We start from the raw sequence: 144179 nt of genomic DNA on the forward strand, positions 1-144179 counted from the left end.
GTGAAGCATTTGTCGACTTATGGGCGTTGTTGAAGACCAAAGGTGCCCAACATTTACAAAGGTTTAGGACAAGGTAGCTCAAAGAAGGTGACACTAACACGAGGTATTTTCACTTCTATGTGAAGAAGTAGTGTAAGAGGAACTCCATCCAGACGTTGCATGTGGCGGATCGGTAGGTCGAGGATGTTGCAGGTGTTCTTCAAGAGATAGTTAGCTATTTCTAGCAACACTTACTCGACTCTACTCTAGACCAGCATTGGGTGGTATCTGGTAGAAATATTGGTCGTGTCTCATTTGCATCTGGAGAGTACGTATATACGCACAATTAAGCCTTGCGTGTGAAGCTTAAGTCATGTGTATCAAGTTACAAATTAATGACAAGTCTTGTGTGGCAAGTTACAAATTAATGCTAATTAACTAATAAGAAAATATACATATAATTACATATTGTTGGCATTAATTGTTTCTTGATGTGTAAGATCCTTGAGGTCTAAGTTCCATAAGATGCAAGTTCATTTAGGTCCAAGTTTATTCATGATAATTATTCTAATACACCCCCGCAGTCGAAACTTGAGGTGAGCGAATGCTGATACTATCTCGAAAGTCATCAAAGAGTTACAACGGAAGTCCCTTTGTGAATATGTTAGCAGTCTGAAAACGAGAGGAAATGTGAAGAACGCGTACTAGACCACGAGCAACCTTCTCAGACACAAAATGTATATCCATTTCAATGTGTTTTGTGCGTTGATATTGAATTGTATTGTCAGAGATATAAACAAAAGTGATGTTCTCACAATAGACCAATGTAGCTTTTGTGATAGGACAATATATTTCCAAGAGTAGGTTATGAAGCCAACATGATTCATACACTACATTAGCTACTCCTCAGTAATCTTCTTATGTGCTAGAACGAGACAAGGTATGTTGACATTTGGCGGAGTATGAGATCAAATTATCACCAAGATAAACACAATAACCAGATGTAGATCTTCTTGTATTTGGACAGCCAACCCAATCTGCGTTAGTGTAAGAGATCAAATTATTGATGGATGAAGGATATAGATGGAGGCCAGAGTCAATGGTACCATGAACATATCAAATAATCTGTTTCAAAGTAGACATGTGTTGTGTTTTTGGATCATGTATAAATAAACACACTTATTGAACGATATATGAGACGTCGGGTCTGGTAAACGTCAAGTACTGCAATGCTCTAGCAAGGCTGCGATATTCAGGTTGTTCATGGTAGGGGTTACCAAAAGAACCATTGAGTTTCACCTTGGTGTCTACAAGTGGAGATGATAACTTACAAGAGGACATACCAACACGTTCTATAATTTCTTTTGCGTATTTCTTTTGAGAAAAAAGAGACATTTGGAACGTCTGGTGACAAAAAATAGCTGAGAGGACCTAGATCCTTCATGGCAAATTCAAAACTATGTTGTGCCATAATAGATTTACAAAGATTATCAGATGATGCAGCAAGAATAATGCCATCCACACATAGAAGAATATGTGGTCGTGACAGAAATATTGTTAGCATTAATTTGTCGGGCCTCAAACCTCTGAGGCATCTATACGGGAGATGATACCACTTTGTTAGGCCTTTTACTTCTTTCAAAAATAGTCATGATGGTGGTTGATAGTAACAACAACAAAATCTTGAGTCTTTATGATTTTAATTTTGTTTTCTTCAGGAAGTTATGGGCTCTCCTTGGGACAGACGCCAAGGTTCTCTTTGATAAGTTCTTTTCCAATGCCAGCTTGTCACGAAGTTTCATGTCGTTTTTTTGTTACTATTATTTTGAAGGTGGACTCTCTTTTCCATCTTGGGGACTTTAGATATATATCTCTCTCCTATGATCCCTTTTTAAGTTTAGGTCGTGGTAGGCTGGCAATGACATTACCAATGCATAAGATCATCTCGACAAACCATTTGATCTTTATCAAGTGAAGACAGATGGTAGATGGGGTGGTGGGCTTGAGTGAGGTTGTTGACTATGCTACGAAATCTAGGAAGGACAACCTCATTTTGAAGGTGTACTATTAGAAGGCTTATGACTCAGTGAGCTATAGTTTCTTGGTCTACATTATGTGACTCTTGGGTTTAGGGATAGGCAGTGGTCCTAAATTTGTGCTTATGTGTTTTATGGGAACCTTTTTCATTTTGTTTAACGGGGGCTTACTTATGGGAACCTTCTAGATATGGATTAAACAAGGGAACTTATTGACTATATCCTTGTTCTTGTTGGTTGTTAAAGGTTTGAGCGCGTCGATCAAGACTCAATTTAGTGCAAACTTGAGCCTAGAAGTTTTCCACCTACAATATGATGACTACACCATTTTCTTATGGGAAGCCTTAATGGATAACTCGTAGACCATTAAGGAAATTCTCTAGAGCTTTGAGTTGGCTCAAGGATTCCTTGTTAATTTTTCCAAAAGTTGTGTTATGGTAGTTAACGTGGGTATCTAATTTCCGAGGCTATTTGAATGCTTCTTGCATTGTACAGTGGAGGGATATCCCCTTCAAGTATCTCAATATGCTTGTTGGAGCTAACCCTAACAGGCCTCAACAAATTGTAATGTAATGTATGTTGCAACATGAAAGTCCCTTATTGACCTTATCTCTGTGAGACTTGGGTCGTGGAGTAATAAATTTGTTAGTGTTATTTGTAGCGTTGTTATTGTTAACTTGTCCACAACAGAAGGTTTAACGTCGGAGCAAGGGATCATTGAGGTGGCCTCGTTGGTGGTGTGAATCCAGGTGTTGATAGAGTCATAGAAGAATTCGCCAATTGAAGAAGCTGCAGTAGAGATGCATGATCCAAATGTCACAAGATTTGCGGAGAGCGAGCATACAAAGGGAGGGCGGAGAGGATCCATAAGAAAGAGATAGGGTTGTGATTGATGAAAGAAAAAGAGATATTTCCTTTTTAGAAGAAAAAAATGAGATGATGGAGAGTGAAGGATTTGGTGAGTTCATGAAAAAGAAAGGGGGTTGAGATTCATGAGGGCAAAAGAAAGAGATAAGTTTTATTGCATGAATACAATTTCGTTTGTTGCATGTGATCATCTTGACAATTGGTTTACTGTGTGGATAACATTTGGATTGTTGCATGCATTCCTCATGGCATTTGGGTTATTGCATGGGTAACATTTGGTTGTTGCATGTATTCTTATTAACACTTAGTTAGTTTCATGGGTAACACTTGACATGCTGCATGTATTCAACTTGACACATGGCTTGTTGTATGTATTCTTCATGAGCCATGACACTTAGTTTATTGCATGGGTAACACTTGGGCTTGCTGCATGCATTCCTCTTGACACTTGTCTTGCTTTATGTATTCCTCACGAGTCATGACACTTGGTTTATTGCATGGGTAACACTTGGCTTGCTGCATGTATTCATCTTGACACTTGGCTTGTTGCATGTAATCCTTTTGAGTCATGGCACTTGGTTTATTGCATGGGTGACAATTGACTTGTTGCATGTATTTCTTTTGACGCTTGGCTTGTTGCATGTATTCCTCATAAGTCGCGACACTTGATTTATTGCATGGGTAACACTTGGCTTAATGCATGTATTCCTCTTGACACTTGACTTGTTGCATGTATTCTTCTTGACAGGGACGAAACTATGTGTGTTGTCAAAGGGGCAGTCGCCACCCCACAACCATAGCAAACTAATTACTCCTCTATGTAATAATAGCACTCGCCACCCTTGTGTAGTAGTCTTTTTTTTTTTTTTGAAGAACCCTTGTGTAGTAGTCTAAAAGCAATATCAAAATAAAAAATTAAAATTAATCATCTCAAGGCCCCTTTTTAAAAGAAAATAATTTTTACACGCTTAATAATAGTAGTGTAAGAATATCATTTTATAACAGTTTAATATTATAATAATAGTGTAATAATATCATAACATTTATTCACAGAATGCAACCAATTAGCATATATTTGGTAACTTAATTTTTGAGCTCGCATGAACAAAATAGATAACTTATTGCTTTAAAGCTCGCATGAACAAATAAACATGTTTGCTAATAACTTTTTCTCACAAGTTGTCGAGTTTTTACTAGTTTATAGTTTATCTGAAAAGTTTTACTACTTTACAGTATTTTTCGTTGAGCTACTCTATGTAGTTTTTGTGCTTATAAGTTATAACTTATATTTTTTTCTCTCAATTTTACTTTAGTAATTATCTATCGAGCAATGCTATATCTCTAGAAAAATAACATCAAGAATTCTTCAAGAATAAAGAATAGCCAATCACAATGCACTATTTGCCACAATTCAAGGAGGTGTGACTGAAAAATAGGAAGTGGACAAATAAATCATCCAATTAAAATTTGCCAACTATTTCTTGAAAAATTCTTGAAGCTATTTTTCTTGAGAAGTAGCATTTTCCTTATCTATATTGCTTGTCTTTTTTTCCCCGCCACCCTCATATCTTTTTCTGGCTCCGTCCCTGCCTCTTGAGTCATGACACTTAGTTTATTGCATAGGTGACACTTAGCTTGCTGTATGCATTTCTCTTTATACTTGGTTTGTTGCATGTATTTCTCATGAGTCGTGACACTTGATTTATTACATGGATAACACTTGGCTTGTTGCATGTATTCATGAGTCATGACACTTGGTTTATTGCATGGGTAACACTTGGCTTGTTATGTATTCCTCTTGACACTTGGGTTGTTGCATGCATTTCTCATGAATCATGACATTTGGTTTATTGTATGTGTAACACTTGACATCCTAAATGCAGCGGCGGATCTTGAGATATTTTGTTGGGGGTGCCAAATATTGATAGAATATATATTAAAGAGTTTCAAAAAATTGCTAGGATTATGAATTGTTGTGGTGGTTTGTTTGCTTGAATGTTGCATGGAGGGCACTGGTTCAACTCCCACCAGGACTGTTTTTTGAATATAAAACTTTAAAAATACAAATGAAAGTGTGAGAGGAATCGAACTCACGGCCAGGAGATGGATGAGGGGATGTTTGACCACTACAACAGCCGTTAAACTGTGATATATTATCACTAATATGATATTTATAGAGAAGTTGGGGGGTGCAGTGGCACTTGGGGGTCTCAATAGAGATCCGCCACTGCCTAAATGTATTCCTCTTGACACTTAGCTTGTTGCGTGTATTCATGAGTCATGACACTTAGTTTATTGCATGGGTAACACATGGCCTACTGCATGTATCCCTCTTGACACTTGTCTTGTTGCATGTATTCCTCATGAGTCATGACAATTGATTTATTGCATGAGATAACACTTAGCTTGTTGCAGGCATTACTCTTGACACTTGGGATACATTTTAGGTGCTCAAGGGTACAAATGACATGATCTCTTTGCTGAAAAATATATAAGGGTAGGATTATCATTTTGTCACTTTTTAAGAAGTCTGCATTTTGACGCCTAAGCAAGGGCATTTCAATAAAATGGGTTAGGGTTGGCCTAAGGTTTTGCTAGAGTTTATGGACATAACTTTCTTCCTTTTATACAGAAGTTTTTTTTTTTTAGGCAAAATAGAACATATAATAAATAAAAAGGAACAAGTACAAAGACTGGGGGGACATTAGACCTAACCCAGGAATAACCCAAAAGGGAATACAACATGATAATACAGTCCAAGTTAGTGTACATAAGATAAGTTAGTGTATTTTTATATTTAACTATGATAATAGTGTAGAGTTCACTATCCCATATAAGAACTTTTGTACAAAAATTAGTAGAAAAATGAAAGAAACTTATCATTTGAAAAATGAATTTATTCTCTATTCTTCTTGTTTTTTCACTTTGAGTTTTTATAGTAACTATACAGAGAATCAAGTGATTAGACTCAACCTTTAAAAAAAAGTGATTAGACCTCTATTAGTAAATGATATTCATTAAACGACGAATCGTTTAGAAGTATTCGAATTTGGTTCAAGAATGAAATAATTTTTTTTACCTCACAATCAAACTCCAAACTACAATAACACCCGATTTTTTTTAGTCATATTGCATTGTGCCTGTTAATCGAGTTATATTCACAAGAAAGAAAACTATAATATTTATAAGTTTTTCTAGGCCATACATACGGTTATTAAAATCACATATATATAGCTGTTAATACATGAATTTTTGTTTTACTGAATAAGTCTACTGAATCGTGATAGTGCTCTTTCTTGACTAAATTTGTTTTATACAACTAAAAAATTAAACTTATTGGCCTACACACTTAACTAGCAAAGTCCAACAACTCTTTCTCAATGCAATTTAATGCAGAAGGCAAAGAGAGAGACCTTTGTGAGAGTTTTCTCTGTTCTGCTCTAAGTTCAAAAGTCAGCTAGTATGAGTATATCAAATGTTGTAATCACTCACAACTTTCTTAGAAGAAATTAATCCATAACAACTCCAAACCACCCAAACCAAGAAACACTCCATTTTAATCAAATTTACTTATTACAACCTTAATCAAATTTGAACTTCAACCTCAACCTTGCATTCTATCTAAATCTTGATATAATAGTTAGTAATAAATTTTCCATCTTCTTTTCCACCTTATATTATGACTCATCCACCACCACCTCCTACCCCCACTCCCATACTTATCTTCCCCATGTTAGTCTCTTCAATTCAATCACAATCATAATCACAACTTACCCACCTCTTTCTTTTCTTCACTTTTCTCTCTTTGCAAACTACATTGCAAATACTTTTGTTAATTTTTTTTTTTCAAGCTAGAGATTATTCTTCCTTTTTTTTCTCTCTTCTTCTTCTTTCACTTTTTCAAGCCAAATGGAATCTAAAGAAGGTGATGAGAGAAAAAAAGAACACAAAGTTCCTATGTTAAAGCTGTTTTCTTTTGCAGACTCTTATGATTATATCTTAATGTTTATTGGATCTATTGGAGCCATTGTTCATGGCGCTTCTGTTCCTATTTTCTTTATTTTCTTTGGAAAGTTGATCAATGTTATTGGCTTGGCTTATCTTTTCCCTAAGGAAGCCTCTCACAAAGTTGCCAAGGTTTGAAATTTTTCATTTGTTGATTTGTGATTTTTTCAATCATTTTAGTTTCTATCATCAATTTTCGTTTCTTTGATTTTTTGGGTGTTAACCTCCCGATTCCTAGGAAAGGGACGTGTAATCCAGAATTCAGTCGTATAGTCTAATCAAGAATTGTTTCACTTAAGAATCGTTTCAATTTAATCGAACTAACAAAAATACAATCTAGTAACAAATTTATCTACTTATGGTGGCCTCTCTTTAAATAAATATAGATTTGAGACGAAATTTTTAGATATTAATTTCGTCTGCAATATTATTTATCTAGTTGTTTTCAATTTTGCAGTACTCATTGGATTTTGTGTATCTAAGTGTAGCAATATTATTTTCATCTTGGACAGGTATGAAAATTATTTATTTATAATTTTAATACCAGTACCTTAGTTAAAATTAAAATAATCCTATAATAAAAATTGAGTTGTGTGAATCTAATGTTTAATATATGTTATTGTTGGATTAATTATAGAGGTGGCTTGTTGGATGCATACTGGAGAAAGACAAGCAGCAAAGATGAGAATGGCTTATTTAAAGTCTATGTTAAATCAAGATATAAGTTTATTTGATACTGAGGCATCCACTGGAGAGGTCATTTCTGCTATCACAAGTGACATTATTATTGTTCAAGATGCTCTATCAGAGAAGGTACATACCCCCACCACATACATTAATTCTCCATTCTTTTCATAAATTTTTCAACGTGAACATTAAGAATTATAATCAATTTTATTATTTAAATTGTTTTTTCCATTTATTAAATATAATTTCAAAAAATTTAACCATTAAATAAAAAATACTATGTGAAAAGAAATTATTTTTTACCAAAGTTTTTTTTTTTTTGTTAAAGAAAAATAGGAGCACATTTTTAGCTATACGGAAACATGCTTGTTTAAGAAGAAATTATGCATGCTTCATTTATATGCACTTTTGGACATTTCTCTTATCATCGTAATGGCACCGTTCAAAATTACAAGCATGTCCTTTTCTGAACTTTCCTCGTAATTTTCAATTTTGACCTCATTGGGTTTCACTTTTAAAGTGAGTTGTCACGTCATCAAATTTAACTTCAAATGTTGAAAGTATAAATCTTCATCAATACGTTGACCTATCAGATTGATTACACAAATCAAGGAGTGGTTTGATTTTTTAAGTTGGGTCCAACTCAAGTTTGATTCAAGTAACGAGTTAATGATTTTAAATTTGTATATCCTACTATTTGTTCAAAGAAAATTGTGATTTTTTAATTTTATTTTAGTTTTTTAAATGTGGTAGTTTAAAACTTTTTTAAATTTAGTTTAATTGTTAATTTGTTTTACTTAAACTAATTTGTTTTTAATTATAATTTAATCATATTGAATTTTTTTTGGAACCAACATATTGAAATTTTTATATGATATAATTTCACTTAAGTATATATACTTCTGAAATTTTTTATTTATTTTATATATCTTATAATTCCATGATCCGACCTGAATCAACACATTCTTTGCCAAATTGAATTGGTTTGATTGTTTGGATCTAATGGAAAATCTTAAGTTTTTAACCCAAACTCAACCCAATGAAATATGATTGACTTGAGGTGATGAATTTGACCAAACCCAACACGATCTTCCGACTCAATCCAAAATTCTAAATAAATATAGAAAGCAATTGTCACACATTTTAAAAACTAAAGAACTAAAAATGAGTTAAAGTAAATGACTACTCCTTCCGTCCTAAATTATAAGCAAAAAAAACTCATTTTCTTTGTCCCAAATTATAAGCAAAAAAGACCAACTTTAATCATATTTAATTATGTTTTTTCAAAAAATTATTTTTTCCAAAGGAAAATTAAATGCAAAGTGCATTCAATTTGCTCTCTTTTTCATTTTCTCTATAATCAACTACCAATGAAAATTGTTTTTATATCTTTCTATAAAACTTATTTCAAAGATAACACAAAAAACTATGTTTCAAACTACTATGTTTACTTTTCTTAATAAGTGTGATTTCCGTCTCTAATTATAAAACTACTTTTAAGACTATCTACAAATTTAAGATGCATTTGTTACTTTTTTTCAAACTATACTTTTATTAATGCTACTCCAAATACCTTGGAATATGAAAAATCAATACAAATATATGGGAAATGCTAACCGCAATACTAAAAAGAAAATTAGTAACTTACTTTTTTAGACAAATTTATTAATCTAACAACTTTTTTAAATACTCGTATGTATTTAAATCTAGGGTCTTGTTAACTTCTGCCCTAAGGGCACAAGATAAGAAACTAAATGTAGAAACTTAATCTTGGAAATTGTGCATTCATAACCTTAAAAACTTCAAAACTTATATTTTCAATGCAATATTTATTTTTATATTCTATTTTAAGATCCTTATCTTGTGCCCTGAGGGCACAAGTTAACATTTTCCTTAAATCTAATATACTCAATAAAAAAATTAATGGTTGGTTTTCTTCAATTAAAGCCTGTGAACTAAAGAGTTACTTCAAGCGTTTTTACACTGAAAATATTTACTACTAGTACTACTACCTGTTGACCCTTTAGGGCTATGTTCTTGTTCAGCAATTGCGTTGAAAAGCCACGGTTTAATATTTTTCTGACACCATAACTATACTTCTTACTATGTGAAAGTGGAGAACAGTGTATTTAATGCATTCGTGACAGCATTTATATGTTAGTTGAGATATAGTTGCGTTACTTTTTAAGGTTTTGGCACTTTTATTTTTTGAGCTCAACTGCATGCATGTGCCTCGATAAAACTACTCAAGTAGAAGATGCAATGAATGAATTGAGCATTTACTGTACACACTAGCTGCGTCAACAATACTGCAAACATGTTATGTTGCAGAAATTACTACCAACATTATAGTTACAATGTCATTTAATTTCAATAAGTTTCTTTCCGCCTTTTTTCATTCAATTCATTTGAAATTATGGGTTGGTTGATTTTGTGACTGTGTTACCCTAGTAATGAAATTTGTCTTCTAGAAAATTTAGGAGAGTAGAATCACTATGACTTTTTAGGAACATATATGAAGAAAAAAAATTCAACACTTACTGCGACAAAAATTGATTTTAGTTAACATTTATATTTATAGTTAAAAACTACCGTATAACTTTAAGTTGGAATCAATCATACAGACAAAATCAATTTTTCTTTATTTTTTAGAGGAGAATCAAATTCTACTTGAGTGTGTCGATTTAGAATCAATTCTAGATATCTAAACATGTCAAAAAAAGCAATTATCCATCTCTAGAATTAATTTGTTCTAGTTTAAAAATGAAACCAAACATGCGCTTTGTTCCTAGAAAAATATTTTTATTGTATTAATAACGAAATAATCAATGTAATTAAAAAATTGAATAAAATCCTTTGTACCAATTTTTTTTTTTGAATAAAATCCAATAAAAAGTCACAATGGAACATTTAAAGAGAGACCCATATTTAGGGAATGAGGTATTTTTGTTAAGATCCCTCATAAAAGAAAAAGAATAAAATTGAAGATTGAAGTTATTGTGCATACATTGCTCTTTTTTATCTTCCTATATGCTAAACTTGAAGATTGAAATTTTCAGGTAGGGAACTTCTTGCACTACATTAGCCGATTCATTGCTGGATTTACAATTGGATTTGTGAGAGTGTGGCAGATTAGTTTAGTGACACTTTCAATTGTCCCAGCGATTGCCCTTGCTGGTGGTTGTTATGCATATGTTACTATTGGCCTTATTGCAAAAGTTAGAAAAGCATATGTCAGGGCTGGTGAAATTGCTGAAGAGGTAAAGTTGGTAGTTTTTCCTCGCAACTCGGCAAAATAAATTCAGCTCATTAGTCCATCAGTCAGGTCCATTATGTTAGAATAGCCTATATAATCATATTAATGCTTATAAATTATTCAACCAAACTTGCCGCGAATCCAAACATACACATAACCGAAGTGAATATTACTACGCTATAATGTTCATTGTGATATGCACATGTAAATCTTGTTCAAATTTAGTATCTCGCACTTTCTTGACATTGTTCTGTTTGTGTGTTTCAGGTCATAGGCAATGTTAGAACAGTACAAGCATTTGCAGGAGAAGAAAGAGCAGTAAAATCATATAAAGCAGCTCTTATGAAAACTTACGTAAACGGTAGAAAAGCAGGATTAGCAAAGGGTCTTGGACTTGGCTCAATGCATTGTGTTCTGTTTCTATCTTGGGCTTTACTTGTTTGGTACACTAGCGTTGTTGTTCACAAAAACATTGCCAATGGTGGCGAGTCATTCACTACCATGCTTAACGTCGTCATCTCTGGCCTGTAAGTCCTTGTCAAATAGTTGCATTCAATCACTTCCGTTTTCCAAATATTATTAGTGCCTACATGTTGGTTTCTGTTAGATGTAAAGGTTAGTTATACTAGGGGATACTACGTAGTTATATCTAATAGTTTCAGTATCGTGTTTGGTGTCTGTGTCATATGATTCATGGGTTGCATTGCATTTCTTTTATCAGGTCACTTGGGCAGGCAGCACCAGATATCTCGGCGTTTATCCGAGCAAAGGCAGCGGCTTATCCCATTTTTGAGATGATAGAGAGGGATACAGTGAGCAAAAAAAGCTCGAAAATCGGTCGAAAATTAAGCAAATTGGATGGTCATATCCAGTTTAAGGATGTCTGTTTCAGTTATCCGTCTCGTCCAGATGTAGCAATCTTCAACAACCTAAATCTGGACATTCCTGCAGGGAAAATTGTAGCACTTGTGGGAGGAAGTGGTTCCGGAAAGAGCACTGTTGTATCGTTGATCGAACGTTTTTATGAACCAATTTCTGGTCAGATACTTTTAGACAAGAATGATATCAGGGAACTTGATCTCAAATGGCTTAGGCAACAAATTGGACTGGTTAATCAAGAACCTGCACTTTTTGCTACAAGCATCAAGGAGAATATCTTGTATGGGAAAGATGATGCTACTCTCGAAGAACTAAAACGTGCTGTGAAGCTTTCGGATGCTCAATCTTTCATCAACAACCTTCCCGAAAGATTAGACACTCAGGTAAGCTATTTGATCTATGCATATTTAGTTTGTTAGTATCAAACATGTCTTAATTGCGCAATTAATCTATCCACCTTTGTTGCTTGTGATAATGTTTTCATCATTTTATTTTTGGACTATTTTATAAATTTTCACTCCTGAAGCATTTAAAGAAAGCTGACACTAAATCATATTTTTTTTAGGTTGGTGAGAGAGGGATACAACTATCAGGTGGACAGAAGCAAAGGATTGCGATATCTCGCGCGATCGTGAAGAATCCATCAATCCTTTTATTAGATGAAGCAACTAGTGCTCTGGATGCCGAGTCTGAGAAGAGTGTACAGGAGGCTCTTGACCGTGTCATGGTTGGAAGAACAACTATTGTAGTTGCACACAGACTTTCTACCATTAGGAATGCAGATGTTATAGCTGTTGTTCAAGGAGGGAGGATTGTGGAGACTGGTAACCATGAAAAACTCATGTCCAATCCAACTAGTGTTTATTCATCTCTTGTTCAACTCCAAGGAGCAAGTTCTTTGGAACGCCTTCCCTCGGTCGGTCCTAGCTTAGGACGCCAATCAAGGTACTTCTGAGATTTTTGTTAATCAATTTCAATTAAATGAAATGATAATACATTTGACATGTTCAGGATTAAATAATTTAATTAACAACATTTCTACGGTACACTTGGAAAATCAGTTGCATCAGTACTGTTATTATTTGAACCAATAGTTAAATAAGTTATTAGTCTCTTTTACATATTACTTATACTTGCAGCTTAAGCTACTCAAGAGAATTATCACGTACTGGAACAAGCATCGGTGGTAGTTTTCGATCGGACAAAGACTCGATTGGCCGTGTTGGTGGTGATGATGTAAACAAGTCAAAGCATGTTTCAGCAAAAAGACTATATTCTATGATTGGTCCTGACTGGCCTTATGGATTTTTTGGGACCTTATGTGCATTTGTTGCTGGAGCACAAATGCCACTTTTTGCACTTGGAATCTCTCATGCTCTTGTCTCATATTATATGGATTGGGAGACAACGCAGCGCGAAGTTAGGAAAATTGCTTTCCTCTTCTGTGGAGGTGCAGTTATAACTATCACAGTCCATGCCATTGAACATCTTTTTTTCGGCATCATGGGCGAGCGACTTACCCTTCGTGTGCGAGAAATGATGTTTACCGGTAATTTTGATGAACTGATTAATACTTTCTTTATCACCTATCAACTTGCCTTACTATAAAGTGTTTCCTTTTAAATTTGTCATTTTGATGATTTTATAACAACATGTTAAGTTGTCTTTTTCTTAACTACTGTTTTTTTTCTTTGGCTGCAGCTATTTTGAAGAATGAAATAGGATGGTTTGATGAAACAACCAACACAAGTTCCATGCTTTCATCGCGTTTAGAGTCCGATGCAACTTTAATGCGAACAATAGTTGTTGATCGCTCGACAATTCTGTTACAGAATCTTGGTCTGGTTGTTGCTTCGTTTATTATTGCCTTCCTTTTGAACTGGAGAATAACACTTGTTGTCTTGGCTACATATCCTTTGATAATTAGTGGTCACATTAGTGAGGTAAGGTTCCTTATTTCTACATTTCAACATTAAGAAACTACCACATTTGAAGTCTTGAGCCCTGTTTGGATAAACAGCTTAATTAAGCGCTTTTAGCATAAATTCTTATGTATAAGTTGTTTCTATAACAAATTAAAATAGAGTCAAACTGTTTTGCATAAGCTATTTTGAAGAGCTTATGGAAATAAGCTGAAAATAGCTTATGAACATATCATAAGCAGTTGCTATAAGCTCTTCCAAACAGTCTCAAAATTGATTAATGTCGATAGATAAGCTGAAATAAGCCAATTCAAACAGGCCTTTAAATATGTTCCTTCTGTCATTTCAGAAACTTTTCATGAAAGGCTATGGTGGCAACTTGAGCAAAGCATATCTAAAAGCCAACATGCTTGCTGGCGAGGCTGTGAGTAACATGCGCACTGTTGCCGCATTTTGTTCTGAAGAAAAGATTATTGATCTATATGCTGACCAGCTCGTCGGTCCTTCCAAACATTCATTTCGGCGCGGCCAAATTGCCGGCTTATTCTATGGCATTTCTCAGTTCTTCATCTTCTCATCTTATGGCCTTGCCTTATGGTATATACTATGATTTAACTTCATTCTTTCCTTAACGAACTCCTTTCATATGAATTATAAGCAAAATTTAGTTCATATTTTTTAGAATGAAATATAAGCAAATTGTACTACTTTTCTTCATTTGTATTTTGAATGAATCGGTTTATTAGCCATGAAGGCTAATTTAGACAATATACTTAATTATTTTGTGAGACTGTATAAATAAATGTAATCAACTACTTTTCTTAATATGCGTAATTTGGTCAAATTTTGCTTATATTTCATTCTCGAGGAGTAAGTGATAAAGAAAGTAGCTTATAACAAATGGTGGTTAAGACTTGTATGAATTTTGCAGGTATGGATCTGTTTTGATGGGAAAGGAACTTGCTAGCTTTAAATCAGTTATGAAGTCATTTATGGTTTTGATTGTAACGGCACTTGCTATGGGGGAAACTTTGGCACTAGCACCAGATCTTTTGAAAGGGAACCAAATGGTTGCTTCAGTTTTTGAAGTAATGGATAGAAAGTCAGAAATTAAAGGCGATGCCGGAGAAGAGTTGAAGACAGTTGAGGGAACAATTGAGCTCAAAAGAATCAATTTCAGCTACCCTTCAAGGCCAGATGTTATTATTTTCAAGGATTTTAATCTAAGAGTTCCTTCAGGCAAAAGTGTTGCCTTAGTGGGACAAAGTGGTTCTGGTAAAAGCTCTGTGATCTCACTTATACTCAGATTTTATGATCCAACATCAGGAAAGGTGTTAATTGATGGTAAGATTTTATTGAACTACCAATATTTCATTCTTTCAATTCATTGTTATATGCAAAAAGTTCAAAGTAAAATGAATTAGGCACAACACTTTTTTCTTGCATAACAAGTTAATCATTCTAGAGCAGGTTTAGTGAATTAGTGTGAACCTACCATCAAGTATTACTATACTTTTTATCGTAAATTAACGGAAAGGTGGGCACGTTAGCACGTTCCGTTTGTCCTTTTTTCTATTTGTTTTTTCTGTATATATTTTGTTATGATTTATTGTATAATATCTGTTTTATTTTTATTCTTTTGTTTCAGTTTCATAACATTGATTTTTTTTTTTTGACAAAATAACATTGATGTTATCTAAATTTCTTTTGAAATATAAATGTTATATGTTTTCAAATTTAAATTTGAATTTTTTTTATTAAGGACAATTTTGTCCAATAAAATGTCCGGCCAAAATTAGTAGTTATTGCTGAAAAATGTCTAACCAAAATGGTAGTTGCTGATAGTTAACTTCATAGTTTCCTTTATATTACAGTATAGATGCTATGACATTGTCCTAACAATGATGAATCAAATTCTTGCAGGAAAAGACATCACAAGAATAAATCTAAAATCTCTTAGAAAACACATTGGTCTTGTACAACAAGAACCAGCTCTTTTCGCTACATCAATTTACGAAAACATTCTTTATGGAAAGGAAGGTGCATCTGATTCAGAAGTAATTGAAGCAGCTAAGCTAGCAAATGCTCATAACTTCATAAGTGCTCTTCCAGAAGGTTACTCAACCAAAGTAGGGGAAAGAGGTGTGCAACTATCTGGTGGACAAAGACAAAGGGTAGCCATTGCTAGAGCTGTTTTAAAGAATCCTGAAATCTTGCTTCTAGATGAAGCAACTAGTGCACTTGATGTCGAATCGGAGCGGATTGTACAACAAGCTCTTGACCGATTGATGCAGAATAGAACAACAGTTATGGTGGCACATAGGTTGTCAACAATAAGGAATGCAGATCAAATCTCAGTTTTGCAAGATGGAAAGATAATTGAGCAAGGGACTCATTCAAGTCTTATAGAGAATAAAGATGGACCATATTATAAATTAGTCAACCTTCAACAACAACAAAATCATCAATCATAGCATTATATGGAAGACACTATAACAACAAAAAAAACAGCCTTGAATTTTTTATCCTCTCAAAAGAAAAAACCTTGAATTTTTTATACTGTAATTTTGTATTTTTTTTCTTTCCATCTCTTATTTACAGAGAATGGAGTGCATTGGGGAGCTGGTATCGGATCATAATAATTTCATATATATATCTATATATTTATATGTGTGTTGGTAAGTATTTATAAAAATGTAAAATGATATTTTTTATTTAGTTCTTGATTCTTATTTTGTAGACATCAATTCTAGAACTAAACTATGCACAAAGTCATAAATAAATATTCTATGATTTTTAATGTAGTGCTTTAACTAAATTGTATATATAAATATTAAACATTACAATTGTATCGTCGAATAGTAGGTATGATGTGCTCATAAACAACGGACATTCAACTTGAAAGTCACGGGTAAGCTTGCTATATTATATTTTTTTAACAAAAATAAATTTTTTATTTGAAATATTAGTCATGAATTTTCATATATACTCTTCGATGCCTCAAAATTGGTAGATTACTCGTTTAGAGGATATCTGCACGGATATGAATCAGACACGTATATTATATTTATTCAACGGGGTGGATATGGATATCCTACTGTCCATGTCCATAGATATCTATTTACATCCATAAAAAGGTGGTAAATATATATAAATACCTTTGCAAATGTTTTCTGAGCGAACAAATATTTTATGTCTTGAATTGTTACATCATTTTTTATCATTAAAAAAACATCATTGTTGCTTATCAGTTTGGTTATATTGTTGGTATCTTTAAATCCCACCAAGTTTGATTGGTAATGATTTGGTGCGCTTGCATTTGGATTATTTGGAAGGACATGAACAACATAATTTTTTCAGACAAACCGGTCTCCACTCTTTAGCTTATTGATAGTGTCAACCTTCTCTCGTTTTGGTGGTTAAAGACAAAGATTTCTAATTTGTCCTTTGATTATCATAGGTGATGGCTTAACCCTTTATTGTATATGGACATAGGTTAACTTTGTTGTATTTTGTTTTCCTTTTGAACTATGTTTATGTTGTAACTACTTTTTGTGACCGTTTGGTTTTCCTTTACCACACCTTTGCTTGGGAAGGTTATTATAATTAATTTTGGTTTCTTAAAAAAGAAATGGATAATTGGGTCGCTCTTATGTCACACATGAGACTCTTAAATGGACTATGCCATGCATTTTGTCCTTTAATGTGTCAAATACAACACATTTGGTAAAATTATTTGGTGTTGATGTATGACATTATGGAAGGATAGAAACCAATTTGTTTTCTCTCAAGAATCCACTATAGAAGCAACTTTAGTTGCAACAGTAACTAAATTGGAGAATCTGAGTGCGTAAGCTATGGGTGTTCAAATAATTCAGTTAACTGCACCAAACTATGAACCAAACTGCATCCAACCCTGTTTTGGATTGAACCATTTCAAACAGTTTTGAACTGAACCACTTTTTCAAACCAGTTCCAGTGCAGTTTAAATCCGGTTCAGAACCGGTTTGAATTTAAGAATTTTTTTAAGTAGTTTATGGAACTGTGTTACTGCCTTTCAGTCATTTTAACCTTGCTTTTCTCTCTCTTCTCTCAAAGAAACAAATAATCCTCTCTTCTCTCTCTTCAAGTGTTCTTCTTCCACAACAATTTTCCAGCGACGGTAAGGGATGGTTCCGGCGGCGGTTGGCCGGCCGGTGCGGCGGCACCACCGCGCCGGAACCCTAATTCTAATTTTTTTTACTTTTTTTTTTGCTTATTCTCTCCTCTACTCAATTCTCAAAACAAACTCACCAAAAACATAAGCCAACGTCCTAGATCTATAAAACGAAAATTACTACCTTTTTACCTGAATCTGATTCCTTGTGGTTTCCCTTGATTCGGTTCGTGATGCGTTGATGTGTGTTGTGCGTTTTGATTGTTGTTGGTTTTGGATATGCTTCTGGTCCGTTTGTGTGTTGTGCGATTGAAAAAGGGTTTGTTAAAATTCGCAGAAAACTTGCTTGGATTGGGATGAGAAGTAAGCTTCTGTTCCTGAACTTAGGGATGGGATGGAAAGAACGTGCTTGTTGCGTTTGGAACTGATGAACCGCTTGGGGATGGGATGAAAAATAAGTAAACTGGTTTTAAACTATAAACCGGTTCTAAACCGGTTCAAAATAAATAAACCGGTTCGAAACTGTAAACCGGTTCTAAACCGAACTGGAACTGGTTTGAAAAATTAACCAGTTTTTTTTTTTTAAGTGGTTTTAAAAACTGAATTGTATCCATTAATGTGGTTCAGTTCCAATGCAGTTTAGAACCATGAACACCCCTAGTAAGCACAAGAGTTGGGAAAATTATTCCTCATGATCTTGAAAAATTGATTACTTTCTACTCTAAAATTAGTTATAGTAACGCTTGTACTGTGCAACTTACCGCCTTATGTTTTGATATCCATCATGCTAATATTTTCTTGAATTGTGTGATTTTTTATGTTGATTCTTTAGTGGTAAATAAATTTGTTCGAGCAGGTAATTACTCCTTTCCCCTCCCTCCATAGTATTTTTGATGAAATGGTTTTCCGACCATTCGAATTGACAATCGTTGGTTCAACTTATTAACCATGACTTTAACAAGTGTGTTGATTTTACTGTTTCCTTGAAACATAAGTAAGGTCTCTTTTTCTTTATCTATTTTAGTAAACTCTTCTCCTCTTTTAGATTCTTTGATGTCTGTATTTTAGGCTGTGTTTGGTAACACAAATAAGCTAGCTTATAGCTTGTTGGACTAGCTTATAAGTTTGTTTTGATAAAATAAGTTGTGTTTGGTAAAAAGCTTTTTCCACTAGCTTATAGCGTTTTTTGAAAAGCTATTTCAAGTAGCTTTTGAGCTTATAGCTGGTAGCTTTTTATAACTTTTTCCAATTTTAACCTTATTACATTAATTTTAATATTTTATAAAAGAAAAATAAACTACCCACGTTCCCATGTTTTTATAGTTTAGTGCAACCCGTACGGTATACTTTTTTATATTTTGTTGTTCACTTTTTTTTTTATGACATTGCTTTTAATTAATGTAGTATTTAATTTTAAATATAATATAATAATAAATAAATTGTGAAGCTAGTTTAGTTAAATAAAATTCGTCAAAAAATGAAAATTTGTTGAATAAAAGATGATAATTGAGTTCATAAAGCACATTCATTATTTTAGAGTTGAAAGTATTTGGAAATAAATTTTGATATTTAAAACGAAATACATTAAGTAGAAAGAATTACATATATAATTTATAAAAAATAAATAAACAAACATGTCATTTAATGTCATTTTATATTTATCAGTTACTTCGACAACTAACTTTATCAAATACTTTAATTTTAATAGTAACTTTTTAAAATTCATAAAAATCAAATTTAAAAAAAATGTCAATTAAATTCATAAAATACATTTATCATCTTGGAGATGAAAATAATTTGAAATATTAAAAAGAAAAAAATTAGGAAAAAAAATCATATATGTGATTTATAAAGAAATAAAAATAAACAAATATGTCCTTTTATGTCATTTTATATTTATCAATCATTTCAACAGCTAGTTTTACCAAACACTTTAATTTTAATAAGTTAGCTTTTCAGCTATCAGCTATCAGCTATCAGCCACCAGCTATAAGCTAGCTTTTCAGCTATCAGCTAGCTTATCAGCTATCAGCTAGCTTATAGCTTATTTTTACCAAACACACCCTTAGTATCTTTGATGTCTGTATGACATTTTTTTTTTAACAGTTTGTATGACTTCTTGGCTCTGTTTGGTAAACCCAAAAAAAGAGCTTTTAGCTCTTAGCTTTTAGCTTATAAGCTCATTTGATAAAAAAAACTCTGTTTGGTAACACAAAAGCTCTGTTTGGTACAACGAGCTTATAACTTATTTCAGGAGCTTATAAGCTATTTTTCAGAAGCTACTTCAAGTAGCTTTTGAGCTTATAGCTTTTGGGTGTGTTTGGTAAAAATAAGCTATAAGCTAGCTGGTAGCTGATAAGCTAGCTGATAGCTGAAAAGCTAGCTTATAGCTGATGACTGATAGCTGAAAGCTTATAGCTGAAAAGCTCGCTGATTTAAATTAAAGTGTTTGGTAAAATTAGCTTTTAAAGTTACTATTAAATATAAAATGACTTAAAAGTACATATATGTTTAATATATTATTAATTTAATTTATAAAAAAATTTAAGTTTTTTTTACCCCTAAATATTTTAACTAAGAATTTATCTTAATAATTTTAATTTATTTCAAAATATTTTTATGGAAAATTATTTCTTTTGATTTATATTGGTAAATATGTTCAAAGAAAAAAATAATGATAATATATTTTTTTGAAGGAATAAATAAATATTTAGATATGAATTTGATAGAAAGAGACCGTATAAACAAAATCAAATCTAGAAGAATATTTTTTAACCAACAGGAACAAAAAAGAAAAAATCAAATAGAAACAACGTAAGGCAAAGTGCAAACCGTAAGAAATATTAAGCACTACGTGGGTAGTTATTAGACATGGCAACAATACTCATCCCCATGGGTACCCGCCCAAACCCACCCCGATTTGACGGGTTTTCCCCGCTTTGATTGGGTTTGGATATGAGTTTGGGTTTTCCCCGATTTTAAAACACGGGTATGGGACGGGTAAAGGGGTTATATGTACCCACCCCGAACCCATACCCATACCCGTCCAAAATGTAAAAAATTATTTTTTCACCCCTTTTTATATAAATAGAAACACAATCCTAGATCATGTTATGTTATTTGGTTTAATAATTCCCATGTTATAAAAATTGCCTTTGATTTTTAAAGCAGCAACCAGATCATTATGTTAAGGAAATGTTAAAGGGAACATAATGCTTTACAAAATTGCCATTGGGGTTGGAAAAAAAAAACTTTTTTTTATTAAAAAAAAATTCAGTGCGGGTATGGGGATGGGATCCCCGAACCCGTCGGGGATGGGGATGGGGTTCGATTTCTCATCCCCGTTGGGTATGGATAGGGTAACGGGTAAGTATATGATAATAGGGTATGGGGATGGGGAAGGTAAAACCCGTCCCCACCCCGCCCCATTGCCATGCCTAGTAGTTATTTCTTTTACGTGGGGTAGTTTTTTTAATAAAAAATAATATTAAAGGTTAAAAATGGAATAAAATGTGAAAAGCTACAAGCTATAAGCTCAAAAGCTACTTGAATTAGCTTCTTAAAAAACGCTATAAGCTAGTGAGAAAAGCTTTTTACCAAACACTTCTCATTCTATCAAAACAAGCTTATAAGCTAGTTCAACAAGCTATAAGCTAGCTTTTTTGTGTTACCAAACACAGCCTTTAGCTTATCATTTTTTCTTCCATATTTACCCTTATTATTTAAAGCAAAAGCTATCAGCTAATTTTACCAAACACTTCAACTAGCTTATCAGCTAAAAGCTATCAGCTAGCTTATCAGCTAAAAGCTATCAGCTAGCTTATCAGCTATCAGCTAATTTTACCAAACAGAGCCCTTTTAGTCTCTTGAATTATCAATAATTGATTTTATTTTTTACATAAAAATAAATTACTCAATCTTTACAATTTGAAGAACCTTTAAGTTTGAATGTTGAACATTTTTTCACCTATAATAATAATCAAAACAACTGTGGCCTCTTCCTTCTTGTTAGAAAAAACAATTGCATAGTACATTTCATATTTTCGGTTCTAAAAAAACTCGTTTGGAATCAATCAGCTATCCGCGTGCCCTTCCTCCCAGAATCTAACAACCGTCGATAAACTCTCCAATCAACGGTTCATATCCACGTTTGGAATTAGCTATCCGCGTGCCCTTCGTTCCAGAGAATAACAGCCGTCGATAAGCCCTCTCATCTACGGTCACGATCTTCCCTTTTCATCATCTCAAATCCCAATTTTTCACAATTCCCGCTTATTTTGTTTCCAATCTCCTCTTATAAATCACACCAAACACTTTTCTCTCTCAACGAAAATTCAAATTGAAATCAACACAAAGAAACCCTAATTTCTCTCTTTCTTTAATTTCAATTCTTCAATTCGCCATGGCTCGTACAAAACAAACCGCTCGCAAATCCACCGGAGGAAAGGCACCAAGGAAGCAGTTAGCCACCAAAGCTGCCCGGAAATCTGCTCCGGCAACCGGAGGAGTCAAGAAGCCACACAGATTCCGTCCTGGAACTGTTGCACTTCGTGAGATCCGCAAGTACCAGAAGAGCACTGAACTTCTGATAAGGAAGCTTCCATTCCAGAGACTTGTTCGTGAAATCGCTCAGGATTTCAAAACAGATCTCCGATTCCAAAGCAGCGCTGTTTCTGCTCTTCAAGAAGCTGCTGAAGCTTATCTTGTTGGTTTGTTTGAGGATACTAATCTCTGTGCCATTCATGCTAAGAGGGTTACTATCATGCCTAAGGATATTCAACTCGCTCGCAGAATCAGAGGCGAGAGGGCTTAGATTTGGTTATCATGATCCAAGTTCTACTGGTTCTAGTTATGCTTCTTAGTTAGTGTTAGGTTTAATTTTTCTGTCAAAAATTAGGGTTAGGTTTATGACTGTGATGTTGTTTTTATATTCTGTTATGAAGGTTAACTATGCATAGTGTTGATTTGGTAAATCTTGATTATGTTTGAGTAACTTTGCATGTTAATTGAATACCAATTTCTGAGATATTGTTGAATATTGCAGATTTTAATTTGAACTGATAACACATTTTAACAATAACATGACACATTTGAGTTTTGGTCCTAATCCTATTTGATCATTCATGTCATCGTGTGGCACATGATTAGTACCCAATGGGATTAGGACCAAATGATTAGTAATTGGAAGGATTAGTAAGTACATGGACGAAAATTTAAGTGAGCCCTATTTGCAAGGACTTAACACATTTAAGCCTTAACAATTTATTTAATTGTGTCCAGATGATACTTAAACGAATACAGAATAATGTGTCAGATTTTTTATAGATTAAGATGATAAGATCAATTGGGTTGAGACAAATTGATTCTTGGCACAGTGTATAATCTCTTCTTTGTTTATGTGATGTATTAGTGATCAACGTGAGTTAGGATTAAAGATATTATCTACCAAAAAAATAAAGGATAGTTTGTTTTCCCTTTAATGCCCAATTGCTCATATTCATGGATAGTAACTTTGGACCTCAGTTTTGGTTCTGTATTTTACCCATGATTAGAGTCACATTTGTTGTGTACTACATTTGTTTAGACTTAACTTGTTTGTAGTACAATCTATAACTATCATTGATTCTGTTGTGGCTGCTTGAATTATGGTCTCGTGCAACAAGAACTAGCCCATGTTTCAATATCAATTTATGAAAGCATGTTTTTTGGGAAGGTGGCTATGGTTTAGAATTGAGTGACTGAGCTAAGAATGCAAATGCTCTTTTTTTTTTTTGAAACCTGGTATTTGGCCCATAGACTTACATTCCCATAGATTTCTGCTCTTCACCTAGCACATTTCGCTCGCGCCCTGCAGCCATTCCGAAAATGCCCTTGCGTTAGTTAACTAACACAAGTGTAAATCAAACGTGACTTAATTTTACACATGCGTGACTTAAGTCACGCTGCATGAGTTAACTCACGCAGGTGTTATACCCAGCGTGAGTTAACTCACGCTAGTTCAATTTCTTGGACCATTACGCTAGTTAACTTATTTATTTGCATGTTTTCACTTGTCTGCCATATGCGACAGCAATAAAGGACATATATAAAGAACAAAAAGGAAAGGACTTTCTAATAGTCTCACATGCAAATTAGCTTAGGGGTCGAAATTTATAGTGGTTGCTATTTCAAAATCAAACAATAATGAACCATGTGGAGAGAAAACAATGTCAGTGTAGTTAACTAGTGTAATATGTACTGGCGTGAGTTAACTCACGCATGTGTTAATCTCTCTGTTTGAGTTACGTCTCGTTAGTTTAACACTTGTGTGACTTAAATCACGCTGCGTTAGTTAACTAACGCACAATTTTACACTTGCGTTAGTTAACTAACGCAAGGGAATTTTCGGAATGGCTGCAGGGCGCGAGCGAAATGTGCTGGGTGAAGAGCAGAAATCATTCCCATATAAAGCTAGATCAAGCTCTGTATGGCCCACGAGGATTTGAAAGCTAGATCAAGCTCTGTATAGCCCACGAGGATTTGAACTTGAGACCTCGAGAGAAACACTCTCCAAGGCCCCAAGCTTCATAAGTTCACTTCCAGAGGCCTGTTCCACCAATATAGAGATCTCAGTTTTATAGGATGGAAGATAATTGAGCAAGTGTCAAGTGATTCATTTAGTCCTATAGAGAATAAAAATGGACCTTATTAATCTTCAACAATAGAGTCATCAATCATAGTATAATGGAATACAATCAACAATAGAACCATGAATTTTCTATAATGCAACTTTCTATTTTGTTTTTAACATGTCATATTTACAGAAAATGGTGTGGCACTGCGGAGTTGGTGTTAAATCAGAAATAGCACATTTCATAAGTCTATGCTCACTTGAATTACGCATTTCATATTTTCATGGATTAAGAGGATAATATTAAGACAAAGAGGGGTTCTGAAACTGTCAATTATATTACCTATGATGCTCATTTTTATGGTCAGTAACTTTGCAATTTGAAAGTTTGAAAAATCAAACTGAAGCTCAGTTTGTGGCAATGAAACAAAATTTGTCCATTCTTCTCCGCATTTTAATTGACTGTGAGCATCTACAGTTTCATTAATACGTTCAGTGTACTACATAGTAGATATCATGGGCTGACCAATTTTTATCCAATGTGCACTCATTTGTATGTATAGTTCCATTCCATCTGAAACTATCATTGGTTGTGCTGTGGCTGCTTGAATAATGGAAAACATATTTGGTCTTGTAGCAATAACTGGCCCTTGTTGCAAAATCAATTAATGAAAATGTTCTTTATGGGAAGGAAGGTGCCTTCAGAAGTGATTTAAGTATCATTTCATCCTGTGTGGCATTTTTGTTTGTATGGATAGAGTGTAGGATAACTTCTTATTATATCCTGATTCTTGATCAAGTATTAAGGAGGAAAAATATCAATTTGTCTATTTGTATTAGTCGAAGAACAAAAATATCAATTCATATAATGAAAAACCATCTTACAACAAAATAGGCAGATACAAAAACAAAGCAATGCATCCAAAGTTTATTAAAGATAATAATTTATTAATAATCATTGTTTTTTCATACATGCTTGTGTTACTTTCCAAGCTCAATAAGAAAAATTCTATTACTTTTTTTACCTGAGAGGTCTCTTGTAAGTGTCAAAGTTGTGCTATTCTATAGAAATTTAGATATCTTCTGGTTTATTAACAATACTTCTCAGGTTTTGAAGCTAAAGTGATAGCACCAGATAACTATATATAGTGTGATTCAGAGCTCAGTTTTGGTTCCATTGATAAAAAAAAATTGAGCATTCTCTGTAATCTAATCCGCGGTTTGCACAGATTTTCAGTTACACATTGGTAGTGTACTATGATATAGATATCAAGTGCTGAACAACTTTATTCAACGTGCATTCACTTGTCTGCACAGTTCAATTGGAATTGATTATGTCGGGGCTACTTGAATTGTGGAAACATATTGGCATTGCATTGTGCAACAAGGACATGCCCTTATTGCAACATCAATTCAAGATAATATTCTTTATGGAAAGGAAGGAGCCGCAGATTCAGAAGTGATTGAAGGTGCTAAGTTTGCAAATACTCATAACTTATCAGTGTTCTATCAGATGGATTGTTACTCTACCAAAGCATGGGATGATAAGCTCTTGACAGATCTATGCAGCATTGAAGGTACTCATTATGATATTGCACATGCTGTTCATATTATCAACAGAACGAACTCCTCTTCTAAACAATAAATCACCTTATGAATGTTTGCATAAATCTTTGCCCGACTTGAATAATCTTAGAGTTTTTGGTTTTCTATGTTATGGATCCACTCTCGTTTCTCGTCGTCTTAAATTCAATCATAGAGCTATGAAATCCATTTTTCTTGGATACAAACCAGGAACAAAAGGACTCCTCTTATATGACATCAATGAGAGAGAATTCCATGTTTCAAGAAATGTACATTTTGAGTAATTAGTGTTTGCTAATAAGCCAAATCCTAATGCATCTTCATCTATTCGTTTGGAGTGCACTGAGGTATGAAATTGTAGCCCAGGCGACAGTCAACAAAGTGATTCTGTGCAACCCTCTATCTTTTGATCATATCCTTGCCGAACCAAGTAACCCAACAAATATAACCGACCCTGTTAGCTAAACCAAGTAATTCAACACATGTGATTGATCCTGCTACTGCTGAACGAAGTAATTCAACACATTTAATTGATCCTGCCATAGCTACTGATGTACATCAGTCTGTCAAACAAGAAAAAAATCTACACCTGCACAATGAGAATACCCTGTAAAAAATCCTCCTGGTTATCTAGAAGATTATATCTGTCAGAATAATAAGATGGAAGTCAATAGATAAGTACTCCCTAACCTATTTCAAAATAGATTTCTTATGCTAACCTCTCATCATTGCAACAGGATTTTAGTCTATATATCTGCAGAATCTAAACCAAAATCTTATGTTGAATCAAGCTTAAATGATTGTTGGAAGAAAGTTATGACACAAGAATTGGAAACACTTCAATCCAATAAAACTTGGAAGCTGGTTGATTTGCCACTAGGAGTCACTCGTATAGGAAGCAAATGGGTTTTCAAGATAAAGAGAAAGCAAGATGGAACTGTAGATGGACAAAAACAAGATTGGTTGCAAAAGCATATAATCAAAGGGAAGGACTGGACTACTTTAACACCTATACTCCCGTCACAAAATCACAACCGTTCGGATTCTCCTAGCATTGACATCCACTCCAAGTCAATTGTACACCGACAAACAATGCTTTCCCCCATGGACATCTTCACGAAGACGTATATATGAGTCTTCCATCTGGTGCTAACATCCTCAAGTCCTGATCAAGTTTGTAAGCTGACAAAATCCTTATATGGTCTCAAGCAAGCAAGTAGACAATGGCATGATAAGCTTCTTTCAACTATTTAACTGTTGGTTTTAATCAAGCAACTTCATATCACTCTGTTTATCAATCGCAAGAATCCACCATTCACAGCCTTTGCCATTTATGTGGACGAGATGTTATCTTGGTAGGAAATGATATGTCAAAATTTCAGCATATGAAAGGTATTCTTCATAAGTCTTTTGGAATTAAAGACACTGGAGCACTGAAATTCATTTCAGGTATTGAAGTGGCCCAATCAAATAAAGGCATAACTCTTTGTCAAAGGAATAATTGCCTAGGCTTATTAAAAGATACAGGTATGTTAGGAAGCAAACTAGCAAGTACACCTATGGATGTTAGTCTTCGGCTTCAACAGGAGGATGGTTCTCCACACATTGATGCCAAGATTACTCTACCTCGCAACAAGTACACCAGATATTACTTTTGTTGTGCAACAACTTAGTCAGTTTATGACTAATCCAACATAAATTCACTACAAGGCAGCCACTAGAATTCCGAGATACATCAAGGTCTCCTTGACAAGTACTCGTCTTTCCTAGAGAAACAGCATTGCAATTAGGTGAATTTAGTGATGCAGATTTGGGAACATGCAAGGACTAGAAGGTCAATTTCAGAATATATTCACATCACGGACAATCCGATTTTTTGTCAACGGACAAGGCATTTAGATATTGATTGTTTTATTGTGAAAGAGAAGACACAAAATGGAATTATGAAGTTGCTGCCCATTTCTAGTTATGCCCAACTTGCAAATTTCTTTACAAAAAGTCTTTATCCAAGATTGTTTCACTTCTTAATTCTCAAGCTTGGTTTAGTTGACATATTTTACCCAACAACTTGTGGGGATGTATTAGCAAAGAAGACTAAGTCTTGTATATAAGGAAATTTTCTTGTATATAATGTGTATGCAAACAGTTAATTAAAATGCAGGGAATGCCGAATTTTGTTTCAATGACACCGAAACTAAGCATCAACTTGATGCTTCAGACTTTCAAATTACAAAGTTACTGTCCTAAAAAATGAGCATCAGAGGTAATATAATTGACAGTTTCAGAACTACTTTTTGTCTTAATCTTATCCTCTCTTTTTTTTTGTTTGGGAAAGGCAGAAATATATCAACAGGATCTATGCTAGGCACAAGCACTGCTAAGGATAGATCAAAAAGAAAGATACGAGAGTTTGATAAAGTGGTGGCATGCTCAATGAATAAACACACCAAGAGCAGAAAGATGATAGCTACACACAAACAACGGAAACACAGAGGCATGAATACTACAACCACAATCACATCAGACTACAAAACTAAAGATGAAGCAATGACACAACCACGTAAGATACTAAATGGCTACAACCTCAATGAACAACAACACGACAACATTCACGAGACCACAGCTACCAGTCAAGTCCACAAAACATCGGAGCTCCCTGCCCCAAAGCAAAACAAGACAACATCAGCAAACTAGCTTCAATTATCTGAGAACAAGAGACACCTCCACAATCGCTACGAGAAACCAATCGATGCAGCAACACTGAACCAGAAAACTGATGGCACCAGACCACCTCAAATCAGACTTGAAATTCATCAACCGAATCCATAACATTCAGACTTCTTAACGAAACAACGGCGTTATTAGGATAAGTTCAGAAAACACATACAATACTCCTTTAATTAATCATGTGGCTTGCAGCCTCTCAATCTTTTAATTTCGTTGATCAAAGATAACAAATTATTATGAGAGGAACCACCTTCTTGAACAGCTCGTCTAGCCTTCTCTCCAACCTCTCGTGCACGTAGTCTCATATTTTCAGCTTCATCGCCACCGTCCATCAATCTCCTCATAGCCTTCTCTATGCCATCTCTGCCAACCAACTTCTTTCTCTCCCCATTACCATTTGTACACCATTCTGTTGCACCTACTTCTACTCCAATTCCTCGGACCTGTGTTATTAGTTTCTCGTTGAATAAGTGATCTCCATGACACGGCCATGTTATCATTGGAACTCCCGCACCAACAGCCTCTACAATTGAGTTTCCCCCACAATGTGTCATAAATCCCCCCACCGCAGGGTGGCTCAATATCTTAACCTGTGGGGCCCAACCCCTAATGATCAAACCCTTCTTTCCAATGTTTCTCTCCTCAAATCCCTTCGGCAGCCACTTTTCTTTCTCTTCTTCAGTCTCATCTTCTTTCCCTTTCTTCTCAGGAACAACCCATATGAATGGGTGACCCATTGCTTCTATTGCGCATGCAATCTCATATAGTTGTTTGTCAAAGAAATGATTTATACTTCCAAAACATATGTACACCACTGAGTTAACTTGCTGTGAGTTGAGCCAGCTAAGGGACTCGTGCTCGCTTGCAGCACCCTCATTTCCCCTCCCTGATTTCTCTTGAATGGTTTTCTGAATAAAAGAAGTTGGACCAAGATGCCAAGCCTTGTGACCCGTGGTTTTCTCGTAGTGTTGAACACACTCTTCTCCATCAAGTTCAACGAAGTTGTTGATAATGTAGCCTGTACTTTTGAGCACCGTGTCAAGCATCATTCCTATGAACTTGCTGAGAACCTTTGGCGGTTTACTGCACATGGTGATACGATGAGGAAAATTTGGAACAACATACGAACTTGAATCCGAATCAGAATCAGAATCAGAATTGGTATGAAGTAAATTATTTTTTTTAAGGGATTCCATGAGGGAGACAGCAAAAAGAGAGGATCCATTGAATGTAAAATTAGGGACTTGAAGCTTGTGGGCCAAGTCATTACCCCATGAGTAAGCAGAGTCGGCAATGATACAATCTGGTGGATTATTCACAACAAAATCATCAATAGGTCCATGGAGGAGCATTGCACCATTATGGATCTTCCAAGAGGTGACGGGGTCAGTGGTGGAGGACATAGATTCAATGCCTTTAGGGAGGTCGACTTGTTCGGAGGGGAAGTCGACAGTGTGAAGGCTGAGAATGGATGGGAGAGATTTGGTAAGGGTTTGAACATTGGAGGGAGTGGTGATGATTGTGACTTGTTGGCCATGGGATGCAAACAAAGTTGCTATATCACAAAGAGGGATCATATGTCCAGATGCTAAATATGGAATGAAGTGAATTTTTAATGGTCTTTCAACTTCAACACCTTCCATTTCTGATCTATTTTTTATCTCTCGTGTGTGACTGTATGTCTCTTTCAACCGTATCTGCTTTGGTGTTTTTATATTGTTCGGTAACAGATATTTTAGTCCAAGGAATACTCAATTTTAAAATTGTTAACGATCGTCCATTTTTTTAGTCAAAATAGTATGGCTTAAAATAGTTTCTTAAAATAGTTTTTTAAGTTGACATTAACTTTTTTTTATATAAGAATTGATGTGACAGGAAGCACTACTGATATTATCATATCAGCCTATAAGTAGTATGTTTACATTGTATTCAACAATTAAATTCATCACTTTTCACAATTTTCCAACGCAATATTTTTATTTTTAATCTATTAATCAATGTCTTAAGGGCACTCTTTAGCATTTTTCATATATTAAAAGGTTAAATAAGTTTTTGTTCCTATAAATATAGTTAATTTTGATTTTAATCCCTAAAAAATATAATAGAATGTTTCATTTCATCCTCACAAAAAATTTTATTTTGTTTTTGGTCCTTAATGACCAATTTATGTTCACATGAAAGTCAAGATTATAATACTTTTATGATCAAGATGTATCATGTTATTTTCATTTATTATGTTCAACTTTTATATATTCATATTATATTTAAAAAATGTCAAAATTATATTCATTAGAGACCAAAACTAAAACAAAAAAATTTGAGATGATGAAAACATCTCATTTTATTTTCGAGGGACTAAAATCAAAATTTCTATCTTAACGCAACCCGCGTGGTTAACGAAACCCACGAGGCAGTGGAGACAGGTAGCTTCCAATTTCCACACGTCCTTTCGGCCATTAAGGGAGCATTCAAGTTTCAACCACACACTCGCATCAGATAGCAGGAAAAAATAAAACGGTCCCTGTACAAAACAGAATAAGGTGTCACAATAACTATGTCTTATACTCCCTCCGTTTTAAAATGAGTGTCGCTTTAGCCAAAAAAAATTGTTTCAAAATGAGTGTCGCTTTCAGTTTCCAATGCAATAATAACTTTTTCTTTTCAATTGTACCCTCCAATTAATACTCTGCACACTACTTCCAAAGTATTACTTTTAAAACTAACCAATAGTTAATAAGGATAATTTGGTAAAATAATCATTATCTTTCTCTTAATCATTGCATTTTTTACTATGTGTGTAAACACCTAAAACAACACTCATTTTAAAACGGAGGGAGTACTAAATAAAAACTGAAACTCCTTATACACACCCAGACAATCCAACGGGTTCTTTAATTACTGGATTAGAGAAAAATTAAATATATATATTGTGGCATGAAAATATATAATATTTTGTTCTCCATAATTTTTTATACACGGCATATTCTATGATTTGTTTTGTTACTTATATACTTGGTTCGGTAAGGTAAAGTTAAGCCAACATTCCTTCAACAGGTAGGTATTGTTTCAAAAAAAATTCCTTCAACAGGTATAAATTATAATAATCAATAGTTTTTTTTAAATGGGTAAAATAATAAATAGTTATGGAATGCTTATAAACAAAAACTGATATCATGATTCATAGTGGGGGCACTTGCTCACATACACGTAAATGCGTCCCTACCTTGATTTAAGGATTTTTCAAGAGAGAACTTTAGCCTCCTCTGTTGCCTTATCCTAATTAAAGCTTTCTAGCTTAAAAATTGTAGAAGATTGAATATATTTCAATAATAATTCAAAATGATACAAGAGTTTACTTTAATAATCTAAGATTAACGGTTTTACCTAACCAGCCACATATGCAAAAAAAAAAAAAAAAACATTACTATATACACTTTATTTACAACATTTCCCTTCAAAGTGGTGAATGAATATCTATTATTCGCAAGTAAGTTGACTACGTTTTGCATTTGATAAGCCCTTTGTTGACACATGTCGGCTGATGCCCAGAAGGAATATATGTTGTAGTTATCTTCCCACTATCCAACTTCTCTTTGATGAAATGCCGGTTAATCTCAATGTGTTTTGTCATGTTATGTTGAAGAGGATTATGTGCAATACTAATAGCCGATTTATTGTCACAATAATTTCATAAGGCCTTCACATTATATCTTCAAATCTTCTAGGATTTGTTTGCGAAGTTAAATAATATCACAAGAAATGCGGGTTAGAATTGTAATCTAATAAAAATTTATCAGTAAAAATTCTCAAGTATTAAAATTGTATTAAGTTAGTAGATTTGAAAACAAATGATAAATCAATATTACAAATGAAGTGTGTTTATAACTGTTCACCCAGAGTGGACTACTTTAGATATTTTCTCGTTTACTAATATAGTACTTTTTAGGTTTGAAGTTAAAGTGATTGCACCAAACAACCAATGTGCATTCCCTTGTCTTACAGTGAATAAAAATGGACCATTCTAATCTTCAACAGCAGCAGCACCAATCATAGCATAATGGAATACATAACAAAGCAACCATGAATGAATTTTCTACATTCTATTTTGTTTTTCACATGTCATATTTAAAGATAATAGTTTGGCACTGTGGAGTTCGTGTTGGATCAGAGTAATTTCATATATGTGTTGGTAAGTATTATAAAAAAGTAAAATGGCTTTTAGTTTAGAGAAATGATATTTTGACAACCACTTTTTGACAACTTTTGGACAACTTTCTCTCTCATACTCACATGATGTTGTTATCCTCTCTCTTTCTTTTTCTCTCTCCATTGTTTTTGACCAATAAGAAGTGAGAAAAACAAGGTTGTCAACAAAGTTGTCATCAAATGGATGTCAAAATATCATTACTCTTTTGTTTAAATGTATCGTCTAATAAGTAGCCCTAAACTATACACAAAGTCATAATAAATATTTCATGACTCAAATGAAGAGCTATAAAAAAGCTGATTTTTACTGCATATTCGATAGTTGTTGAATATCATTTCTCTGAGATACTTGTTGAATATTGCAAATTTTACTTTGAATTGATTAACACATTTCAAAAATGTATGCAATTGTGTGTGTATGATACTTTTTTTTTAAGATGTGCAGTACTTAAAGGATAAAGAATAATATGCTTCGTAATTTTATAGATTAAGAGGATAAGTTCAATCGAGACAAAGGGATTCTCACTCCGTTAATAAGTGCTCGTTTGTTTCTGTGGTGTATTAGTGTTCAACTTGTGTTAGGATTGAAGCCATAGTTTGTAGTTTCTATTAAATCAGGTTCAATTGGCAAATGAACTCAATTTGTATGTCTATAGAAGGGAAACAAAACATGTTACGTTTTTGGTTTTCCCTTTAATGCTCATATGGGGAAGAACTTTGGAATTTTTGAGAGCATGAAGAGTCTAATTGGATCTCAGTTTTAGTTCTGCATTTTATCCATATTTGAAGTTACACATTTGTTGTGTACTACATTGTAGATATCAAGTGTGTGCTGAGCAATTTTATGTAATGTAAATTCACTTGTCTGCACTGTTCCATCTGAAACTATCATTGATTCTGTTTTGGCTGCTTGAAATGTGGAAAAATGTTGGTCTTGCACATAATTAAGTACTGATGGACCATGACAGATAAAAAAGAGATAAGACAGATGAAACAAACACGCAGTGTTCACAAGGTTCGGCTAATAACTTTGTTTGTCCTACATTTTTGGGAGAGCAATTTCTTCACCATCAAAACTGAATCTGAACCAGATGAAACAAACACCAATTATATGTTTAAGATTAATATCAACTAACTATATATATATATATGGGTTATGATAGAAGACACCTTTTGTGAAGGTGTCTTTTATCAAGTTACTCTATGAGCATTTGTTAAAAGACACCAACTACTTTTTATGAAGGTGTCTTTTATCAAAGTTATAACTAAAAAAGTGAAAATCACACCTTGAGGTGTGACTTGATAAAAGACACCACACTACTTTTTATGAAGGTGTCTTGTAACATAACCCTATATATATATATATATATGTGGTCTTTGATAGAACATTATGGCGGCATTTGATCCATGTAGCCGACCCCACTTAGTGGGATAAGGCGTTGTTGTTGTTGTTGTTGTATATATATATATAAACTGATGATACATGTTAACTATGTCCCACATCGGATATTTAGAGTGGATAGTATAGAGCATGAGGTATAAAATCAAGTGTGTGATACGTTGCAACATACTTACCTGGATGGGGTCAATGGGTGATCATGAAGGCCCATGGCCTAGACAAGTGACCTCCATTGCACAAGAGGGGTGCTAGTCTAAGGTCTACCCAAGTGGTGGAGCCTACATCATAATTTGTTGCTGTGGGGGCCTGCGTTCGCGCGGCCCCTTCCAATTTGAGTGTCAAACTTTTTTATCTATAACATTGTCAATCATTTTGTATTTGTATTTTGTAAATCTTAGATTGGGAGGTTAACGATTAATTCCTTAGTCTTAGTTGTTATTTTCCCTCTATCAAAAAAAGACACAATTTTGTTAACATCGTTGTTACATGCTGATTATATCGATAAATCAAAATTAAGTAGTAACAGATTGAGTCTTCTCCGTTCCAAAGGCAAGTTTGAATATGTGCAGATGTTGAAGGAGTGTTCGAATATGTGCAGATGTTGATTTGTAATGGAAAGTCCAAACTTGTAAACAAATTTTTTTTTTTTTGCTAATCCGCAACAATTAGGATCTTTAACCTTCAATAGGCGTCCTAATATATTCTACAAGATAACAAAATGGGAGAGTTAAGAGGAAACATCAACATATTTTAGGCGTAGCGTGCTCTTATTTTTCAATCTAATATTCCTAAAAGTTTTTGGTATCATGATAATGCACATGATGTTCGTCTTATCAACAGGATGAACTCCTCTTCTAAACAATAAATCACCTTATGAATGTTCGCATAAATCTTTGCCTGGCTTGAATAATCCTAGAGTTTTTGGTTTTCTAAGTTATGGATTCACTCTTGTTTATCATCGGCTTAAATTTGATTGTATAGCTATAAATTCCATTTTTATTGGTTACAAACCAGGAACCAAAGGACTCCTCACATCAACGAGAATGAATTCTATGTTTCAAGAAACGTATATTTTGAGGAATTAGTGTTTCCTTGTAAGCCAATCCTAATGCATCTTAATCTATTCATTTGGAATGCGCTGAGGTAAGAAATTGTAGCCCAAGTGACAGTCAACAAAGTGATTCTGTGCCACCATTTATCTTTGATCCTGTCCTTGCCTAACCAAGTAACCCAACAAATATAATTGACCATGCTAGCTGAACCAATAAATTCAGCACATTTGATTGATCCTGCTACTGTTGAACAAAGTAACTCAACACATTTAATTGATCCTGCCATAGCCACTGATGTACATCAGTCTGTCAAACAAGAAGAAAATCTGCACCTACACAACGAGGATATCACTAGTTGATCATGTGATGAATCTTAGAAGATATAGCAGCCAATAAAAAATCATCCTGGCTGGCTATCTAGAAGATTATATCAAGCAACTTTCAGATCACTCATAGTTTATCAAGCACAAGGATCTAGTTTATCAAGCACAAGGATCCATTATTCACTGCCTTGGCCATTTAAGTGGTCAATGATATCGTCGTAGGAAATGATCTGTCACAATTTCAACGTACGAAAGGTATTCATCATAAGTCTTTTGGAATGAAAGACATTGGAGGGCTGAAATTCATTTCAGGTATTGAAGCAGCCCAATCAAATAAAGGTATAACCCTTTGTCAGAGGAAATATTTCCTTGACTTCAATAGTAGGATGGTTCTCCAGACATTGATGCAGCAAGCTACAAAAGATGATTAATCGGGAAGAATATAGGGCACTTTCATCTGCAACATATGAGCTGTATCCTGCAATAGGTTGTTTGCCTCAACAAAGATTAAAAAAGAACATCTGCAAAGACACCAATTCATTATTGTGGCAACCAAAGTGCTCTTCACACTGCGGCCAATCCAATATTTCATGAACAGACGCATTTGGATATTGATCGATCCTCAGACCAAGTCATCCAATGACTCCATCACATAACATATGTTCAATTAGTAATCAGTTGGAGATCAGCTAACAATTTTGTTTGTAATATGATTATCCAGTTCTGTTTCTTTAGTTATACGAATACTGAGTCATTTGTGGTAGCCCTTATCTAGTATATAAGAAGTCAAGTGGTCCTTCTTGTAACTTTCATATTCATTGATTAAAAATGTGGTATATTAACAAAGAACTTAGGAAAATGATATTCAATTCAATTAAGAAACAGTAGAACAGAGCATCATCACAAGATAACCATGGGTTAACCTTCACAACATAATATAAAAAAACAACATAATCAGAATCTGAACCCTATTTTATTTTTTTTAGACAGAGAAATTAAACCTAAAACTAACTAAGAACCACAACTAGCACTAGTAGAACTTGGATCATGATAACCAAATCTAAGCTCTCTCGCCTCTGATTCTGCGAGCGAGTTGAATATCCTTAGGCATGATAGTAACTCTCTTAGCATGAATAGCGCAAAGGTTAGTATCCTCAAACAAACCAACAAGATAAGCTTCAGCAGCTTCTTGAAGAGCGGAAACAGCACTGCTTTGGAATCGGAGATCTGTTTTGAAATCCTGAGCGATTTCACGAACAAGTCTCTGGAATGGAAGTTTCCTTATGAGAAGCTCGGTGCTCTTCTGGTACTTGCGGATCTCACGAAGTGCAACAGTTCCAGGACGGAATCTGTGTGGCTTCTTGACTCCACCCGTTGCCGGAGCAGATTTGCGAGCAGCTTTGGTGGCTAGCTGCTTCCTTGGTGCTTTTCCGCCGGTGGATTTGCGAGCAGTTTGCTTGGTACGAGCCATGGCGAATTGAAGAATTGAAATTAGAGAAAGAGAGAAATTAGGGTTTCTTTGTGTTGATTTCAATTTGAATTTGCGTTGAGAAAGATAAGTGTTTGGTGTAATTTATAAGGGAAGATTGAAAATTTTGGGACGTGAAAAAACCGGGAATTGTGAAAATTTGAGATGATGAAAACGGAAGATCGTGTCCGTAGATGGGAAGGTTTATCGACGGTTGTTATTCTCTGGAACGAAGGGCACGCGGATAGCTAATTCCAACGCGGATAAGAACCGTTGATTGGAGAGTTTATCGACGGCTGTTCTTCTCATTAAGGAAGGCACAAGGATAGTCAAATCCAAACGATATATGCAAATTCATTTTAATTGTTTTTTTTTCTTTTGATGGAATTCTTTTTTATTTTTAATAATTCATTTTAATTGTGTTTGTATGTAAGTTATTCTTAAAAATCCTTTTTAATATTAAAATCTTGTTTGTTTATAAAAAAAAATTAATATTTTTTTTGTAGACATTAATATAATGTAGATCCTTAAATTATTTGAGAATTTTTAAATAGGTTCTTAAACTAAAAAAAATTGTTATATCAAAGATTAAATTACACATGAATATAAAGCAATCGGGAAACAAGTTGCTCACTTCAAAATGAACTTCAACAACAGGTCACAAAAAAAAATCGTTTATTGCTACTGTAATTATGATCAACTAGTGAAAAGACAGAGACTCTTTTTATTGCGCTAACGTTTGAAAATTATTAAAGATTTTTTTTTTTATGAAATTTTCATTTTGATTAAAACTAAAAAAAATAAATGTCTGTTGCTTTCAAGTTATAACGAATCAAACTAATAATAATTATCTATTTCAATGACACCAATAATATAACCAAAAAATATAATTTAAATTCTTTTTTTAATGACACCAACAACAATTTTCTTATAGAAAAAAGATATTTAGAGGTATAACTGAGATAATGAAAAAGTAAGTATAAATATATTCATATAATTTGATATATTTTTTAAATGATAAACGAAAAAAAAACCAAACATATATATATATATTCATATCATGTTTGTTACATTTTTTTTAAATATTTAAATTTATTCTTATCTATTTGTTACATGTGTTATTTGCATTGAAAATTAAGGGTATTTTTGTAAATAAAAAATCAGCCCAAAAAAGCTGAAAGGGCTTTTTTTTAGGCTAAAATATGCTTTTGGTCCCTGCAAATATGAATTCATCCCTGCAAAATTTTTTGTTTTTTAAAATAGTCCCTGGCCCCACTTTACTGATGATTTAGCACAATTTTGCTTACGTGGCATTAGTTGACTGTGTAACTTTGCACCGTTGGCAATCATGTGGCAATTGTTTCAATTTAATTATTTAAAAACCATTTTTTAAAACAAAAATATATATTTTCAAAATGAAAATAAAACATTTAATTTTAAAAACCAATTAAGTTTAATTAAGTAATTAAAAATTTAAAGAAACTACAGAAAAGGGGGAAAATTCATAAATTTATCCCTCTGTCCAAAAATTCATAGCCAAGGTCTTCAACAAAAAAAAAAGGCTTAAATGCAATTTTAGTCCCCCAAGTTTTTAAATTGAGCAATTTTGATCCCCTAGTTTTTTTTGAGCAATTTTAGTCCCCCATGTTTACCCCCTTTTTGATTTTAAAGTCCCCACACTCATATATGGTTGGATTTGTTTGAACTCTATGATAGTAACATAAACCTTTCACACTTGATCAATTTCCCCTTCTCATTTGTTCTCTTCCATTCTCCCTCCCCTCAGCAGCACAGTTGACTTCGTTGAACCCTCTTTGTTTCCGACAACAGCCCTGCCGTATTTATCAACCAGAAATCAACAACTCCCATCCCACCCACCACAACCATCGTCATCACACATTCCATTCCCTTCACTGTCATCCTTCAACAATACTTTGCCGCAACTGTTTAACCTGTCACCATCACCCACCATAACCTCATCCAAACTCCAACATACCCTCACTTCCTCACCACCAAACTCACACATACTTTGATATCCAAACTCCCACATACTTTGCCGCAAGTGTAGTGAATTGGGAGACCACATGGAGAAAGAGGAAACATAGAGAGGAAGAGATGAGAAAGAATTTGGTTTTTTTAAATCAATTTATTAATTGCATATTGAATTGGACAATCTTGGTTGATTTTTCTTAGTATTAATTTATGCTATGTGAAAGAATTTGATTTAGAATCTAATTCTAGGTTTGTGTTTGGTGGTAATGAGAAACATCAGAGCCATGGTGCTTGTTGAGATGAGAATAGAAGATATGAAAAGGGAAAAAGTGATGGTGTGAAAGGTCTATCTTACCATCATAGACTTCAAACAAATCCAACCATATATGGGTGTGGGGACTTTAAAATCAAAAAGGGTGTAAACATGGGGGACTAAAATTGCTCAAAAAAAACTAGGGGGACCAAAATTGCACAATTTAAAAACTTGGGGGACTAAAATTGCATTTAAGCCAAAAAAAAAAAAACTGAACAACAAGAGAGACCATCTACCTCTTGGATCTACAATAGTAACAACAAGAGAGAAGCATTGGTAAGAAACAAAACAAAACAACACATCACCATTTACAATTCACCATGAACTCAATTCATGACAAAACATCATTTGTTTCCAATCCATAAACAAAAACTAACAGCAACCAAACCAACGTAAAACAAATTCAAGAGGGACAAAATCACTTCTTTTGGAATATGGAAGAGAACTGGAAACGTAAAAAACCCAGCTCTCAATCCATCGCAACTTAAGACTCGTCCGCCACCATCCTCCGCCACTAGATCTGTCATCGTCGGCGACGGCCACAACGTTACCGTTCTCACTTGTTTTCGTTTCTGGGTTCGTTTATGAGTTTGCTACTCAAATTCGAGATTTTGTTTAGGATTTGATTTTGTTTGAGATTTGATTTTTGTTGTGATAAGATTTGATTTCGTTTATGGGTTTGCTACTCAGATTCTGGGTATCTTTCTCCCTTTTCTCTACAATTGAATGTTGTTTTGATTGGTTTTAATGGTGATGGAAAAAATTGTGAAGAATGTTACAGAAGAAGAAGAAGAAGAAAAGGGTTGGAGAAGAAGAAGAGAGGAAGAGCATGATGATTCTTTAGTTTTTAATTTAAATTAAACCTTTTTTTAATTTTGAAAACTAAATTTAATTTTAATTAAAATGGTTTTTAAATATTTTAAATAAGGCAATTGCAACATGTGTGCCATGTGTACGTTCTTGCACAGTCAGCGAATGCCACATAAGTAAAAATGTGCCAAATCATCAGTAAAGTGGGGTTAGGGACTATTTTAAAAAACAAAAAAATTTGCAGGGATGGATTTCAAAAAAAAAAAAATTATCAGGGACCAAAACCCAAACTCCTCATATTTATATATAAAGTATAGATACATCTTTATATATAAAGTACAGGTACACTTTTGCACATATTTTATAGCCTTGCATTTTGATATTTTGAGAGTTTTTAATGTATAAAGTAATGTTTTTATCTTATTTTTACATTTTGGGTCAGATTTGATTGCTAATGTAACTATTTGATTAATTTCTGTATTTAATGTGTTATGTCATCTATCAACGTGTAGGCCATAACTTTGGCTTCGGTTATTCAAATGAGGCTTACAAATAGGCGTTGGAAAGCTAAGGAAAAGTCCTACAACATTCATGTTGAACGAAAAGCTTAGTTCGGACTTCTTGATGGGCAAAAAGGCGAATCTCTAAAGCACTAAAGTTGATTGCTGGTTTATGGGCCATTTAATCTCTTATAATAAGTCGAATTGATATCTCTATACCCAAACTCTTGCCCAGGCTCGGTTATATATATTAGGTTAATGTTTAGACCTATAAATAAGGTTGAAAACAACCAGAACATGGTCTTTCATTATTCATGTTTATGAGTTCTTATGTTATTTTATTCTTATTGAAATTCATTTGCATAACCTGCTTAAAATTGTACGTACAATAACTAATTGATCGGTTAAACATCCGTCTGAGGGTATGATTAGAATAAAACGAATATGAATATATTTGTTTCAGAAAACCAAGTTTATACCAAAAAGAAGGTATCAAGAACTCGTAGGTCATGTACTTTTTTTTTGCTACAACATAGGACATGTACGTTATATGACAAATAAAAAAGTGACTCATATAGCCATGTCTCAATCAAGCAATGATATTGATGAGAGCTTTTACTTTTTCGTCAATAGTTTGTCACTGTAGTTTCCAATTTAGTTGGTCAAGATTTACTCTTAATGGAAGAAATGGTGAGTCAGTCAAACATTTGACTGCCATACAGGTTAGTCTACCAATATATTTTACACTTTTCACGTAGATTGAATATCAATTTCTAATAATTGTCAATTTTGTTTGAAACAAAATAACACATATTAAACGTCTATGTTCACTTGAATAACACATTTCATATTTCATGGATTAGATTGAATTTACAACATGTCTTTAGATAAATGTCTCTAGATTATGTTGTAGGTTCCATATAAAATGGACTAGTTGAAAAATTGGTTCATCATGGACCACTTTTTTTCCACAGTTAGATTAGATGATCTACCAAACCTTATCATGATCCACCTGTACCAAATCTCACCCCAACTCCATCATTGCACCCTCTCCTCTCTCTTGGTTTGTCTCCATCCAAATCATATATTGTTCACTTTCTTTTTCAGATTTAGTTCAAGTATAAAAGAAATTTATACTCATTTTCTCTTTTGTTTCCCCTAAACCCAATGCAATGGTTCACTGTTCATGGTGGTGGCAGCAGCGGGTTTCTTGTTCTTTGTCATAGTCTTGTGTTTCTTGTTGTTGCTTTGTATGAGGTAGATAGCCCCCAAAGTATCAGGTACCAATTGCATAGGAGGATTTATCTCATTGCATAAAGATTCAAAAGCCAACATTAAGATTGAATTGTGAAAGTAGTTACTGTTCTGATTTGATTCTTTTGTATGATTTTTCGTCAATTCTCCCCAAGATTTTTTTTTTGTTGTTTTGTAGATTTTAACTCTTGAAATGCTGCTGCTACTTGTCATCTCTTCAGAAACATTCTTAGAGGAAATAACAAGTGAATTGTTGCAGCAAAAAGAATTAGGAAGAAATATGGTTATTACTTATTATTATGAAATTGAAATTAAACTGATCAAAAATCATATGTAAAATTTTCTAGTTTGGTTGAACCAATGATCACCACTCATGTTGCTCACTAAGGTTTTTTTTTCTTCCCAAAATTTAAGAAATGAGAGGTGAGAGAGAACACAAGAGCAAATTTTAGAGAAAATAAATGAAATAATAAGATGTGTGTGGTGCATAGTATTATTGTGCTTACATATTAATCTAATGGTTTTAATTATTGGTCCATCATGGACCAATACTTTCATTGGTCCAGCCTAAATGGCACCTATGTTTTAAGTTTTATTGCTTTGTACTTTAGAACCTTTAATTATTAAGTAAGAAGACCTCTTTAATTTTGACATACTTTTCTATTTTTTATCATGTTATCCACTATACCGCTAGTGATGAATCTAGCCGAAATTTTACGAGGGGTCAAATATATAGAAAAAATAAAATATATTTGAATATGTTTATCCTATGCAATATTACAAAGGTTAAGATAGTTAAAAATGGTAAGTTTTATTGAAAGCAACAATTATCTCAAAATTATGTCTTTAATACAAAGTGCACAAGTTTTAAGATAAACTTGCTACTTATGACCCTTTAACCTATGCAAATTTGCACATGATAGAAAAATCGAATATATTTTTACGAATCTTATTTTTAAATTTTTCGTTGTTGATAAAACTATGTGTGTAGTTACTATAGAGATTGAAAGTGTCAAAACAAGAAAAATAAATTTGATTATCAAATGATGATTTTGTCTTTCATATTTCTACTAATATTTTTTCATAAAGAAACTTATTTGGAGTAAGTAAATCTACATTGCTAAACATAAGAATACAATAGTGTGTGTGTGTATATATATATATATATATATATATATATATATATATATATATATATATATATATATATATAAAGAAAATTGGGTAGCCAAGGCCACCCCAACGTGACAATACCCTCTGCTCTGCTCCTATATACCTCTATTGCTTTTTCAGGGGTTGATGTTATGTAATGTTATATGAGAATAGCAAGATAGCATAACATGGGAGAAAGAAAGATAATAATGTGATTTAAACGCAAATAGAGGATTGTAAGTAACATTCGTTAGAACACTTAGTGTAAGTAACATTTACTAGAAGACTGTATCTATGAGTATAAATATGATGGATTTTGTTAGATATGTATTTTTCTCTCCCTATTTAATGTTGTGCTTTTGAATACCTATGACCATTTTGTTAATATCTCCAAATTCTGATATAAGTATGCAATTGTTGTATCTTTGTTTGATGTTAATGATAGTTCAACATATGAACAATAAGGTTTGTTGATTTGTCTACATCATACATTTATTTTTGTTGTTATGTTTTATTTAACAAAGTTTTCAACCATTTTTTAAACCAACACATCATAATAATTACTTTACTTTTATTAGAAGTATTACAAATAAGATTTTGTTGAACCAACAATTAATTTGGGTTATGAGAGATACGTATTTGAATTTATTATCAAACAATCTTGAATAATTCCTAAAACATTAATCCCAGTGATTTTTCAAAATATCTCAGCCCGACTTTTGTTTGTAAATCAAATGAAAACAATGGTATACATATGGAATGATTTATTAATGAGTTTTTGAATGACATTAAGTGCTCAAGTATATCAAACCACAAGTTTAGGTTAAAAAGAATGTTTTATGGTAATATTTTTGAATGACAAAGTGTTCAGGTATTTCAAGCAACAAGTCGGTGCTAATGAGTTTTTGAATGATATAAATTGTTCAGGTTTTCCAAACCACAAGCCGATGCTTAAAAATGATGCCTTGTAATGCTAATGAAAATCACTGATCATACAGTTGAGTTATGAAATGGAACATGGGTAATAGTCAATGATTTGGTCAAAAACTTTATTAGGGCAACTATGATGCATGCGACACCGAGAATGAATATGGTACAAAGTGATCCAAGAATAGAAGAAAATTTATTTTGAGTCCGGAGTGAATATTTTATTGTTTTTGGGTACATCCATATGCAAATTTTACAATATACATACATATGAATATTCATAATCAATTTCATCCATGTTATGCAAATTCTACAACAAACTTGCATATATTAAAAAATAATCCAAGTCGTTATTTCTTTACATATTCATTTCTACAATTTCAAACAATTCACACAAATATGGTTCAAGTATATCTGAGGAAGATATATAACCCTATTTTGTTTTTGAAACAATATTCGAGTCTGATTTATTTCACAACATTCAATAATGGCACAACTACAATTATGTTGTAACTATGACACAAATAACCCTCAATATTTTTCGTTGCTTAAATACGTCACAAAATACTTTGTATATTTATTTTAGAATTTAATTACAATTTCACGTTAACTATTTTTTTAAATGAAAACTGCAAATAAAAATAATTGGAAATTGCATGTGATTTTTGTGGTGAGGAGGAATCACATGTGATATATTTGTGGTGAGAAAAAAGAAAAAGAAAAACTTAGATTATTAGATTTCATATCTGACATGAATCGTCAAATATGGCGTATTTATTAGTAATAGAATATAAGTTGACACCCCGCAGAACTCCCACCCCGCAGAAAAAGTTAGATTATTAGATTTCATATCTGACATGAATCGTCAAATATGGCGTATTTATTTGTCCATCCTATATTGTCGTCAAAGGAGTAGGGGGGTTGGATGTCAATGGATGAGATGAGATTAGATTTAAAATTTGAACAACTAAAGTTGCTTTTTGTTATGTGTCTCTAATCGGTTAAAAGAATAGGATAATAAATGGATTTTAAAAACTGGAGGGCACTGACGTCTAAACTTTTTGGAGTTTTTTTTTTACAATATATGTTTTTTAAATAAAAATAATCTATCTATATGTATTAATTAACTATATTTTAAATGTAAGTGTATGTCAATTTTTGTAATGATAAAAAAAATAATTCATTGACTTAATTATGTAAATTTGTGACTTAATTATGAAAATTTGATTTTGATGTTAAGTTGAATGCAAAGTGCTTATTTATATTTCAGTACATCAATATATTATATTTGCATACACAACAACATAACTGCCTAAATATTTATAATTAATGCATGTATTAACAACATTATAAAGGTCATTATATTTCATTCATATGATTTCAAAACCATTATAAATTTGCATAAAGGTCATAACAACATTATCCTTCATAATTCAATGCATGCAGACAACACACAAGATGAACGTTTATGTGTTAATCTATATTTATGTATAAATTTGCATTGTATTTCTATGTAAGTAATGCATATGATGAGCATGAAAATCAACTGAACTCGAAAACAAATCTCATCACCAACAAAGTGGGCACTACCACCAACCTTTATTGTAGTTTCTAAATTAAATATCAGAATGAATAAGGTGTATTTACAAAATTCTAGTTAACATAATTGTACATTAAGCTATCAACATGAAAAATACAGTATAAGATTTTATCAATGAGTTTGCTGATTTTTGGATGTCATCCTTTGAAAATCTAAAACATGTAGGATAAGTTTACAGTTAGAGTAATATATTTTATACCATTTATTCATAAAACAAACCTTTACAATTTTTAATTATCTGATTAATTATGCAGTTATATGTACCAATTGATGATTGTTGTGACTTGTGGTACCTTATAGTTGCCTATATCAAAGAAAAAATGTTGTATCATATTGATCATTACTTTGAGAAGCCGAATATCCATTCTAGACAAGACACCATTCAAAATATGATATTTTTTGATCCAATCATAGTATATAACAACAATTCAACGTGTATATGACTAATTATATTTCGAAAATAATTTCATGCAGTGGTATGTCATAACACAAATGTCTCAATCTCTTAATTTATCTGCTAACTTTCTAGATGATAAACTCAATAAAGATATGTGATATGTTTCTGATCCAATGGGTTACTTAGGGACTGATTTTTTGTAATTTTTATAACTACTTTTTTTTTATTGTAAACAACAAAACATTCTCAATCTATTAACATCGTTTAACATTTGAATAACAACCAACATTCAACTGTTTATGTATTGGATTAGATGGACTAGAAAAATACATTAAACAAAAATGAATCTGCTGAGGTGAGATTTAATTATTAAATAACATTTAACCATTTTATTACAAATTTGACTACTTTTACAATAACCTAATTTTAAATCATATTCACTACAACAATTTGAAGAAGTCATAAGGATGAGGTTGATGATGAGTCTACTACTTCGTGAACACAATTTCTTGAAAAACAAGTTGATAGATGATGCGGCATAAGCTTGACGTACCAAACATTTTGCATAGTTGGAAGAACAGTAGTTGGAAGGATAGTCTTGTGAAAGACTTCGCAAACTATCATCTTGTGTTTATGATTACTTTAATATTTCTCTAGTTTAATTTGCCCAAATGATTTGAATTAGCGTCGTTTGTCTATTTTGAAGTATCACATAATGGTGTGGTAATTTGACAGTGGTTTGTCTTGGATTCCATTACAACTATTAGTGACTAATCTTTGCCTTAATGAACTTGCTTTACCATCCATTGTGAAAATCAAATAAAGAAACAAAATCAAATAGACAAATGCAAAAAATTTGGCATCAACTTTTACAAAATGAAAATTGGTATATAAACGTTCTCACGTCTTGCAAAAGACACTTTGTAGTCCATTGTAGCAATGACACATCATAATTGTTTCTTTGAAGGTTAAGACATTGCCTTATTTATATAAGATCTTTATAATCAATGAATTGCATCCATAGGTGTTGAATCAGATCTGCAAAAGGCATTTATGTTAAACTTGAATTTGCGAAACCAACCAATTTAACACACTAATTATCTTAAAAATGACCCACAATCAAAACATAAACAACACTTAGACTTTTAAATAAAATAGTTATGACAATTATGCTAAATCCAAATGAGACAATTATTATGCAGAAAATGGCAATTACATGATTGAAAGGAAAACTCCACCAAATTAATACGAGTTAAGTTTTATGGCTAACAACTGAACCAAAACAAACGAAATCAACTAATGACTTTAAATCACAACAGTCCAACAAAAACCTAGATAAGGAAATTGAATCTACAATTAACAAATACATCCATAGTATTGTCTAAACATCTCTATCTGTAACCTTACTACTAGACATCTCCATCCATGATTTTAACAAATACATCCATGATAATTGAACCACTTCTGATAAACGGGACACCCATTATATGTTACTTTAATACTATAAAATAATTTTGTTTCTACAACTAACCCCTCAATCCCGTTTTCTCCCATTCATATTCAATCCTCTTCTTATTGTCACATTTTCTCCTATTCCTCTTCAATCCTCTTCTGATTGTCACATATCGGCCTAAGACATTTTTTTAAAATTTTTGTTAAAAATTAATGTGTATGCTAAAAAAAGTTATTTTGATTAGTTCTATTTTTAAGAAAAATAAATTCATTTCTTTATAATTTAAATGTCAATGATAATTAAATTTAAATATTTTTTCAGGGTAAATTTTAATAATTTGTTATTAATTTTATAAATTAGAATATAAAATTCACTTTTAAATAATCATATTTTATCGACTTTAATAATTTTTCGTACATTTTAATCTTATTTTGTATTGTTTCATATTTTATAATAGGGTTGAAAATTAGATGTTAATGAAATGCTGATTATATTAAAATATCAATGAAAAAAATTACTGAACATGAAACAACACAATAAAATTAAACGCTATTATAAAATATTAAAATTTCAATAGAGAAAAACATGCATTCGAATTTTGATTATATTAAAATGGACTCACAATACTATTTTTCTCTGAAGTGTGTTAAATTTATTCTCTTTTGCTAGATTATTATAAATGAAAAAATTATTAAAGGAGGAAAGTGTAGATTTTAACACAAGAGGGGATGTAATTCAAGCATCTTTCAGGGAAGAGTAGTGAAATATTTTCTAATATATTTTACATAAGAGGGGAGAGATGTGTATATTTTAACATAAGAGAGAAGATGAGTGTAATTCAAGTATCTTTTAGGAAAGTGAAATGTAATTTACTCAAATACTATATATATATATATATATATATATATATATATATATATATATATATATATATATATATATATATATATATAGACACACACACACACACACACACACACACACACACTAACTTTTATTATTTGTTCATACTTTGCTAATTTTTTCTTTTCAATATCAAATAAGAAAATTAATTCAGCCATATAAGTTTTTTTTTTTTTTTAAAAAAACTTACTCCATTAATATCAATTTGTTTAGGGTTTAGTGAGAAATGTATGCTTAAAATAGAAGAGATCGCACACACATTCAAACAAAAATGAACAAGGTCAAAAGATAGCAAGTTGGTTGATCTCACCCAATTCCCTTACAACATTACATCCATCAAGGAGTACTCACAACCAAAGATACTCATATTTCATGCATTTTAAAAAATATATATAAATATTGAAAAAGAAAAGGAATTAATGTTTTTGTCAAATTATCCATATTAATCGTTGATGTATATCAAAATTAAACACTAGGGATAAAGTGTAGAAAAATGATTAAAGAGAGTGAATTAATGTCAAGATATCATAATATATTATACTATTGAACAAGTTTCATAAGTAAAATGTTCAAAATTTCCTATAAGGTGTTTGGTAGAGTCTACACTCTAAGTTATTTTGCTTCTTGTTTTCAATATTACCATGATGCCTTTTGACTTATGTTTTGTTGAGTACTACATATGATATTCAGGTTGGTTATCCGAAAAGGTGTAAAAAAAATTTTGAAAAGCAAATGAGGTAAGAGGTTGAAATATTGCCGACACATTTCACCAGTTCATAGATTCCCGTTGAGAAATATTTTTGTTAATGATGTCACACCTTCTTTGGAGAGCATATAAGACCCTTGAGCTGTGTTACTTTTGAGAGGTCAAAATTATCTAATTGTGATCAAAATGTCAAACAATAGACTTAAGACAATAAAAATAAATAAACTCATATACGTGTCAATTGTTCTTTGTATCTGTAACAAATTGTGACATTCAGTTTTTTTCCTTGTTTGTGAGTGATATGTCTGTATGGATTGTTTTGCAGTTCCTCGATACATGAATTTCCACGTATAATAATATTAATGTTGAATTTGGTTTCAATTGAGTTAATGCACGATCACAATAGTAATTATTTAGCGTAAATCCAAGTGACAATCTTTTGTAAAAAAAAAAATTATCTTGTAAATGAGAGATATCCCTTTTTTTTTATACTTTACCAATTTGATCTCGTTTTAACATCAGACTTAATTTTTCCTTCAAAAAAAAAAACAAACATCAGACTTAATTTTTTTCTCCAACATTAACATCTTTACTTAAATTGGAGCGGGGCTGCACCGATGCAGTCATTGCTGAGACATAAAATTTAAAAGGATTAAATATGTTTTTTATCGCTATAAATATATCAATTTTTCGTTTTAATTTTTTTTAAAAATTTCTTTAACTTTTAGTTCCTAAAAATTTCCATCTTCACTTTTGGTCCCTACTTTTAAGTAAACTCATATATAGAATCCATATTTTTGAATAAAATTTTGTAGAAAAATTTATAATATCATAAATAATTTTTTTATCAAAACATGAATTATATATTTTTTACGGTTAAAAATTCATATTTATTCATCTTTTGTTAAAAAATTCTAATTTTTTTTGGAGAGATTTTTGCAATATTCTAAACATTCATGCATAATTTCATTGAAAAATACAAAAGCTACACATGATTTGAATTAAAAATAGGGACAAAAAATGGAGATTGAAAATTTTACAGTAACTAAAAGTGGAAGGAAAATTTTAGAGGGACTAAAACAAAAAGTTAGTATATTTAGTATATTTATAGGGATCAAAAACATATTTAACCCAATTTAAAAAGTCACAGTAATTTAAATTCTCAAAATTTTGGTACAATATTGAATGATAATTAAATCCATCCCATGATCTATTATAAATTAGCTTCTTTTGTCTCTATCTTTCCTACCACACAACTATAACACCCCTAGATTGCGTGAGAATCTTAGTTCTTCATTTTAATAATGTTATAATATTGTCTTCGACTCTAAATGGCTACCAAAAAGTTTGCTTTATGGGATGTAACATAAGAGGAAACACTGTGTTGGCGTCTGAGAAATCTGAATGAAAAAGGTGTGATTAAGGTTAACCCTACAATGAAGACAACATTGATCGATTGGGAGCAGGTGGAGACTGCTTAATGCTTGAGAGAATTATCAACGATGCAGAGGTTTGGTTGGTAATAACAATGTATTGGGAAGCATGCAAATAAAAAGAAAATGACAAAGTTGATGACACCATTGTTGAGAAAACAAGCAACTCAGAATTTCTTTTTAAATCTTTATTCACCAAATCTTTGAATATTAAGGTTGGCCAGAAAAATCTATACCAGAAAGTAGAGTGACTAATTCTGAGGTCTAAGATGATTAACAAATAATCAAGTGGTGCAATTATTAATGTTGCTTGTAGGTTTATTCATTTTATTAAAATTGTAGAACCTGATGCTGAACCTATGCAGAAGGTACGTATGGCTTGGTAATCTGTCATTTTAATTATGAAAAGCAAGGTTTTAAACTGGGGTGACAATCATGGTCACATGCGGTCTATGATCTGGATATATAGACCGAGAAAGTTATCTGAACTGGAGCACTCTGACGTTTAAGTTAGTAAGTGAGTAAAGAGTGTGAGTTTTAAAAATGGAGAAATTGTGTACCTTGTATTGTTGTGAGAAGGAGTATTTATACAATCCTAGGAAGGTGTTGAAGCGTAAAGGGAGGAACGTTACAGACGACACCCTTCAATGGTGTGCTCTGGCAGCCGTTGGAGGCATTGAACTTGTTGAGATGTTACAAATTTCAGGAATTTTATGCCAGGTGGATTGGTCTTCGGGTCAAGTGTGCTTTAAAAGAGGGTTGTGACGTGTGAGGTCGCAAGGGATTGGGCCTTGGACTAGCCCAAAACCATTATAAAATGTGCTAAATATAGTTGATGCTCGTGATCGTAAAACAAAAAAGGTCTTGATGTTATAATTTAGATCGTTGTCGGAGACTTTTATTTAAAATTTAATGATAAACTAATTGAACAACTAGCATTATTTCAGAGTTAGAAATTTATTTAGTTTTCCTTTTCATAATTAAATTCTGCGTCACACCCTGCAACATCCTACGTACGTTTGTTCATGGCCATGCAGTTCTGTTTTTGCTACTCTCATAATCATGCATGTCTTGATTGTATCGAAAATTTTCAAATAATGTTGAGGAAAACATTATTGGTCAAAGTCACAATATATTAATTAACTATAATGATGAAATTCAAACTAGCACTTTAAGCCTTTCAAACCATATATGCTAGCACGCACTTCAACAATTTCAATGAACTTACCTTTATTTTTAATTAAACGACACATACACTACCTAATCCAGTAATACTAAATTTCATAATAATATTTTTGTAACAAAATAAAATTCTCTCCTTAGCTGAAAAATGCCAAAATAGTCTCTAACTAGCTAGGTTGCTTCTTTGACACTTCTTCCTCAAATGTCAGCTCATACGTGTTAATTAATTTCTTGAAGAAAAAAATAATAGCAAAAATGATGGCATACTTTGATTTTACATATCACACTACACCTATAAAATCCCACATAATATTGCAACCTATGCTAAGTTTCCTATAACCTATAGTTTTGTCTTGGAACATTAATTCATTGTGCAATATTATTATGGGTAGGTCACCATGTTGTGATGAGATTGGTGTAAAGAAAGGGCCATGGACACAAGAAGAAGATGAGAAGCTGATTGATTATATCAACAAACATGGCCATGGAAATTGGGGAACACTTTCAAAGCGTGCTGGTTTGAATAGGTGTGGGAAGAGTTGTAGGTTAAGGTGGACAAATTATTTGAGGCCTGATATCAAGAGAGGGAAATTCACTGATGAAGAGGAAAGAGTTATCATCAACCTTCATTCAGTACTTGGAAACAAGTATATTTCTTAACTTGTTTTTTTATGTAGAAAAATTTGAAATAGCGACGGAATTTCAGAGACGGAAAAAATAAATTCGTCTCTAATTCCATCACTAAGTGTTAGAGATGCCAACTTTTGATGACCGATTTCTTTTTTACCTTTGATTTTCGTCAATATTTCAACTATTTTTAGTAGCTTCATTTATTCAAGAGCTATAAATAATGTGATTTTTTTTATTTGTTGTGTAGGTGGTCGAAGATTGCAGCTCATCTACCAGGACGAACAGATAACGAGATAAAGAATTATTGGAACACAAACATAAGAAAAAAGCTTCTCAAGATGGGAATTGATCCTGAAACTCATAAGCCAAGAACTGATTACAATCACCTCATGAGTCTTTCAAACTTACTTGGCATGTCAAATATAGGCAACACTTTTAGCAACAACCCTCTTGGTTTACAGCCAGATATTACCCACCTAGCCAAAATGCAATTGTTGCAAAATATGTTGCAAATTATGAACACCAATAATTCATTTGGTAACATGGGAAATTTCCCTTATAACCCCTTAGGGAATATTAACCCTAGCTTTAATCCATTCAATTTGTTTTTGAATGGAACAAACACAATTCAAACTAATGAGCCATTAGGTTTGAGCGGTGGTGAAGAATATGCTATAAACCCTAGTTTATACTCTTATGGACAAAGTGAGTCTTCAAAGCAGGATATTTCAAAAGGTGGATCAAGTTTACAAGATCTTGATTATAGCAAAATGAGAAGCATTTCATGTGAAAATCAAGAAGAAAATCTACTTCCTGCTTTGGTTGCTTCCTCTCCTAGAACTGGAATTTTCAATCAAATGGAAAATGATTGTAACAAAGCTCAAATGTCCATTGATCACTCACCTTCAAATGCAATCTTTGATGATTGGGAGAAGTTCCTTGATGATGAATCAAGTGGTGGCTCCTACTGGAAAGAGCTTTTAGAGTAAGCAATCACTAACTTAATAGTATTATTTTTCCAAAATTTCTTCACTATAATTTAATTATTTGTTATAGTTTTTAGCATTGAACTTTTATATTTTGCAAAATGCAAACAATATGGTCATGAAGGTGTTATATATAGACATTAGACACACACATACATGCATGTGTGTGTAGCTTTTGAAAAGAGAGAAATTTACAATGTCTTCCATTAAATCTTGCTTTATTTTAATTTATTCCTTTTTATTTTGCAGCTTGACATCCACTTCTGCGTCACAAATTTCGTGGTAGAGGAATAATTGATTATTCTTGAGAATAATCACATCAACACATACTCAACGAAGTTCGTATAGTTTGATTCATTAATTCATATTATGGCTTTCATAATATTATATTTGTTTAGATTCATTTGTAAGTTTATACATGGGATGTAATAATTATATATTGTACTTTTCTGTTGTACAAAACAAAAACATACACATGCATATTATATATGTAGTTTTATGTTCTTTACATATATAGTTATAGAGACTTTGTACTTCACTGGAATTTGTTCTATTTGTATCAAATACATTTTTGTAATTACAATTCAATATTCTAAATATTTATTTCAATATAGTTTTGATACTTGAAGTACGTACTATAGATTATTTTACGTAATTTTTTTTGCCGTGTTAAAATGTGACAAATCTAAAATCGTTAATGAATACATATAGTTTAAGCATTTGACTTTGTGTTATAACGTATAAGTCAACCTTGTCGCAACAATTTCTCGCCGGCTAAAGAAATTTTGCATTATACAACTATCACATCAAATGATGAATTATCATACATAAGCTGAAATTAGAAGCTAGCTAATCCGTTAAGAACTTAAAATAATTTTTCATTGGAAGTGATATATGTGTCCAGATTCCGGACCTCACGTTAGGTTAGATTGTTTACGTTTGGAACAAGTTAAAAAAAAGGGTTAAAGATCGACAAGATGCAAAAGGCCATAGCTAATGCAACTACCCCGTTTGTTTTCAAGTTCAATAACGAATCTGCCTCATTGAGATATTGGTTTAGGTAGGAGAGATGATGCAATTGATTGTCATTAATCAAAGGACACAACACAAGTTATCCTCCCTTTGGAAAGCTAATTTAGTTCAAAGGACACAACACAAGTTATCCTCCCTTTGGAAAGCTAATTTAGTTTCTAGAAGAGTAGTAACTTTATACAATGGGCATGTTTGGATAAACAACTTATTTGCAGCTTAAAACGCAAGCCCTTATGATAACTATTTATGCATAAGCTTCCATAAGTTATTTCTATAGTAAATGATAAAATAAAGTTAAATTGTTTTTTTAAAGGAAAGTTAAATTGTTTTTGTATATGCTATAAGTTGTTTTTATAACCTATATTGAAAAACCTTTGAAAATTAGCCAAAAAAATCTTATGAAAATTGGCATAAGTTGTTTTCATAGATTCTTTCAAATAGTGTCATAGAACTTATGTCAATAGAAAAGTTTAAATAAATCAATTTAAAAAACTCATTGATGGCAGAAAATCATATAGGGTTTTTGGTTCCTTTTTAGAGTCAATTTAGAGTAAAAGTTGCTAGTTTAAATGTATTTTTGTTGAGTTTTGTAAAGAATTCAATAGAAAGTCATGAAAGGACAAGAACAAGAAAATATGCTTGAAACAATGGAAATCCACCCAAATCAGACAACTTTGTGACTGTGTTGTGCTTGTTACAAGTTTATCACCGTTGATTCTTGGGGCATAGTTGTTACAGAAGTTTTGGTGTGAAGACATGGAGTGAAGAAATAAGTAAGATTCAACCTTGTTATCACTCACGACGCCTGCTACCAGCTGCCTGTCGCGAGTTTAGAGAGAACTCTTAGGATCAGCCTCACATTGAATCGCGTTACTGGCTGCAATGGTCGTGTTGCAAGATTCTGAAGGAAATACAATATGATTACCCTGGTCATAGGTCGCCTCATGAGATTAATACTTGTGTCGCATGCCGATTTTCCCTAAATATCACAGAAACGCGATTTCGACATATTAGGAGCGACGAGAGCAATTCAATAGCTAAGGAATCATCAATCGATAATCTTTTACTCATGTTTTCTTATTCATATTCATTAGCATATATTTATAAATTATGAGTAGTTAATTCTCTCTAAGTTAGATCATGAAAAAGGAACTTCCTTGTAATTGTTTGATCATAAGTACCTTTAATTTTTTCAATGAATTCAGTTCATTACTTTGATATTTTATTCGGTTATACTCTTGTTCTTGGTGCTTTTTATGCATATAGGAATGTCGATAATTTTTTTATATATATTAATGATTACTAACCGTAACTTTGATGGATCTACCTATTTTAACCGTTCAATTATCGATTAGCTTAGACATAATGTAATGATAATTATATGTACTTAATTTACGTTCTCAAACCTTTGAGGGTTATGAGCTCACTTAAGACAATAGACCGTTGAAGAGAATTAGTGATTGGCCTAGCTATTTTGCTCAAATGTCTTAAAATTAAGTAATGAGTTCACACTAAATTCATAGTTTGAAGTCACCCAAACAATTCAATGAAGGGAATCTAATATGACCTAGTCGTCAATACTCTCTGTTAAGTAAATCAAACCAATCCGATTATCAAGTGCCAACCCCCTTTGTTACATAATCTTAATCATCATCGTAGTAGTATTGCATAGGTGCATTCAATTATAAACACATGAAAGAAAGTAGAAAGATAAAATGAAAATAAAAAATTTGAAACTCTATATGTTGTTTTTAACTTAAAGTAGTGCTCCTTGATACCCATATGCGATAGTAGAAATTTGGGTTAAATAAGGATATGATCCTCATAAATATACCAATATTTGATTTTAGTCCCTCTAAAATATTATTTAGGTTTTTAGTCCCTCTAAAAATTTTCATTTATGAAATTAGTCCCTGCTCAACATTGAGTATTACACTAGAGCAGGGACTAATTTCATAAATGAAAAATTTTAGAGGGACCAAAAACCTAAAGAATATTTTAGGGGGACTAAAATCAAATGTTGGTATATTTAAGGGGATTATTTACTTATTTAACCCTAGAAATTTTAATTTGATTGACCTTTTATAGAAATTGGGAGCTACATACCTCTTTTTTAATGACAAATTTTTATTCAATATTGTAGATGGGAAAGATTACAAGAGGTACTCCACCCACAAGTTGGAAGAGTAATATTTGTTTGGACACAGGCTCAAATAAAAATATTTGGTTACACAAAAGACAACAAAAGGATAAAGGAATATGAAATTAAGTGATTTCAATTGATGTAATTATATTATTTTTGTTTAATTTTGTTTAATTTATGCGAATGTGTTAAAATAATATTGATTTGAGGTTATAAAAGACTTTCTCCAAGTAAGAAATTAGTACAAGTGATACTATAACCACAACAAAAAAAAAAAAATATCAAACTGAAGCTGCCTGTTTATCTAATCATACAATTAATCAGGTTTACAAAACATTCATAGAGTAATGTTAGAAAGTGGGATACTGATACTATACCTAAAAAAGGACGTCATCAGACTCATTTGTCAATACTTTTTTTTATAGATGAACTTAGTAAACCTCGATCACTTTGATGATGTAGAAAAATAGGATCGTTCATGACTCTTCTGTCTTCAGACTCATATATCATTGGAGGGTGATTGTTCATCTTGTTGATAGTTACTTGAAAGGGAAGAAAAGTATTAAAAACATATGTGAAAATTTCAAGGCAACAAATATGATAATTATTTACTAATAAAATCAATCAATAGTCATGGAACAAGCAATGTCAGACAGCCAAAACACAAAAGCACATGTTTTTATCTCAAAATTACAACATTGATATGAAAGATGCATAAGATATTAAAATGTGATCTCAAGGTTAATGTAATAAAGGTTGAAAAACCATACATATGAATACCTGTTCTGTAAAAACAGAATTAAAGAAAAAAGATGATATCAAGGAGCAAAAGGTTTCTTTGGTTTCCGTAAGAGCTTTGGAAAGAGACATGAAGGCTTTTCTACACAAAATTAGTCATTTTTAAGATCAAGTTGATTTTACCCAAAACTTCCATCAATTATATCTACATTCCACAAGTACCACATGCTTAATTAAATATAAAATTTGAATCATAAATGGAGGTAGCAAATAGTGTATAAAACTGTTGATCCGTTCCATGTTATTTAAGTCCCACATCGGATAGTTTAGAGTGAATGGCATGGAGCATGGGGTATAAAATCAAGGCTCTGATTCATTGCAAATTACTTACCTGGATGGGGTCAATGGGTGATCAAGAAGGCCCATGGCCTAGGCAAGTGTCCTCCATTGCACTTTGGAGGGGTGCTAGCCTAAGGTCTACCCAAGTGGTGGAGCCTACATCATAATTTGTTGCTGCTGGGGCTTGCGTTCGCGCAGCCCCTTCCAAGTCTAGTTGAATGTTGAATTATTATTTTTTGGGTACTAATTATGTAATTAGTACTCTTATAATTAATCAAGGTCTTGGTCTGTTTGGATTGAGAGTTTTGGAAGGGGGGAGACTATTATTTAAGAGTTTATTTCTCTTTCTAGAGATTATTTCTCCTGCTAATTCGTCTTGAGGCTGGATTCTATTCTATTCTCCTGTTATTTTTTTTTTCGTGCTGAGGTGTGACTATATGATCTCCTGCTCTTTTGTTCTATCTATTCAAGTTCCTTGGCTTTTGAAGATTTATGATGCAAAGGTTGTTTTAGCCAAAATTTATCAAAGGGGGGAGATTGTTAGGTCTGTAGACATGTGTTGGCTACATTTTGTTAAAACAAGAGTTCTACTAAGATGTCGGGCAAGATGTCTTGACATGTTGGTGCGACATCATAGCGTACCTTGATTCGCAATCTTGGAAGATTTGTTTTAAACGTGAGATCACTGAAGATTTTATTGAAGATATGATTCACGTGGACTGATTCCAAGAAACGTGTGATTCTAGAAGCTGCAGAGGTCGGTTTATGCATTACCGCGTATTTTCTAAAATGGATGTTAAGACATTTAAGGAAATAATATATTTGCTCCTAGAAAATTGTGAAGACCATATATTCGTTTTGGTCTGCTGATTGTTTAGCCTGTGAAGAAAAGCCCATTCAGAATCTTGGCTATATAAAGGAAGACTCAAACCCTTGTGAAAGACTTGAAGCCGTCATATCAAAGATAGAGTCTTTTAGGATTTCGTGTCTTTCTTAAGCCTTGTGCTTTATTGTATACCTCTGGTTGCTGCCATTGATTATCAAAGCACAGAGTTGAGTTGTTTAGTTGAGTTGTATTGGATAAAAACCATCGTTTGATAAAAAAGTCTTATTAGGTTTTTGAGTCCTTGATGTGAGCCACTCTTGTATCACGTTGATGCATAGAGTTGGATTGCAGCTGAGCTGTAAACTCAGAATCACTCAAAGCTTGTAAGCAAGAGTTGATTCTCTGTCTAGGAGTGTGTCTCCATTACTGTTATTACCTTTAGGACGATCACTGAGATTGTGATTAAGAGGAAGTGAGAGAGGGGGGGGGGGGGGGGGGGGGATTTCTCATATCTAGGACTAGGAGAGTCTTAGGTAGAAATTACACGGGTAGTGATTAAGTGAGAAGGCAGTGAACTGGGATTGTTCACGTGTGAGCCGGGGGTGGTTTACATAGGACTTTGAATTAATACTATTATAGTGGATTTTCTTCCTGGCTTGGTAGCCCCAGATGTAGGTGACGTTGCACCGAACTGGTTTAATAAATACCTTGTGTTATTTCCTTCCTGCACTTTACATAATTGTTGTCTGTGCTGTTACGATGTCCTGACATTGCAGTTCGTCATTTCTGATGTACTGACATCATATACGACATTTATCCACTACGTTCCAAAATTTCATTGTGCATTTCGTCAAATGGGGAGATGCACATAATTTTCCAATGCCAATTAATAATTTAAGGAAAAGTATATCTCAAACTCCATTGATTTCCATCAAAACTTTTCTTGCAGACTTTATCTCAAACAACTAAAAAACTATTAAAGTTAACTTTGAATCCTATATGCTCAAAGTGAAGCAAAATAAGTAGAGTATGAGCAAAATATTTTTTCCCTGACACGTTGTCATTTACAAATGGGAAAAGGCTGAAAAAACAAGTACTGGAGTCAAAAGAAGATATTGGTTACCCATATTCTGTGATTTAATATCATCTATGACTAATAAGATATACCATTGCAATTTTTTCAGTTACCTGGATGGGGTCGATGGGTGATCAAGAAGGCCCATGGCCTAGGCAGCTGACCTCCATTGCACTTTGGAGGGGTGTTAGCTTAAGGTCTACCCAAGTGGTGGAGGCTACATCATTATTTGTTGTCGTGGGGGCTTACGTTCGCGCATGCCCTTCCAATTTTAGATTAAAAAAACTTTTGGTACAAATTTTATTTTAAAATTAATTACTAATTATGTAATTAGTACTTTTATAACTAATTAAAGAGGCATGCTAACTAACTAATGCCCCTGAACCGTTAGTTATGAAAATATAAACTTGCCAAGACCTGATAACCGGATCATAATCTGCGAACTGAAGATACTGCAAGCGTATTATTAGATTACTACTATATGGTCCTCGTGAGCATAGCTCAGTTGGTAAGGACAATGCATAAAATATGCAAGGTCCGAGGTTCAAACCCCGGCCACTACCAAAAAAGATGACTATTATATGACTACTATATGTGTTAATGTATATCTTTTTATCATTATCATATTATTATATTAACTCTTAACATAAAATTATGCAGAAGTAAACATCTCTGCAATATTTTTTAGAATTATTCTGTATTGCACCCTGTTAGATATGACTACTATATGTGTTAATGTATATCTTTTTATCATTATCATATTATTATATTAACTCTTAACATAAAATTATGCAGAAGTAAACATCTCTGCAATATTTTTTAGAATTATTCTGTATTGCACCCTGTTAGATAAGTGCAAGAAGATTTGGTAGGGAACATATTCATTGGAAACTAATTTTCCAGTCTCTACTTTGAGTTTCCTATTTGAAAAGAGTTGTAAATCATATAAAAAATATCATTTAATTTTTGCAGGCGGATTATCATATGTGAATGTGTTTCTATTTCTATATCGCATAATATTGCAAGAGGGACTGGCAAGAGACGTAATATTACAATGCACTATGACAATCATTATGCAATAGGCTTATAGAATTATAAAGGTATCTAGAAGAAATTTGAAACAAAATGTAATTGGAAAAAGGTTTCATTTTTAATGTTTCATTTTTTTTATATGTGTCATTATTAAAAAGAGTTTAGTATTTGGTTCTTTGAAACTTGGCAAGTTTCAGACTGATGATATAATCATACTGCAAAAGGGACTTGGGAGAGACTTAATATTACATTGTATTGTGACAATCATTATGTAATAGGCTTATAGAATATTAAAGGTCTCTAGAAAAAATTTAAAACAGAATGTAAATTGGAAGAAAAAAAGTGTGGATGCTTTATAAAAAATCCGATTTGATTTGATATTAATGTTGTATGTATGCAGATGTTGATGTCTACTGCAGAAGATCAAAGATCCAATGCATTCCACCTTGGAGTTTTCAGTTAGAGTTGTTCAAGATATGATAAACAAAGTCTTAACCCTATTAACTCAAATGCTACCGATTAAGTTTAAAGTTTAAGGAAAAGAGTTACGAGTGGTGGCTTAGCAGCAAATTTTCCTAGTCCTAATAAGAGAAATTAGACGAGTTTAAGGTTATATAGAAAACAGGTTAACCAATGTTTAAAATCATCTTTGCACTTGGGGTAATGACGCAACTAGTGAGTTTCTAACCGAGGTGCCTCTATTGGTGATTGAAAACTATTTCCAAACCCCCTCTTAGGCTTGGGTCCAACTCAAGCCTTTGAGAATTTCTTGAAGGATTCTCTTCCGGGTAAAGTCTTAAAAATTTTGTTCAATATTTATTCTGAAAAGTAAAAATCATTCAACTCTTACAGTTTGATCATGCTATGCTGATTTTTTGCATTTCAATATCAAATAGGCAAATTAATTCGTTAACCCAATATTAAAAAACCCTACTCCATTAATATCCATGCTTCAAATTGAATGCTTCAAATCATAAAAAAAGATAACAAGGTGGCTCCCATGCATAAGGAGTGTTGATCACTTGATTGAGCACTCCTATACTTATAATCCTGTAATCTTCAGGACATAAGATTTAAGAAATCTTGTAATCCTGGGAGGTCTTACTGGAGGCTGAATAACCATTTCTGCACCACATGATCTGTCATCCAAGTCAACGTAAAAAGCGGTGCTAACGGCTTAAAACATCCACACATACGATGGAGCTTCTTTTTTCTAAAAGAAAAATTTGTTGATAAAAATTGATGTATTTATATTATGAAAGATGCATCAGTTTTTATTTAATGGTGTTGATTTGATCACCTCATAGTATACTTCTTTCCATAGTTATATAGATTCATTCTTCTCAATGTGAATTTAAATGGATTAGTTTAGATTTTTTGATATCAAATTTTGTTGACTATTTTGTCTTTTATAAAACGGAACAGGGGATATACTTAGGTGGACACCATCTTAAATAAAAAAAATAAAAAATTAGACACACATAAATGATAAAATTTAAAATGAAATAATTTAATTACGTTATTTAATATTATTTCTCTTTTAAATTTATCATTCATGTGTCTCTGTAAGCTTAGTTAAGTTGATAAGGACAATGTATAATATATGCAGAGACAGAAGTTCGAACTCTGAACATTCTACTTATACACTTTATAAAGGTAAATTTCTATGCCTATACTACTTGACCAAATTTTGTCATTTATGTATGTGCCCAAATAAATTTTATTTAAAGTTGTGTCTACGTAAGATTTGCTCCATCCATAGCATGCTCTTTTGTTGGCTTGTTAAAATAATTCATTCATTTTATAATATATTATTTTTTAGAAGATAAAGGTTTTGTTCCCCGTGTTTAACATTTTAAGAATTCAAATCCTCCATCTCATTTTTTGGGTAATTTTTTTATGATGTGGCATATTCATTTGCGACGTGGCGTCTCTTGACATATTTTTGCAAATATAGATATTTAACAGGGAAATGCTAACAAGTTCTCTAGGGACACTTGTTTAGAAGCTTAAAAAAAGTTTATCTTGGAATTGATGTATTCAACATCTTAAAATTTTAAAAATGATCTTTTTCTACATCAAATTTATAATTTATTTCTATTTTTGAGTTCTTAACTAGTACTCTAAGAGCACTTGTTAGCATTACCCTATTCAATATGTTCAAATAAATGTTGACATCTCATAAATGAATAGATCATCGACGAAGTAAAGTATGCCAAAGGCCCGTTACAGAAAAACAAGACTAGGGGCTGCCTCTTGATCTTGAACGCAAGAAAGACCACTGTCGTTCGCGCGCCTAATTCCTCTCTCTCCAGAGGCCAACTCCCATTTTCATAGAACTAGGGGAGGGTCACCCAGAACCCCTGCATACCTTTTTTCTACCATAAGGCCTCCCTGGCTTCTTATTTAGGTTCTATCTTTTGCAGATTCTGGTCTGGAAAGTACCCTTGCCCTGCCTGATGCTGTAGCAGCTTATACGGATGCGTTGTATCCTTACTTGTAGCCGGCTCTGTTACTATCATAAAAACAAACACAACAATGAGATGGGGTACTAAATTTTAGAAAAATGAAAAAAATATGGGGACCAAAAACCCATACGATTCGTTTTTTGGTGGGCTCATTAACCACTTGAGCCAAATTGTTTAGTTAAAACTGATATTTTTTTATTTAAATACGAGGGAAAAAAGTGCATTTAAGACTAATTTTTTTTAAGGAATTGTTTGAGGAAATTAGAAAACAAATTATCTTGGAAATAAAAGTCAACTTGTTATGGGAATAAATACACATTTTTCTATACAAAAAATGTCTTCTTTTGATCTTAAATAATGTCTTAATGGTATTTGTTAGCATTTTCTCTTTAGTGTTAGAGCGTCCTTTAAGTAAACAAGAGGTGAAGATGGCAATGTGGGATTCTGATAGTTTTAAAAGTCCTTGTAATGATGGCATAAATTTTGGTTTCCATAAATAGTCATAGAGTGATCTTCAATATAATTTAGGCATATCTCTTTGGTAGGGTGTGTATAAGGTAGTGGCTAATGTTCTTGTGTTCTTTTGCTCCTCCAAGTATTATTTCTAAAAGGTCGTTTAGGTTTGAGTAAAGTGTGAGAATTTAATCTTGCGTTGCTAGGTGAGTGGTGGTGGAGATTAAGGGTGGATCATGGGGGTTGTGGTTCAAAATTTCATCCCATCAATACCGCGTAAAGAGAGATGGTTGGTAGCGGATAAAGGTAATAATACGTTAATTTGGTAGGACTTGCAGATATATAGGTAGAAGGACTTGCAGATAAGTCTACTTTATAAAATAAACATGCAGTCCAATAATATGTGTATAAGAACTGTAAGATCCTAGAATTTCTTTAAACGGATACCTACATATTTTATTCTATATATGTTTAAAGTCAACTTTATCTTCATTCTTATTCAAATAGTGAACTTGACCTTTATTTTAGAGATTTTCTAGTTTCGGGAATGAAAATATTTTAAGGGGGTAATAATGTAACATCCCAGTATTTTATATATGTATTTTTTTTAAATGATTTTCTGACTTGTCACTTAGTTGTTCAACAATTTATATTTATGTGCGAGAAATTTCACAAAATCATGTTCCTTACTTTGGTTTATTAATTAAGTTTTCTTTCATATAGTTCATTTCTATTAATCAACTTGGTGTGACCAAAATAGGATAATCATTCCTTACATAATTTATTTTTATTCAAGTAATTTAATGATGTATTTTTATTTATAACCTAGTTTAAAGTTAATAATTTATACTATATTAATTATTTTATTTTTGGTTCTTTATTTTGACATTGTCATCCACGTTCTTTTTGTGGCCTAATTGCCAAGCCTTACACATTGCAACTACCTCCTAATTATTGGGTTAGTGGCATTGCTGGGAGAACAAAAAAAAAAGATAACAATCTATGTTCTTTTATTGTGGCAGAATAATAATAATTACTAGAGATTTTTGCATGTTTATGCACTACAGCCAACGTGTGTATATGTGTGTCCTCTCTCTATGCCAATTTGTTTATTTTGTTCCAAAAATCAAGCCACACATTAACAACCTATCTGAATTCTCTCATAGATATTTTCCTTCCACTAGCTTAAATTACACGAGCCTTTCCCCTCTAATTCCATTGCATCAGTTTTGTCCCTTAACTGCACAAGTGTGTTATACGAGCCATTTCATATAATTCCTTGCATCAATTTTCTTCCTTTATTCAAAAGCACCCAATCATTATTATTTCTCCTAATAGCTTTAAGTTGTAACCCCATCCATACTTTCTGGTACGACTTATATAACATAATTTTAGTATATAGATATTAGTCTCGCACATGCCATGTATCACTTTTAGAAGAAAAGAATAATCAAACCCTCCCAATTCTCTATCCCTCTAATGGTTACCTAAGATTTCATGTGCCGATAATATGGGATAAAAGCATGTTTTCTTGTGGTCGTCCTGGTTGATTGGAGTTGAGTTAACAGAGCGAAGAGTGATGCGTGTAGATTTGGAGGTTATTTGACTAGGAGGGAGAGCATCTAAGCATCTAAGGTAAGGGCTCTAGTCTTGACCATGATCTAAATGAAAATGATAGGTTATGATGTTGAATTTGATATGCTTCTTGATTCGATGGTTGAGTGAAAAGATTTATTATGTTTTTATTAATTTCCTTGTAGTTGATAGTTATAAGAATTGATGAGTTGCAATTTTGTTAAAGTATGTGTTTTGATGAATGTGTAAATATTGATGATTGCTTATTTGTGAAATGAAAAATGTTGTTGTGTATGTGATTTAGAAGTTGTGTGTAAGTTATTATTTTATGTGGTTTACGTGTCAAAAGAATAAAGAAAGAAAGAGTGCATAGCATGCATATCATTGCATTTGATGCATATCATAGCATGCATATCATTGCATTTGATGGATTCTTAAGTGCCAAATGGGGCGATTCGATTCAATGGAATATTAAGTGCCAAAAAGGGCGATTATCAAGTGCCAAATGGGGCGATTCAATGGAATATTAAGTGCCAAGAAGGGCGATTATTATATTATTTTATCAAGTGCCAAATGGGGCGATTCAATGGATTTTTAAGTGCCAAGAAGGGCGATTATTATTATTTCAATGGATTTTAAGTGCCAAATGGGGCGATTATTATTATATGCCAAATGGGGCGATTAAAACTATTATGCCAATTGGGGCGATATCCGGATCATGGTCTATTTGCATTTCATGCATTTGCATCAACATTGAGTATTGAGTCTTGTGTTTGTTCTTATAGTATATTTTAGAGTGATGAATATTTTAAATTAAAAAGAAATGTTTTAGCACGACTCCTAGATGATGGTTGTATATTCTTATTTGATGTCTTAATTTATTATTGATTTTATTTCATGGGTGTTGAAGACTAACCCTTACAACCAACATTTTAGGTACCAAAGAAGAGATGATGTGTGCTTGATGTTTTCTTGAAGCGTGTTCGCGGGGAAATAAATTTGGGTTTTTCTGAATTGTAATTTAAATTAGTTTAACTATTTTTGTAAAAGAAAGAAATATAAGTAATGTTTTGGTAATAATACGTTAATTTGGTAGGACTTGCAGATATATAGGTAGAAGGACTTGCAGATAAGTCTACTTTATAAAATAAACATGCAGTCCAATAATATGTGTATAAGAACTCGATGAATCCAATACGTTAATAACCAATCTAATTAGTGTTATTTTTTAATAAATTGACTTGGAGATAAAATAAAATTTGAACTAATATGCATAAATCACACAAATAAACTATTTGCAAAGCCAAATTGAGAAGGATAATGATTTTATAATCATTTTCCCACACTCAATGGCTAGCACACAATTTTTTGTGTGTGACTTACATTCATTATGAATAGTTCTTCCTTTATATAGCACACGCATCATACTTACACTCCTACACTGGAAGATGTGGGCTTTATTCACATAGAGTACAAACATAAACACGTTCAAAATTTTCTGTTTTTCTCCTTTGTATATATACCTGCCCTTCCCAATTCACTAATCCACCCATTATGACTTCATATTAATTCATTCTTTCATTCATTTATAGTCATAAAATTTAAGCTTAATAGCAGTTTTTGCCCCCTAACTTTCACGAAGTTGCGATTTTAGCCCCCTAAGAAAAAACTACAAAACTGCCCCCTAAGTTTTGCAACTGTAGCAGTTTTGACCCCCCAAGGCCAAAAAAAATAACACGTGGCACCTCACTTAGGGTGCCACGTCAGCGTAGACCGAGTCAAAATTGGCCTTGGGGGCCAAAACTACCACATGTGCAAAACTTAGGGGGCGGTTTTGTAGTTTTTTTCTTAGGGGGCCAAAATCGCAACTTTGGAAAAGTTAGGGGGCTAAAATTGCTATTAAGCCTAAAATTTATCTTGACAAAGTAATTAACTATATTTACAAGTGACAAGTAATTAACTATATTTTTTTGTATTTTTTTATGGTTTTCCACATAAAAACATGTTGTGCTTATAAAAAACTTTGAAAAAATTGTCGATTAATCTCATTAGTAGTTATAACTATTTTATATAAAAACCACACGAAAAACATACAAGAAAATGTACTAAAGTTTTGTCCAAATTAGAGAAGTGAATCTTTCTTACCATTCTTTTGTCACGAGTGTAAAATAAAAAATATTACATATAAAAGGTTTCCCTCCTTTAAAAAAAAGTATAAAATGTTTCCCAAAAACTAAGCAATTTTGTGTGAAAAAAAAAAACTAAACAATTTGGCTCTAATTGTTAATGAGTTCTATTGAGTGCAAATTTGTTTCAAGAGATCAAGAGAACGTGAGTTCAATTCCTAATTGAAATAATTTTTGACTTTGTTTGCTTACCGATCAAACTCCGTATTATCATGACCGAATTTCTATGATTGAAGTATACACAAAAAAAAAAAAAAAAATGTTTCCCAAAAACATAAAACACAAATTTCATATAATATTGTCCTTCCATTAGTGGTTTTAGTCGCGTGTTTCCGTGGAGTGTTCCTTTGCAGCTGAAACGCGCTTCATGTTATAGTACGTTTTATTTTATCATTCTCCGTTACTTCAAGTTACTACATATTTCAATTAGTTTGATTATGACATGCACTAAAAAATTATTATTCTATCCAATTATATCATGTTCATTAGATGTGTATATAATTTTCTTTTGCCTTGTGTTGCATATTTACAAAATATATCTTTTAATTTAGATAAAGACAACAAACTATACAAAAGTGAAAATGAATAAAAAAAAGACAACAAACCAAATGAAAACCTCTCAAAAGAAAAAAACAAACCAAATGAAAACAACACAAACAAATAAAACGTGGTCGATTGGGGGAACCTGGCAACCATTTGAGTGTTTTTTATTAGAATTAAAATTTTGATTGGAGAAACATATCTCATGCAAAGTCAAATTTACATAAACATTTTTTTTAAGGAAAATTTACATAAAAATCTCATAAACGTTAAGTTTTTTTTATATTGACTCACGTAACTTTAATTTATGAAATTTAATAAACGTGTAGGGTTGCGTCAAAAAAAAAACGTGAATGGTTTTTATTCTTTTCAAAACTTGCTGTTTTCCGATGAAAATATTTTTTAAATTTTGCTTAGTAATTTATATATTAAAATATATATTTTAAGCTTTATAATTTACACAAATTTTTTTTATAAAATGTCCTTATAACCTACTCACACATTAACGCAATAAAAAGAGCGGAAAGACAACCACGTAATGTTCGTCTATCCGTTAGTATCTTAATAATAAAAATATAAAGACTTCATCATTTAGATATTTGCATAGATAGTTTATAAAGGGTAATATATCTACATTGTGAGAAAAATATATGATTCAACATCTAAGTTAAAAAAAATTACACTGACAATGGCATAGCATACGAGTTCTAATTCTAACTGTTTCTAAAAAAAAAATAGACAACTATATTTATAAAAAGAAAAATATATAATATGTATTAAAGAAATTTTCAACTCTCTTTATGTGTTTCCTTCAAAAAAAAAAAAAAACTCTCTTTATGTGTTAATCTAGAAATTCTAAAACAAGTCTTCCATTTTTCAAAATGAAATCAAGGGGATCTCAAGTTACAAGGATTTGGATAAGATGGCAGCTATCTTCTTTGAAAACTCTTAATATTAAGATGGTAAACATTCTAGGATAACTATGTGCAAAAGAAGTGTTTTTTTAGTATTTTTTTTGTTTTGTCTGGAACCACATATCTAATGAACATGATAATTTTATCATTAGAGTTTTATCATTTACAATGTGTATTTCTCTTCTAATTTAAGGTTTTCACATATTTTTTTTGGAATATTATTTTTGTGATTTCATCATCTTATTACGACGTTGTTTTGTTCGTTATCTTGATGTGTTGTTCTTTGATCTCTTTTTTTTTTTAAAGTATTTGTTTGGTTCAGATTTATATATTAACTTCAACGCAGTGGCGGAGCCAGGATTTTTATAAAGCCCGGGCGAAAAAAAATTTGCAATACATTTATAGGGGTTTACATAAGAAATTGCAAGCAAATAATAAAAAATTTAAAGAAATTGCCCAATTTATAGGGGTTTGTATAAGAAATTCAAGGGGATTTACATAAGAAATTGCAAAAAATTTGGGCCGGAGCCCGGGCGAGTGCCCGGGCTCGCCGGGCCTTAGAACCGCCCCTGCTTCAACGAATAATTTTAATGTCAACTTTACAAACTCAGAGACACTGAAGTATTCAAATCATTTTGATTTTGTCAAATTATTTATATATATATTTGTGTAGTTTTATGCTATTAATTTGAGCATTGCAAGTTTTTTTTTAAGAAAACAAAATGAAATGTATTAATCAATGGAGTTCCATGTCGGCACAAGGAGTGTCAGGTAAGGGCTCAAAAATGGTTTCAGTCACATGCAACGTCCAAAACCAAATGATAGGTTGCTCGAACTAAATACCATTTGCCAAGAACTAAGCTCCAATCCCAAATGTTGTGAGTTTGTTTTACCATTCATTTTTGTTTTTAATGATGTTGAATTTTTATTGTTTACGATGTACTCTATATCTTTTTTTTGATGGTTGCCGGAATTTTTATTGTTTACGATGTACTCTATATCTTTTTTTTGGTGGTTGCCGGAGTTTGAACCCTAGACCTTGCATATATTATGCATTATTCATACCAACTGAACTAAGCTCACAAAGACACGATGTACTCTATATCAATTTAGATGAATATATTCTTTTTAGAAAATAAAATAAAATATGATAAACCTTCTTATGGACAACGTTTTAATTTTTTTTGGATATTCTTAATGGATAACTTTGATACCTTTGCGATCCTACCCAATCAACCTACCAACTTCTACAACTCAATTTAAACTTGAAAAAGAATAATCTTTTTAGAGTTTAATTAGAATACTCTGACAGTGTAAAATCATTTTACACTATCAACCAATTAAAATGATTCAATCAGACACATCAGCCTATGTGTTAAAATTGGAAAAAATCAAATCAAATCTTTTTTAATAAATTCTCTATTTCAACCTTCCTAATTTGACACTTATTGATCCGATCTCTCATCCTTTTGCAAGACACAGAATTTTTTTCTTCTTCTCTACCTCTTCCTTCTATTTTTTTTTTCTTTCTCTTTTCATGCTAACACTATTTATCATGCTAGTAAAACTGAGGTTGCACTAGTAAAGCCAGGAACAAAGGATTTTGCACAAATAAAGCCAAAGAATCAACTACCGCTATTCACATCGTATAAAGATTCTTTAAAAAAAAAAAAAAAACCTATAAAGATACAATACATATCCAAACTGATTTTATTTGCCTGCTATTGTTTGTTAAAACCACAATTGTTATTTATTTAGGATTTAGGAATGTTTCAACCACGTACACAATTAAAGCACATTATTTGACAAACAATTGATCTCATAGTGTTCATAAATTGGAGCCATATCAAAAATAACGCAAAAATGAATTAACTTTTCATATAAAAAATTACAACCATTTGCATAAATCTACTGACAAATAATTCTCAAGTGTGTGGGAGATGAGAGAGATGAAGACTAGATTTGCAAAGATGAAAGCAGGAAGTATCATAATGCAGCAAAAAAAACATATACATATAATAGGAAACATGGGAGGAATTTATTAGAAAAGATTTTATTTGATTTTTTCAATTTTTAACACAAACACTGATGATTAAGATTGACTAATTTTAATTGGTTGATAGTGTAAAATAGTTTTACACTGTCAGAGTATTCTAATTAAACTCATCTTTTTAAGGGTATAAAAAAATAATATCGATAATCCAAAACATTTTTAGGGGAGAACCACCGTCCACATAGGTAAGATTGATCTATTCTTAAAGACGAGTTCGAGTCACCTTTATAACAAAACAAAAAAAAAAAGATATTTCCATATGTGTTTTTTATATGCTTTTAACTAAATTCACCATTCCAATCTTTAATTATATTAAAAAAATTAGTTTTTTTTTAATATTAAAAAAATTAGTTAAAACCGATACAAAAAGCACATAAAAAAATACACATAGGTTTTTGTCCACTCTTCTAAATTCTAATTAAGCTCTTATTAGTGATCTCTTGTGTTGATTATCATCTTATTAAAAACAAAAATGAATAATAAAGTACTAACTTAACAATTAAACACCTTCAAAATAAAAGTATTTTTTAAACATACATTCTCGTACCTTAATTAAGCAAAAAAAAAAATGTTTTTATATTTATTAAACAACTAATGTATCTGATCTATAATATAAACCAAATACATCCATTATTATTCGATGAATCTAAAAATTGAAATGTTGCAATAGATAGGGATGGCAAAGCGGGCCGGCCCGCCCCATTTAGGCCTGCCCCGTCAAAGCCCGCTAAAAACGAGACGAGACGAGCCGAGTCAAAATTAGTGACCGAGTCCAAAATCTCACCCCGCCCCGTTTAGTGGCGGACTTGCGAGTTGGCGGGCCGGCCCGCCAAACAAAAAACTTTTATTGATTTTTCTTTTACAACTTAATTGTTACCAAAAAATTATGTTGCTTTTATAATAAAAAAAATATAAAAGAATAGGTGGAAAATAAATTTGTGAAAAAAAAGATAATTAACAAATTATCGAATTCAACATTATAATTAATAACAAAATAAGGCAAATGCGCAACATAAAATAAATCCAACAATCAAATTATCGTCGGCATGTGATTGACGTCGACGCTCAGCTATGTATTGGTGCTTGTGGGGAGGTGGAAACATCTTCTCATTTATTATTTCATTGTAATATTTTTGGTTCTGTATGGAATTTTATTCCTCAGTGGCTTGGTGTCTCTTGTGTGTTACCTGGTGATGCTTCTAGTCATTATTATCAGTTCAACTTTATTGGTGCTGCTGCTAAGTCAAGGCGATCCATCTTACAGGTTATTTGGTTAGCAACAATGTGGGAAATTTGGAAAGAAAGAAACAACCGGATTTTCAATGACAATTATTGTACTATTCAGCAGGTGGTGGACAAAGTTAAGTCTCTAACGTTCAGGTGGTTGAAGGGGAATTTAGTCAGTCTCTCCCTCAATTTTCATGGTTGGTGGCTTAGTCCGTTTACCGTCTTAGGCATCGGTTAATTTCTGTTTTCCCTGTTTTTTGTCTTTTGGTGGGTGGCTTTTTGCCTTGTAATTATGGATTGAACTTGTCTGTTACTTGGGTATTTCTTCCTTAGCACATCTTGTGCTATGAAGGCCTTTTTGTTGTGGTAATATATTTCATTTTAGTCTCTTCAAAAAAAAAATCCAACAACCAAATTAAATCCAAAAGGATAAAATAAGTCTCAAAACAAATAAACTCAACAACCAAGATAAATCGAAAAACATAAAATAAGTTCCAAAATAAATCCAACAACCAAAATAAATCCAAAAGCATAAAATAAGTCTCAAAATAATCGCAGCAACAACATAATTCTTTTATTAAGTCAATCAACTCCAAGTCAATCATCATCTAAGTTATGAATATATGGTGCACCTCCTCCTCCCCCCTCCTGTTGTCGTCGTAACATAATTGTTTCCAACGAGTTAAGCGGGCCGCCCCGCCCCACCCTGTGCCCGCCCCGCTTTTCAACGAGACGAGCCGAGCCGAACCAACTATAAAAAGCGAGTTTAAAACTTCGACTCAGCCCGCCAAAAATAGCGAGCCAAACGGGCCGGCCCAACGGGTCAAGCCCGTTTTGCCACCCCTAGCAATAGATTGGATGAAGTATTAAATAAAGACATTTTCTTTTCCAAAACAACAAAAACATCCTTAAAATGTGTTAGCAGCATTGCAAATTTGCAACACCTATAAATCCAAATCCAACCAAGAATTGAGGAATATTCTTTTCTCTCTCGAAACAGAATTGTTCTCTTTTTCTCTCTCTTCTCTCTTCAACATAGATAAGGCAGAGAAGAGAAGAGAAAGAAACAGAGAAGAACAACAACGACCCTTGTTTCAAAACAATGGCAGAAAACGGCGATACCATTGAAATCATTAACGTAAACAAACCTATGCCTGTGCAATCCAAATTTCCATTAAGCTTTTTTGAAACAACGGTGGCTTCAACGGTGGCTTTGGGATTTATTTTGGGTCTTCTTGGTGTTTATCTTACCATGCCAGATTCAGATTATAGCTTCCTTAAATTACCTCGTACCCTTCATGATCTTCAGCTTCTTAGGTAACCCTTTTCACCATTTTATACAAATTCATATAAAAAATTGAATATTGAGGTGAAAGAAACCAAAAAAAATGAAATATTGACTTTTTTTGTTTTAAGGATGGTTAATTTGTTGTAAATTTGGTTAATGTTGGATAGATGTTTGATTGTTGTTATTTGTTTTTTGAATGAATCTGAATAAATAATGTAGTTTTGTGTTTAATTATGATGATTGGTTATAGTAGATCTGGAAAGGATATTGGTTGGTAAAGAGATTCACCTTGTGGAGTTTAGAGTTGTTTGTTTGGTGTTAATTTGCTATCAAAGGTTGTTGAATGTTATGCTTTGAAATTGAATCAATAATAATATTTGCAATTTCTTATCCTTTGAACATTTTATTACCCAGTTCGATCGTTGGGGAAAATTAACGCAGATTCCAGCTATGAGAATGGTTTTTTCTTTATGAACTTTGTTCTTAGCATTGACAATTATTCTTCTTAACTTGTGATATCCATTAAGTTTTTAAAGTGGGTCAATGATCACCAATGGAGTCAAAAGGGGATCCTAGTGTTGTTAAATACATCCTCTCGTCAATGTTCTAATCAAAAATTTCCTTTTCAGATTCGTTGAATTATAAACAAAAATTTCCTTTTCAGATTCATTGAATAACTGATGTATCTGGTCTGTATTATAAACCAGATACATCAATTATTCAATGAATTTGAAAATGGAATTTGACTTGTAATTAATTGGACAATGTAAAACAAGGTGAATGTTTTCCATCAAGGAAAGCACTGTATAAATATGAACAAACCTCTCTATTTTCTGTGATTTGTGATTTGCCAGACAACACTGCTTAAATCTGATGTGGCATAGTCAAGTTACAAGTCCTCCAAAAAGAAGTTAAGAACCTCCAAATGGTGTTCAACATTGGAGATGCTCTTAAAGGCTCACTTTCTATTCTAGTGTTGTTATTGTTCAATTGTTTTTGACTTGTAATTTATTGGACAATGTAACAGAAGGTGAATGTTTTCCATCAAGGAAAGCACTCGCCGGCATCCCAAAAACTATACCTCATGCATATTTATATTTGAACTGATGACTGATGTTTTGTAGTATATCACTTAGGGTGGTTAAATAGAGCAGAAAAGAGACTCTAATGCAAAACCTTAAAATTCTGACCAGATTAGTAAATGTGGGTATATTTTCTAAATAATTTGATCCACATTTGAAACAGGCATTAAATGGTAGGATCAATCATGTTTTAGGACAGTTCATTGACTTTTCTTTTCATTTCAATTGTGGAATCATTGGCTCAATTTTTTTGTGTGCGCTTCTGTAGAAGGGAAATGCTATGGATCCCAATGTAAAATGGGAAGTTGACATTAAAATTTTTTTTGAAGAAAGTTGACATTAAAAATTATGCATTGTTTATATATCTTATATTTATTTTTGTAGAGATAACCTTGAGAGCTATACAAGTGACTACACTGCACAAGTCTTGGTGGGATACTGCGTGGTTTATATTTTCATGCAGACTTTCATGATTCCAGGGACTGTGTTCATGTCATTGCTTGCCGGAGCACTCTTTGGTGTCTTTAAAGGTGTGGCTCTTGTTGTATTCACCGCCACAGCGGGAGCTTCTTCGTGTTTTTTCCTGTCAAAAATTATCGGACGACCCCTTCTCTTCTCTCTCTGGCCAGACAAATTGAAGTTCTTCCAAACCCAGGTTCAGTTCAACTTCCAAGCTCCAGCATATTGGTTTTAATTAAATTCAATCTACACATGGAAATAAATTTATACTTTCTGATTTTCAGGTGGCTAAAAGAAGAAAGAGTTTGCTGAACTACATGCTTTTTCTGAGATTGACTCCGACTCTTCCCAACACGTTTATTAATTTTGCGTCACCAATTGTGGATGTTCCTTATCATATTTTCTTCCTTGGAACTGTCATTGGACTCATACCTGCTGCTTATGTCACAGTCAGGGTATGTGATTATCAAAATAACTATATCTTGAATTGTTCACAATACTGGAAATCTGAGTCAGTCAGTTGTAAAAATAAATGCTCATGAAATAGTTAAAGCAATGGATGTATTGGTACACCACTTGAAAACATGTGCACCATGTCACCCAAAGTAATACTTCAATAAAGGCCGACCTAAGAGATAGGGAGGCCTAATTCAAACTTTGAGGGTATGGCCTTTCTGCCTACATGTTTGACCTTTTCGCTTAATATACCAATGTGTGCATTAGGTTTGACAACATGTATAGTCTTTTGTGTAGCACCTACACTTCAGATTGAAGATGTGCCTAGTGTACGTGTCCGTGCTAGTACTTCATAGGTAGTCTTTTTTTATTTATGTTAGGGCTTTAGTTGTCTCGCCATTGGGCTGCCCTGACTCTATTGGAAACTGAAATAACTTTCCTCTCCCCTTCTCTTTTCCTCTCCCATTGTAATTGTGTTTACGTTTTTTTGTTTTGTTGTTTTACAGGCAGGGTTAGCTCTTGGAGAGCTACAATCTGTGGGAGATCTCTATGATTTCAACTCAATCGCTACATTATTCTTCATAGGCATTATTTCAGTTACACCAACACTAATAGGCAAGAGCGATTCATAAGAGTTCAGAAGCCACAAATCATGTTTATGGAAGGCCTTGTTCTCCAAACAGGGCAATACCAGCTCCAGTATCTGTACAGATCCTCAGAAAACTATTGCAACGTGGTTCTCCGCTATTGATTTCACTGCCAAGTGCTGCAGTAATTCAAGACAATCATATTATTGACGCCGGTTGCAAGAAACGACGTTTGGAAGAATCAATTTATGCACATTGTTCATAATCTGTTATGTATAAAAATTATGGTTGTTGACTAGTTGTTCCGTTTATCACGTGTTTTTCCATTCACAATAATGTAGTTCATTCCATTAAAAAAAAAATGTAGTTCATTCAAAGTGTTTTCCTGATATTTCCTATCTTTAGGATTCATATCAGTTATACATTAAAATATCATTGTACAAATGTCTTTTTGCTGGGTGTTTCGTATCAGAGAGAAGTAAGGGAAGACTTTAAAGAAACTTAATGGAAGGTTAATGAGATTGATGTCTAAAGTTTCATTTATTCATTGGATAGCTAAGGAAATAAGAAAAGTAACGTAACTGAACTTTTTAAGTATTAAAGAGATGGTTTGGTCGTTCATCTCTCTTTTATAACCCCACAAATGTTCTGAAAGGAAGAAATCCAACCAACAAAAAAGCCTACCAATTTTGTTTTGGTTACATAAAAAGCCTACCAATTTACCTAAACATTTAAATTTTGGGTTCGAATATATAACAAGTTGATGTTTCCTTGCACTCTTTATGAGAAATAATTATTATTTTTTGACTGGTACTAAAATTAGTTGGTATCATTTAATTTTCATAATGTAATTTCAAAGCATTCACAAAAGTGGGGGTTTCACCGAGTTAAATAGACTATTTTTTTTTTTATTTGGAAGAAATAGACACTTGAATTAAAAAGGTGTTTTTTAAAATCAATATCATTAAATACGATAAAGTTATTTTAGATCATTAAAATCAAATTGTGTGTAATAAGATGATACGTTTTTTATCAATAGGGAATAACTTATAACTGAAAAAAAGAAAAAAAAACAATGAAACTAGGTCCTGAGCCTAACAAGGAACAACCCCACTTGCATAAGCTAGAAGGGAGCGGATGAACTCAAATGACAAACTTGCCAAACTTAAAAAATCACGAAAACGACTGAATTCATTTGAATTTATTGCTGTATTTAAAATATTTACTTACCAACAGTTTAAGAATACATTGGAAAGAATAAAAGTACCAAAACTTTGGCCAAAAATATTAGAACTACAAGTTGATACTATTATTAAAAAAAAGAATTAGAAAATGATTTTTTTTTAGAGGACCAAAAGTGATTATTTAGAATTAAATATTTTATCTTTAAACTAAACAGTATTATAACTTTGCTTAAAATATTCTCTATTCTCTCCTATTCCATCTCCTGTTCTCTTGCATTTGCAGTATAAAATGATAGCGAACAGCAGGTTCAATAAAACTTTTTTATAAATGGGTCCAGGAGCAAAATTTGATGGACCATTCAAATTTCCAAGACAGAAATGCCACAATAAACCTTGTCAAAATTCTATAATAGAAGAAACTTACAATTTTTAGGACAATAATGTAAAAAAATTAAGTTACAAGAATTGATTTCCACCACCGTCTACTTCTTTCTAAACTGTTGACAATTGCACCTTTAATTAAATTTCACCAGGAGTTTAACTGAGATCACTGAAGACGATCGACCTCATAAAATCATCAGAGTCGAACTCTTTCCTCAACGTGCGTACATATTCATTCATAAGTCTTTTGGGCTTGCAAATTCTAACCAGAGGAAAACGAAATTTAATACCTAACGCCTTTAGAAACAAGCTACCTCTTCTTTTGGACTTTCTTAACTCGCCGGGAGCTATCAGGAGTACGACTGTCAAACTTGCGTTTTGACCCTGCTTGTTTCGGTGTATCACCTTCCTTCTGCATGTTTGCTTTAGCCTTTCTGGCAGCTACTGTTGGTCTTTTCTTTGTGCGCTCTTTTGGCTTTTCTCCACCGTGACTTTTCTTGGGGACATCAGATTTGGTAGCTCGCAGACCCTGATAAGAAGCAGTAGTTTTTCTGTTTGACCCGTTTTTACTGCTTGAAGGAGACTTTGAAGCCCCTGAAAACTTCCTTACAGGGGTACTGCGAGCTTGTGCTGCTTGAGAGTATGGTTTTTTGGATGGGGTAGCATCTGGTTTTCCATGATTGGGTCGTGCTGCTGGAGAGTAGGGCCTTTTAGATGGGGTAGCACTAGGATCTGCTTTTGCAATACTGACTCTCAATTCTCGATCTCGGAGCATTAAGGACCGTTTCCTAACAACGGAAAGGGCATCATCCTGCAATCACAAACAACTAATTAATATTTGTATAGACAGAGTTCTGGGTGATAGGACCTGAAAAATAGTATGAACATTTTTCATGCCACTTTGGAATGCAGTAATGTTTTCTTTAACACAAAGCAATATGTCTCGAATTAGATCCAATCAACTGCCACTTTGAACATCAATACTATTGTTTTATATTTTGTCAGTAATTCCTTGAGTACTCGAGTGTGTAAACCAAAGCAGTCAAGCACAAATAATTCCATAAAACAAAGAAAAGCTAAAATATCTCCCCAGGTAGAAGCTAAAAGAGACATGAAAAAAGATACCAGCATTAGATGTTCATGCTTCAAACAGTTTCCACAAATAACATTTAGGCCCTGTTTACTTCGTGAAAACATTTTCTGATTCGTTTCCTAAATTTTGAGTCAATCTTACTTGCTAACAAAGAGATAATAGACTCTTGAAATTAACAATAGTGTGCATTTTTTTTAAAACAATGAAAATGAAAAAGAATTGTTATCATTATTTCCATAAATGCATCATCCATAGCTAGCATTTCATCTTCTCTCCATCACAATGGTTCGCTTCAAGAGTCTCACATCTAATTATTAGCAAGTTAAAATGAGAACACATATTTTAGGAAAAGAAAATGGAAAATGTTTTTCACACTTTGTAGGCCAGCAACCTTAACCACGGATATCTAACTTCAAGCATGTCATTGTTACTTCAAATATCCGTCTATAACTGTTTGTATTCTCATTGAACGAAGATAACTTCTGAAAATGGCAAGTCCCTAGCTACACTAAAAGGCGTATTACAATATAAGCAGCCGCCAATCAAGACAGAAGTCAACAAAAGAACAAAACCACAGCAGAAGAAACTGCCATTTCATTTTTTATGTCCCAGGTGTAATCATAAAAAGATGGTTCCTTCATGATAAAATGAAGACTTGAGTTTGTAGATCACAAAAAGTTCCATGTTTCCACCCGGAAAGGAATTCTGTATAATCAGATTTTCAATTCAGGACTCAACGTGCAACATGCAGCCTAACTCAACTACTATGACATGTCGTGTCCAGTACTATGATTATCAACTAACTACTTATATTCCCGTTGAAAGAAGATAACTTCTGAAAATGACATGTATCTAGTTACACAGAAAGACGTAATATAATATAAAATGTAGCTACTGTAAGTCAAGGTAAGTCAACAGAACCACAGCACAAGCAACTGCGCATTTCAATCCTTACGTTCCAGATTATGTTGAAAAATGTATATACTTTTAAGAAATAGATAAGATAACATGAAATTCTTAAAGCATTAAGACGAAAAAGATGGTTTATCCGAGACAAAATGAGATTTCAGGTGCGTGTCAGCAACAAAGAGCCCTATTATGTTTCAGCACCTACGAAAATGTCCGAGTGGCATTATTCATCAATCGAAAGCTCGAGTTCTCTCCCAGTCTGCATCCCAAGTATCTAGGAGCGAGATTGGGCATTGAGAGAATCAGATATTGGTACACAGGTTTTAACATGATTTTCAAATCATGTGTACTTCTAAAGTGTAAAACGCAACTTTAACTGGGAGGAGATCCTCTCCCGTGACATTTTCCTCCGGTGGAATCATATCCACTCCTTGTTTTTTTTACCAACTGCAGTTTTATTTATTTAAAAAATAATAATGAAGGGTGGACTCCCTCCAGTGAATAGTCGTGCGGGATAGGATCCTTTCCCTTGACTCTAATTTTACCATACATATAAGTCTCTAACTACTTATATTCTCATCAAATAAGGATATCTTCTAAAAATGACATGTACCTAGTTACAAAGAAAGGCATAAAGGGTAGCTAGGTGCAGTAAAGCTCCCGCATACGCAGGCTCCAAGAAGGGGTCCCACCATTTTGGTGTATGCAGCCTTACCCTGTTTTTTACGCAAGAGGCTGTTTCCAGGAGAGAAAGGCATATTACAATGTAAAAAATAGCCCATCCAAACAAAAGTAAGTTAACAAAACCACAACAAAGGAACCAGAACCACAGCACAGGTAACAGTCCACTCCAATCATTGCGTTCCAGAATGCATCACAAAAAAGCATGTGTTTTAAGTAATAATAGCATGTAATTCTTAAAAATTAACGGACAAAAAAGATGATTTCTTCATTAAAAAGTGAAGTATTCATGGGCTAGTCAATCAAAAACAGCCCCATGTTTTAGCACCTAAAGAGAAGCTAGTGATAACATCATTTATGACATATTTGAGCTAAAAAATATAGAAGCACAGAGAGTGAATTTATTTTATCAAAATGTATAGCAAATAAGGCACCAAAACAGCATACCCTTGTTTTAAATAGCACATAGGCAATTCCCTTTCCAACATTAAGATGAGGATCTCGAACAACTCTAACAGCTTCTATACTTGATTCTAGACTCGGTATACCACAAAATAGCTGATAAAGTTCTTCATCCTGCACGAAAAGATCACATGTTCAATTCATTGGACAATATAGGGGCAACAGTGGAAGATGAAATTATGTGACCTTAAATAGAAAACGACAGATTGGAAACATACCTTCACATCAAACGGGAGATTGCCAACAAAAACAGTTCTCTTATTATCATAAAGGGGAGCACTATCCCCTTTAAGTTTTTTGCGGGGTGGGCATGCCCTATCAACACGAATGTGATTTCCATCAACCTACAGCCAGATAATCAAACAATAATATTAGAAGATTTCAGCCACAACCCTTCAACATAAATACATCGAAATACTTATACTTGATCAAACCACACTTAGAGGAACAAGTGCATACCACAGTCATGTTGTGGGACAATGAAGCCTGAGCAGATTCCTCAGTTTTGAAAACGATGTAAGCATTGACGCTGCAAATACAAGATTCCTCAATTAGCAATGTATGAAAAGGTTTCCTTTACATAAAAATGCCTGTATTCATATCAGATGGTAACTGTATCCAAGTCACCGAAGAGCAAGACCAATAGAAAAAACAAAATCCAAATCGTAGTCTAAGAATATATAAAATACATGCAACATCAATAGCAACAATAACCAAGTCTTATCCCACTAATTGGGGCCGGCTACATGGATAAAATGACGCCATAATGCACTATCATATACCATATTTCTATCCAACTCATCAATCTCTAGATCTTTCTTAATAGTTTATCTTATAGTTTTTCTAGGTCTTCCTCTGCCTCAAGTGATATGACTATCCTCCATCTGATTTACTCCCCTTACTGCATACTCTATAGGTCTTCTCTCTACATGCCCCCAAACCAAAGTCTGGTTTCCACCATCTTTTCTACTATAGGTGCTACCCAACTCTCTCTCTAATGTCATCATTTTACATGAAAGGAGATTTTACATCTCTCCTTATAAAATCGTCAAATCAAAACAGAATGGTTTCACCAAGCCTAATGCAAGCTTTTCCTTCTATTCAATATATATACAAAATAACAGCATTATGATTCTCTACTAAAATTTAATAACAACATTCTTGACTAGCTGCAACTAGGTCATTGATTAACCCTTACCTTTCAGCCGTTTCACTGATCTTTTTCGCAAGGATTGCTCCCTTTCTAGGTTTCTTAGTCTGATTCATCAAAACAAGGAATACACATGATGTTAGCATCACCCTACAAAAACAATAACATTGAAATCTAAACAATAAACAAAACAAACACCTACATCTTGTAAAGGAACAGAACGAATCCTAACAGATTCAACTTCACCAAAAACCTTAAACTCCTTCAACAAAGTCTTCTTTTTCACCTTAACAGGTAAATTCCCAACAAAAATAGTCCTCAAAAGCTTATCTTCATCATCAAAACCTTCTTTTGTAACCATCATATCCGCGGGATTATCACGCACTTTTCTCTTATTCCCAACTTTCTCAACGCTTTCATCTTTATCTCCTCCTTCAACAATACCATACTTCTTCTCCTCCCACTCTTTCTCAACCTCATCTCTTTTCCTCTTCTTCTTCTTCTTATCCCCAACCCCTTCTCCATCCAAATGAACCTCCTTTTCTTTCTCTTCCTCTTCGACAGAACCGCTTTTCTTCTTTTTCTTCTTCTCTTTCTTCTCTGAAACTTCAATTGTGGGATTTGAATCAATCACGGGAGTTTTCTCTTTGTTCTTCTTCCTCTTCTTTTCATCTACGACGCCGTTTTCAGGGCTGAGAGTTTGATTATGCTTTCTCTTGTAAGGGTTGTCATCGGAAAATAGAGAAGCGGTGTCGGCGGCGGCGGTAGTTTGTTCCGGCGCGTTGGCGAAGAGCGTGGTGAAGATGCTGGAAGGAGCTGAAACGGTGTCGTTTTGAGGGGCTTGTTGAGGTTCTTTCTGTTTTTTGGCCATTGATGAGTTTGAAAATAGGAATTGGGATTTTTGTTTTGGGGGCAGAAACCCTAAAATCGTTTGAGAGAAGAGAAGAGAAGGGTGGCGTTATTACCAGTCTGGATACTTTTTTTTTTTTTTTTTTTGACAGGGCCAGTTTGGATACTACAAATTTAATTTTGGCTTAAATATGCATTTAGTCCCTGCACTTTCATCAGATTTTGGCATTGGTCCTTGCACTTTTTTTTATTTGGAATTGGTCCCTGCACTTTGTAAAAATATTGGTATTGGTCCCTCTGTTAATTTTCTGTTAAAAAAACACAAAACTATTGGTATTGGTCCCTGCACTTTGTAAAAATATTGGTATTGGTCCCTGCACTTTGTAAAAATATTGGTATTGGTGCCACGTGGCGTGAAATGATTGGGCCACGTGGCACTCCGTTAATTTTGTGTTTTTTTTTAACAGAAAGTTAACAGAGGGACCAATATCAATATTTTTACAAAGTGCAGGGACCAATGCCAAACAAAAAAAAGTGCAGGGACTAATGCCAAAATCTGATGAAAGTGCAGGGACCAATAACACATTTAAACCTTTAATTTTTACGCAAGTGAAAAATATAAAATCAGAAACCCTAAAAAAATTTTAGACAAAATAATTGTCATTTACTCACAAGTTTATTTTTAATCGTAGTGAAAAATCGAACTTGGAACTTTAAGAAAGCGCGCACTGTCACGTCTCAAGTCAATACCACTAGATCAATCCAAGTAACTTATAAGTTTGATTAGGCGTTCTTACCAATCTGGTAGTTTTTATATTTTCTATAGTTAAAATATATTTTGTTCTCATAAGCTTAAGTTAGTTGGTAGAAACGTTGAATATTTAAGGCAAAATTATATGATTCGTCCCTTATATTAATTTTATGTAATACTTTCGTCTTTTATTTGTTTGCCCCAATTTAGTCCTTTATGATATAAAATGTAAATATCATATGATTTTCTATGAGATTTTTACAATAAAATCTGGGTTTTTAGGTTTGTATGATGAAGATTTGGATTTGTTTATGAGTTTGATGAGTTTTTGATGATTTTTTGGGAGTTTATGAATATTTTTTATACAAAAGGATAATTATGTTGGCATTTCATAACATAAATGACTAAATCGAGACAAAAAAAAAAGATAAAAACGAAAGTATTACCTGAAATTAAGTTAAAGAACGAATTGTATAATTTTATCTATATTTAAATTTAAATTTCAATAAGAAATAGGCTGTTAAAGGTAATTTTGTAAAAAAATATGTTCGGTCAAAAAGTAGTAAATTGATTTTTTAAATAGAGCGGTCCTTATATAGTGGTATAGATTAGTTAAAAATTAGGGGGAAAAACTGTTTAGTTCTTCTCACGTTTCAATCTAACCAAATTTAATTTTATGTTAATCATTTCACTATTAAAACTTATTTGGCATTTTTTTTTATGTTGTAGAATCCAAAAAAATATTCTGGGGAGTAGTTTAGTGACTATAATTTCATCTTAAAATTCAACTAAAAAATTATGATGTCTTGATCGGATCCACCAATCCAATGAATAGTTTGACAAAGACTTAAAGCTCCCCCCTCCTTAATTGTCAAATAGGATTTGAAACTTGTCATTGTTCTCGTATGAATAAAATGTTCTTCATCATCACGTAAACACATCACAATGCCCACTTTATTCTTATAATAAAGTTATGCATCATTATTACACTTCATTTTACTTGCAGGAGGAGACTTACTCAAACTAAAAATAGAATTGGTATGGAGGGATTATGCAAAAAAAGTAATATCACTCTTCATTCTCGAGTTTAATGAAGATATACTTTTAGTCTAGAATAATTTTACATCAACCTTCAACGAAAATTCATCATATTAAGTAAGACTACAAATTAACTACAAATTACTAAAATTTCTTTTGACATTAGATGACACTAATTACCAAAAAGAATAAGGTTTTTTAGATTCGCATAATCCCTCTATTCTAAATATTTAGTGATCTTGAGTCATCAAAAATGGCCGGCTTCTATCGAGCAGCAGTTCTCAAGATGTAAAGTGGGGGCACCTGTAAGCACTCTGACACATAAGAAGTTAATATGAAAGTAAAGAGTGGGAGGGATTTAAATGATAAAAGTTGTGTGCTTGCATTTGTGATTAAAGGTGCCTCTTAGCTCAAGTGTGAAGTCAAGTAGATATGGAGGTCGTTACAGAGTGGCGTGCCATCAATGTCGACTTCACTTCTGTTACATATCGTTGATGCATTATAAAATGCAGATTTCTGACTAGTGTGAGGCATTGATAAGATGGGAAGGATCCAATGATCTAGTCGGTATATTCGGGTCAGTGTTTTTGGGCTTTGTATGGAATTCTAGACCGGGTGAGTCTAGAACATTTAGATTATAAAGTTTAAGGTCAGCTGCAATGGAAGCTTTTAACAACTTCATCGATTACGGTGGATTTATAGATTTAATGTGGACATGCAGGAGCTTCACTTGGGGGCAAAGTAACATAACACCTATCGGCTATGAGTGGAATGGACATATTTCTTCTATCTGAATATTGGCTACAAAGGTGGTCATCAGGTTGTTCTCACCGGTGCTTGGATAGAACTTTGTCTGATAATAGTCCAATTTTGTTGTCCAACAAAATATCAAACGGGGCTCTAAAGCCTTTCAGGATGTTAGAGGGTTGGAAGGATGTAAAAGGCTATCATCAGTTTGTTCGCGAAAGATTGAAGAATACGAGTTTTGAAGGTTGGGATGGATATGTCTTGAAAGAGAAACTCAGGAATAAAACCCATCGTAGTAATTTAGAAGAGAAAAATCATAAAAGCACTTGAATTTATTTAATGTCAAATGCCAGGAAAGGCATCTTGGATGAGATTGATACCCAGAACACATAGTTTACCCATAAAAGATATATGAGAGATCATGTATGAAAAAGATGTACTCATGCTAAAAAATACACCTATGAAATATATCAAGCGAGGCTCGGGTCTCAAATTTTTTAGCAGGCTAAACTTATTTATGCAAAGTCTATCTTAGTCTAGTCAATTTTCAATTCTAGTATAGTAATGAAATCAACCAATGTTGTCAAAATAACATTTAATTTTTTTTTTTTTTTGAATCATCAAATATTATTAGGCAAGGCTTAGCACAAGATGCACCAAACCTGCGAAGGAGGAAAGAGTACAAAGGGCCAAAAGCACACCCTTAACAACACCACTCGATAAAAAACCTCCTAAAGCACCTTAAACAAAGCGAAAAGGGCTAAAACAAGAAAGAAATCAACAACAAACCAAGGCTGCCAGCAGGACCAGCGGACATACTACTGGCAACACCTAACACAGAAAAAAAAAAACCCCTGCAACCAGCAACAGAACCGCGAGCAAGCTTCTGCAGACAGGCCGATACAATAAGCAAAACCAGAAGGGAAGCAGCAAAGCAAAGACCACACTATGACAGCAAAACCAAAACCCTTCACACCAGAAAACAGATGACAGCAGGCTGATTGCAGACCCCAAATTAGCGCAGCAAGCACTCCCTCGGGCACCAACTCCATTCATAAAACATACACGCCGGCAGGGGCGGATCTAGACATTTGATATTGGTGTGGCAAAACTTTCAAAGCAACTATATACATTAACAAAGTAGACCGTTGACACTTTAATCAGTATAGCAAAATGGTTTGGGTGAGAGCATTTTAACATGGTGTTACAGGTTTGATTCCCTGCAACACCCTTTTTATTAATATTAATAATTTAAATGTGATATGTGAGTGACTTATATTATATATATATAGTTATTAAGTCAAGTATATGAAAAAAAAAAAAGGGAAATAATTTGACACACCATGTTTCACAGTGGATCCGCCCCTGCACACCGGAGTGCTACAAAGACTCAAAAACCACCGCCAAGTCAACACCTTGACCTCCTCAACTAGACCCTCCCAATTAGCATTCTCATTATTAAAAATAATACCATTTCTTTCCTTCCAAATCACCCATATAACTGCTTGCCAAATCATGCACAGACCCTTTCTCAATTTCTTATTAATATGCCCCTCGCCCAACACTCCCAATGGACAAACAAGTTCGGAGGCATTACAAAGTTCAAATCAAGCCACACCATAATAACATTTAATTATACCATGTTGAATTTTAAAAGGAATCAATCCAAATCTTATCAAACCAACACATATGTTATCTTAATCTTTGAATTGAAAAACAAGTTAAGTTTCTCAATTTCTCAAAAGAAATGAAGATGTCCAATGCTTTAGTTTTTAATTATAAATATCAAATTAATAATGTCACTAATGTCTAAATGTGTGCATTGATATTATTTATCTACTTTAAAACTACATTAATTGACACCTCAATCTCATTTGAGAAATATCGAGACTTGAGAATACTTATCATGAAATAGATTTTACCTTAAATCCTATTCGGATCTAACTCAGAATGCATCAAGGTAAAACGATGATAAAAATATGATTACATGATAAGAATGCAAAGGAAATTAAGATTTGGGCTCTGTTCATTTCCCAGCTGCATGGGATCCACATTCATGTGGTGTTGTTTTCTTTTAATTTTATATTTGAATTTAAACTACCCACTTAATTATCAAATCACAACACTATATGTGTGTTTAATGTTTATCCATTGAATTGGGTAAAGGACATTCCCTTTCCCCACATGAAAGATGGAACGACCATAGTTATTTGTTCTGTGGCACTTTGTTTTTGTCTGTGGTAATAATTGAATAATATAAGGAGAGTTTAACTTCTATTCCTAAAGGAAGATATTTTGTCTGAAAGGAAAGCACAATGCTAATTATCTGATCTACAATAGTTGAGATAAGATATTTCTTGTTCAATTTTAGAGAAGGTAGGCCCTTATTGATAATCCTTATTGAAAAAGAAAGAAAATCTAAACCGAAAATTAGTCCGAAACTTTGAATTGTAACTAATTAATTAAGAGCTATGTTATTTGAATAATTATTTTTGGAACAACTTATGTGATGATAAAATATATAAAGAAATGTCGATATTGACACAAAAATAAAAAAAAACAACAGTAAGAACACAATTACAGCATGAACGAGAATTGTCCAAAAAATAATCACAAAATAATTGTATAAATATCATTTCTTTTAATTAACAAGGAGTTGTAATCACACATGTAAATACATCCATTCCTAAAACCATTGACATAAAAGTGAGTTTTTTAATGACAAGTGACAACCCCTGTGGCCTGTACCGTTATATACTCATATATTCGATACTTAAATGTACATGTGCACAGTTACATTACGTGTTCAAAAAATGAAGTTAGAACCTTACATGTTACAGCCAGTAGATAAAAAAGAAGTATGAAATAACAATGCAGAAAGGTTTGCTTTCGGTCTCTACTAGCTTATATGGATGGTTGTTAAAACATAATGAAGATGCAATTACTTGAGATCCAAGTAACTTATTATCGAACTAACTGAATTTGCCACGCAAACAATTGACAGTTATAGGTTGCTAGCTAGGATTCAGTTAAGAGGCTTAGATAGTACACGGTAGTTTTAGTAAGTTGCACTATATTCTAGTTAGATGTAAATCACTCTTGCATCATTTGTTCATTTCATAAATGAAGTTAAAACATTTTCGGTAATTTTCTCTCAACTTAGATTTTCCATATATCATTTGTTCGAAATCAAACTTGGAACTCACTAAGGTAAATTGATGAAAAAAATTGAAAGTAAGATAAGATTTTTTTTGTCTTTCTCCTGCTGCAAGGGATCCACATATGTATGGTTTTGTTTTAATTATTATATTTAAATTTCAACTACCCACTTAATTATCAAATCACACCACTATATATGTTTGTTTACCCATTGAATTGGATAAGGACACACCCGCACAACCATAGTTATTTGCTCTGTCACAATTTTTTTTGTCTGCGATAATACTAATAATAAAATAACAGGAGAGTTTAACTTCTAATCCTAGAAAAGGTAGATATTTTTCTAAAAGGAAAGCACAATTCTAAATATCTGATCTTCAATAGTTGAGATTAGATGTTTCCTGTTCAATTTTAGAAAAGGAGAGGCCCTTCTGATTGATAATTGATAAGCATGTAGCTGTCTTAATCTATGAGGTAATATGCTTGAAAAAGACAGAAAATTTAAATCCAAAATTACTCTGGAACTTTGAATTATAACTATTTTTCACGGTCTTTCTATAGCTACAGAGTTGGTTTGTTACTCGGATTCTCTTCTCTCCATCAACCTCATATCCGGCATTTCATCAAGGTATCATGTTCATGCTGTTCTCATTCAGGACATCAAAGATAAGCTTTCTCAGATGAACGTTTCGCTCCGCCACACCCTTCGCGAAGGCAACCATTGTGCAGATTTCTTTGCTAAGTTAGGGGAAGGTGCTGATGCCAGGTTACTCCTCCACTCGTCGCCGCCTGATGATCTTCGTCCTCTCTTGCGAAATGATGCTACCGGAACTTTGTTCCTGAGAGCTTAGTCTCTTCTGTTTCTTTTGTTTCTTTTCTCTGTTTGTTAGCTATGTAACCAAAAAAAAACACGTTTAATACATTCACTATTCATCCCTAAAATCGTTGGAAAAGAGAGAGTTTTTAAATTACAACCCTTTTAGATACTCATATGTATTCAAGAGTAGTTAGATGTACATGTACACAGTTACATTACATGTGTTCAAAAAAAGAAGTTACATTGCATGTTACTGCCAGTAGATCAGAAACAAAACAAGTAGGAAAAAACAATACACAAACGTTTGTTTCAGTCTCTCTCTTCAATTATAGGGTAGGGCGTTTCTGGTAGTTTCTAGTTAGACGCATTCAACAAAAGAGAAGAGACCATTTATTGTTGTCACATAACCTTTCACATTCGTTGCAATTAGATCTCTATGTACTTAACCGAGTTCAGAATGTCGAATGTGAAAGGTTATGCGACATTAATAACATAGAAGTAACATTATGATCTCCGGTTAAGTAAACATTTGGACTAACAGAGAGTTTGACTAAATCATGTTAGAAGTCGTTACAATAACTTTTAACGAAAGTTACATTTTAGAGCTTAATAGAATCATATTATTTCGTCAAACTCACTGGTCATCCAAAATACAGTGAATTGATATTAAAAAGCAGAGATCAGCCCAACAGCTGATTCTTCCGCTTTCACCTTCATTTCACCGCCGTTAACCACCACTTCATCCTCCTCCTCTTCCTCCGCTTCCCACATGAAGTGGGCATAGGATCCCAACACCGTGCTGCATATTAGAAAACCAAATAAAAATTATTAGAGATTGATTTTCATGCACTATCAATGCAAAAAATTTGTACAGCCAATGTAAATAATTTTACACAATTGACAAATCACAATCGGTCATGCATTCATCGCTAACTTTTTTACATCTACCCACGAACATGTGTAAAACGATTTCACTGATCTAATGATTATGATTAAGTGATGGTTATGTTTAGCCGGAAAATATTTACACACACATTATATAAGCTAAGAGTTTAGTTAGTATGCACTGACAGATTAAAATTATTTTACACATACATGTGATAACGAGGCATCACATAAGTTTAAAAACACATAAGTCATATCCATTAGTTGATTTGACAATAAATCTTTTGATAGATGGGTAAAATAATTTTACACCGTCCATGCATACTAATTAAATTCACAAGTTAAATCCAAACTATCATGATCATTAATTACAATTAATGGAACTATAATTAAAACATAAAATGAATGTATAATACCTATCATCAGGAGCAACATGAATTGCTTGATCAAAGTAAGATTGAGCTCTTTCTTCATCTCTACTCATTTCCCATATCAACTTTCCGTAAAGCGAAAGCAATTCACCATCTTCAGGATTCGCCAGAATCGCTCTTCCATAATATTCCTCTGCTCTCACCATATTCTTCTCTACCTGCACAAATCAAAGTTCAAATCACTCACTTCTTTCCTTTTTATTTCTATTTTTGGAAGATAATTGAGTCAATTGCGTAATAATTTGACTAACCTCGTGAAGATATTTCCCGTAATTTCTCAGCAAAAGCGCGTCGGTAGGATTTGACTTCAACATTTCTTCATAATACGCACCGATTTTCATCCTTTCACCACCGTTTCCACCGGTGTTGACTGTTACATCACCGTGATCGAATCCGCCTCCTCCGCCGAATCCGGTATCCTCAACCGGAAAAGATTGAGATCCGATTCGATTTAGATTCTGAGAAAAGCTGAAATTCTTGATCGGTGAGTTAATCATCAAGCTTTCTGATAAAGATCTGTTGATTCCGTCGGAATGTTTGTCGGTGGAGTGGAAATGCAGGGAAACTTTTGGTGATTGAACGCGGTGGCTGTTGTCGCCAGTGAATGAAGCTTGGCGGGAGAGGGAGGTTCGAGTTGAACCGGAGTGGACCGGGTTTAGAACCGGGACGGAACCGGTTCGCATTAGAGAAGTTCTCATAGTTTATTTTGTAGAAAGAGTGGTTACTGCTTTTGAAGAGTTCAACAAAGGAAAGGACCCTTTTTTATATGAATGTGAGTGCTGGAAAGAGTTTGAAATTTATAGAAGACATATGGACCGTTAGATGCGCTGAAACGTTGACCTTGGAATGTAATCGATTACGACACGTGTTGAGGAGCACGTGCACTACACATGAATGAATGAATTAATACGACACGTGTTGAGGAGCACGTGCACTACACATGAATGAATGAATTAATAGAAGTTAAAGTTTGGAAACTATTTTTTTTTTACTCAAAGGTATTAAAAGTTTCCTTGTATTAAAAATGGTTAATTAAGTTTTTAGTCCCTATAAATATTTACAGTTTTGTTTTTAGTCCCTACAAAATAAAATCACACTTTTTAGTCCCTGTGACATTTTCCTTAAGCATTTTAGGGACCAAAAATGTTGATGTGAATTTTTTACAGGAACTAAAAATGCTAATAAATTTTTTTATAGGGACTAAAAATGCTGATGGAAAATTTTATAGGGACTAAAAAGTGTGATTTTATTTTGTAGGGACTAAAAACAAAATTCTGAATATTTATATGGACCATTTACTTAATTAACCCTATTAAAAATATCCTTGTATCGGAAATTCTTATTAAAAATATCCTTGAATGAATGAATGAATGAATTAATAGAAGTTAAAGTTTGGAAACTATCCTTGTATTGGAAATTCTTATTAAAAATATTGTACTAAAATATTGGAAATTTTTATATTTTTTTAAGAAGTTTAAAAATTGTTTTTCAACACAAATTTTATAATATGCTCTTAACTTTTAATTTCTTAACAAGTGTTTTACAGGTAACGAAATTGTGGTTGATCCAAAATCTTAAAGTATGATCCAGAAGTCTCATAAATTAAAGAATTAAAAAGGAAGAAATGTTAAATGTTAAGTATGAAAAAGGTTTTGAATCAGTAAAATAAGAAAAGTTGAAAATTTTATTCAATTTTTTTTTAGAATATTAATTTTTTTGTTGAGATTTTATAGTAATTTATACAAAAATGTAAGACAAGTTGACAACAAGCTGCGTCACTAATCCTTTATGAATGACAAAATCAATCTTCTTAAGCACGATGTCCGTAGACCTATGAGACACAACTTTGTTATACGTATCTTTTGAACTTTGTAAAATGTCAACAACCTTTTGTGCTAGGAAGTCAAATATGTCAAACGTAAATAACATAAAAGCATGTTGAAGCAGCTTTGAAGGTTGTTTGTCCCACACACTAACAACCATGATCTCCAATCCCATAAGCGGAAAGACTATGATCAAATCCACATATGTATATTTACCTCCTACCTACTCGTACACCAAAACATCTCATAATCTAAGTGTCCATCTTCCTACTTGTAGATTGGTCAAGAAATTTCCATGCCCCTCTTTCTTTACAAATACACTTGTCTGCCTAAAAATATATATAAAATGACATCTCCAATGAAATCATGCATGTATTTAAAACTGAGAAGCTATCCTTACAATGAAAATTCGTGTTTTAAGAAGAACTAATTATGTTATTTTTTTTGAAAGGAGAACTAGTTATTTATGAAACTCACTTTTCACATTTTAAAATTTGCACTAAAGCTAAATAAAACGAATATAAATGAAGAAATAAATTGGTAAATAAGTCACACCTAACATGGGTTGGGTTCAACTTTAGAATTTTTGCAATTGACATTGTACATCAATTTTATGTAAATCTTCAAAAAAAATTGGTTGTTCTACTTTTATCAGATTATGGAGTCTACCCAAAAGGTTTCATAGTAGAACATTAGTATTAGTATTGACTGTGAGAGGGAGGTGCTATAAAAATGCAGTCACGGTATGTACGTGAAAGAAGACACTTATTAGTGTTGATATCAGGCCACATATAAAATTTCGCGTGATCAAGTGAACCAAGACTTTATTTAGTTTTTAAACAAATTAACAAGGTGATTTGAGATCTAGATTCTAGAATTACGTTTAGCAAAATGTAAATTACAAGCTATAAATTAACTTTTTGAGCCATGAGAGTGGGGAAGGCAGGGTTGAATTGTCACTAAAATAAAGTCATAACATATAATACACTTTTTCGAAGATATAATAATACATAAAAATAGAGTTTCTTATAATTCGCTATGTATATAAAACAATCAATAGAGTATAACCCAAGAAAATAAATTGGTTGAGTAATAGTTAAAAGGGTCTTGTTAATTAGTGCCCCCGGACACTAGTTAAGGAAACAAAAAAGGAAATATTTGAATTAAAAACATCATTTTTTATACTTTTTTTCCTAGTTAAAAAGGTCCTTTGTCCTCTCTCAAAGAAAGAACATGTACGGATAAATGCCCACAGACTTGTAAAAGAAGAATATATATTTTTGTTTTATAACGTACGAGATTCATGATGGTAGTGTTGTGTACGTGAATTTTGTACAAGAAAACCACTGTTTTTATTTTGTTAAATAAAATCCTATAGACAGGAGTGTTTTTTTTTCCATGTTCTCCAATGGTTTGTAGCGTAAATGGTTTTGTGTGACGGTGAGATACAGACAAATTGCGTTGAAAAAGGTCAATTTAAAAGTAAAGTGAGAGAAACTGAGATAAGGTTCATCTCCTTTCGTCTAAATTTTGCCTTGCCCGAATTTGATCCAAGGTAACATAGTAGTTGAATAATTAATTGTACTTGAGGTTTTTAAGGGTGAGTTTAATGGTAAGAATATGACAGTTATACTAGGATAAGTTAAGAGAGGAGGATAAAATTAGAGATATGGTAGAATATTTTACTCTCTATTTAAGATGTATCGGGTAATAATTTGCTCTACAAAATTGATTTTAAGGTGAGGATTGTCCTCATTTATAAACATAAGTTCAAACCATATTTTTATTAAATATAGAATTCTTTAATACCCAACATTATTGAGTTTGATGTGTGAATATAAATGATGGGTGGTCAAATAACAGAGATTTGATAGCATGTTGCCGGACAAATCTTGGAGATGAGATGCTTTAATACCATCTAAAAATTTGTGGTTGAGTGTAACACAATCCTACAAAACCGACTTATAATATGAAAATTGTCTCCACTTATAAATACTTATTCATGTAATCTTTTAACCAGTGTGGGACTCTTCAACATGAATCTATAATTATCTTAAGAAATGACCTTTTTCTTAAATTTGCAAAATGACATGTAAATGCATCAATATAGAGCAATATCTTATCATATAATTTTATCTGTGAATATCATACTCATCGAACTACCAGGGTCTTGCGCAAGTCATTATTGTGCAGGGTGTATGAGTGGGTGGCATTTAGCCTGGGAATGGATACTTCTTTCCCACCATGGGAAAGGTCCATTTCCCAGGACAGGTGGCAGTCTCAAACCTGTTCAGAAATAAAAATAAATAAAAATTAAATTAGTTTTTTTAATTCTTTTTTGCTTTTTCCAGAATACCTCCCCCATTTGTCAATGTATAACACAGATGAATTTCAAAACACAAATTATATCACTCAATTAATAATGTTTAAACTCATTTCATTCAACCTTCATCCAGTTTCCTTATAATTTCGGGACAGTAGAGGCTTCATTTTGGTGCTGTTGTTGTTATTATGTTTTTGCAGTACTGTGACTTTGAGTCTAGTGCTACTGTTCTTAGGTTTCTTCCCCTTTTGATATTGCTTATAATTAGGTACTGTTATTGGCACTTGTAATGTTTCTTCTCTCCTATTATGCACAGATTTTGCAGGGAGTGTTTGTTAATGATGTTTGTTTAAAAAAAAAAATTGTAACATACGGTGACGAGGTGATGACACTTTTATTGAATTTCAAAATCTGGAAATACGAACTCTTGAAAAATGAATGAATAAGAATGAGGATGAAGATGATGATTCTAGGTTGTTGTTGTTGTTATCATTGAGGAACCATGGATCTTGATGATCAAGAGTGGATATAGGATTTTTAGTGATGATGGTGAAGAATGATGAAGAGTGGATCTATGATTTCAATTCTTATTTTTTGGGTTTTAATTTTCTGTTCTTCTTTTTCTGGGATTGATGTTGATGAATGTATGAAGATGGTGATGAAGATGGAGAAGTGGAGGAGGGAAGAAGATGAATTAATAAAAAAAAGTAAATTAATAAATCAAATGATAAATTGCTATTTAATCAATGGTGGGGTCGGTTTTTTTGTCTACCATGTAACCACCAAAAAGTTACAACAATTATCAAGTCATGGATCTAAGCTGTACTTGCAAGAGTACGGTAAGGATTCTAGGTTTAGGAATCGTATATTAGGGTTTTTAGACTGATTATTGGATGCCTTGAGACTGATCCCAAGGGTGTTATTTATAGCCTGCTTATGGGCTTGGGTTTTGGTTGCTTGGTCCCCAAGGAACAGGGGTATTGGCGTACTTTTAATGATTTTAAGAGGATTCTAGAGACTAAGTGAGGCGGCGCCTTTCTGGAAGGCGCGCCTGGGCATGGTGGCCCTTCTGGAGGGCGCCTAGGCCTTTACGGAGGGCGCCCAGGTCTTCATGAGGGGGTTCTCCTTCTGGAGGGCGCCTAGGCCCTTACGGGGGTCGCCCTGGTCTTTATGAAGGGATCTTTTAGCCCTTAGGAATATTATGATGGTCCACAGCCCCCCAAGCACGAGTCTTGGGACAAGGCGAAGTGGTGATGACAAAGGAGTGGACCTTTGGAGGTCACCCAAGTCCCTTCAGGGGTATCTTGGCGGTCCACAGCCCCCCAAGCACGAGCCTTGGAACAAGGCGAAGTGATGAATGCGTCCGATGTCAGCCTTGGGCGAACGCCCGCTTCGGGCGTTTACCGATTTACGCGTAGGGTCCTGCTTGGAGTTATGGCGAGGTTTTCGTAGGGCGACCATTGCTAGCTCGCCTTCCGAACGTTACGCATTCTCTTCGTCCCCGATGATCGCCACGTGTCATGATCCCGTGGCGTTGTTTCACTCAATCGTCCTTGACACGCTTCTCGAGGCGATCTTACCTTTTTAAAGGACGTGTTTGGCTTCTCACCTGTTTTCATTTCTTTGCTTCGTTTGCGGTGATCAAGCTTCCTTCTTCTAATTCTCCTCGGGCTTAAGCGACTTCAGCAGACTTTTCAATTCTTCCTTCACAGGTATTCTTCATTTCCTTAACCCCTCTCAAACTTTACTTTATTTGTTTACGCTTCGTGAGAGTCCGGGTTTAGGCATGGTGTTGATTAGGGAGTGTGACGAGAAAGGGAGGTTGGTTCAGCCCATCGATCCAATTGAGAAAAACCGTTTGAGGAAGGAATGCTTGAAACATGCCACTGGTCCCGATGGGATAATAAACTGGGATATTTACTATGATGGTTTATTCGGGGAGGAGTTGTTTAGCGATTTATCTAGTGAATCTAGCGCCAATTCGGGCAGCGATAGTGATTGTGTGTTTTTGTCTGCCACTTCAGGGCCGATTCGTAAGGAGGACGAGTGCCAGGAGATTCGTCTGTTTCAGGCTCCCTTAGTGTTGGGCGGAGACGAAAACGCTTTTAGGTCAACAGAAATGGCTTCATTTGCCGAGGAAGTACGGTTGGAAGAGTCCTTGTTTGTTGATGTTTCTGCTCTTGACAGCTTCAGGAGTAAGTTTAACATCTCTGCAACTGGACGAGAGGAGGACGTGGTTTTGTTGTCCTGTGATCCTGACGAGCGTGCGTGTGACCAAGAGATGATGGGCGAGGGCGACGAATCGTACTTCGTCTATACCGCGTTTCTGGAGGAATTCGGCGTGAAAATTCCCTTCACGCCCTTTGAGATGGATGTCTTGAGGCTCCTCAATGTGGCGCCCACTCAAATACGCCCTAACAGCTGGGCGTTTATTCGCGCCTTCGAGGTCCTGTGCAAATCCCTGGGTTTCGAGCCTGCGGTGGGCGTCTTCTTCCACTTCTATGGGACCAGAGACGTTAACAAGGGTACGTGGATCTCTATTTTGGCCCATTCTGGAAAAAGGCTGTTTCCTACTTATGCGTGTAACTTTAAGAAAGAGTGGCGAGATACGTTTGTTAGAGTACAGGGTGCTCCGGAATGCTCTACATCTTCTGTGTTGGTGAATGGGGTACCCAAGTTTCCCCTTAGGTGGACCAGCGCTCCTTTGGCTGTGAAAGGATACGTTCGTGAGGCCATGTCGCCCTACGAGCGTGCTCTCGTGGATTTTTTGGAGGAGGCCCCTTTACTCAATATTCACGAGCTGTTAAATAGGGAGGGCGACATGGTTCGTCTGAATGCTTACTTACGTGAGTGTTTTCTTCACTACTTATGTTAGGCTTCATTTCAAAGATTATCACATGTCGTTACTTACTGGTTTGTACTTCGATTTTCTTTTCAGAGGAGATGTTGCCCCTTACTGGAGCAGAGATGAGGAAGTATCTCGCCGAGGTCGAGAAGAACAAGAACCCGGACGGCTATGTGTCCAGCAGCCCGGCGGGTGTCTCCTTGAGGAAGCTAAAACGCAAAGAGCCTACTGGAAAGGGCGACGCTGGGGTTATAGAGGTGGAGGATCTGGAGAGCGCTGGTGGGGCACCGAACGCTGTTGCCGTTGAATCTCCTTCGTCCAAGAAGGCGAGGACGTCCCGAGGCGCTAAGGGTGTTGGAGGTCGCCCTCCGTCTGGGAAGGAAGTTGGCGGGACGTCGCTGAACGACGAAGTTATGGAGTCTTTCTGGCACTCTGAGTTCGACATTCGTCGGTATGCTTTTTCTTTTGGTCGTCTTCTAGTTGATTTTCTTTATTCGTCTGAGAGTTGACTCATTACGCCGTTATTGTCTGGTGTCTTTCAGGTACCTGAAAGAGCAAGTGCCTTTTGCAAAGGTCGATGTCGAGGCTGGGGTGAAGGCCAAGTGTAGCGACTTGGTAGCCGACATTGGCTCTGCTGCCTTGAGGACGTTGTTGCTGACTCACTGCCTGGAGATTAAGCAGGACTCGGTGGAGAAAAAATACAAAGACGCGGCTGAGGATGTTGAGAAATGGAAACACAAGTCCACTGGTCTAGATGGCCGCCTGAAGGAGGCGTTGAAGGACAAAAAGGCCGCCGAAGATGCTCTGGAAGAGATGAGGAAGGCCAAAGAGGCCGCGGAGGCGGAGAGGGATGAGGCTAAATCTGCCTTAGGGAAATCGGAGGCGGCCGTGGATGAAGGGAGGCGAGCTCTTGCGATTTATTTTAATGATGGCTTTAGGCGTGCTAAGGAGCAGGCGCTTTTCTTCAATCCTGAGGCCAAACTGGAAGAGCTCGACCCTTTTAAGGTGATCATTGATGGCGAGTTTGTTGATGATGAGTGATTCCCGCCAGCCTTGATCATTTTTATGTCATCTCTTTTTGTAACTTTAAATTATGGCGGCTTACTACGGCGCCTTTGTGAACAATTTGATGTTGGTTTTTTCTTTGGATTTTGTATGACTCTCTTTTAAATTATGACGCATTTTGATGATTGCATTTGTCGCGGCCTGCTATTTGTTTTGTTTGTTTATATGTTGTGTTGTTGCCCTTTTGATGTGGTTGCCGACGTTTTGACTTTGTTCGGTCTTATTGGGACCTTTATAAGGTTACTGCTATGTTAGCTGAATTTCCGCGATCTTTGCTTGGGCGACTATCATAACCCCTTCGGGGTTTCACGTAAATTACCTTTGTTAAGGCTTCCTGGGCGGAAGTTGGCGGTCTTTTGTTTACGAAGGTTTTTTATTTCGAAAGTGAACTTTACAGAAGTGGTTCAGATCCTGTTCGCCGTCTCGCTTTGAGGGTTTGGGGGCCTACATTAATTTCTTTCTAGGCGAGTTTTTGCCCCAAGGTCAAATGAGTCTGCTTCGATTTGGCGAGACCCTTCAGAGCCTTGCTTAAAGGTTGGCGTCCTCGCCGGTTCTTCGGACCTTTCTTCATTATGTCAGAGCCTTGCTTAAAGGTTGACTGTTTCGACTTGGCGAGAACCCTCAGAGCCTTGCTTAAAGGTTGACGGGCTCGCAGGTCTTTTGGACCTCTCTTCATTCTGTCAGAGCCTTGCTTAAAGGTTGACTGTTTTTGACTTGGCGAGACCCCTCAGAGCCTTGCTTAAAGGTTGACGGGCTCGCAGGTCCTTTGGACCTCTCTTCATTCTGTCAGAGCCTTGCTTAAAGGTTGACTATTTTCGACTTGGCGAGACCCCTCAGAGCCTTGCTTAAAGGTTGACGGGCTCGCAGGTCCTTTGGACCTCTCTTCATTCTGTCAGAGCCTTGCTTAAAGGTTGACTATTTTCGACTTGGCGAGACCCCTCAGAGCCTTGCTTAAAGGTTGACGGGCTCGCAGGTCCTTTGGACCTCTCTTCATTCTGTCAGAGCCTTGCTTAAAGGTTGACTATTTTTGACTTGGCGAGACCCCTCAGAGCCTTGCTTAAAGGTTGACGGGCTCGCAGGTCCTTTGGACCTCTCTTCATTCTGTCAGAGCCTTGCTTAAAGGTTGACTATTTTCGACTTGGCGAGACCCCTCAGAGCCTTGCTTAAAGGTTGACGGGCTCGCAGGTCCTTTGGACCTCTCTTCATTCTGTCAGAGCCTTGCTTAAAGGTTGACTATTTTCGACTTGGCGAGACCCCTCAGAGCCTTGCTTAAAGGTTGACGGGCTCGCAGGTCCTTTGGACCTCTCTTCATTCTGTCAGAGCCTTGCTTAAAGGTTGACTATTTTCGACTTGGCGAGACCCCTCAGAGCCTTGCTTAAAGGTTGACGGGCTCGCAGGTCCTTTGGACCTCTCTTCATTCTGTCAGAGCCTTGCTTAAAGGTTGACTATTTTCGACTTGGCGAGACCCTTCAGAGCCTTGCTTAAAGGTTGACGGGCTCGCAGGTCCTTTGGACCTCTCTTCATTCTGTCAGAGCCTTGCTTAAAGGTTGACTATTTTCGACTTGGCGAGACCCCTCAGAGCCTTGCTTAAAGGTTGACGGGCTCGCAGGTCCTTTGGACCTCTCTTCAATTCTGGTGGACGACGAAGTTCTATCTGTAATGAAAAAATAAACAGCGGCGAGCAGACAAGATATATGAAAGGAATAGGCGCCTCGTTAAAAACCCCTGCCCTTGCAGGGGAAAAGAGTGCTACCTAAACCCCGTAATATTAATATTGTTTAAAGATAACATTTGGTGTTGCATCTGCATACATCATTATTGTTGGAAATACTAGTGATAGAAATATAAATAACAGAAAATTAACTATAGTAGTGTCTTAGATTAGCCGCGTTCCAGGTACGAGGTACTGCTTCTCCACTTAGCTCTTCCAGCTTGTACGCTCCGTGATTGCACTTCTCCCGTATTCGATACGGTCCCTCCCAGTTTGGGAAAAGTTTTCCTATCCTGGTTGGGGCGACGACTTGCTTCAAAACCAGGTCGCCTTCCTTCATCTCTCTAGGTATTACTCTGGAGTTGTAGCGGCGAGCTGCTCTCTGTTTGGCGGCGAACTCCCTGATGTGAGCTTGTTCTCTGACCTCATCAATGATATCCATGCTGACTGCCAAACCTACGTTATTTGCTTTGATAGAGAAAAAAGGAAATTATAAACTCAAGTCTTTGGAAGATTGATGGGCTTTTCCTGCATACGTAAATGTTAGTTTAAACATAATACTTAAAAGGTGATACCTTCTTCAGAAAAGGACTCTCGTCGCCAAGTGGGAGTATCTATTTCCACTGGGAGCATGGCGTCCGTACCATACACCATTGTAAATGGCGTTTCCATTGTAGTGGAGTGGGGCGTTGTGTGATAAGACCATAGTACCTGAGCTTACGTTGATTGTTTACATATTATATCATAATGAAAAAAAAAAGACGGGAATGAGTGAGAAATTAAATTGCCTTCTGAATTTTCAATTTTCTACATGTGCTTACCTCGTGGAGTTGTTCTGCCCAGAGACTTTTGGCGGCTTCTAGCTTCTTTTTGATTCCGTTGAGGATGACTTTGTTGGCGGATTCAGCTTGTCCATTTGCTTGTGGGTGCATTACGGAAACGAACTTTGTCTGTATCCCTAAGTGCTTGCAAAAATCTACCACTGTTGAGCTTGCGAACTGAGTTCCATTGTCCGACACTATGCATTTTGGAAGGCCAAAACGGCATATGATCCTTTTCCAATAAAACTTCTTGATTCTCTCCGCTGTTATTTTGGCGACTGCCTCAGCTTCAATCCACTTGGTGAAGTAGTCTACTCCAACTATGAGGAACTTAAGTTGGCCTGGTGCAAGAGGAAAAGGCCCGACAATATCAACCGCCCACTTGTGGAAAGGCCACGGAGAGTAAACGGAAGTCAACTCTTGAGTTGGGGCGTGCTGTTTATCTGAAAATCTTTGACATTTGTCACACTTTTTGACGAATTCGGAACTGTCTTGAAGCATGGTGGGCCAGAAATATCCAGCTCGAAGAAGCTTTGCAGCTAAGGCGCGGCCCCCTATATGGCTTCCACACACTCCTTCGTGTACCTCCAGAAGAACCAGGCGAGTCTCGTCCTCGCCGAGACAACGTAATAAAGGGGTCGTTCGTCCACGCCTATATAACTTGCCAGAAACTATGACAAATTTTGAAGCACGCTTTTTGACTGTTTGTTCCTCTTCGCTACTGACGGGCGTGAATGAACCGGTCAAGTACCTTAGTATTGGCCCCATCCAGCCTTCTCTGCTTTCGGTGATGTGGTGGACTTCTTCAATCCTCGTGCTGGGAGCGGTGACTACTTCCTGGATAACGGTCTTGTTATTCCCGGGTCGCTTGGTGCTGGCGAGTTTTGCCAATAAGTCTGCCCTGGAGTTTTCTTCTTGTGGCACGTAAATCGCTTCAAAGAATGCGAAGCGTTTGGCGAGGTGCTGCACCTTAGCCAGATATCTGGAAAGTTGGGAGTCCTTCGTCTGATATTCGCCCGAGATCTGACTGGTTATGAGTTGGGAGTCACTCTTGGCTCTTAAATTTCCTGCCCCCATTTCCTGGGCCAAGGTCATGCCGGCGATCAGTGCTTCGTATTCAGCTTGGTTGTTGCTTGCTTTGAATTCGAACCTGAGGGATTGTTCTATGAGAATGTCGTCAGGCCCTTCCAGAACTACGCCTGCACCACTGCCTTTTAGGTTGGAAGAACCGTCTACGGACAGGAGCCACACGAAAGGAGCCTTTTCCTGAGCTGGCGAGGAAAGCTCCACGACGAAATCCGCCAAGACTTGGGATTTAATACTTCCTCGAGGGACAAATTGTACGTCGTACTCAGATAGTTCAATAGACCATGCTACCATTCTTCCTGCCAAGTCTGGCTTCCCAAGCACTTGCCTGATGGGGTAGTCGGATTTTACGACAACCTTGTGGCTCTGGAAGTATGGTCGTAATTTCCTTGCCGTTGTCACTACGGCCAGGGCTAGTCGTTCTATCTTCTGGTATCGTAACTCTGCGCCTTTAAGCACTCTGCTAACGAAGTAAATTGGTTGCTCTCCTGTTTCTGATTCTTCTACCAGGACTATGCTTATGGCGTTTTCTGAGACTGCCAAATATAAGAATAAGACGGCGCCTGAACTTGGTCTTTGGAGAACAGGCGGGCTTGACAGAAAACTCTTTACCTGCTGGAACGCCTCCTCACACTCTGGCGTCCATTCGAATTTCTCCTTCTTCTTGATGGAAGCGAAAAAAGAGAAAGCCTTGTCTCCAGCACAGGATAGAAAACGAGATAATGCTGCTAACCTTCCGGTGAGTTGCTGTACTTCTTTGATGCACGAGGGGCTTCTCATGCTGATGATCGCCTGACACTTCTCGGGTTTTGCTTCAATGCCTCTTCTGGTTAATAGGAAACCTAAAAATTTTCCCGCTTGTACTCCGAAGGAACACTTTGCTGGATTCAAGCGAATTCTGTATCTTCGGACTTGGCTCAGAATTTCTTCGAGGTCGTCTGCATGACTATTCCCTTCTTTAGTTTTTGCTACCAGGTCATCGATATACACTTCTAGATTGCGCCCTATTTGCTGAGAAAAAGCTGTGTCCATAGACCGTTGGAAGGTGGCGCCTGCGTTCTTGAGGCCAAAAGACATGACCTCGTAGTGATAGTTCTTGGTGTTGGTCATGAACGCCGTTTTGGGAGCGTCCAGGGGGTCCATACGTATCTGGTTATAGCCGGAATAAGCGTCCATAAAACTCAGGGTTTGGTATCCAGAGGCGCTGTCGATCAGGTGATCAATATTGGGGAGGGGATAAGGGTCTTTAGGACATGCCATGTTCAAGTCTGTGTAATCTACGCACATTCTCCACTTCCCGTTGGCTTTCTTCACGAGGACCGTATTGGCCAACCAGGTAGGGTACTTTATTTCACTTATGAAGTGGGCGTCTACTAACTTTTTTACTTCGTCATCTACGGCCTTTCTTCTTTCCTCTCCCATTTTCCTTTTTCGCTGAACAACTGGTTTCACGCCGGGCTTTATTGACAAATGGTGGCATGCTACGTCAGGATCCATTCCTGGCATTTCAGATGGGCTCCAGGCAAAGAGATCCAGATTCTTTCGCAGCAAGTTTATCAGGGCGGTTTCTTCTTCAGGACTTAGGGACGTGCCGATCTTCGTGGTATGATGAATTTCTGGTCCAATAGAGATTTCTTTTAAGTCTTCGATGGGCTCCAGGCGTTCTTGCTGAAAATCCTCCCTGGGGTCTAGGTCGATCATGTTAACCTCATGAGTTATCTTGTTATCGGGCTTCTTTTTTGCTTTCTGTAGGCGCAAACTATTGTGGTAGCATTCTCTAGCAATTTTCTGGTCGCCTCGTATGGTGCCGACTCTCCCATCACTCAAAGGATACTTCATCACTAGGAATTTAGTGGACAAGAATGCTCCCAGAAGGTTGAAGGATGGTCGCCCTATGATAATATTGTAAGAACTGGGCGAGTTGATCACGAGATACCTGACGCGAATGGTTTTGGCGTGAGACCCACTTCCGAAAGTTGTTTTCAAGGTGATATAGCCCCTTACATGAACCTGCTCGCCCGTAAATCCTGCCAGCGTCCCTTGGAAAGGCTGTAGTTGTTCTGGATCCAAACCCATTCGATCAAAGGTGTCGTAGTACAATATATCGGCTGAGCTGCCTGGGTCTATTAAGGCTCTTTTTACATCCCAGTTAAAGATCTGCAGGGTGATGACCATGGGGTCATCGTCATGTGGCACCACGCCTTGATAATCTTTGGCCGAGAAGGAAATGTCGGGCCCTCGCTGCTGATCATGTTCCTCATACTCTTGGCATAACATCACCTGATGCACGTACCTCTTCCGGGATGAACTTGACTCGCCCCCTCCGGCGAAACCGCCAGATATAGTGTTCAAAGTGTGTCTTTTTTCTTCGGCGACTTCTTCTTTCTTGCTCGCCTTTGGCCTTTCATCTCTTTTGTCCCGAGTGTATCCCCGCAATTTCCCGCTCTGTATCAGTTTCTCAATTTCCCGGCGAAGATGTATACACGAGTCGGTGTCATGGCCTCTTAGTTTGTGATACTTGCACCATTTGTCCCTGTCTTCCCCCATAGTGGTGCGTTGTGTTGGGGGCGGCTCAGGGATCAGCTTCGTTTCGTAGACTTCTTTCATGATGCGCTCTGGCTTTGTGTTCAAAGGGGTGAAGTTTTCCAAATTCGGCTTGCGGTAGTAAGGATTGAAAGGTCGTTTGTCTGCTCCTCTGTAGGGGGCGAGGTCCCTGCCGCCCGACGATTGGTAAGGACGCCGCTCCGAATTGTTGGGCGCGCGCTCCCTGGCGTCTCTTGCTTTCTTCTCAGCGTTACTTTCTTCACCTTTGATGTAGCACTCTGCCCTGGCCATGATTTCTTCCATGGAGTCGGCGGGCTTCTGAGCCAGGGATTCGTTGAATTGTCCTGCCCTTAGACCGTTCTGGAAAGCTCCTACGAACACCTCTTGGTTAGGGTTTGTGACCTTTATGGTTGTGTCGTTGAATCTGGCTAGATAATCCCTTAGAGATTCGTTGTGGCCTTGGCGAACGTTGAATAGGCTGGTTGCTGAAACCTTGCGGTGGCGACTGGCGGAGAATTGCTGGGTAAGTTTCCTGGTCATGTCTTGATAACTGAGGATGGAGAATCGTGGAAGGTTCATGTACCATCGTAGGGCGGCGTCCGAAAAGGTACCCGCCAGCAGTTTGCACTTGAGGGACTCTGGAGCTCCGACTACGGCCATGCGAGTGTTGAAGGCCGTGATGTGTTCCATGGGATCACTCTTGCCGTCGAAAACGGAGAGGTGGGGCGGTTTGAAGTTTTCTGGGACTGGCGCGTCCCAGATCTCGGCGGACAGCGGTTGTGGTTCGGGATCGTCCATCTCGCCCTGATTCGACTCCTCTCTCTCTTCTAATTGTTTCTGTTGAATGTTTTCCATCGAAGCTTGTAAAGCATCGTTTCGATCTTGCAGCTGAGCGAGCTGGGTTCGCATGGATTCCAACTCTTCCTGTGTTGCCATGATGAGAGGCTTTTCTCTAAATCGTACGTGGGGTGCGATTTAGGTTGGTTGAAAAAGGGCTAGGGTTTCTAAATCGCAAGGAAATCTTACGATTCAGAGGTCTAGTTTTCAGGGGTTTCCGATCTAGCGATTCAGAAACGTGGTCAAGGTTAGTTTTACCTTTTCCCACAGACGGCGCCAACTGTACTTGCAAGAGTACGGTAAGGATTCTAGGTTTAGGAATCGTATATTAGGGTTTTTAGACTGATTATTGGATGCCTTGAGACTGATCCCAAGGGTGTTATTTATAGCCTGCTTATGGGCTTGGGTTTTGGTTGCTTGGTCCCCAAGGAACAGGGGTATTGGCGTACTTTTAATGATTTTAAGAGGATTCTAGAGACTAAGTGAGGCGGCGCCTTTCTGGAAGGCGCGCCTGGGCATGGTGGCCCTTCTGGAGGGCGCCTAGGCCTTTACGGAGGGCGCCCAGGTCTTCATGAGGGGGTTCTCCTTCTGGAGGGCGCCTAGGCCCTTACGGGGGTCGCCCTGGTCTTTATGAAGGGATCTTTTAGCCCTTAGGAATATTATGATGGTCCATAAGCCATCCAAATAAAAAACTATTAAATCAATGGATGTGGTTAAACTTTCCCATGATGGGAAAGAACTTCCCTTTCCCATGCTAAACCTCACTGTATGAGTGTATTAAAAATAATGACTTGCGCAAGAATCGTACACGTCAAAAATGTCTTATCTATCCCATATATTAACTTTAACGGGTTATATTTTATATGATATGATTCTAAGGTGCAGGAGATGTTTTTCATGTAAACTGGGATGAAGTACTTCCTGCAGCTACTGCGCTAGTCTGAACTTTTGGTATCGAGGAACCAATGAAGCGCGGACATATATTGGATTGGACTATCTTGATGTCGAATACGCGTCGGTGTCAGACACCGACACGACACCTATAGTTACATTGAATGATGTTATTTTTTAAAATTATTATCGGTGTCGGCGTGTCAATGTCTGCATCATGTCCAGTGTTTGTGTCTCTGTCCGTGCTTCATAGCGAGGAACAAATAAGTAAGATTAATAAAGCAAAGACTTAAATTTATAGCTTTATATGAAGAGTGCATAGAATTGTGTGATAGTATCATCACTAGACTAGACCAAGTTGAATGTTTACAGAATTACAGATATTGAGTAGGATAAGTGAAATAATTAGATATAACTACTTATATGATAAACACTTATGCTAGAAGTGCTTAATTAAGTCGTTTATCCAAACATAGCCTTAGGACACATTGCAATGTTTCTTTATATTTTTGCTGGCTGGTTTGTATATATATACACAGAAATCGTTTGATGCTTATGGCTTTACAGGAAGTCCGTTATATTTGGGATATTTGTTTTGCGACGATGCTTTAAATCTACGACCTTTGACCTGTGCTATCGCACGGGTCTATTAAAAATAAAAAAGAATGTAGTTGAGACATAATATTGATAACAAAATCTCTTTAATATACACTTCATGTAACCGGAGATTAAGACTAGATGTACTATTTATGTCTCTTGCTGCTGTTCTTTTACCTTGCAGGAATTCCCAAATTGATATTGATCTGAGTTCATGACTATAGTCTATAACTTGCCATCACTTTTACTTTCATCGGGGTACTTCACAGGAAAGAGGAAAGGAGAATCCGAGGTTCTATCCAAATTCCCGAATTCATGTCATTATTCTATGCCTTTCATGATCTTGAACCTAAATCGGTATTCGAGTGTTGAAAAAAAAAAGATCCGAGGTTCTAAACTCAAGCAGTTTAAACTCCAAATACCTTGATATGCAAGCGAGTCAAGTTGCTGAAATGGTTAAATATAGACCAATAGAGCTAAAGCTGTATGAGGATCCAGCAATAGGGTTTATGGAAGATAAATAGATAATTGACTTATTTGAGTTAATTTACTGGCATAAATACTTGTGAGATTGTCTGGGAGAGATTATGGAACCAACTTACGACATGTACATAATTTGTGTTTTCAGCATTTCCATAATCTTTCCAAAAAAGCTTATAAAACCAGCTTATAATTTATATGAAAACTATTTGAATTTATTTTATCTTTTGCTATAGATATAGAAATAGCTTATACCTAAGCACTTGTGAGATTATTTGTGAGAGCATGCTGTTAAAGGATTTAAACATTAATGTTTCCATTGTTTTATTTGAGTTTACCTACTTGCATAGGCACTTGTGAGACTATTTGAGAGAGCTTAAGAAAACAGCTTATGGCATGTTCATAAGCCGTTTTCAGCTTTTTTACAAAAGCTGTTTTCAACTGATTTCTATAATCTCTCCAATGTAGCTTATGAAACCAGCTCATAGTTTATATGAAAACAATTTGACTTTATTTTATCGTTTGTTATAGAAACAATATTAGTTTATACATAAACACTTATGCTGTAATCGCTTAATTAAACTATTTATCCAAACAGAACCTAAAGCTAACAAAATACATATCCTGCTGTTTTTATTTTTTTTTATTTTTTTATTAAGATGCATTCTTGACGATTCACTTAAAAATCCCAACATAGGTTTCATATATGGGAAAAAGAGAGTGGATGGTTTTGAAATTCCTTTGGATTTATTAGAGGGGCCAGCTGAAAGAATTCTAAAAGCAGTAGAGAATTTCACAACAAGAGATGCACGTCTACTTGATATCCTTGGAGTTGACTTTATATATGAAGCGGAGGCATTGAATGCGCATGAGTCCCTTAAGCTCTTCAGTTTTCATGCTTTTAGGGAGGCAAGGCCAACAAAAAACTTCGCTATTCTCTCAAGAGATGTAGTTGCCTACTGCGATGGACTACCACTAGCTCTCGAAGTCCTTGGGTCTTACTTGTTCAAGAGGAGAAAACAAGAGTGGCAGAGTGCATTATCAAAGCCAGAAAAGATACCCAATGATCAAATACATGAGATACTAAAAATAAGTTTCGATGGTTTAAGGGATCCTATGGAAAAGGATATATTTCTTGATGTCTGTTGTTTCTTTATCGGTAAGGATAGAGCTTATGTTACGGAGATACTGAATGGTTGTGGACTTCATGTTGATATTGGAATAACAGTGCTGATAGAGCGAAGCCTAATAAAGGTTGAAAATAATAACAGGCTTGGAATGCATGATTTGCTACGAGACATGGGGAGAGAAATTGTCCGTGAAAATTCACCGGAGGAGCCTGAGAAGCGTAGTTGATTGTGGTGTCATGAGGATGTAGTTGATATATTGACCGACCATACGTTAAGAATTTCTCTACATCGTGTTTTGAATTTCTTTTATTATCTTACATGATCATTAAAGATACAACAACTGTGTTTGTTCTTAAAATATTTTTTACTTTTCCCATCAATTGGCTGAAAACAACTGTTTGGTTTCATTATGTCACAAGTGCTTGTCTTTGAACATGGACTTTGTGTTTGGTTTCATTATCTCACAAGTGTTTCTCTTTGTACAAAGAATTTTTATGTTGTCCATTTTAAAAATCTAATCTAAATTTCCATTCATGTGGCTTCATGTAACAACTCAAGTCTTTGGTGAAGTTAGTTCATGATATAGAAGAAAAAGAAAGAGGAACAGAATGATAAAATTATGATGTGAATGATAAATTGGATCTTCCTACTACACAATAGAAATCACTAGTTTAATAATTGTTTTTAAATTTCTTTTAGCATATAACTACAATCTAACAAGAATTAGATAACTAGATAATTTTTTGCAATTATTGAGTTTTAGAAGTGCAAGTATATGATGTTTTTTTGCTCTCAACATTAGTAGGAATTCATAACAGTAAGCTAAATGTTGCTACAACGTTTACCATTTGTTTCTTGATGTTTCATATGTCGGCTCACAAGCATTTTGTATTCGTGAAGAATCAAGTACTGTGTGTGAAAAGGAGACAAATTATTCTACATAATTGAAAACGGTAATATTCCTAATGTTTATTAGATCAGTTTCCTGTGAAAGTTGGGTTGTAAGAAAGTGGAAAGGAACTGTATGGACGAAATTTCATCGCCTGTTTTCTTTAGATCAGTTTCCTTGTTTATATTTTTCTGTGTAGTACACTATTTTGACACTATAACCACACTAAATGTCTATTTGCATAGACTTATTTGAGTTGTATAAATAACTTAGCATATGTTCATGATCCAGAAATTGCCAACCCCTGATTCTAGAGATTCTTTTCTTCCGGGCGACAATTATCCTTCTTGGTTAGCCTATAAATGTGAAGGAACATCAGTACTTCTCCAAGTGCCCGATAATAGTGATTTTTCCATGAAGGGAATGATTTTATGTGTTCTTTATTCATCAACATCTGAAAACCTGGCAATCGAATGTTTCCCTAGTGTCTTGATCATTAATTACACAAAATTCACTATCCAGATTTACAAGCAAGACACAGTGACTAAGATTGGCAAGGTTTAATATCAAATTTTGGAGGTTGTGACAATGTGGAGATTTTCGTAGCTATTGGACATGGACTGACTATTAGGGAAACAGGTGTCTATCTAGTATATGACTAGTCGAATGCTTTGGAAATTGAGCCATCAAATATGATGGAGGAAGTTGACCCGTCGACTGATAAAAAAATTGAGCCATTACATGAAGTGGAAGTGCAACCATCACCAAATGTGAAAACGGAGCCATCAGCTGAAGAGGAAGTACAAACCATCACTTACTGTAAAAAAAAAATGAGCCATTACTGAAGCCAAACGGAAAAATATTCATAGGATTTGCAAAGAGAGTGGGAGAATGTTTGTGCTTGAACCAAAATTGAGATATCCACAATTTTTTATTGACCTTGTATGGGTAGCACTTGGAATAGTACTGTGAATGTGACAAATGAAAAAGCAATGTTGCCTAGAAAATTTTCTTTTGCCACAAATATATCGGTTATTTGCAAAAGTAGTATCATTTCACTAAAAAAGGTAAAAAAAAGGTGCACCAAAATTGCACATATTATTCCAATGATGTATAAACTAAAACTATCAAAGAAGATAAAAGAAAACAAAAAATTTAGAGAGGTACTTCTTGTGTTTGAAACGATTTTTACAGTGATGTATATACTATAAATAGTGTCAGATGCATTTCAAGACATTAATTGAAACAAACAATAACATGAATTCTCTGCTACAATTAGTCCTCATTCTTAGAAAAATGTTGCAAAACACATACAACAAATGAATACTATATTAGGACAACGGTATGCCAGATCAAAATTTGTTGAAACCTCTACTTCAGTTCAAGCACAAACATTGTCTTGTTCTCTTTGCAAGTCTTGTAAAGATGTCTTTATTTGGCTTCCGAGATGGTTCCATTTTCACATTCGGCGATGGCTGTAAGTTCAATTCAGGCGATGGCTGCAAGTTATCTTCCTGTGATGGATCCATTTTCATGTTAAATGATGACTCAGTTTCCATACTAACAGCACGGCCATATATTAGATATGCAGCTGTGACCTTAACAATCAATCCACGCCCAAAAGCTACAAAGATTTCCACACTGTCACCAGTCTCTAGATTTGATGTTAAACCCTTCCAATCTTCATCATTAAAAGACATAACCGTGTCTCGCTTGTATATCTTGATGGTGCACTTTGTGTAATTAATAATCAAGACACCAGTAAGACATTCAGCTCCCATGTTTTCAGATGTTGATGCATAAACAACGCATAAGATTATTCCTTTCATGCAGCAATCACTATCCTCAGGAACTTGAAATAGTACAGAAGTTCCTTCACCTTTATAGGCTAACCAAGAAGGATAATTGTCACCCGGAATGAAAAAAATCACTTGATTCATTGGTTGTTATTCCCTGTATCATGAGCATATGATTAATAAAAGATGTTAGTAACTAACTAATATCCTATTAAAATGTACTCTTTGTGAGATCAAAACGCCAAAAGGCGAATATGTTTAAGAAAATAACGCCTGTGTGTAAACCAGTAAGCTAATTGAAAGAAAATTGAAAAAGATATGAATGAAGAAAGATGATATAGAATGTAGTAAAACTGGCAAAGGAACTGATATAATTATCTTAAAATATTTATTTCACATCAATGTTACAAGTCTAAACTTATAATTTAATCAAGGTTTTTTGGATATATACTCAAATAAATCCATATATTTAGGGACTTTTTGCTTTTAAGTAAAAAAAAAACACCAATGGGAAACTATTCCAGGTTCTCTTATTACTAATAAAGTGAGGAGATAAAGGAAAAACCTGTGATATGCTCTTGCCAAGAGTGTCAATGACTAGGTGGAAACTTCCCATTCCAATCAAAAGTGATCTCAAAGAAAGATTTGAGTTTTGTGGTCCATGTGATGTTGTTTTCAACTCGGTAAACTTTACATCATATAGATCATTAACAAATTTTCTTAATTCTTGAGTTAGTTGAATCTCTGAGTGGCATTGAATCCAAACGCTTCTAAGTTTTGAAAGGCAGGTAAGCATTGGTGATTGGTAGTCCATATTAATACTCTCTACATCCAAGGAAACTACAGACAATGATATGCCTCCAAATGGAGAAATACGGAGTACGGAATTTACGCTCGGTGACATCCAAGACCAAATGATAGAAGGAAAAACATCATGAGGTAATCCTTCATATCCACACAGGGATATATATCCGATGCTTTTCAATCTTATTATTGAATAGGGAACTTGTTTTATAGATGTACCTTTCGCAATCAACGTCGTCAAGGATTCCATTTGCATTATGTCTTCTTCCAACTTGTCAATCTTTGAACAACCAGAGAGTATGAGAGTTTTCAAAGATTTCAATTGATAGATCTTCCTTGGGAGATTTCTAATATTCGTGCAGTCCTTCAATTTGATCAGAAGAATATTCTTGAGATCTCCGATGGACGGGTGTACATCGGACAAACTTGGACAATCCTTCATAATAAGACTTTCTAGATTCGGTAATTTCGAAAAATCAGGGGTATTTTTCAAGTATCTAGAATGACTGACATTGAGGATTTTTAATTTATCCAACAACTGCAAGAAGATAAGAAATGATAATAAAAATTAGAGAAGAAAATGGTGGAACCAAATATTGTCATCAACTTTGACTTTGAAAAGAAAATATTATACCTTGGTTTCGTTCCAAACTTGTTGAATACTGCTATATTTTAAGTCAATAACAACTAGATTTTCTTGATAAAAGTCATCAGGTATATAGTTGAAGGTAAATCCTTGCCAATGAACCCATCTCAGGTCTTTAGAAAGACACCTATAATCTCCAGTGAGGTCAACATGATCAAGTTGTAAAAGCCTCAGTTTCTTCATCCCTTTGAAAGAATCAGTACAAAAGCAAAGTTTACTGCTTCTTTGCAACTTCAAAACCAAACCCTCTACAAATTCTGTTCCCTAAAAAACAGCAAAAAGTAAGGTGAAACCAGTTTAGTTTCTTCGCTAGAAATGGATATACTAAGCTGCAGAGGTGCAACTCAGACACATTTGTAATGAGAACTGTGATACAAACACATTTAAATCATGCATCCAACATTTTCCATGCAATATTTAAATGAGGAAAACAATTTAGACTTTTATAGAGAGAAAGTTCTTTACAGTATTTTTTGTCAAAACATCATGCACATCCTCATGAAACCACAATCGACTACGCTTTGAAGGCACTTTTGACGAACTTTTTCGAACAATTTCTCTTCCCATGTCTCGTATCAAATCATGCATGCGAATCTTATTATTCTTTTCAACTTTTACAAGGCTCCTCTCTATGAGGACGGTTATTCCAATATCAGCATAAAGTCCACAACCATTAAGTATCTCTGTAACATAAGCTCTTTCCTTGCCGATAAAGAAACAACATAAGTCAAGAAATATATCCTTTTCAGTATCATCATTTAAACCGTCATAGCTTATTCTAAGTTTCTCTTGCACTTGATTGTTGGGAATTCTCTCTAATTTTGATAGCACACTTTTCCATTCTGGTTTTGTCCTCTGATATAAGCAAGATCCAAGGACTTCAAGAGCCAGTGGTAATCCTCCACAGTAAGAAACTACATTTACTGAGAGTTCACTGAAGTCCTTTCTTGGATTAGGTTGTCTAAAAGCGTGCCAACTGAAAAGCTCAAGGGACTTGTTTTCGTCCATTTCTTTCATTGTACAAACATAGTCAACATTAAGTAAACTCAGTAGGCGTGCGTCTCTAGTTGTAACAATCAATACACTTCCTGAGCCAAAAAATTTAGGATTTCCACAAAGTGCCTTTAATTGCTCAACCGTGGTCACATCGTCAAGTACAACGAGTGCCCTTTTCCCCCTAAGTCTTTTCTCAATCATATATTCCCCCACTGCAATGCTATGTATCTTCTCCTTTGTTTTCATCACATCTGATAGAAGTTGTTCTTGTAAATGAATAATGCCTCTATTATCTTTTTCACAAACTTCTCGAACATTTTCAATGAAACTTCTATCCACAAATTTGCGATGAACTCGATTGTAGATAGCTTTAGCTGTGGTTGTTTTACCTGATCCACCCATTCCCCATACCCCTATCATGCTAACTTTCTTTGTTTGATTTTCAATAAACTAGGTCATTTTTTGCACACGGGATTCCAAGCCAATCAGAAAGTCAGTAATAGATAACAATGTGATGTCTAGCTTTGTCAAAATGTCCTCAACTATTTGCTTCATCAGCTCATTTTCACTCCTTCAGTTATAAACAATTATATCAGACATTGTCTCATTGAGTGAGCATAAAGTATGAAACATTTAAGCTAAAACACTAAGCTATATTTTTAAAGAAAACTACGAACAACATATACTCTAACATGTACTCTCTTGTTGAGTAAATTCATTCTCCCCACTTTAGACGGAAGTTAAATTTCATTTGATAAGAGAATATTTAAAAGAGAGTGTTACTACTAAGTGTATGTTTGGATTTACCATGGAGAGATCCAAAAGTGAATTCAGAATTCTAAAATTGATTTTTGCATATTTGTATGATGTCGATTGGAATTGATTTGCCTCTAGACTAATTTTAACATGAAGCAAGGAATTGTAGTTCCTGGTACCAAACGTGAATGTATCCAGACATAAAACACTTCACATTCAACACACTTTGACCTAAAATCAATATTTGTTACAATAGAACCAAGCACACACTAACTACAACTCCTCATTATTGAATATCAAAAGAACCAACAAATATAAAGTGTTGATTTACATTTACCTGTAATTGGTGACATCCCAACCAGACAAATTAGCAGCTTGGGTGAGTGCACTCCTCCAACTAGACAGAACATTTTCCCTCAATTCTCTTCCCAAGTACCTTTTTTTGGCAGTTGCCTGCAATGTTTTTCCAAAACCACCCTGTTGGTGACGCACAACCGACGGATCAACATCGTAAAATACAGGCATAACAACATGGCCATGAGTTCTACGTCATTCCATGATCTTCTCAAGCTCATTTAGACACCAAGTAGACTCGATATAGGATTTGGAGAAAACAACGATAGATATATGAGACTTTTCTATAGCTCCCAATAGTTCTGGTCCCAAATCTGTTCCTTTGTGAAGTTTGTAGTCAACAAAAGCATTAATTCCTGCATTTGAAAGAGCTGCATGTAGATGAGAAATGAAGTTGCTACGCGTGTCTTTCCCTCTAAAACTGAGGAACACGTCGTAGAGCCATTGAGAATTGGAGTATGATGAAGAAGAAGAAGCCATGTTATTAGATTTTGGTGACAGTTTTTGAAGTCAACAGTTATAACTTGGTTCTGTAATCTGTATCTTGCTCAGTGCGTTAATTTATAATTATAACTACTTTGTCTTTAGTTAGATTCTGTTTTTCAATGTGAAACTAGTCAAATGACTTTGTTTGAAATCTATTTTAAAATTGATCGCGATCGCCTGCAGTCCGAGTTCACGCATTAGTTAATCTCGGTCTTTGATTTCGTATCCGACTCCACTTTACATAGTCAGTTTCACGTTGCGAAACGATCTTAATCGTTGATATTGATCGGACAGCTACGATTGCTGGAAATCCATTTCCCTGCTATTGTGGTGAGTGCAGGAAACTTTCACTTGCATGTGATGATCTGTGAGGGACCACCCCATTTGTTAGTATAGAAGTAGGTAGGAGGAATAAAATATTCGTACACAGATAGGAATGGAGGGAAAAAAATGTCCACATTTGATAGTGGTTGTGTTGTGCATGTTCAATGCATCACGTTGCGAGTTAATAAATCTAGAGAGAATCATTCATACATATTTTTGAGATAGGCACAAGGATCATATCCTTATTTTTCTCAGAACTCATCTTTAGAGAAAACACTAGTATTATTACAAAATTAATAGTTACAAGTTGATGCTAACAAGTCTTCTAATTAGAACAATAGTTAATTTTTATATTCAAAATTACTTTTTTATATTAAAAATAACAATTTTTAAACTTTAAAAAAGTTGAATACTTTTAAAAAGTATTCAACTTACATGCATTGGGGGTAAACTTGTCAACTATGAGTTAATACTCCCTTTTTAATCATCGCATTTGCAGAAGGAAAAAAAAAATTTACTTCTCCTTTTCAAAGTTTAATGGAACATTATTTTATAGAGCGTTTTCAAATAAGTCTTTGAGATTATTAATATCTAAGAAGGTCTCTAACTCTATTAAATAGCATCTAGACGCGCACCAAAATATTGCATATAAACAAACATAAGAATACAAGAAACACATGAACCAAAACAAAAGAATACAACAAACAAATGAACCAAAGTCATGAATCATATGATTTCATAATACTTCTAAACAAAATCAATAATCAATTGCAAAAATCAAATGAAAAAAGAAAACATTGTTACTTGTTTGTACCGTTTGACAGAGGGAGGATGGTGCGCTGCTTTGGGACTATGGCAAGTTGAGGACAAAGCATATCAGACCAAGTCGAGAAAATGGATAAAACGCATGAAGGGCGATGGTGCTGCGACTTGAGAAGGACGATGGCGCTGCGAAGCAAGGATGACGAGGACTCGGAAAGGTAGACGGAAGGGAGAATGATAGTGCCAGTTTTTTTTACATTCAACAAATAATTTTAGTCGCATTTTCGTTCAGCAACTTGGAGAATAAGTTATTGGTTAATGGAATATAAATATTGGATGATGTGGGAAGTTTTATTTAGAGTGTGTTAGAGGATGTGACCTTAACATTTCTCTTGACCAAATTTGTTGATCGAGTTCCAACTTCGAACCCTCCATTCTCTTTCGGTCAACACAAATCATTTTAAGAGATCATGTGAAACTTGCGGTGGTAAAGATCATCCCTCATATAATATACCGAATTTTTTTTTATCAATCATGTCACACATAGATATTAGAATCATGGGCGGACCCACCATAAGGTGTGGTGTGGCAGTTGCCACACCAGATTATTACCCATTTTTTAATAAGTATGTAGGCCTATTATAGTTTAAAGGTACTCCCTCCGGTCATTATTATAAGCAAAAATCAATTTTTTAGGTTCATTTATTAAATGATGTATTTAGTCTATATTATTGACCAAATACATCATTTAATGAATGAACCTAAAAAGTTGATTTTCGCTAATAATAGTGACAGGAGGGAATATATGATAAATATTATTTTGTGCTACTTTTGTTAACTTATCTTGCGTGTTGTAGTGGTATGTACCAGAGGCTCTTTGCCTCAATGTTTTCAGTCCGATTCCCTTCATCGCTTCATCGGAATTTTTGCAATTCTCTTGATTTTCTTTTAATTGTCAGCAGTGAACTTTTGCGCTCCTGTGAGTTTTGTGAAAACGTCCTTAGCCCATATGCCTTGCTCTTCATATGTCCTAATTTTTTGTAAAAATAAAGCACAAATTCTTTTTATATAAAAAAAAAAAATTTGTATCAAAATCAATACAATCCTTCTCTCTTTATTTATTTTTTTGGTGGAATCCTTTTTTTTTTAATTTAAAATATACTTAAATAATATTATATTTTTTTATCAAACAAAAATATATTTTATTCTTTTTATTATACTTGTGATTATAAATATACACTTTTTTTATGTGATGAATTATTTATAAAATATTCTTTTTTTATTATTGTTGATTTTATGTCAAGACACTAATAACACTTGACATATTTTGTTGTTATGGCTTTGAAATAAATTTTTGTTATTGTATTGTACTTGCATTGTAGTTGCAGTTTCGTCTATAGACACTTTTTTATTGTAAATGTATTGAATCAAACAATATTATTTATTATTTTTAGTATAATTTAATTCATAGATTCTTTCACATTTTTGCCACACCAAAATACAATATCTGGGTCTGCCCCTGCTTAGAATATAAGAAATTTACATGATATAAGTAGGGAGCACATACAAAACTTATTTAGTGAGGGTGACTCTCAACAAAGGAATGATTCCTTTCTTTTTAAGAGTTTATTCGTTTGTCCATCTTGTCAATAATACTTTGGAAAGAATCACGACAAACCTTGTGATGGATTAAAGGTACACCAAGGTATTTAACCAGGTCATCAGTTCTTTATTCAAATGCTAATTACGTCCGAACATTCCAATGTAGTTAGTTCTTGGAAAGAATAAGCTTGATCTTGTCCAAAGCTCCAAAAAACAAATAGTCATGTAGAAATAACATATGCCAACCATGATAGCCTCAGCAGATAAGGTTATATCATCAGCAAAGTATAAATGAGAGAAATAAGGATCATTTGAGGAAAGATTAGTGGGTTTCCACAAGCAAAAAACGAACAAGAGATGAGAGTTAAGATCCCCTTGACAAATTCTTCTTGACGGTGATAATTCTTATAGAGCCTCTGATAGACGATTGGCAAGTGCATCAAATACTATCGAAGTAGTAAAAATATCGATCACACGAGGACTGTTTTTAACTTCAATTATTCAATTGCGTTATAGAAATAGGATGTGTAAAGTTTATTTTGGTTTGCCACTAGGCAGTAAATTTGGTTTGATTTTATGAAATCAAATAAGAGAAAATAGATTTGATTAAGAAAATATGGAGAGAGATGAGATTAGGTCTGTCGAATCCTCTATGTTTCCCCTAATTGGTTACTGCACATATTATTACTAATGATTCTCTAGTTTCACGATAGTTAACAAATTAGCCCTAATCAATCCCTTGAGTTAGGACCCTCTTCTTAAACTACAACCCCTAATTCCTTAGGTGGTCTAATAATCCTTGAAGGTTTTATGAACGTTAACCTAATATCACTAACAAACGATTATCTACTCCTAGACTAACCATGTTTATTAGAACAATTCAATTAGGTCTAAGTCGAAAGTTATGGTCAGTAGTAATTCGTTCTCACTAAATCATGTTTATATTTGATCAGGATATAAAAAGCATTAAGAACAATTGAATTGAATAAAAACTAGAATATCATTAATAACTAATAGAGTTTCACAACAACATATATCAATTAGGGTTACATAGATTCATCTCTGACCTAATCTCTGAGAGATTTAGCTACTCATAATTGAGTTTACAAATAGCATAATCAATGGAAGAATTAAAACATACATAAACTGGGTTAGAGATGATGAAATCCTCTCCTCTGCAGCCTTCTGGGTGTTAAAATCGCACTTTAGCTCTCCAAAATCGTAATCCCCTTTGTTTGAGACTGACTTCAGCTTAAATAGGCAATTCTGCTCGCCCAAAATCGTACCACGATGACATAAATCGTACCACGATTGCTTCATTAAACCCTAATTACCTTCCAAGCCCATCTTGCAATCGTATCACGATTGGTTGGATCGTACTGCGATGAAGCTCCTTCAAAAACATGTGTTCTGACTTCAAGAAATCGTATTGCGATGGTGAAAATCGCAATACGATTGGCAGCTTGCAGTTGTTCCAATTTTCTTGCTTTTAACACCTCTTGAATACTTTATATTGCTTAGAATTCTATCAAAATGTCAAATTTAGTCCTAAAAATTACGTAATGACAGCATGTCATCAGCCTCCCTCATTCCAAAACACTTCCACTTTTCAGGTTGACAAACAATGCCAATGAGAGAAATGGATTTGGGGAAAGTCAAATATCCTCTAAAGTAACTTTCCACAAATCTCCAATCTATACAACCTTTTTTCCCTTTCTCAATCTTCATAGAATGCACAACCTTTTATACTATAGTATCAGTACCGTAACGATTAGGGACAACAAAAGTGTATAAAGTGGGGCCAACACGGAATTCCATAACCTCCCAAAGTCGTTGAGCTAGCATTTGACTAATGAATTTGTAGGACACGGTGCAAATACCAATCGGACGAAAATCTCTTGCCTTACATGCATGATCAATCTTTGGGATAGGGTTAAGAGAGTATTATTAATCACTAATCACTAATATTATGATAGCTTAAAGTTGCTTCTGATGAAAAACTGCTTGAAACCCTTCTAGTAGTAGTACCCTAAAGCCCCTCATGGACCGAATGCAATAAAAACTATATGCATAAGAAAGATCTAAATTTAATCTCTGCATTTGAGATCATCAAGTCGAGGGAAGCAACCACCCAACTCCATGGTCCGGCAATTAAGGTGATGGTCTTATAATATTAATTAATATTTTTTTATTAGTAGGAATTGAACTCGATACCATGTAATTTATAATACTTAGACCATCCACAATGCAGCACCCCATTTGGGTGCTTAAATGGGTCTCGACTGTACACGTCATTCGTTTTATAATTAATACGTAATAAGCACCCAATCTCTCCAACACAGCACCTCAAAATAATTATTAATTGAGTCCCAACAATAACTCTATATCATTACATTTTAACAATAATTTTTATACTCATTCATAATCATATAATTTTAAAATATTGAAATAATTTAATTATAAATTATTAAAAAAGCGAACATTTTTATTTTATTTTTATTAATAATTCAAGAAAAAGTTAAAACTTAAAAAAACAATATAACATGAATGATGAAAAATTGCATATTTTAAATAACAACAAATCTTGTTGACTATCACTCTCAAAACGTTGTCAAATATGCTCCACAAGATCATGTTGAAGATGAGTTTGTCTATCTTGAATTTGTGCTCTCCTTTGTAGGTACGGGGAAAGATTTGGATGAGGACCATTATGTATTTCATTCCTTGCAACATCATTTTTTATTATCAAAATAATACAATAATTAAATATATAAAAAAATAAAATTAATTGTACATGTGGGACGCATGAGTAATAGGAGAGAGAGGGTGTCTATACAAGCACCCACCTGCATAAGCACCATATTCATTGGTGTCACAAAGGGGGTGCCTATTTACAATGATGCTTAATAGGGGAAGGACTCCTCATTGTAGATGGTCTTACACAATATGTGTATCAATCACTTGTGTTAAACTCCAATAGTATTTTTTATTAATATTGAGTGCACATGTTGGGTACCAGAGTAACAAAATATAATCACGCAACTAAAATAAGATACGAGAAAAAAAGAATTGAACATGCAATATTTTACGTGGAAACCCCTCAACATATAAGGGGAAAAACCACGGGCCGGGACAAGAGTAGAGAACTTTCACTAAGTGGATGAAATTACAAAATCTCTCTCTAAATATAAGCATAGACAAAGTACACTCTCTCTTAAAATAGGAGAATACTAACACTAGGTAGGAGAAACCTCACATGAGAAACTATATTTCCTCTCTATATTTTTCCTCTCACTCTCCGCAAGCGCTATTCTTGTTGTTGTGTTACTAATTGATGGGATAGGATAATGAAATTGTGCAAATGAGCTTGCCATTTATTGAAGAGGTAAACCATAGTTCCTTACATGCGACAAACCACTTGTCTTCCGTGCAAAACTCAAAGTGTGCAACATGTCACTTGCATCTCATGAATCTTGCAACATGTCAATGAATGCAACCATCCACTTTAACGTTGTGCATTACATGAAAAATACAACTTATCTTACATGCACCATGAACATGTGTCTTGCCACAAAAGTGGCCTAACCAATCACAATATCGGATATTTTGTATTAATATTTATATTTTTTTAAACAAGAAAAGAGGTGTGACACAAGAACTTTTTCAGAGGTCATCCATTTTTATATTACTATATTATATTAATAATAGTACTTTATTATTACTTTAATTGCAATGCATCAAAAATGAAAAGAAAAAAAAATTACACATGTATTTTTGAAATTGCACAATGATTTCATTTTGACTACGTTAATTCTTAATATACATCCACAAATACTTAGTTGGTAAAATATGATTAAATTTATGCACACAAAGTTTTACTATGATTTAAAGGCAAAATTACTTCATTCTCTTATAACTTAATTCCGGTTTTCGTCTTTTATCTTTTGTTTCCACTTCAATTCTTTATCTTTTTAAATGTGATGTAATGACGTTGTTATTTTTTTTCACTAAAAATTGTCAAGAAAAGCCCATAAACACTAAAAATTGTATAAATTTTTTTCCATAAATTCATATTATCTTCATCACCATTTTCTTCAAAAACTTAAATCATCAATAAAATTCCAGGATTTCAAAAACATCTCAAATCTTCATCTAGAACAACATCAAATTCCATAATAAAATACCCAATTTATTAAAAATCTCCTGTAATGATCTCAAAATTGAGAGTGTAATAAACTTGATAATTGTGAATTGATTATTGAATGAAAAGTAAAATTGATAGATTTGAACTCAATTAAAATTGATGTTCTTAGTACATAAAGGATAAAGGAAAAGATAGAAGAAATTACTCTACTAGAGAGTACCAAAGGGAGAGAGGAGAGACTTTCATCATTTTTCTTTCATACCCTTTCTTCCAATCATTGGTCCCTTTTATAGAGGTTAAGAAAATATTATTCCTTTCATTATTAGATCAAGTGACACGTGTCCCATATGATATTTTGGATAATGCTAGCTGCAGTTGCTCTCTCAAGCGCTTTTGAACACCTGCTTTTCTATTGGTCCACGTCTTTCTTATGAAAATTTGTTGTAACAGGCAACCGGTTGCATTTAATGTAATTGATTATTTTAATTATTTCTTCTCCACTCATTCCTGGACACCCAAATCGCTGTTTACAACAAAGCGGCGGCAACCGCCTTCATCATCGAGATCAACACGGCAAAATCATTGTAAGTGAAGAAGAGAGAGATAACCTTTGCTTCTGAAAGAGACTTTTTTTTCAATATAAAAGAACTCATTTTTTAAATATTCAAAGATGAAAGAACCCATATTATGCAATAAAGAAGCAGGAGGTCGTGAGGTGTTTGTGTTTGAGCAGGAGACCTTCAAGTTCAGCATCTAAATCAACTAAAAAACAAATCTTTTCCCAAATTTCTTAAATGCCCAGGTCAAATTATTGCCATAAACAATCAATCCTCAATAAATTCATTCTCTCATGCTGATAAGTGATAACTATGAATCCAATTTTTCGATTTGTAATGACAAATTACCATTTCCTCCTAATGTTACCACTTCACTCTTCAATCCGAAGAACAATAGAGAGCTTAATTGGAGCATTTGAGATGGCAAATTCAATGGGCCAGGTACACATAAGAGAATATTGAAAACAAAAAGCCCCTTAAGATGAGGTTCTTCTATATGCTGCTATGGGATCTTCTTCTTAAGATGTGTGACTTTCCTTCAGATCTAGTACTGTGTTTGAGAAAGACATAGAAAAGTCCCTTTGGTGTCTCCTTGAACCCATTTGGTTGCAGAACAATAGTTTTTTATTTTTATTTTATTTTACAAAGAACCGGTGTTTCTAAACCTATAGAGCCAGTAAGCCGGTTAACAGATTTAATTTTTTGTAAAAAGTCAGTCACGTGGCCCAATGGTTGGGAGAGTAGCAAAAGCGACTGTTTGGGCGATGGTAGATAGCATTCCTCTTTGGATCATAACATTACTCCCCCCATTAAAATCAACCTTGACCTCAAGGTTGAAGTTAACCTAATGTTGTTGGCTGATAGGAGCAACCTTCCAAGAGGCTTCCAAAACACATAGAACTGCCCGATGAACACATAGCATCCACCCGGATCCCATTGTATGAATTGTAAAGTCTTCTGAGGAAGGAAAAAATAGCTCGTGCCACAAGAGTTAACTTTCATTGTCAGCTGTGTGTATTCTGAAGTCAAGCTTGTAGATATCAAGTTGTGAACATTGAGAGGAATAGAAAAACCATAGCAGAACATGACACATGAATCAATTGCTTCCACCAACACAGAAAACCCACAACAGAACATGGCACACGCCCTAAGCAACCACAAATTACTGGACAACAAAGTCAACTTGGCAAAAGTATTTGTACTGCTATGAACTTGAATTAAAAGATTTAGCTTCTCAATTAAATTGATGTTCTTAGTACATAAAGGATAAAGGAAAAGATAGAAGAAATTACTCTACTAGAGAGTACCAAAGGAAGAGAGGAGAGACTTTCATCATTTTTCTTTCATACCCTTTCTTCCAATCATTGGTCCCTTTTATAGAGGTTAAGAAAATATTATTCCTTTAATTATTAGATCAAGTGACACGTGTCCCATATGATATTTTGGATCATAACATCTCCACGACAAATACTTAATTTCACTTTGATGATTTGTATTATTTCTGACTTTTTATGAAGATGTTGTGATATTTTGGATGATATTTTTTTTTTATGAATGTAAGTTTTTTATTTGGGGATTTGATGATGTTATTGTTGTTGAAGATGATGAGTTGCGTTTTTATTTCTAAGATTTGATTTTCTTTTTAAGAAATAGATTTTTGATGAAGATGGGGATAAACATAAACATGATATACATTTCTGGGTTTCTAGACAAATCTTATAAAAAAAAGGATAATATTATAAACATTTAAAAAGTTTAAAGGATTGAAATGGAAAAGGAAGAAGATAAATGATAAAAACGTTAACTTTTTTTTGGGTGGTGGTCGGGGTTTGAACCCCGGATCTTGTATATATTATGCATTGTTTATACGAACTGAATTAAGTTCACAAGGACATAAAAACATTAACTAAAATGAAGTTTAGAGATTAATAATGCAATTTACCTAATTTAAATCATTATTATTTTTCCCTAAAAAAATCATTATTATTTATCATATATTATATAATATGTGAAAAAGTGGTTTTCCACTAGTCAGCTTGTAATCTTGACCTTGCCCATAACAAATGCATGAACGCCATCACAATTGAAAGACGAATCTTTGGAACGAGTCCAGTTTGGACCGGGTCACTGGTTTAGTGGGTTACTTAGCTCGTTTTAATCTTTTCTCTGTTTTATTAAGCCTTCTATTGAGAATACAGGAAAACAGGGATGAGAATAGGCTAGGCCGAGCTAGGCTTTGCAAGACCTAAGTCTGGCCTGCCATATTTTTTAAAAACCTAAGTCTGGCCTGCGGCCTGTCATAGGCCTACTTTTAAGGCCTGAGTCTGGCCTTCTGAAAGCCTGATACGACCTACTAGCTAGCCTGTTTAAAAGCCTATATGTTATGAACATCTTTAAATAAGCAGTGTGATACTCCATCCGGTCACATATATAAGCAAAAAAGTACTTTTTAAATTCATTCAATACTTAATGTATTTGGACTATATATAGACCAAATACATTATGTATTCAATGAACCTAAAAAATACTTTTTTGCTTATATATGTGACCGGTGGGAGTATAAGTTTAAATGGACTAGCGAACTAATAGTTCAATTAGATTAAACTCTTTTTTGATGATCAACACGAGATTTTAGAAAATTTGACTATATATTGTATCATATTTCTATTCTAGTTTATAATAATACATTTATATATGCAAAAAAATTAATGTATACTAATGAAGCTTAAATTATTGAAAAAGTTTACAAATTTATATTTTAATTCAAAGTACAAAATATAATATAATGATAAATAATATTATTCATATTACTTAAATAGGCCGGCCTAATAGGCTTAAGAGGCTTTTTGAGAGGCTTGTGACCTGACCTTTTAAGCTAAATAGGCTTTAAAAAAAAGCCTAGGCCTTCTCTATTTTAGAAAAAAGTCTGGCCTGGTCTGGCCTGTCTTAGGCTAGGTCGTAGACCCCTGTAGGCCGGCCTGACCTATTCCCATCCCTCCAGGAAAATGAAAAATCTGACTAGAACGTTAATTAAATACGTATTTCCTAAAAAAAATAATTCACTAATTAAATAAATATTTCCTAAAAAGAAAAAGAAAGTTACTAAATATAAAGCGAAATCCTTCTTGCTTTCCTTATTAAAATATTACTACTTTTTAATAGAGCTCAAAGGATTCAATTAATCTTTTTTTAGGCAGTTAAACCAAACGGATTGCGTGAGAGGATTCAATTATTAATCTAAACTTTTTGCGTGAAAGAAAAATAAACAAACTGCGATAAGTAATAAAAAGTTGTAAAAAAAAATTAACATGTGTTTGGATGTACGTTTAACACTCCTTTCTCGCGTTCAAATGCATGCTCCACCGTGATCTTCAAAAGCAACATAATTCAGCTTATGTGTTAACGTGGTTTTTGTTGGATGTAAAGCCAAGCTAAAACTAATATGCGAGATGAATATCAATAAATTTAGAGAAAGTATGAGGGAGTACTACGAATGAAACTATGTAAATTACATTGAATGGACAAGTTGTGAGATACACAATGCATTAACCTTTTATGTGGGTTATGCTAACTAATTATAGCTTACTTGACTAAGAAGTAAACTATATGATCAAGTTAATCTTTAACAAACTAACTAACCAACTAATTAGCTAACTAACTCAGTCTTATTTACCACTCCTATATATCTTCTTAGCTTAAAAAATTGGTCCCTCTTCACAACTTTTGTGAACAAGTATGCCAACTGGTCTTATGTAGGACAATACTCAACTATTAGCTTGTTCTTGTTGATTTAATCCCTAAGAAAATGGAAGTTTGTTTCTGTGTGTTGACTCTTGCCATGGTAGATAGGACTCTTAGCTAAATTGATATATCGCAGACTTGCTTGCTATCAATGTTGAGTAACATACTTCACTTGATGCATAACTAGACCTTTAAGTTTCCAGAAATTCCATTATTAAAAAGTACGTTAGTCTCAGAAGTTCTGTCATCTCAAATTTGGACTTCATTCTCAATTTAAATTCTTCTATATCAGCTTTTTTGCTACCAGTTACCACAAAGCCATCCACATATAAGTATATGAGCAATAAGTTGTCATATGCACTTTCTTTAAGATATACACCATGCTAAACACTGCATTTCTTTTGCTAATTTCTTTTGTTCCATGCTCTTGGAGCTAGTTTCGAGTCATAAAGAACCTTATGAAACTTATACACATTTTCTTCTTTGCCTTTTATTTCAAATCCTAGAGGTTGCTTCACATACACCCAAAGTGAAAAAGGCAAAATTAGGATCACTAATTAAGAGTAATATTTTGGTCTCTACTTAAATTGAAGGTTTTCTTTAAAACAAAACAAGGATTTTATTGTTGTGTCTTTAATAAAAAATATTTTTACAGTGTCAACTAATTATAGGTTTTCATTAAAACAAAACAAGGATTTTATTGTTGTGTCTTTAATAAAAAATATTTTTACAGTGTCAACTAATTATTAATGTCAATATTTTCTACATCATCAAATTTATTTTTTAGGGAATTTTTTTGGTAAAGTAAAATATTATAAATGTCTCGGTGAGTTTAACTCAATTGTTAGGGATATTGGATTATATATGCATGTGTCGCTATTCGAACCCCAAACGCCCCACTTATTCTCCTTGAAAAAAAAGGAATTTCTAGCTAGCAAACAACTTGATAAAAAAAGTATATTATTAATTTTATATCGATAAAAGTGGTATTAATAAATATGATCAAATAAGATTTTGATCCATATAAAATTTTCAAATTTCGCGATTTTGTCCTTCTAAATTTTTTCAACATATTATTGTCCCGCAAATATTTTTGGTCCATATTTTTAAGTTAACGCGTGTTTATCCTTTAAAATTTTAAATTATTTGGCAGTCATGTTTAGTACTATAAATCTCTCTTACAAAATTTCAACTTTTTTTAACAAGGGATGAATGAAATATGAAATTTTAAATTAGTTTTTGTTGTCATATTTAGTGTTTGTTACTGTAAGTGACTCAAATAAGACTATCATTGCTAGGGCGGGAGTACTATCTTTCTCCCCGTCCCTACCATCAAAAATGTCTCTTTTCTTCGTCTTCATTCCCCACTTCAAATGGAGTTTTTGCTCATCCACATCCTAATAAACCGGTTAGTTGGTTAACCATGGTATAAAACATAATTATATATTTATATATTGATATATGTATATATTGATATATATATATATATATATATATATATATATATTGATTATATTAATAATTAATATGACAATATTCATAATTAAGTCATGTAATTCGTCAAAAAAAAAATAAAAATAATTAAGTCATGTAAAAGAAATAATTCATCTTTTTGAATACACCAAGTGGTCAAAGGGAAATTAGCAAAAGAAATTATAAACCATTTACTATATATTTTGACCAAGTACAATATTTTATTACTTAATATTGAAAACCTTTATATATTTAAATAATAAAAAGAGTAAGAATTAGAAGGAAGGGGAAAATACTTCAGTGACATAGCTTGTGTGTCATTGGTGCCATTGGGGAGATCCTGGCCGTTGATGTGTGTGGGTCCGCGTGGGGATGTGTGAGTGATGTGTGTGTGTGTGGTGGAGATGGAATTGGATGGTGCCATTGGTGCCATTAATGGCACCAAAGTGGAACCCGAAGGAAGGTAGCCATCAAAAGGTTTGAAACATGGCAAGTATATTAATTTTATATCCTTATCAACACCCCCTCCCTCAAAAACACAAAGACCTTATCAAGTATTTTTCAATATTCTATCTGTATACGTGGATTAAAATATTGTCAATCATAGAACAAAGACACCACCCTTTCTCTTTTTTCTTTCTATCTGTCTCTTTGCCCTTTGGTTTGGGGGTGTGCGCGTGTCCATCTATCAAACTACAACTACCTCCTTCCTACCTATCTACCCTGCACACTCTTTCAATGCGTTCACTAGCCGCCCCTAACCTTCTTTATATAATCTAACTCTAACCTTTCTTTTCTTTCTTACAACAACAACACACAACAACAAAAGACACAACAAAAACAAAAACCAACAGTTTTATTTTCATCATTTCTCATAATCTTTCAACTAGGAACAAACACACAAACGAATATGGCACCTTCTTTTGACATAACTAGTCATACTGTTTGTGTCATGGATGCTTCAGGTCAATTAGGCTTTAGCCTTGTTCAAAGACTTCTTCAAAGAGGATATACCGTTCATGCATCCATTCAACAATATGGTACATATTATGTTATTAAATGTTTTTTTATTGTTGTCAAATTCATCTTAAATGAATAAGTGGAGAATTCGAGATTCGAACTCTGGTCACTGCATATCCCAATATTATTATCAATCGAGCTAAGTTCATTGGGACAATTGATCAGACTGTTGATATTGTTCTGCTTTGGTTATGCAGGAGAAGATCCATTCAATGGGATTTCAGCTGATTCTGATAAATTAAAGATTTTTCGATCAGACCCTTTTGATTATCATAGCATAATTGATGCTCTTAGAGGTTGCTCTGGATTGTTTTACTCATTTGAACCTCCCTTTGACCAGCCCAATTATGATGTAAGCAAAAACAAAAACACCCTTTTTAACTTTTTAATCTTTTAGCTTGTTTTTGCTCTATATTTCTCATATACAAATTTGAGTTAGATAAATTTATTTTATATTATATTAATATTAATCATGCATTATACATGCCTTAAGAGTCTATCTAGAATTAAACCAATGTTTATGTTACAATTTTTTATATTTACATTAAAAAAAGTTTTAAGCATATAGATCAAATTTCATAGAAATTTGGATTTTGGAAGTACTATCTTCTTGGACAAGTCTTGCAATAAAAAATGATATTGATGATGTAAGAATAGTTGAAGAGTTAATGCATGAGTTTTTTTTTGCTGTTGCTAGCTAGCTCTAGCTGTTGTGTGATATGAAAAAGTAGAGTTCCTTTAAATTTGTATTAGTGCTTTATGAAAACAAGCAAGCAAGCAAACACCATTTATTGGTGCACGTGGTAGGCACCATTTGCCTGAGTTACTCACTTGCTTGTTCCCTCTTAACTCTAGTTTCTTCTACTTCTGGGATTGATCAATACCCTTTTCGTACGCCAAGGCCATGACAACTAAGCAAATTATTGTAATTTGGTTTGTACTATAATTGATGATGATGATTTATTTGTTAAAGTTATGTCATAGTCCTTGACCAAATATGTCTTAGTCATTTAAGCTGGTTAATCTTCTAATAACGTGCTTATTTAATTGTATGATAAGTATAAGTGTATGATTATATCAACATTATCTATAAAAATATTAGCAATTATCTATTAAATTGTTACTAATCAATCATGATGGAAATTTTGATATTTGCACGCAATGTGGAACACATGCAATGATCCAAATTTTGTTATGGCAACTTGATAGAATGATAGTATACAATTAATTTTATGTCAATCATAGCATTATTGTGATTAATTTAAAGAGTTGCTACAAAAACATAGGCAAATATTTTATACAGAGAATTTTTTATATGTAAATTAGCATTCTCATATCAGAATCTTTTGTAAGTTCATCCCATGTAGAAGTATTTGTTTTTACCATAGTTGACTAAAACACTGCATTATTGTTTTCTAATTGATGATAACATGTGTCGGTAATGAACAGGAATATATGGCTGACGTGGAAGTTAGAGCAGCACACAACGTGCTTGAAGCTTGTGCTCAAACAGAAACAATAGATAAAGTTGTGTTCACATCCTCCGCAACTGCTGTGGTTTGGAGGGAAGATCGTAAGACCATAGAACCTGATTTGGATGAAATACATTGGAGTGATGTCAATTTCTGTCGCAAATTCAAGGTATATAATAGTACTATACTTTAAACATTGTGTTTGGACTTGTCCTACTGTCCAAGACTTCTATTCAATCATTAAATTGATGATGCACACAATAAATAAAATAAATCTACATGACTCATGAAAAAATTATTTAGATTGTGGGTATACATCTAGATCGTTCGATCAAGATCAAATTATCGAAACATCAATGCTCAATCACATTTTTGTTTAAATTTAATAGGTTAAAGTTTGAAATTTGGATTGTCTGATCTTTTGATCAGATGATTCTGATGTGGCTGATTGCATGCGGTCATAAAATTGTGATTTTGATTGTCCGATCAGATAAGATGATTCTGATGTGGTGACTGCATGCAACCATAAAATTGTGTCTTTTGATAAGATTCTTATGTGGTTGACTGCATGCAGTCATAAAATTTTGTCCTTTGATAAGATGATTCTGATGTGGCTGATTGCATGCAGTCATAAAATTGTGATTTTGATTGTCCGATCAGATCAGATGATTCTAATGTGGTGTGGTTGACTGTATGCGGTCATAAAATTGTATGACTGCATGCGGTCATCGATTGTGACTACACAACTGACAAGCATGAAAAATAGATTGATTACCTATTGAATATAGAAAAAGTTAATAATTGATTGAAATGTACAAACAAACAGTTATGGCATGGGATGTCAAAGACACTAGCAGAGAAAACAGCGTTTGCCTTAGCAATGGACAGAGGAGTGAATATGGTATCAATCAATGCTGGACTATTGATGACACATGATCTCTCTATCAAACACCCTTACTTGAGAGGAGCTGCTGAAATGTACGAGGATGGTGTCTTTGTGACCGTTGATTTAGGATTTTTGGTGGATACTCACATCTGTGTCTACGAGGATGTCTCATCGTACGGTCGTTATTTATGCTTTAATCACATTGTTAATACTCAAGACGACGCCGTTCAGCTTGCACATAAGTTAACACCTACCACATCTTCTTCCTTACCACAAAGGTATGACTGAATTATATGGTCAAACATTTTAACTTATAAAGGTGTTCAAATAAGGTTGTTTTATGGTCAAACATTTGACTCATTCATTTAGTTTTAAGGTTGTTTTATTTGATTTTGACTATATGGACAAATAATTCAACTAAAGTTTTTTTTTTTAATGTTGTGCAGTGATGACTATGGAAAGAGTTACATTGAACAGAAAATAAGCAACAAGAAGTTGAACAAATTAATGGTGGACTTTGAGGCTTAACTTCAATGGTTAAGTGGTGATCTTTTTGGACAGTTATTAGAGCAATAACCTTTAGTTGTTCTTATGAGGGAAATCATTCATATGTACAATGTTACAAAAATTGTGTATGTATGCCCACATGTTATATACAACAAATTTAATGTTCTTTTAATTAATTATAATTTAATTATTTATTTATAATCGAGAAATTCGAAATAATTGTCTAGTTTTCAATTTTAGCCGTTGTTACTTTTACTTTTGACAAAATAAAGTGGGTGAAGTAAATCCCCCAAAACACACACAAACATCACCTGCATCTAAATTGTATTTGTGATAAAAATTAATCATATTTCTTTCACTGTCATGTTTGTCTATCCGTTTTTATACGTTTCTCTACTGTACTTAATTGCATCATCAAATATTTTTGGCAAAGTTCCTATTTTATGGAATTTACTATTTTTTAATTGATAATTTAGATAATATTATAAAAAAGATAGAATAGTAAATAAAATAGTTTAAACAAAAATCCAGCCTTAAAAAAGTACGATCTAAGTATTTTGATTTTTTTTAATAGTAATTGACGCAAAATTCTTCCCAAACCGCATTATATTGTATGATCCCCGGTCTATTATAAAAGTATTTGCTTAAATATATCAATTTATCACCAAACAATGAATTGAACGAGGATATAATAGTTTGATCATATTCAGTCTCTCTAACTCATATTCCGTCTCTCTATCTCGTGCATCAAACATACCCTTACTTTTTCAAGTAAATAAATTTTTAAAAAATGTAATCATTTTGTCAAACAAAAAAAGAAGGCTAAATTACATATTTCATTCTTTAAGTTATTTCTACATTTCAATTTGATCACTTAAATATTTTTTTCGTCAATTTTTGATATTTTTTGTTACAAATATGAGACTTCTTTTAAAAGTTTTTTCCCATTTTTCGTATTTTAAGTTATAAACCTTAGACCACTTTGATATTTTTTTTGTCACTTTTTACATTTGAGTCAGTCAAATATTTATTATGCTACCTTCTTATTTCTTAATCACTAAGAACACAATGTCACGTAGGAAATAGTTGACAACTCAAATAAGGAAATACTATGCACCTGCAACTTTTCAATGTTTAATGAACAACATTTCTGGTTTGCAGTAAGGCAATATGTCGTAGTTTTTTTTATGACATGTTGGTTTATAGCCCTTCTTGGAAAATTCATTTACAACACTTAGAAGTACTACACACACTACATGTTCATTAGTTATTTGCTAGATTATCCAAGTGTACTTTTGGTTCCACATAAGTAGATTACTTGGGACATAAGGTGTCTAGAGCAGGGGTAGCTATTATATGGAAGGTTCAAGCTGTCCGATAAATGGCCTTGTACTGTAAACATTAAATAGTTAATAGCTATATGGATGAAGGGAAATGTTTCTTGATAATCCTAGGTCTTTATGGCCTTCCCATTGGCAAAATTCTGGTATAATATTACCATGAGTCTTGGAATGACACCATTCAAGGCACTATATGGAAGAGACCCTACAACTCTCATAAGGTAACCATGTACAACTAATGATCTAGAGGTGATAAGGGATCAACTTGCTAATAAAGATGGATTATTAGCAAAATTGAAACAAAATTTGGCAAGGGAACAACAGGAGATGAAACATCAAGCAGATAAAAATTGATATGAGGTGATTTTACAAATTGGTGACGAGGTTCTGGTCAAACTACAACCTTATTGAAAACATTATGCCGATTTGAGAAAGAAAAAAAAAACCGTCTATTATACACGTTAGGGCATTCATTGTTTAAGGAAACAAAATAGTTAACTTTTGCATATAAAATGATGTAAGTATTACTTTGACAAGTACTTCACTAAAGAAAATAATTTCTTTTTTATGAATGATTTAAACAATGCATTTATGATATTTGTTAGCTTGACCCGTTATACCTTCACTCTTGAATTGACGGAAATAAAATCTCTCCATTGAAGGAAACAAACTTGAGGAAATATTGTGGACTGGAGATTTAACTATTGATAATGTGAAGATTAATGGTCAAAATACTAGCATTATTCATAAAAAAAATTCTAATGAAGAAAATCTTGATTCGAAATTAGGGTTGTCAAAAGAGGCGGGGATGGGAAGTACTTCTCCGCTCCTCTCCCCACAATCTACAATGCTTTAGATCCATATCTCTATTTTACGTCTTAGAGAGTATTTTCTCCCATCTCCGTGGATCCCCACATTAGTATCCCCTCCCCCACATTAGTTTGAGTATTATAACAATAATATCACATCTTAACGAAATTAATCAATATCTTATGTAAAAATACAAATTAACATCAATATCTAATGTAAAAATACAAATTAACATATAACATATGCACGTATAAAAAAGTTATTTTAATAAGAGTGGTGATACATATACACCCTCATGTGGCAATACACTCCTTACACCCACACAAAATTCTAACATGTGACAATCTAGATGAAAGAGAAAGTGTTATTGTGAGATGAATTTACCAAAATAACTCAAATACATGAGGTGTATAATAAGATGTGTAAATAAAGGACGTTCATGTAACATTTTCCTTTTAATAAAGTGTTTGAGGACGGAGTAAGATATCATCCCCATTCTCAAGCCTCCTTCATAGGGACTTTCACCCCGTCCCCACCAAACTAAATAGTTCTTACGAGGATCCCCACCTATATATACAAATTGACATTTGACTAACAAAAGTAGTTTAGCTGGACTATAAATTGAAGTAGGTGGGGAGAGAGAAGAGCAATGAGAGCGTTAAGAGTTGACTAGTTTACTTTGAAATAAAGAAATGAAGCAGCATGAAAGCCAAGTCTATGGTTACATTTCCGCATAACTGCATATATTTAATACAGATAGATAGAGCCGTCAATATCATGGGGCCTTGAAGTTTTGGCCCCAGCCCACATAGTAAGGGGGCTTGAAAATTCACAAAACAAAAAGACCCACATTAATGCAAGCCCACAAATAAAAAAATCAAAAAGCCTCCAAGCCCCAAAATTTCTATAAACATTTTTATTTAAAAAAAAGTTACCCCAAAAAAAAATATTTTTTACCGAAAATTTTTTTTACCGTAAATTTTTTTTTTTACCCCAGAAAAAAAATTTACCGGAATTTTTTTACCCAAAAAAAACGTTTTGTACCGTAAAAAAAAAATATTTACCCCAGAGAAAAAATTTACCGGAATTTTTTACCCCAAAAAAAATTACCATAAATTTTTTTTTTACCCCAGAAAAAAATTTACCGGAATTTTTTTACCCAAAAAAAATTAATGTGGGCTTTTTTTAGGCCCACAAATAAGTTGATTTTATAGTGGGCTTGACCCCAAATAATTTTGTTCAATTAGGGGCTTTAATTTAGTGGGCTTTTTCAAGTGGGCTTTGAAATTTGGGGCTCAATTGACAGCTCTACGGATAGACACATTAGAACCCATAAAGGTTACGTATCCATACATTGAACAATAACTTGCCTTAAGACTTACAACTGTTTTTGTCTTTTGAATATGATAAAGAAATGACTTTGAGAACAGACCCCATTAATTAATTGAGAAAAATAGCGGAAGTAATTGTTTGTTCAGATTGAATTGTGCAAGCAACTTGCTCTAGATGTTGATACTTGATAGATAGGCTACCTATCCAGGGCCATGGTGGACAATGTAAGGCCAACAAGGCCATAACCATAGGCTCAATTTTGTAGTTCTTATTTAACGAACTCTCATGTTAAGTTTATTAAGAGACAAACAAGTGAGGTTGTCTATAAATTAATTAAGACAGTTATATTTTCACCTAACTTTCGTATATTTGATGAAATCCCAACATGTATTACCGATTTGATTAATAATGAAATGATATAAGTATTTTTTTCTAAAAAATGTATTGATATAAATATGATTAGTTCAACATTAAGTCTTACACGAGTAAAAAACAAGTGTTACTTAATATGAGAAAAGTGTTATGTAAAGAAACTAGCACTTCGATTGAATATTAAATTAAGTTATTTGAGTCTTCAAATACATCTCAGTTGATAGGTGCACATACATTTGATATGTTGGTGTGCATGTTTGAACTTGAAATTGCTCATTTCTTTATATTTAAAAAGTGTTATTGTAACCACTAACCACTTGACTATTTGATCAAAGTATAATTATATAAAAACAATAGTATCTTTTTCCAATTCATTTATTGTTAATATGAAATTATTGATAATAGTCACGGTAGTTTGTTATCAATGAAATGAGTTTTTAAAATTAAAATTACTTAATCACATATCAACATAGTTACAAAATAGATTGAATAGACAAGCCATATGATCAATTGAGAATGAAATGTTTTTTTAGGGGATAGAGAATGAAATGTTAGAATTGTTTGATTATAAGACTATGATAAACGTTTTCGTAGAAGCTAAAAGATTAGTAAAGAAATCAAGGGCTTGTTTACTTTTGGGGTATCATGTTTTTATTTTTGATGATAAAATAAATTTTAGAGCAGGTATGAAAAAATTTCAAAACATTTTTTTAGTGTTTGTAGAAATGTATTATCATGTTAACTTATTTATTCTCTCTATCAAAATTAAAAAGGAAAAATCATAATCAAGTGTCATTCCAACCACCCACATACAAAGTTAAAATTAATATAGAAAATGTTATGGAATGTAATCTCGCCCTAATATTTTACATAATATTAAGTCTCTTATAAATTTTGTATTAGGCCTCAAATTTCCTTGACACGGCTCTGTACCTAGACTAGCATTTGATGCGAATTAACTTCAACCATGGACAATATTGTTTGATATAGCCTCAAATATGCAAATGGTTTCAGGAAAAAGGAAAGAATTTTGTTTTTAATTCCCGTGACAATTTTTGATTTTATTTTTTAATTTTAGTTCTTGTAAATATATCACTTTTTTTAATAAGCTAAATTAGTCCATCAAAATTGACACGATGAAAATAATAAATATGAGATCTTAGAGAAACACATTCCAAGGTCTTAAACTAACATCGACCGGTCAACTCAAGTGGGTTAATGCAAGAGTGAGGTACATGTAACTAGAGTGTATTGTAACTAACTATATACTACTGCATATTATCTAAGCCTCTTGAATCCTAACAACCTATTTATGTCAATTGATTGGGTGGCAAATTCAGTTAGTTTGATAGTAAGTTCCTTGGATCTCAAGTAACTGCATCTTCTTCATTATGTTTTAACAGTCCCCCTAAGCTAGAGCTTGGTATATATATCTACCATGTCTCTTGGATGATAATGAAAGACTTAGGATGAAGTGACTTGGTGAATAAATTGGTTGCTTGTTCACTACTTTAAGTTGGTTGCAATTTGATGGTGCCTTCTGGAACTTTAGTCATGAACAAAATGGTAGTTTATCCCAAGACATTTGGTCCTTTCATGGAACATAGGATTAACAATTATATGTAAGACACTTTGATTGTCACAATACAACATTGGAACTCTAATACATTGCATTTTGAGATCATCTAGCAAGTAGATAACCACTGCAATTCAAAACCAGCTGACGAGAGGGCTCTATACTCAGTTTCACTAGATGATCTTGAAATAGTTGTTCGTTTTTAGTACGCCATAATATGAGGAGCCAAGAAAAAAAAAGCATAAACCAATGCTAGATCTTTTGGTGTCAACACAATCAACGCAATCTAAATATGTGGATCCCAATAGTTGTAGAGATGAAGATTTTGGAAAGAAAAAAAATAGGTCTTTACCAGAACTATTCTTCAAATATGAGTACTCTATATGCAGAATGATAGTAAAGTCTAGTGGGAGAAGATAGAAATTGGCTAAGTTGTTGAACAAGCTTAATCAATCAACTATAATGAAGAAGATCAGCAATCATAAATACTTCCACCACACTTGATGCCGAAATTGTTAAGGCCAAACGCCATGATTAGGGTTTGAACCCCGATTCCTCCACTTGAGTATTGCAATTTGGTCTATCGATAAAAAAAATGTTTGGTATTTAATTATGTATTCCCTGGTAAAACACTATGACAAAATAGCAAGAACATTAAGCATATGGCTCTAACTTATGCAACATCGTCACAATTTCTCAATGTACTTCTCCTTCCCTCTACCACTTTACTACCATATTGAAAGTGCACCTTGAACCTTCAATCTATTTACATTGATGTAAAAAAGTCTTTAACTACTTGAAGCAACACGATGAGACAATTGTGAATCCTATATATTTAATGCACCTTAAACCTTCATGCGTTGTTCCGAGTGAAAGGAGCTCAAATGTATCCCGATAAATTGGAAGAATTTCATGACCTTTTTCTTAGAAAACTACTACCTCCGTTCCTTTTTAATTGTCACTTTTTGTCATTTTACACAAACCAAGACAATCAATAATTGTTTCTACTTTTGATGCAATAAGTCATACTTTTACTATAATGACCTTATTAATTTAACATCTCATTTCATATATTTCTCTCTCCGCAATAAATAACAAAGGATAATATTGGTAAAACAACATTTAATGATGCATTGAACTTTGAAAGTGACAGTTAAATATGAACAAAAAATTTCTCCAAAAGAGACACTTAAAAAGGAACGGAGGGAGTACATTCCTCCTAATGCCTCGTAGTTTTCACACTTGAAACTATTTAAGGAGGGAGAGTAATGTAACACCCCGAATTTCCTCTCTTAAAATAATTTCAATTTAGATCAGGATTGTCCCTATGAAACTGGAGGCTCGGCTCTCATAGTAAAAATAGGCCCCTAATAAAAAAAACACACAATTTTTTGAAAAGATTAATCTTCTATTTAAATTGAAAATAACACTCGTATAATGATTATTAGCCACCTAAATCAAAATTAACAATTATTTTTACTAAAGAAGTGTTTTTTTAACTTTGAAATAGAAACATGCAACATGATTTTTACATAGAAATTGAAACATGAAACATGGTTATTTTTCTTTTTTGATTGGGGGTGGAGATTTTGAGCAATAATTTTTTTCTTGAGGCTCATCACGTTGGGAGACCCAACTCGGTTGACCTCTTTGCACTTCCTAAAAAACGGCCCTGATTTAGATTATTGGATGTTAGTATTTTTTTTTTTTTTTGAGGGATATTGGATGTTAGTAGACTTAGCAATTTAAATTATTCGGTTCGAAGTTATTTCCTAAAATGGAATTTTAGTTACATTAGAAGTGGCATGGCTTAGCATATAACGAGGTACATTTAGTAAAATATTAGAAACCCAACTAAGGCCAAATCCAGGGACAGAGATAGAAGGGGAATCAACAGAAGTCATGTTCAAGCCTCCATTCCCCCAAACTTTTTTTTTTTTTTTTTATACTAGTATGTATGTGTGTGTGTATATATATATATATTGTGTGAACTTTATAGGGTTAAATATGTTTTTGTCCTTATAAATATACCAACTTTTCGTTTTAGTCTCTCTAAAATTTTCCTTCAACTTTTAGTCCCTATAAAATTTTCAATCACTACTTTTGGTCCCTATTTTAAAGTTAATTTTTGTATTTTTCAATGAAATTGTGCAGAAATGTGTAGAATATTGTAAAAATATTTCCCAAAAAAAATTAGAATTTTTTAGCAAAACATAAATTTAATATGAATTTTTAACCATAAAAAATATAAAAATTCATATTAAATTCATGTTTTGTTAAAAAAATTCTAAATTTTTTTGGGAGAGATTCTAATAATATCATGAATTTTTTCTGCAAAATTTTATTCAAAAATATGAATTCTACATATAATTTTACTTTAAAATAGGGACCAAAAGTAGTGATTGAAAATTTTATAGGGACTAAAAGTTGAAGGAAAAATTTAGAGGGACTAAAATGAAAAATTGGTATATTTATAGGGACCAAAAACATATTTAACCCAACTTTATATGGTATATTTATAGGGACCAAAAACATATTTAACCCAACTTTATATGTATGATGTTGTATAATATACTTTTTTTACTTAATATATTAGACACTAAACACATAATTTTTTAGATTTAATTGCACTAATCCTTATTTCAAATCCTTTAAAGAGAAAAGAAAATGGGGTTTTGTCCGTAATTTACAAAAGAGCCATAATCCTTCACTAGAATCTTAATTTAGGATTCCTCATTGCAATTTTATTTAGAAATACTGATTCGTTTGTATGTGATTGTGTTTGCACATTCTCAACCACTACCAACAATTTGCAATTTCATTATGAATTCATATTCCTACATTCTTATTTTCTTTGCTTCATATTTTCATTCTCTACTATTTAAAAATCGCTTTAATCATCTTTCTTTAGCAAGTCTCAAGATACCAATTTTTCCTGTATCCTTGAAATTTCTTTTAATCTTGTATATATTTTAACTTTGAATATATCTTAACTTCAAAAAAACTTTGAATATATCTTATCATTTCTTAAGTTTCTTGTATATATTGTACATTTGAAAATTTATTTTTTATTTAATAAATTATACTTTTAGCACGGTCTTCCTAAACAATTCCTGGTTCCGTTGAAACCCGCTCTCACACTCCATTAAGCACCAAACATTCTTACTTTCCCTCATTCACATCTACACTCAGTGGCGGAGTTAGAAAATATTCTGGGGGTGGGCCAAATTATTTTTTATCCATTCAAGGGACCAATTATTTCATGTGCAAATTTACCGCGTAAAGGAGTTTTATTTTTGGATCAACCAAAACCTAAAATCGACATAAAATTGTATAAAATCTCACAAAATAGACCTATAATTGAATTATTTAAATTTTTTGGGTGAGCCACTACACCACTTTACGGGAATTTGGATCAACCGAAACCTAAAACCGACACAAAATTGTATAAAATCTCGCAAAGTAGACCTATAATCGTTGATTTTTTAATTTTTGGGGTGGGCCGTGGCCCACCTCAGCCCTTGAAGGGCTCCGCCACTGTCTACACTTAGCAAAAACTTCAGAAAACAAGAGAGAAGAGAAAGAGAATGGAGAGAAGCTAGAGAGAGGGCGTGGGAGAGAATAAAATATCATTTCATTACACATTACACACTTTGTTGGATTGGCTTTGATATTAATATCAATATGTATAATTTAGAGATTCAATCATGTTAAATATAGATCTTCACACAAAAATTTGTTCAATCTTTTCTACTACATCATATCATGCTTTCACAAAGAGGATTAAAAAAAAAAAAAACAGAGAGAGAGAAAGGTAAATGAAGAATTTCTTAGAGTGGCAAAACTCCAAGCCTTCCTCTGCCACTTCTGCTAAGGAAAAATCTTCCACTTGAAAATGATCTCTTCATTGCAATTGGACTTAAAACACAATGCAAAACCTTTCTTCTATAACTGCATTTGCTACTTTCACTTTCACTTTCACCTCTTAACCTCTTTGATGAACCTTCACCTTGAGAACAATCTTGTTCTTGATTCAAATGCATAACATTAACATCATCAACAACTAAAACACCACTTTGAAATGAATGATCCATAGAAAACGATCTTCGAATTGATTCACGATAATCTTCATTATGATCTCTAATTTCAATCACACTATGCCTTCCTCTTAAATTTCCTAAATCGCTTAAAGCACGGAATTCTGTCTTCGGAATTGGAACTTCTTCCACAACATGCAATTCATTGTCTCTTTCAACATCTACAATTTCGTTCAAATGTTGAGGTTCTAAAGGAACTTCATTTGTTGAAGGATTTTCTATAACAGGACCTGGCACATGAAGTGTTGCAGCACTTGAACTTGAAGCATTGAAGGCGAATATGGCAGCGCGACAAAGAGGACAATTAGAATGAGATTTGAGCCATGTATCGATACAAGGTAGATGAAAAGCATGACTACATTTAGGTAAAAGTCTAATACTTTCATCGTCTTGAAACTCGTTTAGACAAACAGAACAATCTGTTACATCAACTAATCCATCATTCTTTTTGTATTTGTAAACTGTTATGGATTTAATCAAAGTTTCATCTAATCCATTTGTTGAAACATGCCATGGTTCATGGATTGAAGGGTTATGATGATGATGATCGTCTTCAAATTCATCGTTTGCTTCACGCGATTCACTTATCGATGATTCTCTGCGACCGCAATACTTTGATATTATGGTGTAGTAAGTTACAAGAAGAAAAGCACTTGCTAAGATTCCAATGATTGCAATGACAAGAGGAGAGAAATTTGGACTTGAATCTTCATCAGGGAATTCAAAGGGAGAAGGAGAAGGTGGAGGGTAGATTACATAGCACCATTGTGGACAATAGACACTACAAAAACCTTGAGAACAATCTTTGCTGTTCATATATGGAACCCAAGCTTTTGGATTTCCAAGAGAAGCCATAGTACAATAACCACCCTCAAGACTTAGGAGAAGTATATGTTATAACTTTATTTTTATCATAGGAATCAAACTCGATACTCTGAAATTTACAACACTCACAGACACTACGCATCAACCACTTGCGCTTGAACCTTGTGGTGAAGTATATATCATATACTAACACAAGAGGAATCTTATAGACATGATTTATATTTCCTAGTTCTATTGCGAGTGAAAATTCATAGAATAAAAATAAACTAAGGATTAGGACCTAAACACAAACGTAGAAGCAAGTAGAGAAGTTATGAAAACATAGAAGTTATGTTATTATCACCTAAAAACTTATGACTTATTGGTAGCATACAAGAGGATTTAAGTCTCTAACAATGTAAAAGAGAGCATGGAAAAAGGGATAAAGGGCTTAGATGGAAAGCAAGATAAAGGGTAGAGAAAATGGGATGCTGATGACTATACTTTAACTCTTTCTTTTTTTTTGTTTACCTTCTTTTTCTTTTTCTGTTCGTAGCTTTAAATCTTTGTTGAATACAATGATTTGTTGACTAAGGAGATGCTGGTAATCTATTGGTGATGTTGGTTGAGAATTAAAAAATTATATATATATATATATATATTTTTTTTTTTTGAGGGAATATATATATATATATATATATATATATATATATATATATATATATATATTGCTCCTTTAATTATTTTTACTTGCTCCGAATGCTAAATCATTTGAAAGAATCTGAATTTGAATTATGATTGGAATAATCTTTTATCAGACATTATTTATCTGCTGGCTTAACTCCGAGTTATCAGGGTGCAAAAACCGATAGTTAAAACCAAAAACTTGTTCAATATTCAGATAGCAAGACATTTAAGGCCTCTATAAAGTGACAACCAAATTAGCTAAAGAACTTCATTTAATATGTGTCTAGTTATGTTGTGGAGCCAATTTGCCTGTCAAGTTAGTTGTATCTGACACACAGAATTGTATGTGTTGGAAGACTTTTTGCTTTCAGCTTCAAGGCATCACTCAGATCACATTATGATGTTATTGCCTATTTGGCTTTACAAATTCTATAAAGAAATGTCTAATTATATTTTACTATCAAATTTGCCACATTATCATGGTGCATTTTAAAATAAGTTTATATGGAAAAATAAATGATAAAATATGATTAGCCATTTATATAAAACATATTTATACTTTTAGTAAACTCTAACTTAAGTTGGTTTATATGTTTATATTTTGGCCAAATACCTCCCTGGGTCCTTTAAGTTTCACGTTTGTAACAGATAGGTCCTTTAAGTTTCAAAGGTTACAGATAGGTCCTTTAAGTTTCTAAGGTTTCAGATAGGTCCTTTAAGTTTCGAGTTTGTTTCAGATAGGTCCTTTCTATCAACCTCCGTTAATGACCTATCTGAAACCTTAGAAACTTAAAGGACCTATCTGTAACATTTGAAACTTAAAGGACCTATCTGTTACAAACGTGAAACTTAAAGGACCCGAGGAGGTATTTGGCCTTATATTTTAGACTATAGTAGAACTTGCGTATTCCAATAATTAAACCTTACTTTACAATGGAAACTATAATCCTCTAATATTATATGCACTGGCAATGTAAATATCTTTTACACTTTCGGTTAGTCATAATCGTTAAATCAATTAAAAAATTTAACTTCCATCATATTTAACTTAAAAGTCATACAAACGATGGTTTGTGAACGATTGACACTGCATCAAAACTATTCTCAAAGAGAAATACCAAGACAACCTTAGTCTTTACATATATGAGATAACCTTAACTATGTAGCAAGTCAACTTGTGATTATGAGAATATGTTCATGAGGGAATAAAGGTGAAGTAAATAACAGGAATTATGCATTTTAAAGCAAGTTATTATAGTCAAATATAGGTGTAACGTATCACCTAATCAACCAATATGTATTTACTCACACCTGAGGCTTGAGCAATCTATTCTTCACTTTATAACTTCACTTTCTTCTCTCTGAAGACACACAATTTTGTTAGATTTG

General features: G+C 33.9%; 9 protein-coding genes, 2 long non-coding RNA genes, 4 other non-coding genes and 3 pseudogenes across 21 annotated transcripts; 12 read left to right on the forward strand and 6 right to left on the reverse strand.

Annotated features, from left to right (window-relative positions):
• The first annotated feature begins 6585 nt into the window (after positions 1–6585).
• Positions 6586–16431, forward strand: LOC146920740 (ABC transporter B family member 2-like). Its single transcript, XM_085714192.1, has 12 exons — positions 6586–7019; positions 7345–7399; positions 7525–7700; positions 10634–10834; positions 11098–11357; positions 11552–12092; positions 12275–12654; positions 12849–13258; positions 13411–13652; positions 13981–14228; positions 14563–14975; positions 15555–16431. Exons 1-12 carry the CDS (start codon positions 6792–6794, stop codon positions 16103–16105), a joined length of 3705 nt encoding a protein of 1234 aa, XP_085570318.1. The 5' UTR covers positions 6586–6791; the 3' UTR covers positions 16106–16431.
• A 5437-nt stretch (positions 16432–21868) lies between these two features.
• On the forward strand, positions 21869–22760 carry LOC146920741 (histone H3.2). The gene has a single exon (XM_085714193.1). It carries the CDS (start codon positions 22190–22192, stop codon positions 22598–22600), a length of 411 nt encoding a protein of 136 aa, XP_085570319.1. The 5' UTR covers positions 21869–22189; the 3' UTR covers positions 22601–22760.
• Positions 22761–28365: 5605 nt separating this feature from the next.
• LOC146920742 (UDP-glucosyl transferase 73CC6 pseudogene) lies at positions 28366–30481 on the reverse strand (annotated as a pseudogene). The gene has a single exon (XR_015011894.1). The product of XR_015011894.1 is annotated as a UDP-glucosyl transferase 73CC6 pseudogene (transcript).
• Positions 30482–32660: 2179 nt separating this feature from the next.
• LOC146920743 (uncharacterized) lies at positions 32661–33784 on the forward strand. The gene is made up of 2 exons (XR_015011895.1): positions 32661–32897; positions 33401–33784. It is a non-coding gene; the product is annotated as an uncharacterized LOC146920743 (long non-coding RNA).
• Positions 33785–34481: 697 nt separating this feature from the next.
• On the forward strand, positions 34482–34640 carry LOC146920744 (U1 spliceosomal RNA). The gene has a single exon (XR_015013006.1). It is a non-coding gene; the product is annotated as a U1 spliceosomal RNA (small nuclear RNA).
• Positions 34641–36538: 1898 nt separating this feature from the next.
• On the reverse strand, positions 36539–37271 carry LOC146920745 (histone H3.2). The gene has a single exon (XM_085714194.1). The coding sequence runs from the start codon at positions 37157–37159 to the stop codon at positions 36749–36751; it is 411 nt and encodes a 136-aa protein (XP_085570320.1). The 5' UTR covers positions 37160–37271; the 3' UTR covers positions 36539–36748.
• Positions 37272–51964: 14693 nt separating this feature from the next.
• Positions 51965–54022, forward strand: LOC146920746 (transcription factor MYB41-like). The gene is made up of 3 exons (XM_085714195.1): positions 51965–52425; positions 52656–53393; positions 53644–54022. The coding sequence occupies exons 1-3, from the start codon at positions 52163–52165 to the stop codon at positions 53678–53680; spliced, it is 1038 nt and encodes a 345-aa protein (XP_085570321.1). The 5' UTR covers positions 51965–52162; the 3' UTR covers positions 53681–54022.
• Positions 54023–57690: 3668 nt separating this feature from the next.
• On the forward strand, positions 57691–57851 carry LOC146920747 (U1 spliceosomal RNA). The gene has a single exon (XR_015012915.1). It is a non-coding gene; the product is annotated as a U1 spliceosomal RNA (small nuclear RNA).
• Positions 57852–59652: 1801 nt separating this feature from the next.
• Positions 59653–59813, forward strand: LOC146920748 (U1 spliceosomal RNA). Its single transcript, XR_015013028.1, has one exon. It is a non-coding gene; the product is annotated as a U1 spliceosomal RNA (small nuclear RNA).
• Positions 59814–61224: 1411 nt separating this feature from the next.
• Positions 61225–61375, forward strand: LOC146920749 (U4 spliceosomal RNA). The gene has a single exon (XR_015012908.1). It is a non-coding gene; the product is annotated as a U4 spliceosomal RNA (small nuclear RNA).
• An 11598-nt stretch (positions 61376–72973) lies between these two features.
• Positions 72974–76311, forward strand: LOC146920750 (SNARE associated Golgi protein family). 2 transcript variants are annotated; one of them, XR_015011898.1, is made up of 4 exons: positions 72974–73312; positions 74750–75020; positions 75109–75487; positions 75566–75694. XR_015011898.1 is itself a non-coding variant. In XM_085714200.1 (4 exons), the coding sequence occupies exons 1-4, from the start codon at positions 73098–73100 to the stop codon at positions 75910–75912; spliced, it is 783 nt and encodes a 260-aa protein (XP_085570326.1). In that variant the 5' UTR covers positions 72974–73097; the 3' UTR covers positions 75913–76311. The 2 variants fall into 2 exon arrangements, 1 of the variants encoding a protein (XP_085570326.1); XM_085714200.1 differs by lacking the exon at positions 75566–75694 and adding an exon at positions 75787–76311 and having other exon boundaries at positions 75109–75279.
• On the forward strand, positions 73461–73673 carry LOC146920751 (uncharacterized). The gene is made up of 2 exons (XR_015011899.1): positions 73461–73586; positions 73619–73673. It is a non-coding gene; the product is annotated as an uncharacterized LOC146920751 (long non-coding RNA).
• Positions 76312–77358: 1047 nt separating the features above from the next.
• LOC146920752 (RNA-binding (RRM/RBD/RNP motifs) family protein) lies at positions 77359–82660 on the reverse strand. The gene is made up of 6 exons (XM_085714196.1): positions 81930–82660; positions 81776–81834; positions 81037–81106; positions 80796–80921; positions 80563–80691; positions 77359–78243 (listed from the first exon to the last, which is right to left on the reverse strand). The coding sequence occupies exons 1-6, from the start codon at positions 82596–82598 to the stop codon at positions 77743–77745; spliced, it is 1554 nt and encodes a 517-aa protein (XP_085570322.1). The 5' UTR covers positions 82599–82660; the 3' UTR covers positions 77359–77742.
• A 5971-nt stretch (positions 82661–88631) lies between these two features.
• LOC146920753 (uncharacterized) lies at positions 88632–91145 on the reverse strand. Of its 4 annotated transcripts, none has more exons than XR_015011897.1 (4): positions 90656–91145; positions 90390–90562; positions 89581–89887; positions 88632–89496 (listed from the first exon to the last, which is right to left on the reverse strand). XR_015011897.1 is itself a non-coding variant. In XM_085714197.1 (4 exons), exons 1-4 carry the CDS (start codon positions 91100–91102, stop codon positions 89039–89041), a joined length of 831 nt encoding a protein of 276 aa, XP_085570323.1. In that variant the 5' UTR covers positions 91103–91145; the 3' UTR covers positions 88632–89038. The 4 variants fall into 4 exon arrangements, 3 of the variants coding, with proteins under 3 accessions (XP_085570323.1, XP_085570325.1, XP_085570324.1); XM_085714197.1 differs by having other exon boundaries at positions 88632–89161; positions 89800–89887; XM_085714199.1 differs by having other exon boundaries at positions 88632–89161; positions 89727–89887.
• A 16016-nt stretch (positions 91146–107161) lies between these two features.
• Positions 107162–108998, forward strand: LOC146920754 (disease resistance protein RUN1-like; annotated as a pseudogene).
• A 1621-nt stretch (positions 108999–110619) lies between these two features.
• On the reverse strand, positions 110620–115380 carry LOC146920755 (disease resistance protein RUN1-like; annotated as a pseudogene). Its single transcript, XR_015011900.1, has 5 exons — positions 114782–115380; positions 113158–114259; positions 112681–112956; positions 111808–112584; positions 110620–111399 (listed from the first exon to the last, which is right to left on the reverse strand). The product of XR_015011900.1 is annotated as a disease resistance protein RUN1-like (transcript).
• Positions 115381–128690: 13310 nt separating this feature from the next.
• On the forward strand, positions 128691–131988 carry LOC146920756 (cinnamoyl-CoA reductase-like SNL6). The gene is made up of 5 exons (XM_085714206.1): positions 128691–128927; positions 129105–129259; positions 130357–130548; positions 131206–131543; positions 131712–131988. The coding sequence occupies exons 1-5, from the start codon at positions 128798–128800 to the stop codon at positions 131791–131793; spliced, it is 897 nt and encodes a 298-aa protein (XP_085570332.1). The 5' UTR covers positions 128691–128797; the 3' UTR covers positions 131794–131988.
• Positions 131989–140897: 8909 nt separating this feature from the next.
• Positions 140898–142627, reverse strand: LOC146920757 (RING-H2 finger protein ATL52-like). The gene has a single exon (XM_085714201.1). The coding sequence runs from the start codon at positions 142152–142154 to the stop codon at positions 141033–141035; it is 1122 nt and encodes a 373-aa protein (XP_085570327.1). The 5' UTR covers positions 142155–142627; the 3' UTR covers positions 140898–141032.
• Between the last annotated feature and the right edge of the window lie 1552 nt (positions 142628–144179).

This window comes from Medicago sativa, chromosome 5, assembly GCF_051527215.1.
Source record: "Medicago sativa cultivar Bolivia chromosome 5, Bolivia_mono, whole genome shotgun sequence".
In the NCBI taxonomy this organism is placed as follows: domain Eukaryota; kingdom Viridiplantae; phylum Streptophyta; class Magnoliopsida; order Fabales; family Fabaceae; genus Medicago; species Medicago sativa.

Bases quoted from the DNA above. Each gene is read 5' to 3' on its own strand.
- LOC146920740 (XM_085714192.1), top strand. From the start codon at position 6,792: ATGGAATCTAAAGAAGGTGATGAGAGAAAAAAAGAACACAAAGTTCCT. The intron at 10,835-11,097 runs GTAAAGTTGGTA...TGTGTGTTTCAG, and splicing joins CTGGTGAAATTGCTGAAGAG to GTCATAGGCAATGTTAGAAC. The intron at 14,229-14,562 runs GTATATACTATG...TGAATTTTGCAG, and splicing joins TCTTATGGCCTTGCCTTATG to GTATGGATCTGTTTTGATGG.
- LOC146920741 (XM_085714193.1), top strand. From the start codon at position 22,190: ATGGCTCGTACAAAACAAACCGCTCGCAAATCCACCGGAGGAAAGGCA.
- LOC146920745 (XM_085714194.1), bottom strand. From the start codon at position 37,159: ATGGCTCGTACCAAGCAAACTGCTCGCAAATCCACCGGCGGAAAAGCA.
- LOC146920746 (XM_085714195.1), top strand. From the start codon at position 52,163: ATGGGTAGGTCACCATGTTGTGATGAGATTGGTGTAAAGAAAGGGCCA. The intron at 52,426-52,655 runs GTATATTTCTTA...TTTGTTGTGTAG, and splicing joins CATTCAGTACTTGGAAACAA to GTGGTCGAAGATTGCAGCTC. The intron at 53,394-53,643 runs GTAAGCAATCAC...TTTATTTTGCAG, and splicing joins TACTGGAAAGAGCTTTTAGA to CTTGACATCCACTTCTGCGT.
- LOC146920750 (XM_085714200.1), top strand. From the start codon at position 73,098: ATGGCAGAAAACGGCGATACCATTGAAATCATTAACGTAAACAAACCT. The intron at 75,021-75,108 runs GTTCAGTTCAAC...TCTGATTTTCAG, and splicing joins TGAAGTTCTTCCAAACCCAG to GTGGCTAAAAGAAGAAAGAG. The intron at 75,280-75,786 runs GTATGTGATTAT...GTTGTTTTACAG, and splicing joins CTGCTTATGTCACAGTCAGG to GCAGGGTTAGCTCTTGGAGA.
- LOC146920752 (XM_085714196.1), bottom strand. From the start codon at position 82,598: ATGGCCAAAAAACAGAAAGAACCTCAACAAGCCCCTCAAAACGACACC. The intron at 80,922-81,036 runs GTATGCACTTGT...ATCTGGCTGTAG, and splicing joins TGTCCCACAACATGACTGTG to GTTGATGGAAATCACATTCG. The intron at 80,692-80,795 runs GTATGTTTCCAA...CTTTTCGTGCAG, and splicing joins ATCTCCCGTTTGATGTGAAG to GATGAAGAACTTTATCAGCT.
- LOC146920753 (XM_085714197.1), bottom strand. From the start codon at position 91,102: ATGAGAACTTCTCTAATGCGAACCGGTTCCGTCCCGGTTCTAAACCCG. The intron at 90,563-90,655 runs GTTAGTCAAATT...TGATTTGTGCAG, and splicing joins ACGGGAAATATCTTCACGAG to GTAGAGAAGAATATGGTGAG. The intron at 89,888-90,389 runs GTATTATACATT...TCTAATATGCAG, and splicing joins CATGTTGCTCCTGATGATAG to CACGGTGTTGGGATCCTATG.
- LOC146920756 (XM_085714206.1), top strand. From the start codon at position 128,798: ATGGCACCTTCTTTTGACATAACTAGTCATACTGTTTGTGTCATGGAT. The intron at 130,549-131,205 runs GTATATAATAGT...ACAAACAAACAG, and splicing joins ATTTCTGTCGCAAATTCAAG to TTATGGCATGGGATGTCAAA. The intron at 131,544-131,711 runs GTATGACTGAAT...AATGTTGTGCAG, and splicing joins TCTTCTTCCTTACCACAAAG to TGATGACTATGGAAAGAGTT.
- LOC146920757 (XM_085714201.1), bottom strand. From the start codon at position 142,154: ATGGCTTCTCTTGGAAATCCAAAAGCTTGGGTTCCATATATGAACAGC.